General features: G+C 39.6%; 1 protein-coding gene across 9 annotated transcripts; it reads left to right on the forward strand.

Moving 5' to 3' along the window:
- Positions 1–1132: 1132 nt before the first annotated feature.
- PCGF3 (polycomb group ring finger 3) lies at positions 1133–75906 on the forward strand. 9 transcript variants are annotated; one of them, XM_053931554.1, is made up of 12 exons: positions 3007–3069; positions 3432–3553; positions 30284–30326; positions 34334–34396; positions 37110–37227; positions 40776–40872; positions 44632–44687; positions 45928–46038; positions 46540–46628; positions 48286–48423; positions 50391–50471; positions 51873–57272. In XM_053931554.1, exons 5-12 carry the CDS (start codon positions 37119–37121, stop codon positions 51918–51920), a joined length of 729 nt encoding a protein of 242 aa, XP_053787529.1. In that variant the 5' UTR covers positions 3007–3069; positions 3432–3553; positions 30284–30326; positions 34334–34396; positions 37110–37118; the 3' UTR covers positions 51921–57272. The 9 variants fall into 9 exon arrangements, with proteins under 9 accessions (XP_053787526.1, XP_053787533.1, XP_053787535.1 ...); XM_053931552.1 differs by lacking the exons at positions 3007–3069; positions 3432–3553 and adding exons at positions 6939–7070; positions 8741–8777; XM_053931551.1 differs by lacking the exons at positions 3007–3069; positions 3432–3553 and adding an exon at positions 1133–2953.
- Positions 75907–144179: the final 68273 nt, after the last annotated feature.

A 144179-nucleotide genomic window follows, 5' to 3' on the forward strand; every position in this document is an offset into this window, starting at 1 on the left:
TAACCTTTCAATGCCATCAAACAGCCAAGCCAGGCTCTCTCAGCACTCGCAAATAGTCTTATTCACAGATCTACAGAATCAATGTAGCTCTTGTGCTCCAAGAAACTACTGGAAATGTTAGTTCTCAATGTTTCTGTTTCTAAACACTTTATCATAGTAAGTCTTAAATTACAGTAATTTTGTCCTTTATTTTCCTGCTTTGTGCTTTATTAATTTTATTTGCTACTTTTCTGCTTTGTTTATGAAAATGTGTTGCTTTGTTTGGTTTCTAGTAATTTCTTTGTTTATACCATTACTATTAATGTGCTCATGCTGACCAGTTCCCTTTCACTCTAAGAAGACCTAAAGAAGATAAATCTGAGATGTTTGGGGTTTTTTTCTGTCAAGAAGTTCTCAGATTCTGTTCCATGAATTGTTTTAGCAAGGAAATGCATGTTTCTGGAAGATAGAGATTCAATTTACTCATGTTCACATCATGCTCTTATTTGGGTGAAAATTGTGAAGACTAATGCTTGTAAAGCTAACTTCAAGACTCCTTTAAATGCAGTTTCTAGTTCTCCTCAAGTCACTCTCTGAAATTCTGTAGTTTGACCACGGCTCACTGACTGCAATGAATGAAAACAAAAAGTTTCACTTCTCTTCCAATATCCAGTGTTGTAGTTCAGAAAAGGCACTCTAATGGTGATATTAGATACTGTAGTCAATGAAAAGGCTTATATTTCAGAAACATCACTTATGGCTAACACACACTTCAATAGTATTGCCGAAGGCATTAGAACTGATGTTAGGTGATGAGATTGAGAAGAGAGCAAACCACTGTGCTCTGAGGGTCTTGTCATCTTGTCATTCTGAGTATATTACAGTAGATTGTTGTAGTAGGCATGGTTGTATCATCTTGCTTAGGGTGCCATCTTCTAAAAAAATTCTATAGTAAGAGAAAGTCAACACCTATACACCATGGCCTTAATGGGTTTCCCAATTTGTAGTGTTTGGTCTGGAAACACTAGGAAAAATAAGCCAACCAAACAAAAAAAGCAGGCATGCAGTTTATAATTTCATGCACATTCTTATAGTTTGTTGCTTTTGCTTCTGGCTACCTAAACCCCAGTTCCAGGGGTTGGATAGGAAGCCCCATTACTTTCTACAACACACAACAAAGGCCCATACAAAGTAATTTGTGGTTAAACTGGAAAGAGAATTTATATTTCAGATAGACAAGATGCACTCATGTAACTACATAACCCTTGAACTGAAACAAAGGAAATCTAAAATGATGACATATTTTCCATTAACTCAGGCTTAGCATCTGGAAAACATAGCTCCCAGAACCAAGTACAACCCCTGTCTTGGCATGCAATAAAAGCTCAGTAGTTTGTAGAACATGGAGGGCTTGTGCCATATCAGATAGCCCATTTCCAATGGCATTTTTAGACAAGGTGGAAGATTGTGTCATGGCTCATTCTTTGTTGGAAAAGAAGAAAGAAAAGAGGGAAATATGCAGGTATTTTAAAGGATTACATTCAAAATATATGCATATTTGGGAAGATTGGTTTGGTGTCTTTAGTCTTTGGACAGGTGAATTTTTAAGTACTTGTCTTTGCAAGTTAAAAATTCAGCTGTTTGGTGCAAACTTGAACTTGGCATTATGGGCTTCCCAAGCTTTATGCATGCTCTTTGACCTGTGACTTCACACCTTCAGGAAGACAGGATCTTTTTTAATTTCAGCAGTCAGGAGTGTTTTGAGCCACCTACTGTTTGAAACAGTGCAACCAGCACTCTTATTAAAGTTTCTCCTTCCACCCAGCTCCTACTCAACTTTCCACTCTCATCAATTGGAAAGACACCTGTGTGCTTTTGAGGAAAACCTTTCAGGGAGAAGAGGCGGCTTGGAGCCATGCATAGGCACATCCTGCCTAAAAGCCAACCACCTCTGCTGATATGACCTTCCCACTCACAAGTTGCATGCATTTTTCAAGGTAGGGCACCCAGCCTCTGCTCCTACCTCTACTCTGTGCTGGTGTGGCCTCACTTTGAGTGTTATGTACAGTTCTAGGCACCTCAATGTAAGAAAGGTATTAAGCCATTAATGTCCAAAGGAGGGCACTGAAGACAGTGGAGAGCTTTGAGGGGAAGCCATTCAAGCAATGGCTGAGGTCAGTTGGTCTGTTCAGTCTGGAGGAGACTTGAGGGGGGATTGGGGTTTCCAACATCCTCGTCAGGGGAGATGGACTGGCAAGTGCTGATCTCTTCTCTGTGGTGACCAGTGACAGGACCTGAGGGAATGGCCTGAAGATGTGTCAGAGGTGCTTTAGGTTAGGTATTAGGAAAAGGTTCTTCACCCAGAGGGTGGATGGGCACTGGAACAGGTCCCCCAAGGAAGTCGTCACAGCACCAAGCCTAACAGAGCTCAAGAAGCGCTTGGACAATGCTCTTAGGCACACAGTATGATTCTTAAGGGTGTCCTGTGTAAGGAAGGATAAGAGTCGGACTCGATGACCCTGATGGCTCCCTTCCAACTCAGCGTACTCTGCGGCTCTGTGACCGGAACATGGCTTGGGCCCAGGCCTGTCGGGGGCTCCGGACCCCCCTTCGCCGGCCCCGCGGCCCGGGGGAGGGAAGGAGGGGGCGGCCGGCACCGTGCCCGGGTGAGCATCCCGCACGCATGCGCTACGAGCGCGGCGCCCCCGCTCGGCTCCGCTCGGGCTGCACTCGGCTATTTCCGCCTCTTTGTTTTAAACTCCGGGCCGAGCCCTTTAAATCCCCCTTTTTCTTTTTAAAATTTTCTTGGGAAAGGGAAGAGGGGCCGGTGTTTCCCTCCGCCTCGCGCTTCCGGCTCCTCTGCTCTCTGCCCTGCGGTGGCGCTCGGAGAAGGACAGGCCGGGAAGCGGAGGGCCGGCGGCGGCGGGGGCAGCTCCCGCTGTAGCCCCGAGCGGCGGCCGCGCCCCCCCGTCAGGTCAGTGCGGAGCCGGGGTGGCGTGGGGATCCTGGCCTTTCCCCGCCGAGGGGCTGGAGGGCACCCGAGGGGCTCGGGGGCGGGGCGGGCCCGCCGCCCCCCCGCCCACCTGCGGGGTATTTGCGGTGTGGGCTGCAGAGTGAGAGGAGGGGGTGCGGGCCGGGTGTCTTCTCCGCCCCGACGGCGTGGGGAGCTGCGGAGGAGCGGGCTGGGGCTGCGGGGGCCGCGCTAGAACTTTCGGGGCGGGCGTGGTGGGGGGGGGGGTCACAGGCGGGGTGGGGGTTTTGAGGGTTCCTCTCCCGAAACTGTCAGGGAGTCTTCGTGGGCCGGGGGAGCGTCTGTCCCTGTTCTGCCTTGTGTGCCCATCGTGGGGGAAGGTGGCTCTCGGCTGCTAGGGGAAAGGAAACCCTCACACCCCCCGCCCCACCCGTTCCTACCCTCGGGAGGAGTTGCCGATTGTGTGGCGGGTCCTGGGCAGGCGATAGAATCCCACGGCTTGAGGAGAAAGGGTCTCTTTGAGTGAAGGGGTGAAGATGGCGTTTCCAGTAAGGCGGAGATAGAGGGGACATGTCCCTTGGGTGTGCGACTTCAGCCTTGCAGGTATGTGGCTCCAGTGCTGTGTATCTGTGATATGAAGTTGTGAGAAATGGGAAATTAACTGATACTCTCAGGGGCTGGAACTGTTTTACAGTTTAAAGTCTGTAGTCTGTTTTATAGTCTGGAGACAAATATACATATATATGCACAAGCACACACACACACGTATATACACGTATATGTATTCAGTATTAAGAAATTTGGAAACTTTTCTAAACCATTGAGTTCTAGTAACTTGTGGTGTCACATTTGGACTTTTAAGTTGGTCACTTCTAGCCTGAAAGTGTTGGGTGTTACTTCAGTGTCCTGTGTGGAAAGTTTTGCGTGTCCCAAAGTTAATAAGGTTCAAAGAAGGTTTGATTATTGAGGGTTATCCAGCACTTGGGCGTTCTTTTGCTACTTCACATATTTGCAATTATTAATATATAAATATTAAAATATTTACCTTTTTAATTTTTTTTATTTTTATGGTTACTAAACTGTGCAGGCTTTCTGTCAGATCAGTTTAGGCTCTTCCTGCTTTCTGTATGAAATGCATGCCTCTGAGAAACGAGTTCAAGAAATTCTGGTTTATTACCCCTACATCCTCTGGAATGTTCTGAAATTTTTTTTTTTGTGTTTTTCAAAATAATACTGTGTATTTTCTTCCAGAGTATCACAGAAGATTGAAGTCTCTGGATGAAAAGCTTTCAATTAAAAAAAAAAAAGTTGAGATAAGCCTTCATGTTTAAGGAGCATCCCATGTGTGTGTCTTCCATTATAGATTGGTTTTGTTTATACAGAATGAACATATAAGCATATTGGAGCTATACTGTTAAGAGTTGTTTTAGTACTAGGTAGTTATTTTAGTACTAGTAGTAATTATTATTAGTTATTTTGGGGTAGGATACTTGTAAAGTTTTGTGTTCATTCTTTTAGTGGCGGATCAGATTAGATCAACTGTGTATCAACTGTGATACTCATCATGTGTCTCATAAAGGTGCTCTGAAATTCTTGAAAGTCTTTGGTAACAGGGGGAATAGAAACTCAAACTTTGTACCCTTTCAGAAGCATTACTATTTCTTTTGAAGCTATACTTATAGACAGTTTATAATATGTTTAAGGGAATACAGAAGCTGTGCAGAACCCAAGATACTCAGTGGAAACACATAGTATGCATTAGAAGATGGTCAGGCAACTTTCTAGAGATGCATAGGAGTACACTGACAGAAAGCTTGGAAATAAAACATTTCCTAAACCAGTTTTTGAGGAAAATCTATTGGCTTTCTTTCTGTGGCTGATCTGGCTGCTTCAGTCTTGTTACTCTGCTGTCACCGTAGAAAGTCAAGACTAAGCACTTGTAAATGTTGTAATAAAGTCAACTTAGAGTTTGTAATTATCCTAGCCTAATAGTAATGCCAAGAATGGCAGAAATTAATTGCTATGGTATGAAAGATTTCTGCTACTAAGAGAATGTAAAGTACAGCATTTAGTCGCTGCAGCTGTCCTGCTCTTACATCTCTTGTCTACTTACATGATTTAGAGGAGATAATCTCAAAGCTTTATATTTGAGTTACAGGTAAGTTTTCTCATCAAGAACCATTCTACACTTACTTTAATAGCTTTCATTTCTCTTTTCCCATATGGCCATTTAATCTAGGTAGCTTGGCCTTTTTAGCTTTTATCATGTAATGAACTCCCAGGACTGAAATAATTCTGGATTAAATTCCTGAACTCCTTGGGTAATACTGTGAGAAGAAGTTGAAGCATTTCCATTAAAATTTTTTAAGTGGAGCTTCTAAGTTCTAAGCTATGAAGTGGATGTGGACATGATGTTTTGAAAAGCATGCATGTTGATAGCCTTTCACTCTACAACTACTGTTTTAAATTACAATACTGGATTACAAGAAAGTGTAATGACATCTTGTATTTTATAAAAGAAATACTTTCTCTACTTCTTGCTTTGGAAATATTGTCATTTGATATATGTATGTAGTAAGTCAGTAGTTACTAAGTGGAAGTTTATTTTGATAGTAGCATTTGGAGATGCAGTTGATTTAAGACTGTCAGCGTTCCTGAAAGTTTATTAATCTAAACTCTGGTCTCTTTTTGTCAGTGCCACTAAAGATGTTTAGTGATGCTTAAACTTCAGTTAGGTTTGCTGTTATATTTAAGGGAAATGTGGAGGAACTCAGGGCAGTTTGACTGCAGTAGGTTAGAAGCCAGGCAGAAGGTGCTCATGTCTCCTAGCTTTCACAGAATTTACTTGGAAGCTCTGTCTTGAAGTAGTTTTGCATTACTTACACCACCCTTTTTAAAATACAAGCTTGCTGTATTAGAGTAATATTTCAAGTTTAGCTAGTATGTGAAAGTCTTACATGCAGTACAAGAGAAAAAAGAAGCAGGTTATTCTGTGTTAAAAGCAATGTTACCTATTGTGATATGTAACATATTTTCATTGCTAACTGAAGAAACACTATAAATAGTGGTTTGTTCTATACAAACGACTTTGTCTGAAGAGCCTAGACAAAACTCGCTGCTTTTATTGAAATTCATAGAATCATAGGATGTTTGGCTTCGAAAGACCTTAAACATCATTTTGTTCCAACTTCCCTACTGTGGAGAGGGACACCTCCCACTACTTCTCCCAGTTCTCAGGGCAGCATTCAAATTGGCCTTGAACACCTCTAGGGATGGAGCATCCACAGCTTCTCTGGGCAACCTGTTTCAGTGCCTCACCACCCTTACAGCAAAGAATTTCCTTGCAGTATCTAATGTAACCCTCCCGTCTTTCACTTTGAAGCCATTCCACATTGTCCTGTCCAAGAGTACGTGCTCTTGTAAAAAATCCTTCTCTTGTAGGCTCCCTTCAATTCCTGAAGGCTGCTGTTAGGTCACACTAAAGCTTTCTCTTTTCAGGTTGAACAACCTTGAAGGTTTGCTCAGCCTTTCCTTGTAGGAGCTGCTCTAGCCCTCTGATCATCTTGGCTCCTCTGGACTTGCTCCAACAGGTCCATGTCCTTCCTGTGCCAGGACCCCAGAGCTGGATGCAGGGTTAGGGTTAGACCCATGTGGGATCTCACCAGAGCAAAGCAGAGGGGCAGAATCCCCTCCCTTGCCCTGCTGGCCACCACCAGCACCCCCAAGTCCTCCTCCCCAGGGCTGCTCTCCATCTGCCAGCTTGTTTGGCTCTCCAAGGCTTCCAGGTTTGGATGCAGCTCTGAGCTCTTGCTCAGGAGTCCCTGAGCTTGGGAACCTCCCTGTACAGCCTGATCTAGTGCTCATCCCCATACTTACCTCAGTCACTGCAGGTGATGCTGCCTCATTGTCTGACTGAAAATTAGCTTTTCTCAAGTTATTTTACTGAATAAGTGTGTCTATACTTAAATCAACAGAATACGGAATTGAAATACTCAGTGTGGCGGGAACTAATTGGACTGAAATCCTTATGTGCTACTGAAAGTTTGATTGAAGTTCGTAGAGACCTGAAGTTTTGCAATCATACCGAAGAGTCAGCATTGTAGGAACAAATAAACCAGCAGTGAGTTCTTCAATGTCATTATTTTCTTTCCCCCCCCCGCCTTGCCTTTTTTCTCTTCAATCAGAAACAATACTTTAGACTTGGAATTTCAAACTATATGTAGGAACTTAAGGGTCTCTTTATTCTTTGACAAACACAACACATACTTTTCAAAAGTAGGGGGTGGTACAAATCATTAAAGGTAGGGGGAATGACGAACTCTGGTGAGCTCAAGTTACTTGTTCTTTGTGCCAGAAAATTACTGTTCTCACAGTTATGACTGCCTCTTTCAAATCACAATTATAAGTTGATGGTGCCAGTGGGGGAAATTGTTGAGGGGGTGGGTGTGAGAACTGAAGTAAATCAAGGTATATGTGTAGCATTATGATAGTGCAGGGGTTGTAAGGAAGAAATATGCAAGAGTGATAATCAGTCTTTTTTGTAGTTTTGTTGCCAGTAGAAAAACTTACTTGAACTGGCTCTGACATTATTTTTCATCTCTGCAAAGTGACATGGAGAAGACTTACTCTCCCTGCAGACATTTCTGATCTTAAGAGATAACTATTTTGTATTCTGAATTTTTAACTGACAGTAACTTAGAACTTTGTCTACATTAAAAAGATCTGTATTCTGGAAGCTGTAAGGATCTTTCTTGTTTGCTACTGAGACTGTCCTTATTGCTGGAAACTGTTGCTTTATGAATAGCATTATGTTCATTTTGACAGAAAGAAGTCTGTGTATATTTGGTGTCAATGAGAAAATGCTGTGCAGTACCTGTGTAATTAGGAGAGGAAAAGTTAATTTTTTAGGTTAATGGAATGAGTTTGATGTTACTTGCTAACTTGCAACTGGCTGCTTTGTCAAGATTTTCACTTAAGAACTTTTTTTTCCTCTGCATAACCAGACTTCATACAATACCTTCTCTTGTTGATTATTATCAACACCAAGGCTGGTGATGTTACTGGATAATAATCATAATAATAATCAATTTGCACTTGGTACAAATTATGGTATTATACCAGTACAGGTCGTCTTTGTTATTCTTTTACAATATGCATGCAAACAATACAGTTTTTGTAATCATGAATGTCATTTTTCATGCAGATATGTCAATGCAGTGTTTGATGAATTTTTGGGTAATGTGTTGTGCTGTACAGTTTTTTCTGGTTTCACCTGAAAGAAGAAGATGAAAGATACAGTACAGCTGGCTAAATTATAAATTCTTTATTTATGAATAATTGTGACACTTATTGTTGTATTTGAACTATTGAGTACACAGATTGGCATAATAAAAGCCATGGATCAGTTGATTACTTAAAGGACATTGCCAAATTTATTTTAACTTACTAGACAAAATGTTTTTACAATAAAAAATGATTTGTTGTACTAAGCACTGGCAATCAGTAAAACAGATTTGAGGAACAGGAATTTTTTTATTTTTTTTTTCCTCAAAAAAATAGTGCCGTCTTTTGTTCCTTCAGAGTGGCTTTTCCCCAGAATTGTTGGAACATGGAGACATCATGTTCTAGAAGCTTGAGCTCTGCCTTGGCACTAACATCAAGATGATCTGGGATCCTAACTCCTGCATTTCACATTATTGTATTTCATAATTTTTTGTTGTGATAATAACTGGATTTTCTTTCATTTACCTTTTTTTCCCCCTTATCTATAAATTATGTTCTGGACACAAGGACTCAGATATTGATTTCAGGATTCAAAATAGAAGAGGTAAGGGAATTTTTATGTGCTGTGTAAGTACCAAATCATGCATGCTGCTAAAAGTATATATGCCCCTGTTCCTACATCCAAGTATTTACATTTTAGAACATTACTTCTGTTAAATCTGTATCTGTTAAAGATACTTCTAATAGTATTTCATCACTTTAAGAAAGTGCTAACACTGTATTCAAACCTGTCTGCTTAATGCTTGAAATGGTTTTCTTTCCATCTTTGAGTTATTCCCTTCCTCTGAGATCTGGACCCCACACCAGTGTACAGTGTTTGCCTGATTGCTTCTCTCTGTACTTAGGAAAGGCCCCAGCTGCAGTGCTGCAGCAAATGATTAATCTTTCTTGCTTTAGCATTGTACTAGCTGCTTGTTTACTGTCTGTTTTTTAAGCTTTACTGGACCTTTTTTAGGAAAAAGCAAGCATAACTTGTTAAATGCTCACTTAAAATTTCTTGTCCACATGTGCAAGTTGTTCTTACTGTGTGCAAAAGACTACACTTGTGGAAAAGTTCTGTGGTGTGGTAAGTGTAGTAAAAAATTACACTTTTGTGTGAGATCTGTGGTCTTAGAGAAAAACATCTACCTTTTTTAGTAACATTTGCATGGATTTATTTAATTTGTTGAGTGAAATAAGTAACTAAACTATCTTTTCCTGTAGCACTTGCCTTAAACTAATTGCAAAGCAGACTTCCATCTTAAATCAATTTGTGCTTTAAGATCATATGTTTTTTATTGGGTTGCCATCAGATGATGATTACTTCACAGATACTTAGTTTGAATATTGGTAAAATAAAGTTCTCTGATTTATGCTTGTTCTCAGACAAATTGCAGATGGCCAGTATTTTTCTGTTTTCCATTGAAAAAGCCACATAGGCCTTTTCTGTGACTGAAATTACTGTAGTAATAACATATTTTACCAAAAGTTTCAATCTAACTATTGTTGAGTAGGAGGAGTTTAATTGAAATGCTTTTTAATAACATGTATTCTTGTTAATAGTACTCTTAGACTTGGTAGCACCAGAGTAATTTATTTGCATATTAGTTTATTAATTTTCTGTTTCCAGTCTTGTACTTTTCTTTCTTGATTGACTAGAATGAGGTAGAAATCCCTCCCAAGATCAGGTTATTCTGCAACAATTTCAGAAAACTTGTGTTTATATTGGGAAAATATTTCATTTGTCATTCTTTGGCCATTTTTCACAGGAAAAGCAGCCTAGACTTGTATCAGATGTATTGTAAATGGCACCACAGCAGGTAGAGAGGACTCCAGGTGAAGCAGTTTTCTTCTCTTCACTTTCTTGCTTGTGAGATTCTTTCAAGTTTTGATAAAAGTCACCAGAAGCAGTCTCTACACTAATCTACGTGGTATTACTGTCTTAGAAATACATAGGTGTAAAAAGTACTGTACTAGTTGCAGTCATTTTTAATGTAACATTTTAAGGATAATCTTAGATACTGCCACTGGAAATTCTTTATCGAAATCTGTTTAATCTGTAGCAGTTACTCAAATTATCTAAGGTTATTTTGTCCAGACAATAATAGCTCTTGGCTTGTGTGATTATGATTTTATGACTAAAAGTGGCTTGAGTTTGGACAAAGTTTTGCAGATACAGGGAGGATAATACTTTGTTTTGTTTCCCATTGGTTTTGGTGGTTTTGGTTTTTCTTCTTTTTTTGGACAAAGATATATTTTACCCTGGCCTTTTTTCTAATTTACTGAATTTATCAGTGCTATGGATTGAAAATAATTGTAGGACTAATTATTTATATAAGCTCTTCTTGATCAAATATGTAAATTGATTGTGGTCTTCTTTTGCTGCTTCCCTTAGGGAAGAGAAAGTACATCCTGTCCCCATTCTTCAGTTCCTCTCTCCATCACTCCACTAAATGGGTCAAATTACTTTCATAGTGGAACTTGATGTACAATTCCAAAGCCAGTGGTCTCTCAGAGCATTTGTTCTCCAGTCGCAAGCATTAGTTGCCAATGATTTGAATTTCTGGAAGAGTTTGGAAAGTGTCATAGATTTTTTTTTTTAATCTTTAGTATGGGAAATCTAGGGTGTAAGTACATGAGAAAAGTTTCTGGAGTCCTCTTCTGTATTTTCCATTATTACGCCTGATGTTACCATAAGATATGTTTACTGTAAGAGCGAAGACAAGGGAAAATGACCTGCTTTTGCTTCTCCCCCAGATTCCTTAGCCATTTATGGCTTCCCATAAGTAACCTTCTTTTCTATTTACTCATCCATTATCACCATCTGCAGAGTTTGACAATTTTAGCATTCAAATGGAAAAAAAATCCAAATTGAGCTCTCTTGTCCCAACTTTAATCCAAAACCAAGGGAATGAATTTTTTTCTTTTTCCTCTGAAATTTCTTCTTTCTAGTATGAAGAGACCTATACATGGTAAATCCTGAGAACAGAAAGTCTTTCAGATGGCCAGGATTTGCTTTGTGGAAATCGCTGGGAGGCATGGTCCTTTCTGACCTTGTCAGCCAAACTCTTACTGGTACATGTTTGCTGTGATGAATGTTGTGTTCTGAAGAATGAAAGGAAGCAAGTGTCAGTGTGTGTGTCATCTATTAAAAACTATTTCATTTTTAATAAAGTTGGTAACTTATTTTGGTTGTCTCTTACGGCATAGTTCAGTCACCAAAAGCAGGTCTTCATGTATTGCAGAGAAGGACTAAATTCAAGCCTACAGATACTACTAACAGACTGCAGTAGTTAATAACTTGCAGTGAAAGATTTTCATTTATTTTTACTGCAAGTCATACATCCATCCATTTGAAATTTGTTTAGGAAGCAGTAGGAGTGTATGAAAGTGATTTGGCTTTAAAAAATTCCTGAGCGTAGTTTAAAAGTGTATCTGGAATACAATTATTAAGGTAAGTAGCATAGATAGGGTTTGTTTATTTATTTACTTATTCCTTGCATGGATTATCAGGCTCTGTTTAAGCTGAGTCTTTTCAGAGAATAGTTTATTTCTACAGTTTTCGAACAGTTTGTATCAATGTGCAGCTGAACAGTTTTGGGTGGTAATGGCTATCTATTTGAATGTTAATTATCAATTCTCTAAGTTCAGTGATGTTTCTAATGATGAATACCTTTTTATACAGACTGAGCAAAAGATGATTATAAAAAGCTGTACCTCATCAATGACTTGCCAGTGCTTTCTTTGTATTTTGCCGCTTTCTTATCTTAAACTGTGGATTAGAAAAGTTCATCAGTACATCAGAAAATCATTATGTCCATCTGAAATGCTGTCATGACTCCTCACAACATAAAAGCCATTTTAGTCATATTTTAGTAATTTATCTGCTTTCATAGTAGTTCTCCACATAGGTGTTTTTACTTCATTTTACCTGTCTGTTAATGCTGTCTTTTTTTACTTGAAATTGGCAAGAGGTAGCTGGTTATTCGGTTTCTGTACCAGCTTCTTTATTTTCACTAACAATTTCCCATTACTTATAAAAGACATTGACATCAATGTCTTGTTTTAAGGGATTCTCAGGAGTTTTGTGCAAAGATGCACAACATGCAGAACATGTCTTCAACTCTTTTTTGGACTAAAACTAAAACTGTAGAGTACCATTACCAGGACTGGATAAGGAAGAGCAACTTAACTTTTGCACTGCTCAATTATGTGTTTTCTATATTTCTGACTCCAGAGAGACAGGCTTCTGTTTGGCAAAATGACTATAGGCAGGACTGGAAAGGGAAACTTCTACTAGCTGCATTATCTGAATCTTCTGTTAATGTTGCAGCAGGCGCTGAGGTGCTTGTAAGAGAAACTGGTAACCGTTTACTTTCTCTGGGATTCAGTTAAGCAGCTGGTATTTGGCAATTGAGCAAGTGTTTCCTTGGCTACTCCTTCCTGATTAAACTATGACTCGTAATTAACTAGGGGAAGGAAATACAGACTATCATTTTGGCAGATCTTAATAATATTTGCTGTTAGAACAGCACTTGAGAATTCTGTCTGTCAGGCAGGTTGGTGGAGGTACCTCTTCTTACACTTGCCTTTTTTTCCTGAAGCTTCTCCTTGCTCTTCTGCTATATGAAGCCTATATTGCCATAAAGTTGCCTTCATAATAATTTGTGGCAGTATCTGTTAAAATAAGCATCTGACCTGTAAGAAGGTTTTGCTTCCAGGTGGTCATCTCCAGCAAGGGGAGTGGACAGTTCCAATCAGTAGTTTCTAAAACTGAAGAAGTGAGTTTGTCTAGGTTCTTGCACAAGTGAAACTAGCCTCTGGTGAGATTTTATTGCCTTAGTAATTTAGACCTTTCAGCTCCTGTATACTGCCAAGCAAATTTTCTTCATTTTAAGCCAGCAAATGTCACATCATGGCAGTGATTAGATCACAGCAAAGAATTCAAATGTAAGGGCTGAAGCATCTCATGCTGTTGTTGTCCACTGTGGGCAATGTCCGTCATTGACTCTGACAGACAAAGTAGTGGTGGTGTAATGGTGTCACTCTGCTTTTTGGTCAGAGTTTAAGGAACTATCTGTTAATAATGACTTTGATGCAATGTTTGGAATGATTGATATTCTCTATTTACTATCAGGTTTTCTTGAACTGTGACGCATTATTAGATTATGCAATGAAAAAAAATCGTAACAGTAAAACTTTGGAAATCTTTTCTTTCTGCAACATTTACAATGAAATATAAAAACAAACCCAAAACCCACAAACTAGCCAACAGCCTGAAACAAAACAATCAAAAAACATCAAACCAATACCCATCAAAACAGAAAAAGTTTTGGTAACTACAGATATTTTTTCTGTGAAGTATCATTTCATTATGGAATATAATGCATGTTTTCGTATTGCTAGACATTTTATCTTCTTCCTTTCGTTCCTATGTGCATGCAAAACATCAGATCTAATGATGACAAAGAAATGAAAATAAATAGACTGTGAGTGCTTTAAAGGTATCATTCTTTCTACAAGTGTAAGTTTTCAAATGCTGTTATCCTGCTGAGAATATTTTGAACTGGGAAGTGGAGTAATGCTCATTGCTGAAATCATGCATACTTGGAAGTGTAGTAGTTGTTTTACATGAGCACACATAGCAATGTAAAGAAGTTTCAGAGATGCCAGGCTCATGTCTTCGTAATTATTTCATTAAGTCTGCCACAAGCATGAGTGGAATCTTTCCTTCACATAATGGGACCAATCCTAAATACAAACATAGTAAGAAAAATTCAGAATACATGAAGTATGGCTGATGAAATCTAGCTATGAATGTCTTCTGTGTTTTGGTAGAAGATCCTTTGAAATCTCTGTGCTGTCTGCTGGTTCTAATGGATACAGCACCTAATTGCTAAAAAAATGTGAAGGTTAAAAAAACTCTCTTAGGACAACTGGGTTTGTAGTTTAGGGCTGCTCTTTATGTTCCTATTTTGATTTAATGTGGTAAAAGTGGTATGTTCATCATGTCAAAATAAGCTCAGATCTTAAAGGTAGAGTTTTACTGTATTGGAAGGATGTGGTTTCGTGCTTTTTGGATGAGTCTAGGGTTTTTTATGCCCTGTCTTAGTCCTCCTTTGTTCAAACTACTGTTTTTCACTTTCCTTTTTATTACCTGTTAATGTGTCCATTTCTTACCTAATTCCTCTCAGCTATTCCTTCTTCTGCTACAAGCCTACATGTTTTTGTCACTCTGTTGGCAGCCTTCCTTTTAGGCTGTTTATATTGAAGGCTGTTATTTGAGTGCAGTTGGCATTGGTACAAAGGAAGAAAAGGAGAGTTCTGCCAAGTTTGATTTGTCCAGGTTGCTGTATTTTCCCTGCCTTTGTAGGGCTGACAAGTGCTTATTCGTTGCCCTTGATTCTGCATAGGACAGATGGGCCTAAGGGGTTTTTGTGCAGCTGAGGAATAGTGTCTTACATTTTTCGGACAGTTCTGCTGCTCAGTTGCAGGCTGATGAAATAGCTTTGGGATCTTCACTGCTGCCTATCTGCTGTCTTTCAAGGGAAGTTCATCACATGTCATGAGTGGTACCTGAATGAAAAAGACTTAACCATGAGAAACATATGTGCAGTACAAGGCCTGTGGGGTTGACACTGAAAAGGGGTCTGCTGGAATAGGAGTGGATGCTGCTTTCTGACACATGCACTCTCACTAATAAGTGATGATGTTTTCCTGGTATATTATTTTGCTTGCAGTGACTGACAAGTGTGGCTTTATCCCATCTGTTAATGAATTAATATATTACTGAAATTATTTGTAGGTCTCCTTGTTAAAAAAAGGGAAGCTTTTAATAGTGTATCCTGGCATATATTTAACAAGGAGAAATCTTCCAGTCTTTGTAAATAACACATAAAAGCCTCTTGTGGTTTAACTCCAGCCAGCAGCCAAGTAGATCCCTGTGTTATCAACACTGTTCAGCAGTATCCATGTATTATCAACAGTGTTCATCACACATCCAAGACGTGGCCCCATACTAGCCACTCTGAAGAGAATTAGCTGTGCCCTATTCAAAACCAGCAGATTCCACCCCTTATTCCATACCATTTACATCATGCTCAGGTCCCACACTATTCCATCCAAGCTCATTAACCACCATTCCCCTCTCTCTCTGTGATAAAATACCCAGATGTCATTCCTGTAGTGTGTGGACCACCCCTGCAAAATGTCCATAATATATCCTTTGATTTCATTGAGTCCATGACTTTGGTATCTATCTCTTATGGTAGCCACTCAGGACGGGAGAGGAGATGTGTTGCATGCAATTAATTTAGTCCAATTACTGGGCACCAAAGCCAGCTCAGATTGTGTCATTGCTGCTTGGACTTCTTGGAAGGTTTCTCCTCCTGTAGTTTGAGTAGTTCCTGTTATATTTATTCCTGCAACATACAACTCAGATAATGGATTGCAACAATTTAATGATATATCCATTATAATCTTCACACCTGATCCTTTTGGGTTTATAGGGTGTAATATTGAGTGAAATGCTCTTCTTGTCCCCAGCCTGGCTGCAAGGGGGTTCCTGGTAGAGTCTACTGTTAGTGGAGTCCACATTGTAGTCCTCCCAGGGCTGCAGGGACACAGCCTACTTCACCATGGTCTTCAGCACAGGCTGCAGGGGACTCTCCTACTCTAGAGTGGGGCCCCACTAATGGGAAACAGTTGTTCTTGAACTTGTCCAACATGGGTCCTTGCCATGGGCTGCAGTTGTTCATAAACTGATCCAATGAAAGTCCCTTGTGGAGACACAGGTCCTGCCAGCAAACCTGCTCCACCATGGGCTTCTTACAAGGTCACAGACTTGTTAAGTCATTTTAACAAGCCTGCTCTAGCAGGGGATTCTACATGGGCTGCAGGTGGATCACTCCTCCACCATGGAGGAACACATCTCAGTCTTTTCAGCTCATCTTTGGACCAAAGTTCAACCTGTAAGCACAGCAGCACTACCCTGGCCATCTGCCAGCCCAGACACATCTATGTGGTGTTAACCAAAGTGTTCTCAGGCATAATTCAGGAAGGTGAGAAGCAACACAGCAGTACAGAAAGCAGTGAAAGCAAAAATGAAGCACTAGCAAGCACTAGGTTCTTAATACATGTCAGCAAAGCAAGCCCCAATGCAAGCACAGGAGGCTGCTGTTTACCAGCTGAACAGTACTAACAGCTATATATTCAGTCTAATATGTCCCAATGGAATCTATCATTATCTTGAACCCTTTGTGCCTCATATCTGGAGCAAAAAAGGACTGTCACAGTTTAACCAAGCCCCACGCAGCTGCTCACCCACTCCCCTGGAGCAGGAGGGGGAAGAGAATCGGAAGGGTGTACTGTAAAAAAACTCATAGGTTTAGATAATGACAGTTTAAGAGGGAAAGCTGTGTGCAGAAGCAAAGGAAACAAGAAAACAAATTCAGTGCTACCCATGGGCAGTTGTTCAGCTTGTTCCTCCAGGAACAGGGCCCCATCACTTTTAACTGTCACTTGGGAAGACAAATGCCATCAAGCCAAATGTTTCTCTTGTTCCTCTTTCTTCCCCCCACTTAATATACCAAGCATGGTGTCACTTTAACGATACATTTGTTTTGACAGAGAAAAAAAGATAGAAAATGTTGTCAAAACCAAAGTTTTAAGATTTCAAGTTAAGAATTAAGGGAATTAAATGCTGAAAGAAATGGAGGACTGAACAGCTATAGGTGGAAAGAAAAATAGCTTTTGTGCTCTACTGGTTAAAGTCCCGCTATAGTATTTAATATGAAATAAATAATGTAAACTGTTTGTTTCTTATTGCCAGACATGAAGATTGTGTCTGGGGGTAGGAAAGCTGCTGCAGCAAGAGTTCAAAGGAGACTGAGTTTGTTGTATCATTGCTGCAATTTATATCTGAAAGAGCTGATTGTCAGAATAATGGGAGAATCGTATGAACATAGTGCATCTTAGAGTCCTCCCAGGCTTTCAGGAACAAAAGAATAATTTTGCAAGGCTCCTTTATAATTTGAACTATATGTAGATAGATGATTTTATGTAATTTACTGTCTGTACATTTGAATCCAGAAAGACTCCAGAATACCTGCAAACCACTTGCAGGTTATGGAGCAATTCTAGCAACATTTTTTTGTCATCTGTTGCAGCAGCACAGAGGCAATTATTGGACAGATCAGTGAAGTTGAAAGCTTTAGTCACTTATTTTTTTTTAACCAAAGGATATGTAGTTTCTCAGGCCATTTCAAATCTTTGAATTAATTAACCATCAAGTGCTGCTATCTGGGCTTAATCTACATGGGAATGTGAAAAAGTGATTGTTGGTAAAATGTGTCTTCAGCTGAATTGTAGTACTCTCCTGCTTCTTACCAGCTGGTAGCTTCTGGCCTGTCACTACAGATTTCCATTTTAACAGCTACTCTTTTACTGGTCTGCCAGTGTACCTGGACCAAAAAGTGGAGTCAAGTGACTGAAAGCTTGAATTTTTATGGGGCTTTTAATAGATAACAAGAGAAATTGTCTTATTACAAATATTTGAAGAGTCTTCCTCTCTATTTCAGAAACTAATTGATAGAGAAAATTGGTGTTTCTGATACAGATCTGTGATGAAAGATATAAAAGTCCTAGTACTCAGGTTATCATACAGTTACTTGCTAGGGATACACATTTTTCCTGCTTTTGTTAATAAGTGGTTGATTTCTGGGGTTATAGAATGGCATTTAATTTCTTACATAACTAGATATTTTTATTGTATGATTAGGATTTTTCAACAACTTAAGTTAAAACATACATGTGTAAGTGGAATGAGGAAGGCAAAGATCACCAAAGCTTAAAGATTTTGGGGAGTTGATGGCACAGATCCATAAGGCTTCTTGCTTCTTCATGGTAAACCTTTCAAGCCCTGGTTGTCTTGTCTGGATGGAGTCAGAGCAATCAGTTCAAACATACACCATTGAATTCAAATGACAACTGAAAGTCATTTGTTATTTTGAGTTGTCCATCTGTTCTGCAGAGGTCTTCATAATGAACGTTACAGTCTGTTTCAACTGTGGTTAAGACCTTACATTACTTCTCTGAAGTGCATGGATATTAACCATTCAAAAGGCGATGTGAAATCAGGTAGTAAAATCTCACTGAAGGTTTTTTTTTCTTCATGAGATTCAGGGCTAGTTTTGATCTCAGTTTTAATTACTGGAAGTTAAGGATCTCTTGGTCTGTGTGAAACAAAGTGATTTTTTAATGACTTGTAGTTTACATCTCTAAATTCTCAAAATGTAGTATGCTGGAATATATTCTTCCAGTGTATGACAAATGTCTCCACAACATCTTGTCAAGACTTGATCTGGGATCAAGAGTAGTCTTTTCTTCAAAAACCTCCTGCCTCTAGCAGTGATTTTGATTTCTGATAATGAGCCATATGTTATTTAGAGAAGGTCATAGTGGTGTTCATTACAGAAAATAAGTTCACTTCTGCAATAATGCTTTGCTTTTACAATATTTTAAGACTTTGGGAACCTTGGCACTCTTAAGACTGCTTTCCAGTTTTATCCATGCTTGTAAATGGATGTTGATTGGAAATGACCTCAGCACTAAAAAAGAAAATAGCAGAATGTAAAGAGTAATTTGAATGTAATTAAATCACTGTTTCTTTGTCAGAAGGTGGAAAATGTTTAATATGATAAAATCTTGCCAGACAGATGTTTTTATTCAAGCTATCTTGCAGAGAATTTTATCTGTTGTTGCACAAATATTTTTCTGAGTCCTTGTATTTGTTACTTTGTTCTTAGGACTGTGTCAAGACCTTGTCATGAGCGTCTCATGGTATGAACAATTAAGCATGTTTTAATTGGAAGAAGGGTCTGGACAGCACTTAAATTAAGAGTTTTGAAGGAAATGCTTTCACAGACTGAGGAGCTAAGCTAGTGGTGTTTTGCTGCCAAACAAATTTCTGTTTTCAACATGCAGTGCATCCTCTTTGCTTGAGCATTCTCAAGTTCTCCATTAACCTTCCTGTGAATAAGTGAATTTAGCAGTCCTGCAGAAGACCATCTGCAGATTTGAGTCATTCCCAAAGCATCTCTAAGCTTTGAAACAGCACTACCTGTCTGGAAGATACTGTTTTAATGTGACTCTATTAGGAGATGCTTTGAACAGTACAGTGGTGAAATTCTAAAGTTCTGCTAATCAAGACAAGCTAGATGTCAGTTAAAAAAACATGTTTTCTAATGTAAAGTGCAACAAAATATTTTTCTTGCAAAGAATTTTACTGACAGTGTAATTTATAAAAGCCTTTCTAAGTAAAGATTTCATTAATGAAATTTTATTTTAAATGTGTACCTTACTAGTCTATACAAGACTTTGTGTACTCAATTGTACAATAGAGGTATTGTGCAATAAATCACAAATATAGTGGTAAGTCCATCTGATTCTAAAAAAAATCCACCAAATAACAACAAAGAATAACTGTAATATTTTAGAACTTTGAGACCATTAAATCACCATTTCTATTTGGATTATATTACAAATGCTTGAGATTCTCTTAGGTTTTCTATTACCAAATGAAACATTTGCTTTGAGGCAGTGTTTTCTCTGTTTATGCTGCAGCTGCCAAAATCTTACCCAGAATGAAATGAAAATGGCTTACATTACCATAACATGATTTCACATAGATACATTAAATACATTACTTGCATTAGATACATTACTTGCTATTAGTGAAAGCAACTGTGTCAAAATGGTTTCTGTGGAGGGCAAGGTAGTGGCTGGGCTGAAACACAAACTGTAGGTGTTTGTGTGTGGCAGTCAAGTGAGTTTTAAAAACCATGCCCTCCCTATTAACACATGAGTGCAGAAGTTGCGAAGAATAATTCTTTGCCCTATGACTCTTTATATTTAATACCTTTTTTTCCCTGGAGATGATACTCAGTCTACTGGGGTGTGTAAAAAAAGGGCATAAAATGCTTGGTAATAAATTTCATCCTCTTTCTAAGTGGGCTTAATAGTGTAATAACTGATACTATATTTAAGTATACATCCCTAATTTCTGTGATACTGAGTACAAGCACAGCCAAAACAAGTACAAGACACCAAGTTTTAAAGGTGTTTTGTTGTTTTCAAAATGTTTTTGTCTTGCCCTTTCTTTCCCTCTGATTTTGTGCTGCTGACTCCTGCTCTGCCCACTGCATTACTTGTCTCAGAGGTTAAAAGGGGCGAATTATTTGGAAGGCTGGAGCTGAAAATGAAAAAAATCACATTTCCCTTAGCAGCTGGCTCTGCAGGTACAACAAAACTTAGAAATTTTTGTGCTGTTGCAGTAGGGCCACCTCATATGCCCTCAGTTTGAGTCTCCAGATACACTATTGCTCATTGCAGATCTTTTGCCATACACTTTTCCTCCCAAGATACAGAAATTCAGTACTAGGTCAAAAGCTTATAAATTTGATCCCAGTAATTGGGATCTCATACTAATTCAGTTCAATATCTTGCATCTGAAATTTGGCTTGATTGCCAGTTGCCTTTATCCTGCCTGATGAAGGAAATGTTGATGTGGAAAAAGCAGGTTTAAATTATAGGAATTTACAATACTAAATATCCCTATATTTTTCTGGTAGTATGCTTACTACCATTTTAAATGTCATCCAAGAAACCTTGAAGAGCATAATCACCTTTTTATCCCCTTTATTGAGGTTTACAGTGTAGCTTTATGATATTAATATGTAAGACCAGTACAATTTAGGAACAGTGACTGTAGCATGCTGCTTTTGAGATGACTACTTGGAGACAAAATAGTGAACCACTGTATAAACAATACTCCAAACCCTAGTATCCTAATACACTTCAGTAAAATAATAGGAAAAAAATATTAGCCAATCTGAAAGTACTTCGAGAATTGGATTTATCTTATGTTTTGTACATTTTTGGCTAGCTACAGGAATACATAGTCTTTATAATGAATGTTTCTTTCTCTAGGATGAATGTTTCTTTCAGTAACCAGCCCCCACTTTTTTTTTTAATCCTTCTTTTGTAACAGCAGCAGTCTTTGGATTAGTTTCAATAAATTTTGAATATAGATTTTAAGATAAGATACCATTTTACAGTGAAATTTGTATTGTAACTTTCAAGCTCAAATAAAAGCACTGCAACTGCACTTACTGTAACTTTTTAAGTTAATACACTTACTGAAAGAAAACGGAAAGTACCTATACAAATTCTCATATAATGTATTACTTTATGTTCATTATCATGTTTTATTTCTCATAAGGAATACCTGCTATCTGTTGCCACTTGAAAAGCTTCTTATTGATGAACTATGGGAATGTGATCTCTTCCATAATAACACTTCCAGTGTGTCTTGGGTGGATGCAATACATATTTATCCCTTGTCTGACTCTAAGAAATGTTGAGGCAGTGGAAAAAGTGGAGGAGGAAGGATATGGGGAATAAGGCACTGGAGCTGACAGTTGTGATGGTAGGTGGGAAGCAATCAAATAAGTAGTCCAGGATGTTGCATTTAGTGTGTATGTATGTACATGTTCCTTACTTAAAAATCTGCCATTCTTTTATTTTTCACTCTCATTGCTCTTCTTCCTAAACAGAACCTTTTAAAATGCCAATTCTGTTTTAGTATTGGTGCTTTATACATATTAATATAAGACAATTTTTAATCATCATTGCTTGACATCAGGAAAACCTTAATCTTTAATTGCTTTGCGCTGTGTTTGCTTTTGCCTTCAGAACTGAAGGTAGCTAATGGCAAAATCTGTCTCCAGCTTCCTATAGAGAGGCAGGGTGCTTATTTATCTGCTCTGTTGAATTCCCATTTGTACATTTTAAATGCAGTTTGATTTTCTTTCCTCGTGATGTAGTCCCGCAGCAAAACTCCATAGTGGGCTTCTATAATAGAGATTTGGAGAAGTTACAGGTGGTCCTTATGGGAGGGGTTAAATAATGGTTGTGCTGCAAGTCAGAGTTGAGAGTATGACATTGTTTGCATTTGGTTTTCTGCAGCTGGTATGCTGGCAAGATAAAAACACATATATTGTCATTTTCTTGTGTTTGCTGTGACCTTGCTGTATCAAAGGCACCATCATAGAGAATCTGTAAAGTCTGAAACACTGGGTCATTTAGCTAACTTCACTCTCCCCCTGTCTTTAAGTTAACAAACAAGGTGCCTTATTACATTTCTACATTATGTGAAGTATAAGAGTATTACAGATATTTGGGAACATTTTTCTAAAGCCCACCTAAATATAGCTCTTAGTTTGCGCATGTGGTTTCTTTCCAGTGTATATTTAATTTAAATAACTCTCTCTGTTTTCTCCTCATCTTGTAAGTAACAGTCATATTACTTACCTCTCAGACCAGGATGTGATAGGTGAATATAGGAAAGACAGAGGGATTTTTTTACTCACACAATGTTCTTGGTCCAGTTTCCTGTCCTTCTTAATGCGTTCATCTAGAATTGAACATTATTTCAAAAGATGTTTTACTTAGTGGTTTACAACATTTCATTTAAGGCAGACTATAACTATTTAAGTTGGCCTATGATACATTCTGGATTAGTCTCTATCTGATTATGGCTGCAGTAAATATTGCCAATGCTTGAAGCCTGTGCTTTCACATGTTTGGATGGAAGGTACTGTCCATCTGTCCATGCGGGGTTTTTATACTGTTAAGTCTTGGCATCTATGAATTAAAATCTACAATGAATCTAATGAAACTCAATATTTATTGAAAATGAAATATGAGTCTCAGTGCAAGGATTATGTCTTTCTTCTTTGAAGTTGTATGTTATTGGTAGGTGAAGATGTAGATATGTTTTTAAAGTAAACGTTGTGTATAATAATGCTCTAGTGTTGCCATTTTTCTGACAAATAGGTATTTATTGTCTTTAATTGATTTTACTGGAGGAATAATGGTTACTTGATTTTCAACATATCTTCCTTAATTTAGTGCTTTATAAGCATCTGTTGTCAGTTGAAAATTCAAAGATCTCTTACTTTGATGATTTTGGTATTTGTTTATCTCTGGCTGCAAACACATTGATAAGTTTTGTAACCATTTTTTAGCTAAATTTAACAGGTTCCTTCATGATTCAGGATTCTAATGCAGTTAATTAATTTTAATAAAGACTCCAAATCTAAGCAATGTATAAGAGAAAATACTGAAATAAAACCTTATATTAAAATGTCATTGTATTCAACCCTAGTATTAAACAAATGTCTAGTAAATTAAATTTTTAAGATATTTGGCAAACAGATTGAATGGCTCTTCTTGTTGTTTGTGGTGATCGCTTTGTGAGTGGGGAATGAAGTTGATTTTTACTATGTTTAACATTTTAATAGTATTTATGTCTTACGAATTTTCTAAGGAAGTTAATTCCTATGACAGCTGGGAGGGGGTGGTGTTTTATGTTTATCATTTCATTCTTTAGATTGAAAAGACAGAAGATGTTACCAAAATTTGTGTGAAAGGGTGTGGGACCCAGTTTTGAGTCACTCAGTCACTTAGACTTCAACTTCATTGCTATTTCTCCTGTCTTAAATGAAATCCTTCTTTTCTTTATTATGCCTTTCACTAATGACATGTAAGACAGAAATTTTTAACATCTTTGCTATTTTGACAATTTACTGCAAGGCCTGTTTCATTTTCTCTGGACACGTGTTTGATGGATCAACCATAAAAGAAAATATGTGATGTGAATAAAGAGTAGATGGGTAGATTTAATGCTTCTATGTCCTGATTGTTGCATCTGCTTTATCTCAAACATTGTGTCAGTTTTTACATGTCATTTATTATCAGTGCTGTCTTTTATTTTACATTGAAATGAATGAGCTGTGTTTAAAAGTGAGTGTGTTTTGCTTTGGGGTGAACTTTTCTTAATCCACCTTAATGAAACTATTAGTAATTTGAATATATCTTGAGTAGTTCGTCTTTAACAAGTTAGTCAGGTCTTCTCAAAAAAAGAGCCAGGCTCTCTTGAGTGTAATAGATCAAAGAAATAAATACTACATGGTCATTTTCAAGGATGTTTTCATGAAAGTGGTGTGATATCAAAGACTTCTTTGTTTTGTATTACCTGGTAGCTGACGTTACCATTAATCATGACCCAAGTTCTCTGAAATAACATAGTAAACTTAATTACAAATAAGTTGGCTAAAGATCCCATTATTTGTGCTTTAGTTGACTTGTCAGCTCTTTGTCTTTTGATCATGAATGTGAAATGGGAATTGTCTAGTGAATAGTAAGAACTTGTAGAATAAAAATCTGACTAGCATAAAGCTCATCACTGAATCAGCCTCTTGGGTAGCAATATTGAAGATCAACTTATACTTCCTATGTATAGGAAATTTTACCACAGAGGTGTTCAGCTAGAGCTTTTTTGAGTTGCCAGCTGGTTGCAGGGAGGGAGAAAAAAATATTTCACTCATTTGTGTAGTTCCAGAACCAAGACTAGAGATGAAAAACAAAAACAAATAACAAAATCTAAATAGCCTTTTCAGTTACCAACTCACACAGTCACTTTAAAACTAGGATCATAAGCTTTGGTTTTTAAAAAATTTTCTCCAGTATACTTGTGGCAGTAGTAATGCTCTTGTATAAGTTAGAAATTTTAATATGTCTGTATCAGGGATGCTTTTACTTGCTGTGTGCAAAAATAAGGTGGGGTTTTGTCCTTGGTTGGTTTTCTGGGTTTTTCCCCCTTTTTTGATTTCCTCTAAACTGGACTTGAAATAAATAAACTTAGACTTGGGGAGTATTTCAGGGAGAAAAATATGATAGTCTAGAGCTTTAAGTACTGCTCCAGTTTTTCTTCTCCTATCACCTTCCCTTTTGCTTAGTTGTGTTCTCAGGGTTTATGAATGTGTTTGGTAAGCATTGTTCTTGGAATCAGTACCTCTGAAACAAGCATGCAGTAATATGCATTACTGGGAAGAAAGCCATAATTTTTCTGCATCTTATATAGTTATCCCTGCTAAAGAAAGTTCCTTGTTTATTAAGGAACAGTGAAATGTCCCAGCATGCCCATCCACCTTGTCCTTCCAAGTATTGGGATACGTAAAAACAAAATAGATGTGGATGGTAGCTGGAGTCAGAAGGCATGGTGATTTTCTTCCTAATCACTTCATGAAATGTAAATGCATTCTGATAACTTCTATATAGGCCCTGTATTGACCTAGTTTTTAATTTTGATTGACTGACCTGATCTCCTTCAGTGACAAGGTGACCCGATTAGTCAATGAGGGAAGGGTTTATCTTGTTTATATGAACTTTAGTAGAGCCTTTGGCACCAATTCCTACAGTATTCTATAGAAACTGGCTGCTTAGGGCTTGGCAAGTGCACTCTTTGCTGGGTAAAAAGCTCTCTGGATGGCCAAGACTAGAGACTGGTGGGAAATGGAACTAAATCCAGCTGGCTGTTGGTTGCAGGTAGTGTTCCCAAGGGCTTAGTATTTGGGCCGGTTCTATTTAATGTTTTTATCAACAACCTGTATCAGGGGATCAAGTGCTGCTTCAGTCAGCCTGCAGATGACACCAAATTGGGTGGGAGTGCTGATATGGAGGGCAGGAAGGCTCTACAGGGTTGTCTGGACAGGATGGATTGGTAGGCTGAGGCCAGTGATATGAGACTGAACAAGGTGCAGTGCCATGTCCTGCCCTTGGATCAAAACAACACCATGCAGTGCTATAGGTTGGGGGCAAAGTGGTTGGAAAACTCTCCAGCAGAAAAGGACCTAGGGGTGCTGGTCGACAGCAACTGAACATAAGCCAAGGGTGTTCCCAGATGGCCAAGAAGGCCAATGGCATTCTGGCCTGTATCAGGAATAGTGTGGTCAGCAGGACCAGAGTGGTGATTGTCCCCCTATACTCGTCACTAGTGAGGCCACACCTCGAGTTCTTTGTTCAGTTCTGGGCCTCTCATGATGGGAAGGACATTGAGGTGCTGGAGCAAGTCCAGAGAAGGGAAAAGGAGCTGGTGAAAGTCTAGAGCACAAGTCCTGTGAAGAGCAGCTGAGGGAGGTGAGGTGATTTAGTCTGGAGAAAAGGAGGGTCAGGAAGACCTTCTCACTCTCCACTGAAAGGAGACTGACCCCAGTTGGGGGTCAAGTCTCTTCTCCCAGGAAGCAAGTGGTATAAGAAGAGGAAATGGCCTCAAACTATACCAGGTGAGGGTTAGACTGGATATTTGGAAATATTCCTGTACTGAAATAGTGGTCAGGCATCAAACCAGGCTGTCTAGGGCAGTGTTGGAACTCTGAAGGTGTTTAAAAGATGTGTAGATGTGGCATTAAGGGACATGATTTAGTGATGTGCTTGGCTGAATCCATAGTTTATAGTGTCAGCAATTATAGTAAAGTGAGTGAGTGCTACTGACAAACTAGCCAAGCTCACCAGCATGGACAGGCATGTGTGTCTGTTAAGGGGAAGATGGGCGGAACTGACTGTTAGGGTGACCAAGTGAGTCTGGATGGCTGCCAGGGACACAGCAGGATCTGGAAGTCTCCATCGTGAAAATGATGGTGAATGTGTTGTTTTAATTCATTTTTTTTTTCTGTTTCAGAGCAGTCCTGGTTTTTTCTGTGCTCAGTTACTAAGATAGAGCTACCTGCTTTATTGAAGGTAGAGTACTGGTGCCGTCTGGTGGTGACACATTCTCAGGAATGAGAAAAATCACTTGTGAGGAATTCCACTGAGATGTGAAAAATTGCTGGCATGATACTAAAAAAAATACGTGGATATATTTTATGCCTAGCATGTAATTCTTCTCTTGAATTAAGTCATAAAAATCTGCACGTGTACTCATAACTAAGCTTGCTACAGCAACTTTAAATCTTTAAATTTCTTTCTGCTCAACAGAAAGGTTTGTTTCTATTAGTTTCTTTTATGAAACAGTGTTTTGCAAACACAACATAAGAGTTTTATTGGAGCCTACAATATTTTAAAACTCATTTTAAAAGACAACATATTTTCTGTTACGCCATTTTGCTAAAGCCAGCACAAACTTCTCACTGCTAATGTTTGAAGTCACTGGGCTCTTTTATAAGTTGCTTATATTTTGTTTCAAAGTAAAGGTTCAACAACATACATCTAACAACAGTTGAAATAAAAAACTTTGGTATCTGAAGCAAAAGCAACCATAGTACTGTTTTCTTTGTCCATCCATCTGTTGAAATCATATCCTGCATCCTATGTTGCTTACCTGAGGTAATACCTGAGGTAATATCCTCATCCTTCTTCAAAATACCATACAGGCTGTATTGACATTTCTAGCAGTGGAAGTAGGACTATGACTGCTTCTCCACTTCTCTTGAAGTAAATGTCTGACTGGTAAATATCTTGCTCTACAATGGAAAAACTTGTACAAGAGAAAGGTACTTTATTTTAAGCTGGTGAGGCTTTTTAATTAATTTCATTTAGCTGTTACTCTTCATCTGTTGCAGGTCACCATATTATTTTAATAAGTTACTTTTAAATAAATTTCCTTATGGAATAGAGGTCTGTTTGTTCAGTAATGAATGACTTCTATCTTTCTATTGCAACTGATTAGAATAACAAACTATTTTTGTTCTAATCCAGGTAATTGAAAAAGATAAATTCTGTGCTTGTATCTCTTCATAATCTCTGACCTCATGACCATACAACACTTTACTTGCATTGTGATGGAAGTGTGAATTAGACTTAGTTCTAATAACTAATTGCATTAGTTCTCTCATTACATGGTTGTGCTCATAATATCAGGAGCCATTTTTTAATTCTGTCTTTATGGAATAAGGTGTTTCCAGGCCTGTTCAGCTAGTTTGTGAATTCAGTTTGTGAATTAGATAGAAACAGCAATTAAAATTGAACATATGTAATAGTACTTAAGAAATTAATGTTAATATATATAAATTAATAGTTAAAATGTTAATTTATCAATATTTTTGTCATCTTTGAGAATAATGAAACTGATTGCCATAGTAAGGGCTATATTCTTTTTCTGCACTTTAATTCAGCTCATTGAAAATCTAGATTTATGTACTGAGTGAGATGCATGACTTTTGTGATCTCACAAAAGTGAGATGCTTATGCCCGATGTAAGCCACACAATCATAAGCATCAAATTTGAAATTTTTCTTTTCCACACTTAGTTTTGAACCTGAACAAAATTCTATTGTTGTAATGTTTTGTTCTTAGAGCTGTGACTTTCATGTTAAATACACGTCCTTGTGAATTGAGGTACACCTGTTGCTTCCAGTACAGTTGTCATTCAGATTCCGGTGCTGTATGACTTTAGTACCTTTCAGCAAGATTATTCAGCTAAATTGTTATTATTTGCTTCATTTAGCTGGTTTTCTCAGGGTTTCCCCACTGTGAGCATTATCCTTCTGTTTTTGATGAATTAACAGTATTGTGCTATGTTTCAGCGAAAGAAAAATATGTATGCCTATTCTGTTAAAACAGAACAAAGTTGTAATGGTTTGTAAATCTGCCATTCTCTTCAGTTCTGAGTTTGTACCTGGTAAGAGTAACTTTATCTTGTTGTACCACAAAGCTAGGTGGTACAAACAACAGTTACAGTTCAAGAATCTGACAAGTTATTAATAACAATCACAGCACTTAACAAATCCTTTAAAGGAAATACTAGTACTCAGTTCTAACTTACTACAAGATGAGTACGATGATCCACTTTCCCAGTCTCCAGCAATCATCTAGATCTAAAAAGAAACTGAATTTCCCTGTTGTTAGCTTTCATACTGCGTCACTCTCACCCTGTAACTAGAACTGGAAGAACATGGTGATGATTTAGGCCGATTTGGTTGTTGACACTCAGAAATTGAGTGTCACTTCCTTTTTCCATGAACCAAAGCGTAACCTTGTCCTCTTCCAGCAGCAGTGAGGGAAGATGCATGACAAGGCCTTTTGGAAGACTTGTTACTTCAGTTCATGTTGTAATGTGCTTTTGGAGTTGTGATAAGCCTCTGAACTGGTTTCTTTAGAAGCAGAGTAACTGCTCTGTTCTCCACATTTTGCTGGAGAAATAGATCATTTAAATAAAAATGTCTTAAGGAGTTTATTCTACTCTATGAGAGGCTTCATGTCCTCAATGGGGATCTTTTTTGTGGATTCCAACAAGAGAGCATCTCCTGCAACTCTGCATTGCTTTCAGTTAATAATATTTTTTTTATTTTGAATCCAGTTAAAGAAGTTCACAGTGGAACTGCAAAGAGATTTTTATTAGCATTATTCTGAACATCAAGTGCTATCATTAACAGCTTGTTTTGACATTGTTTTCATTAATTCCCTTAGCAATATAACAGCAACATCAGTAACTACTATGCCTTTGATTTTTTTGGAGCAGGAAGACAGAACTAATGGTAGTCTTTACCTGTCACTGTAACAGCTGAATCTTCCCTGTATGAATCAATAAGAAAAATTGCTTCTGTCAAACTTACCTATTCATGTGAGATTGTATCACCTTTAGCCAAAGAATAAAGATCTTATTTTTTTATTATTTTTAAAAATATACTTTTATTCTGGCAAATACCAAGAGGTTCTGGAAATACTAGTTATTTCTTTGAAAGGATTTTGGAAGATTAGGATACAAAGAGCAGATTACTTGAAAACATAGCTTGAAAACTGAGAATGCTGCTTGTCTAAATGTGCATCTTCAATTCAAAATGTTTTCTTTTCTTAGAGACTTTCTAGTCCATAGGTTGTTGTTAAAGAAATCTGCTTATTTATTTTGTTATTTTCCCTGTCATTTTATATATATATAATGGATTTCTTTTTATTTTTCCATCACATAGTAACAGGACTTCTTAGGATTTCTTTTTTGAGCAATTTTCCTTGTCTAGTAGGGGACTGTTAAATCTTAGTTTTCTTTCTTTTTCCTGAGGATCAAAAATTTTCCCCCTTTTCTTGCTTACAAGTGCTTCTGCCCCATTGTTCTCTTAAATTAATAGAGATACCTAATTACTTAGGTGAATTTAGTGAGGTGAATATTTCTTAGTGGCAGCTGTATTTTGAGGAATTTTGGATGTTAACTTTCAGACTATTTTTCTGTCTTTTCAGGTCTCTGGATGGCAGACTCTGAAAAGAAATGCTGTTTTAAGAGGTATGCCTCATGTAGGCCAAAGTATTCTGGACTTGTTTTTGTATAAATGATAAGTTTGTACTACTGAGGAGTCCCTCAGCTGATTCTCACTGTAATCTTGCATGACTAATAGTTTCAGTGCTGACATCCCTCTGAAACATGAAAGCTTGTGCTGAGATAAGCAGGTTTATCTTACCAGTTTTAGTGTAGAGGCCTGTGATAGGTTGGTTAACTTTTTGCTTGATCATTTTAAGAGAACACTGCCTTAGTGGACAAAAAGGATGAAGCACAAACAAAACAAGTTGACTTTCTGAAATGTGCATGTCCTCTTTCAGCCTCTCATGACTTTGTGTGTATGTGTGTTTGTTTGTTTGCTTGTTTTTTAATTGTGAATATAGTCCAGATTTTGTAAATACCCTCACTCCCTTTTTGGTGTTTTGTAAGACATCCAGACAGTGAGAGGCTGACACCATGTCAGCAGTGTGGTCTAAAATAGTGTCAGTTGGAACCAAGATGAAGAAAATACTAATCTTTTTTGCAAATGATCTTCTTTTCATGTTAGCTGAATGTTAGGAACATTTTCTGTGTTTCTTTGGGGTTTCATGTTCCAGCAGTGAAAGAAAGTGTCTCTGATCTCTCCATTGTTGGTATGTTGTTTTTGAATAATTTGTGGCTTGGCATCTGTTAAGAAAACCGTCTCTTCAAAATGGAGTTCTTCTACCAGGTCTTCCATCCATTTCAAGCAGATGTGGTGGCATATGTTAGAAAAGTAGGCTTTGTCTTTGTAAGAGAAAGATTGGTGTGAATATCTTCTTTTTTTAACTTTTTTAAACAGGATCTTTCAATTATTTTTAAGCACTTCAGAGGGCTTCCTATTTCTCTAAAGCAGTGCAGTGCTGATTTGTTCTGCCTCCAAAATAATAACCAGGATGAAGTACTAACAACTGGGTTAAGAGTGGCTCTTCAGCTATTGAGTAAGATTTTGGTGTTGCTCTTTTTTATGCAGTGTTAACAAAACTCCTAAAGAAGGTGATGCTAAGAATTAGGGAAGATGTTACTGCTATTTTCTACATGACCTGTGGACAGAGATCAAGATGATGCTACTGCACTACTCTTGAAGGTGCACGCTTGTAGGAAGAGAGACATTGTACCCAAGTTGCAATGCAGAAGATTCCTATGAGACAGTAGGAGCATTTTTTGCCAGTGAGGGTGGTCAGGCACTGGAAAAGGTTGCCCAAAGAGGCTGTGGAATCTTAATTGTTGAACATTTTCTGAGTGAAGCAGGAAAAGCCCACTATAACTTTATTTAAGTGGGCCTGCTTTGAGTGCAAGGTTGGATTAGAGAAGCTTGGAGAGGTTACTTCATTATATCCATAACATTATCCTATGAATCTATATAACATGTTGAAGAGAAACTTTTAATGAATTTTACATTTCCTGTAAAAACAGTTAAGGCTCAGGTTGGTGTGTTGTATGTCTTTTTAGATGGAATTGGCTTTTTGTTTTGTGGTTTTTTTCGTTGGGTTTTTTTTTTTTTTCATTTTTTTGGGTTTTTGTTTGTTTGTTTTGTTTTTGTGTTTTTTGCTTTTTTTGTGTTTTTTTGGTTTTTTGGGGTTTTTTTTGCCTTTTTTTGTTTTTTTTTTTTTTTTTTTTTTTTTTTTTTTGGTTTTTTTTTTTTGTTTCCTTTTTGGTTAATTGGTTGGTGCTTTGAGTAGAGTTTTGTGATTATAGAGCTGTGGAATGACTTCTTACTATTCCGTCAACATGGTTTTGAGGGAGAAGAACTGTGTTTTGGCCCCAGTGTTCATTTGTTGACTAAGTACAAAACTCTAAATTTTTTTAATCAAGTGTCACAGTTCAGTCAGTGGATTGAAAGTTTCAAGATTATCTACAGTTCTTAAAGTTTGAGATTGCTTGCTGTCATAGGTTACTATTTGAGCAGGTAAATCTCAGAAGAACTAACAATTTAATTTAGAAGAACTAAAGAATTTCTGTTTTACAGAGATTTGCCTTTCTTGGCTTTGGCTTTCTAAAAACTAAATTAAGGTATGGTATTTTCTCTTGTCTGCTAACTGCTATGGGAGTTGACTGGGAGCCTGAGGTTCACAGTGTTCAAATGAACTGTTAGGTTTGGAAAATGATACTGTAAATGTTCAGAATTTGGTCTGTCCTTTGAATTTACCTGTTTTTATATAGGATGGTAGCTTTCTGTGAAACTTTTACTTCTGAACTTGACTGTAATCCTGTGAAAGATTCAGAAGCTTTTGAGCATACGTCTTCTACAATGCATGATGGTTCACATTACGAAATAAGGCAAATGTAAATGGTCTCTTTTAGAGAGAGACCATTGCTCTTGCTACTCCTACTAAATCCTGCACAGGCTAGTGAGTCTCTGAAAAAAAAAAAAATAGTAGTGTCAATTAGGAGATAGTTTTTGGTCTGATTTTTTTAGTGTATATATATATATATATATATATTTGGGTAAGAAGATATCAGCCTAGGTTATGCTTTGGAAAAGTAAACTTATCTCCTATTATTGGTTCAAGCTGGTGTGCATGACTTCAATGTCAACCTGATTCTGTGTGTTTTCTTTTTACAGCAGCCAGTTTTAGTTGTTGAGCTCATGCAGACTTCATTGAGTTGGTGTCTCTATGATTGTCTAACAGTTATCAGCAGCTTGAGATCAGTCAATATAGTAAGAAGTTCTGCTTGTTTATTACTTGGATAGGCAGAGGTAGTAAATTCATAGGATCATATGATGATTCAGATTAGAAAAAGATCATGTCCTTCATGTGAGGTGGTTACCTGATGTAGGACCTGAGGGAATGGCATGACCTGTGTCAGGGAAGATTTAGGTTAGGTATTGGGTGAAAGGTTCTTTCCTCAGAGGGTGGTTGGGCATTGGAACACGCTCCCCAGGGAAGTGGTCACAGCACCAAGCCCAAGAGAGTTCAAGAAGCATTCAGACAATACTCTCAGGCACATGAAAGACATTAGGGATGTCCTGTACAGGGCAGGATTTGGACTTGATGACTCCATGGGTCTCTTCCAATGTAGATATTCTGTATAATCCGGCTACTCAAAGCAGAGTCAACTGAGGTCATACCAAGCGGCTAGTGTGTTATCCAGATATCTGTCTGTGCTTTTAAGATGCTCGATTTCTTGGGAATATGTATTTGGACTTGTGTGGTTTTTGTTTTTAAGGTTAGATTACTTGTTTTGGAGGTATGTGATTTCATGTTTAGCTTTCTTTTCAGCATATAACTGTTTGAGAGATGGGAAGATGAGTTCCGTGAAAGAGGTCATCTTGAATTCAGATTTGAAAAAATATCCCTTTTTCAAAGGGAAGTTGTTTAAAGGAGACCTGGATTTGTTTGGAAAACAGAACAATAGCTTGTGTGATTCTTAGTCAAACTTATGTTTAATGTTGTGTAGTCTTGTTGTTTAGTTCCAGTTTGTATGAGATTACTGGCATGGATTTTGGTGGGGTGACCACAACTTGGCTGTCTTACATGATAAAAGACGTGCTTAACTTTTGTTTGTCACTAGGCTGTAGAAACATGGGCATCTTGGGATGCCTTCCCAAGAGCAGATGCGTGGTTTAAGTAGTGCTATTACCCCTTCTGAGCCGATAGTGTATTCTAGATAGGAACATGAAAGACATCCTGTATTAGCCACCTATCCACATGGAGTGTTTCTTCAGCATTGTGAGTAGTAGCTTAGCTTTCTAGTAGCTAGTATTTCCTAGTATGACTGCATATAATCTTCAAATGCAGTAAAAATAAGAGAAAAAAAATAGTTGATGGTGAAACCTGCAGTTATGTTACTTACTTCTCTCTGAAGTGATACAGAACAGGCAAGGGGATAAATGTGGAATTACTTTACATTATATGGAATTACTTTGTTTTTAATTAGTTGCTATGATTAGTGAATTTAATTTCTTATATGAGGTTGTTACAGTAGTGTCTCTATTTTTTCTTCATATGTGTCATTAGTTCTGCTAAATTTTTTTTTCTATTTCCCTCTAGGAAGCAATTCAAGTTTTCTGCAAAGTCTGAGCATTTATGTTATCTGACTGAACTGACATCTTGGTAATATGCCATTTTTTGTGAGCTTCTCTCTACCTTTCTAAATAGATATGAAGTGGTCTGCCCTTTTAAAAATTTTATTCTTATTAATTTTTAAATTCTTAGTAAGTCCTCTTGTAACATGTTAACTGTTTTGAAAAGCAAGAGAGGCATTCTGAGTTCTTTTTATTTCCCAAGACTAGAGGATGTGGGTCACAGTTGTAGAAAATACAGGCTTAAATAAAGTCTGACACTGCGAGCTTGCTTATAGACCTTAAAAGTTGCATTGTTTATTTGAGATTCAACGTGTGCTGAAGCAACCATGTTTGGATCTCTGCACAAGAGAGAAGAGATCCTTCTCATGTTTTAGTAGCTGCAAGAAAGCAGCATGGGGACAGGCCTTCTGGAGAAATCTCCTCCTGTAGGTTTTATCAGCTTTTGAGGTGTCTACTGCCCTGGAAAGACCTGTTACCTTTCTGTTGCTTCTTCCAGTAGATCTTATTTTCAATCCTTTAAACATCTAATGAGAGCAACTTTCTGTCCTCCTTCAAAGGTGTATGAAATTTTAATAAGGTTGATTTGATAGGCTTGCTCTTGATAGTCTAGAAGATACTCATTTTCCAGTGCCAAAATGTGTATGATTTTTTTTCTTCTTAAGTTGGAAAAGTGTGTATTATTCTTGATATCCTGTTTTGTTTCCCCTGGCACGATGGGCTTTATTGCTATTTTGTATTATTTTTGCCTTTGTTGTATGGTTCAGTCACTGTTCTCATAATATTATACCCCATTTGAATTTTTTTTTCTTTGTTGATGGCTCTTCTAGTGGCAGCATTTATCTCTACTGTAAGGGGGAAAAATTGTAATTTTTTTTTCCTAGAAAATAAACAAATTATTTGGTTCAGATTTCACTATTAAGTCTTTGGCTCTTCTGCCTTAAAAGTGCTTGGATTTCTGCCTGTGGTTTTCTGGAACACTTTCTTCTGAATTCCTGCCTAGACAAGCAACTAGTTGTATTGATACTGCCTTTTTCAGGACCTGTTTAGGCTAATTTCTCCTTTGTCTGTCATGAATTGTGTTTTTTAGTGTGCCCACTTTCAAATTAACTGGTGGCTTGATGCCATCCCTTGATCTCTTCTTGAAGAGTGACATTGAATAACTCTTCCTCAGCACCACAGAAACATACATACCTCATGTAGTAGCCTTTAACTGATGACCTTATGCACTAACTTGCAAGGATTTAATGTGCATCTGGTTTTCAGAGGGTTAAAAATAATTCTGCAATTAGGAAAGTAATTCAGGTTCTGAGTATATGTTTCTCACCTATTTTGTGTGCTGCAAAACCAAGCTGCTTTTTTATTCTTTAATGGGAGGTTACTAGATTTGTAACTAATTCTCAAATACTATAAAATAATACTGATTTTTTTTCTCCCATTGTTTACTTCTTAACCATGAGAACTGGAAGTCTTTCTAGTCTTTTTTGTGTAGGACAATGTAGATTTAAATGGATGGGTGTTGGATATGTTTCTCTACAGTTTACAGTGGAACATATGGTACCTCTCTGCACTGGAGTAGTTCAGATTGGTGTGGAAGTTTGCTGTTTGATAGTTCTTTTTTCTTAGTACCACTTCAATGAACATAGGGAAAAAAAAGATAACAAAATTAAAGGTCAGACAACCTTGTTGCAATATTTCAGTGTGAAACTTGCGGAACACGTGTCACCATTCAAATTCTGAAATGTTTTCCAGATGAGCTAGATGAAAACTAGTATTTGTGAGCCAGGGACAGTAAAATCACTTTAAAGGAAAACAGTGTAATTTGGTGACTTCTGCAGGGCAAGAACTAAATATAGTAGGTTGTAAGCAAGTATAGCCTGCTCTGTTAATTAACTAGAATGCTGGTCAAGTTCTTGTAACAGTACAATTTTCAAAATATTTTGAAAAAAATAATAACAGCTGTGTTTAAAACGTAGCAGTTTATTTGTTAAGGCATGGGCTTTGTGTGGTGTTTTCTCTCTAAGCAATTGGTGTTACTGCTAAAAAAAGAGCTTTTTCATTTTTGATTTCTAATTTTTTTTTTTCCTTTTAAAGATGCTTATGCCATCCCAAGCTTAAAAGAAATGAAAAATGTCTAGTTCAAGTTTTAGCACAACCAACTGCTCCTCTGCCAAAGAAATTATTTTAATCTGTAATGTAGTCTTCAATTAACGTGTGTTTAAATAGAAGCGATTTCAGAAGGTTTACTTTCCAGCCCCATTATTGAGAGACAGATTCAAAATTATGCTTTAACATAGTGCCACAAGGCAAACACTTAAAAGTGTGGTTAAACTGAACAGTTGCTTTGACTTTTCAATTGTCAAAACACTTTTGAATCTGAAATTACTTAGAAGATTTTCTTTCTCCATATTTTGTGAGTTGTCCGTCATTAGTAGACTGAATATGATGACTCATGTTACCAGGATTATAGGGTTTCAACTTAAATCTGAGTCTGTTTGTTGGTAAAGGAACTTACTAGTAGAATACCGGAAAGGCAATTTTCTATGCTCTTGCAGTACTGGCTTGCAAAATAGTGTGGGGTTTACATTGTTTAGTTTCTGTGAAGTGACATAAAAGTTAGTGCCACCACTGTGCCCTCACATCTGTGTACATTGTACAAAAGTCTGAAGCTGGGTTAGCACAAGTTAATCATTTATTCCAAAATGACTACAGCTATGTTACTTTATGATACATCTCTTCCACAGACACCAAAGATGCTAACAAGGAAGATTAAGCTTTGGGACATTAATGCCCATATAACTTGTCGTCTGTGCAATGGGTACCTGATTGATGCTACTACTGTAACAGAATGCTTGCATACTTGTAAGTAGAAATATAATTAAGTTAAAGTTGCTGACTTGGTTTCTGTTTGTTTTGTTTTTTTTTTTTAACTTGATATGCAACATGTTGTAATGGTTTTCAGTTGAAATTTAAAATAGCTATTGTGCATCAGCCAAAAAGAATGTACTTTACTAGACGGCTTTTCTTTAACAGATGATTTGCTTTTTTAACAAAGCAAATGGAGGGAACATTAAAGCTGTGCTGCATAAACTTGAAGTCAAATACAATTAGTGGTAATGTAAATATTCAAGAATGCAGTCTGTCTTCATGCTAAAGGAATGTGGAATACCTAGTTCTGTCTTCTGTGACAGTAGCATATGTTCTCCACCTGGAGCCTTTCAGATGTTTCTTTCTCTCCCATTCCTCTGCAGAAAACAGAGTAGTTTATCAATAAAGAATAAGTATGTTGTATTGTATCCTAGAAATAAACTTGTATTCCAAACCACTGTGATAAAGTAGTTGTTCGTTGATAAGTTACTCCGTGAATTTCTATTTTCATGTAAGCAAAGTATGACTTAAAACCTTGCAATCCATCCCATGTTTTAAAATTGTTCTGCCACAATATTTATGTTTATTCTGATAAAGCTAGTAGGTTGTTTAATTAGCTTAATGACTTAGTCCTAAATTTTCTTGACAGCAATAATTTGGTGACTGTGTCTTTATCATAAAACAAAAAGCGTTAGCACCTTTTATATCTGTCAAAGGGAAAGGGCAATGCTCATGATTTGTCAGTGATTATGGTTTTTATTATATTCCATTTAGAAGCTCTGTTTATCAGCCTTGATAAATTTGTTGCACTTGTCATACTTCATGTCATTCTAAATATCCTCATAGAATCTAGGATAGTAGAAGGGTTTGTTCCATGATTCCAAGAATCACAGAATGGTCCTAGAATCTATGTTCAATCCCCTGGCCATGGGCAGGGTCAGCAACTACTGGATCGTGTTGCTCTAAGTCCCATATAGCCCGGCCTTGAATGCTTCCAGTGATCACAGCTTCTTTGCCAGTTACCCTCACAGTAAATAATTTCTTTCTAATATCTAATTTGAACCTATCTTCCTTCAGTTTGAAGCCATTCCCCCTCTTTTCCTGTCAGTACATGCCCCTGTACAAAATTAATCTCCATCTGTCTTGTCGTGCCCTTCAGCTTTTGGAAGACTGCTTTAAGGTCTTTCCAGAGCCTTCTTGCTTCCTGTCTCAGTTTCTGTAGTATTGTTTTCAGAGCTAGACTTAGTTTTGCCCAAATTTCTTTACTGCTGCTAGTTAGAAGAGTGTATCCAAAATGAGTATCATAAAAAGTTAACATAGCTGACAGAGAGCTATAGAGAGGTCATTTTTAATTGTTCTTTAAAGATAAAACAAAACCTCACAAATACCCCTCAGCCGATATCATCCGCACCATCTCTTATATTTGCTTGTGGAGGGGAATACGTAGATCCACAGCTCTACAGCACTTGCTGCAAGTCAGGAAATGCACCTTACTACCTTTTCCTGCTGCTTTTTCTGGGGTTTTCTTTGGCTTTTTTCTCCCTTATTTTGACAGTTTATATTTTATGTAGTTTATATTTTATTTTGACAGTTTATATTTTTATCTGTGCCCTGTAGAATTAGTTTTGTGAGAAGAAGCACAGAGTCTTGTCTTTTTAACAAAACTTCATACATGTTGGCATTGTTTGTATTGTGTAAGATAATGCTAATAATGTACGTTCCTGGAAAAACATCGTAGCAAAATCCATCATGGAATTACTGTCTGTTGAGATAGTGAATTCTCTTCTAAATTATACCACCTTGAAATTTTCATTCTCTTCTACTCAGACTGTCTGTTCGATTTTTCTCTAATTTACTGATCTTCAGCCATTCAAAGACTCTTCAGTATTAGATGAAGTTCTTGAGTCCTTTAGTGAAAGTAATTTGGAGGACCAAGGCCCGTCCTCTGGAGGAACAGGGCAAATTTTTGTAAAACTGTGTTTAGGAGAAAACAAAGTGTTTTCGCTTTCTTTCCTACTTATTTCTCTGCTGTGGTTTTAGTTTGCTGGTAACAGGTAGGCCAGTAAGCCATTTGCTAAAAACTTCACTAGTAGTAACTAAAAAAAAAAGTCTTAAGTCTTATTTTAGTTTGTATCTGTTCCTTGATTAAACTTCCAGGCTAGATGATATATGCAGGTCTTGTTAAACTTTGTGTTTATAATGTCAGTTTCGTTAGTGTTTACATGTGAAAGCTGTCCTTCTGTGTTATGAAAGGGAAAACCTCACATGAAACATATCATCTTCTGAATACATCAGAATGATAAATGGGCGACTTGAACTAGACACAGAAATAAAAAAAGTCAAGAGAAGTGAAACTGTTAAAATAAAAAAGTGAGCATTAGCCTTGCCTCTTCCTGTTGTGATTAAACCTTTCTGATGTGTTTAAGAGATCTGAAAATGTACAGCTCAGTTCATGTCCACAATCAATGCCTGTATATCTGGGTAAACAGAGATCAAAAACCTGGAAAACCAAAGTAATGGAAAATTCTAGAAATAATATTGTTTCAGACCACAGAATGATTTCAGTGTTGCCTGTCCATTACTCAAAAGACTTCTAGTTTCAGGAGAGTTTATAATCCCAACCTGACCCCAGAAAAAAGAACCTAGATGGCTGCAGCACAATTCATAAGGCATCTAGTAGCATTTATTTGGATGCTGTGCTCAGACTGAAACCTGCCAGAACATTAGCTAACTTGTGACCAGTTCATTTTAGGAGGGCTTAGTGTTTACCTAGTCCAAGTTGGAAGATGTACTAATATGGGATGATGTTTTAGATATCACAGAATGCTTTGGGTTGGAAGGGACGTATAAAAGTTACCTAATGCATCACCACTGCAATGGGCATCAAGTTGCTCAGAGTCCTTGGTGAAGCTGTGCTGGCTGTCTGGAGTCACCTCCCTGTCCTCCACATGCCTTAGCAGAGCTTCTAGGAAGATCTACTCCATGATCTTCCCAGGCACAGAGTTAAGACAGACAGGTTGGTGATTTCCAGGTCTCTCCCTTTATACCACTTCCTAAAAGTGGAAGCAATGTTTCCCTTTTTCTAGTCACCAGGGATTTCACCTGACTGTCAGGACTATCTCTGTTATTCTTTTTGTGTGTTGCCATCACACACACTTGTTCTGTATGTGGCCGTGGTCAAAGCAAATATGTTTTGTTTAGTATCTTAATGGCAAATAGTTCCTGTAATGTCATCCATGCAAACTGAATGTTGACCCGCTAGAAATTGTTCTAGTAAATTTTGAAGTGATATTTTGTTTTGGATACTGTGTTAACGTTTTTGATAGGTGTGGATGCTTTAATTCTAGTGGATCCTTTTCCTGTATCAGGAAAATTTATGAAAGGTACTGGAAACTGTATTCTGCAAGATTAGACATCATACACATATATAGAAAAATGAACTTCATGTGAATGTCAGTAATGTGCATTCTGTGACTGTATAAAACCAGACTTCTCTTATGCTACTTTTATTTCTTTTTAATTGTGAATGTCTTTTTTACTAGTCTGTAGAAGCTGCCTAGTGAAATATTTGGAGGAAAATAACACCTGTCCAACCTGTAGGATTGTTATACATCAGAGCCACCCATTACAGTATATTGGGTAAGTATAAAAGCAGAAATGCAAGTAAAGTAGCTTCACTCTAGACTGGTTCATCCCTTTTGATACAGTACAGCTTCTCTCAAAATTTTCATTCTTGCTTCTTATTATTAACATGCTGATGCATGTTAAACATTGAAAAAGAAGTATGAAGGAGATTGAGCAGGAGATACAGGATGAAACTTCAGCTATGAGTTTGCATGGCCTTAGAATGGCAGCTTGTCCCAGACCTACAAAAAAGTGAACTGTATACTCAAATGTTTAATTTCTGTGTGATTTTTAATGGGATATAGTCATTCTTCATTTTGTATGCTTGGGTTGTAAAAATTATATATATGAAACATTTGTAGGAATTACAGTTTTACAAAATTATCAAAAATCAGTCTCAGTTGAACAGTGCTTTTCAGTGTCTGACAGTAATAAGAGAAATAATTTTCAGCTTTATTGTTCAGTTAATCTTTCAAAGGTCTACTTAGGTTGTAGGAGCAGATAAAATGTCATAGAATCATCATAAAATGGTTTGGGTTGGAAGGGACCTTTGAGATCATCTAGTTCCAAAAACACTGCTGTGGGCAGGGATACCTTTTACCTAGACCAGGTTTCTCGAAGTTCCATGAAGCCTGGACTGAACCTCATCCCCCCTCCCCTTTCTGGGTGTGGGGTATGCACAACTTCTCTGGGCAACCTCTTCCAGCCTTGCCACTCTCACTGAAGAATTTCAACCTATTATCTAACCTATATCTGTCATCTTTTAATTTAAAACCATTCCCACTTATCCTATGACTACATGGCTGTGTAAAAAGTCTATTTCCAGCCTTCTTTTGGTTTCCCTGCATCTACTGGAAGGCTGCTCTGAGGGTTCCCTGCAATCTTCCTTCTCCAAGCTCTACAGCTCCAACTCTATCAGCTTGTCTTCACAGACGAGGAGGTCCATCCCTCTCATCAATTTCATGGCTCTCCTCTGGACTCACTCCAACAGGTCCACGTCCTTCTTATTTGAGGGCCCCAGAGCTGAAAGCAGTGGTCTAGATGGGGGCTTTTGCAGGCAGAGTAGAAGGATAGAATCACCTGCTTCCATCTGCTGCTGAGTTTCTTTTGATGCAGCCCAGGTTGCAGTTGGCTTTCTGGACTACAAGTGCACATTGCCAGGTCATGTTGATTTTTCCATTTGCTAATACCCCCGAGTCCTTCCCCTCAGAGCTGCTCTCAATCACTTCTCTGCCCAGCCTATATTTGTGCTTGGGATTACCCCAATCCAGGTGCAGGACCTTGTGGAACTTTGAGCTTCACATGGACCCACCTCCTCAGCATTCCTTCCTTCCAGCATGTCCACTGCCCCACACAGCTTGGTGTCACTGGCAAATTTGCTGAGGGTGCCCTCAATCCCACTGTCGCTGACAAAGATGTTAAACAGTGTTGGTCCCAGTACTGGCCCCGAGAGACAGCACTTGTGACTAATCTCCTCTTGGACATTGAACTGTTGATCACAACTCTTTTGAGTGCAGCCATCCAGCCCATTCCTTCTCCAACAAGCACTGCATTAGTCAAATCCATGTCTCCAGTTAGGGACAAAGCTGTTGTGCAGGACAGCTTCAAATGCTTTGCACAAGTCCAGGTAGATGCCATGACTCACCCTGTCCTCATCCACGGTCTCTGTAACCTCATCATAGAAGACCACCAAATTTGTCAGACACGGTTTCCTCATAGTGAAAGCCATGCTGGCTGTTGCCAGTCACCTCCTTATTTTCCATCTGCATTTGCATAGTCAAATTGCATGTTCACTAAGTATTTTTTTGGGTTTTTTTTCCCCCTTTTCTTGTCAGAAAATACATTCTCTTTCTTTTTATTTGAATGCTTTCTTTCCATTTTACTCCTGCTGATGGAAATACATTGTAATGGTGTGCCTGCATTAGCTGTTGCCTATCAAGTAGTGTTTTGTCTTCCATTATAAAGAACTTTTGTTTGTTCATAGCATTTTTCAATGTGCCTTTCTCACTTCCATAACAATATCTGAAACAATGGTTTTATCAAATGAGTCTGATTGCTGTTCTACAGAAAACTGTCAATGTTCTATATACACTTATATTGCTCAAGCTCATCCTTATTCAGAAGCCTGAAACTAAGTATGCTGTATCCACATTTATATAATACACTCATACTCCTGTATGAGTGTATAATTAAAGGGACAGGTACATGCAAATAGGCAAGAATGAATAAATGACATGTAAGACAATATGTTTGCCCTGGTTCAAAAACCTGTTTTTTGTGCAAAAAGGGGCCAGGAAACAACATGATATTGACAACAGCTAGAAGGCAATTTGTTATTTGTTTTTTATTGTTGAATACACTTTAGCTTAAGTAAGCTGCTTAACCTAGTTGTAAAATATTGCCCCACTGAAACTGAAACAGACTTTGTCCAGCCTACTTTTGAATATATTTATTTATCTTTTTTAAAAAATAATTGACAGTCTGGAGTTTCACAAGGTGTTTGAAAATGGAGATTTAAACTCCTATTCATCTCTGTTTGAAAAATAGGTAAACCAAATGTGTCTCTTTGTTTACATTTCTAAATACTGTTAAATAGCATGATAGAATCTTAAATTCTTTGGGACCTTAAAGATCATCACCCCCAAATTGTCATGTCTCATTTAATGGTGATGTCTTACTTACATATTTTTGTTCAAATAATTTTGGCAATGTGTATGCAGTCCATATGTGACACTTCATAATCCCAGCCAGTACAAATGGGATTGCTACTGGTGAAAATGACATTAATTTAGGATACGTGATATTCTTAATCTTGTTGTAGTGCTACTTAGAATATTGTAATTACTCTTTGTAAATGTCTTGATTTGTCACCATTTCTGTACTTGGTTACTGATCTCCACTGCTGTGAAGTGCTCATGTCAGGCGATGAGAAGCCTGAGACTAGTCTTGTAAGCCTTTTCTGTTCAAGTCTGAATCAGGACTTGATACTGCAGACACTTTGGAGGTAATGACATTGCAGCAGCCAAGGCAGACCTTGAAGTGCTTTTTATACTATTTCTTAATTGTAATTTAATGTAATATTTAATTTTTTTGAGATCATAACTTATTTTAGACTAGAACAGAATTTTTCTAGGTGAGCTGGGGATTAAAGTTTAGAATCTTAACTGGCCCTACAGTTCTACTTGCAGTGGGATTATTACCTTTTTTTCATTTGAGCCACACTACCTCTACAGGCTACTTAGCTATGTTTCTCACAGTTACTTTGTCCTTTTTTTAAAAAAAAGTAAAATTTAGTTGTTGTGGTCTTCTTCTGTGAACTGGTCTCATGCATTTTAGAAGAATCCTAGTAACGATAACTAATGTAGAAATGTGAGAAATTAGTCTATAGGGGTGAGAAACAAGCTATTATTGATTCTTTTGTAATAAAAATTAGTTCATCTCTAAGTGAAAAAAGAATTTTAGATTATTGCTGACATACTTGTCTTGGTGCAGAAGGACATACTCAGTGGGGTGAATTCTTCTACAGCCTAGTCTTTCTCAAACTTCTATTTGTTTTCTGTCTTAGCTTGTACTTTTTCATAATTTCTTTGTGTTGGTGTTCTTTCTGGTTTGATAGAAATACTGATTGAGAAGTAAAATTCTTCTTAGGTGAATTTAGAGATTTTTGCATATGGTTAGTACTGGAACTTTTTGAAGAGAAATGTTTTCAATCAAGATCGTGAACTTAAGCTTTTGATTTTGTTTTTGGTTTTTTGTTGTTTTTTTCCTTGCTAGTCATGACAGAACAATGCAAGATATTGTTTACAAACTTGTGCCAGGCCTCCAAGAAGGTAAGTTGTGGTGTGACCTTTTTAAAGGTCAGTTTGCACACACTTCTTTGATACTAAAAATAAAGAAAGTTTCAAGTGATGAAAAAAGGAGTGGGGGGGCAACTGAGAAAAAATATAGTGGAAAATCAGACTCTTTCACTTGTGTAATTTTTAGCAATTAATTTAATTTCATACCTGTACTAGCAGCAACTCAGTGTGGGGGTGGTGGGAGGCAATATGGGATGTTTCTTCCAAAAGCAGAATTATGTAAAGCAGAATAGTCATTCAGCTTTTGAATGCTGCCATATCATAACTCTAATTTGTTTTTGTTAAACTGTATACCTGTTGTGCAAGCTTTCTAGAATTCTCAGAGGTAAAATGCAATTTTAAAATGCTTTTGGTTTCTGCTATTTTGAGAGTTCTTTCTTATTAGAGAACTTTCAATTACTGTTTTCATAATCCTCTTTGACACTAGATCTGTTAAACTAAAGAAATACTTCATAAATATTGCTCAGTGCTTTTTGTCTCAATGTATGTTAAAGCTTTCATTTAAATGGAGTATTTTAATCTATTGAAGCTGCTTTTTAACCAGAGCATTTTCAAATATCAGTGTGATTAAACAGGTACTTAAAAATTATTTTTGGGATATTGAAAATCAGAACCATGAATAAAAATTCAAAAGCAGTGTTTTGACTGAAATATGGTCTTATTCAAAATGGGGAATATTCAAAATTAGCTGCTAATTTAAAATTAGTATTTTAAATTCCATCTCATTCTAGCAGTAATAATATAGTAGTAACTATACAGATAACTTTATGCTTTTGTAATTCTGAAAAATAAGACCTGGATGTCTGAGAATCTGCTGTGGGAAACCTGGTGTTGAGCTGGTAAGGAATCCTAGTCTGAATGTGAGTGTGAGGGGTGTAGCTGTGAAGGGGCTTCAGTCTCAGCTTAGGTGGTATGAATGTGACTGCCAGAGTGGCTCCTGGATGGTCAGACAGGTTTTCTTAACAGCACTCTTACTACCTTATTACATATAGTAATAATAATATAGTAGTAATTATACAGATAACTTTATGCTTTTGTAATTCTGAAAAATAAGATTAGACATAACTTGATGCGATAGGAGGGATAGAAGACAGTAAATAATGACACCACCACCACTTGTTTGCAATCCTTAAGTGGGAAGGGATTTGGAATAACTTCATAAATATTGCATTAGAACTTTATTATAGGGATTAATATTTGCAATTTTAAACAGCGGAAATGAAAAAGCAAAGGGAGTTTTATCACAAACTGGGCATGGAAGTTCCAGGGGACATCAAAGGGGAGACATGTTCTACAAAACAGCATCTAGATTCTCATCGAAATGGTAAATAGTCCTTTATTTATTCTGTCTTTGGTGGGTGACATAGAGTAAACTGATAAACAGATCTGTTGTGAGTATGTGCCCAGTGGGTATATTACAGTCATAATTGTTTCCTAACAGTGAGGAATAGAGTCAGCATAGGATTGTTGCCTTGTCCGTTATTTGTGCACAGAATTTTTGGTTTTAGCTGTTAATAGCATGTTGCTTGTGGCAAAAGTTGGTCTCCATAGTAGTGCCCACATGGGAACTGTGAAATGACCCAGCCTTTGGGCTGCTAGCAGCTGAACTCCATAGGTGTTCTCTTTCATGTCATGGGCTGTTGCCTCCAAGTGTTGCTTGAGCTGATAAGCACAATTTGGGAATAGCAAAGCTTTTTCTATACTGCGGTCCTGAAATGTGCTGTTTTAATTGTATTAGCACTGTAAGCTGCTGCTGAGTATATCTGGGGTTTATATATGAAGATAATATATATGTATCCCATATATCTGGGCTTTTTTATCTAAGGTGAAACTAAAGCAGATGAAAATATAAATAAAGAAACTTCGGAGGAAAAACAGGAAGAAGATAATGACTACCATCGAAGTGATGAACAGGTGGGCTCATAGGGCATGCTCTAGTTTTATCTTGTGTTTTAGCTGTTGTGTTTTGGAAAGGTAACTTTGATAATCTAACAGAGAAGAAAATAAGCTTCTTTCAAGCTACTTTTTCTGTTCTCTGATACAAACATGTTGCAGTTCGGGCAATGCTTTTTTGTAAGCTTGAGGTTTTACCTTTGGCTTTTGGCAGGAATAGAGAATATGTTCAATTTTTTATGCAAATGTCTATAGTTCTGACTGTTTATGAGTCTTCAAAGTTTGCTGTCAAACAAATTCATGTAATCTTCCACCTTCTACAGGAGTGTACCCCAGTGTTACCATGATACGTTAATGTATTGATAATTAGGAAATACACTGAATGTGTATTGATAATTAGGAATTAAACCTCTGGCACTGTTAACACATTCAGTGCAGTTAGCTCAGGATGCAGTTGCAGTGGGAGCTGCAGACTGAGCCCTGGATGGGAGCCAGAGGCAAGAGGCCATGAACTACTGACCCTTGGCACAGGAAAGGGCACAGGGACATGTGGCACCAGCCTGGGGACTGGACACTGAGACACAGCAGGAGCTGAGACCCCCAGACTTTGGTGCTGTGAGGGTATGAAAGCCCAGGGGTTCCTTTGTTCAGGGCCCCTTCTCAGGGGCACCAGCTGGAGCTGTTGTTATTTATGTACTGCACCATGATTAGCTATTTGAAGGACCTGGATGTCTGGGAATCTGCTGTGGGAATCCTGGGGTTGAGCTGGTAAGGAATCCTAGTCTGAATGTGAGTGTGAGGGATGTAGCTGTTAAGGGGCTTCAGTCTCAGCTTAGGTGGTGTGAATGTGACTGCCAGAGTGGCTCCTGGATGGTCAGACAGGTTTCCTTAACAGCACTCTTACTAACTTACTGTATATTTTGTTTTCAGCCTTTAATACTAAGTCAGTATTAGCTCCTGTATCATAAAAATATCATAAAAGCAGGGAAGCCCACTGTTAAGTTCTAAACACAAAGCTTGTTTGAAGGTGAAAACTCCTTTGGTATAAACAAGCCATGCCTTTTATGTTTTCTGATTATGTGTGTCCAGAGTAACTTTAGCTTGGGTTAATTTTCTTCTCAGTTGTCATGTAAGAGAATTTTCAAAGGGATTGTACTTGTTAGTAGATCCTCCTAGTGCAAGACAAGCATACCATCACAAAGAGTTTAGACAGTAATGAATAGCTGGATGGGAAAAGAAGTGAGAATTGGAAATATTTGTCATATCATTTGTATTCGTTCTTTTTAAACATACTAAAATTAAACTAGATTAGCAGTTGCATTAACTGTAAGAAATTAAGTTAGAAGCAATCATTAAGAATTGACAATGGTTTTCTTACTGTTTTCTTGCTCTAGCTTTTAACATATGGTCCTCTTAAGCTATTGACAACCTATGAATTTGGACTGAAGCAGCCTTGTTCCAACATCAAAAAATACTACTTGAACATTTTTTTCTTATTACTTACCCCTCAGCTTATGAAATCTTAGAAAATGTGATTTTCTTAATAGGCGTTTCAGTTTAAAGAACACTAGTACTGTAGTTCACTATATTGGATTAATAAAAACTACATGTGGAGTATATAAGGGGGACTGCAGAAAATTGTTGCAGCCAACTCTTGATTTTTTGCCTGTTCCTGAAGGTAAGCATCTGCTTGGAGTGCAATAGCAGCAAACTGCGTGGATTGAAACGAAAATGGATTCGTTGCTCTGCACAAGCAACAGTCTTGCATCTAAAGAAGTTTATTGCCAAAAAACTCAACCTTTCTTCCTTTAATGAGGTAATATTTTAATTTTAAAAAATAAGCTTACAGATATGAGAACTTAAAAGGGGTGAGTTTGTTCCTTTGCAAAAGGATGTCTTTTATTCTGATTTTATTTTCAGAAAACAGAAGTATACACTGCTTCTTGAATCATATGTTATATACTGATTTTCTTGTCCTTTCTTGGGTCTGTACAGGACTTTCCACTTAGTTTGCAGTGCATCTTTTCATGTGCATTTATAGATAGTTGAGCAAAAAGGTTTGGTTGTGTGCTTCCACATGTGTTGAAATGGACTCTGGCAAGATGATTTGTTTGGTAGATTGTAGTTGAGTTTATCCCCAGTGTTTGCACTCTACAGGGGCCAGACAGAAACCAACACTTCAACACTGAAGCCTAGTTGAAGAGAAAGCAGCACAAATACATTGTTCTTTTCTGTGCTCTTAGTGAAACTCAATCTGAAGTTGCTGCCTACCACAACCAGTCTTTGCAGGGTATCATGGGAATAATTTAAGTTGAAAGGTACAGAAGGAAAGGCAATATTTTGAACTTCTCCTAGACCAGATTCAAAAATTAAAAGTGGCAAACTTTGAATATAGCCCCTGTTTATCACTTGGCTGGATCTTGGTAACAGTTTCTGGACATCTCAGTTGACTCTCAGTGTGACATCTCTCAATTCCATATTATGACACCCATTCACTGAATTTTATTAAGACATTTCATCCAAATCAGATCATCTGCTTTCTAGACCAGTGTGTCAACACCTTGCTGCTCGAACTTGTCAACAGCCAATTTGCATCTCTGTCACTTTTCCTTCATAGCTTCTGTACGCTTCAAACTAACACTCTCTTTATCTTATGGTTCAAGTATATCCCCAAACTCTGCCAGTCTTCTTGAAACAAAACCATGTATCCCGTCTTGTCCTCAGCTAGCTCAGAGGTGGTTGATTCCTGGCTTTAGCCCAGCAGCCACATAGCTACAAGGATTGTTCAAAAGGTTTTTTTTTAAATATATTCTTTTGGTAATATATTTTAATATATTCTTTGGTATATGTAAGCCTTCCAATGCAGTGTGCCAAGATGTGACTTAAAAATCTACTTCTTTCTACTGAACTTTCCTGGAGTACTGTTTATTTCTTTGTTACCCCTTTCTGCCTTCTTAAAAAGTACATAAATGGTTGTGTAATTGTTGTACCAGTACCAAGTAACGTAGAAGGAAAATTTGAGCTTGTAATTACTTGGTTGCTTGATACAGACTATTCTGGGTTTGAGTTACTGCCATGTAAGTAGACTGCATGCACATTCTGACCTTTCTGGGCTATGGAGTAAAGCATTGTAACATAAGCCACCTTGGTGGAACTTCCTGTTTTCATACATATTCCCTGTTTTTAGTTCAAGTTCAGATATTGTAGTTCAGCTGATTAGTAGTCATGATCCTCCTGCTTTTATGTTGAGATCTTCCCTGTTTCTAATATCAAGATTTTTAAAGCAGAGATAGAAAACAAAAAATACTTGTTGAGTATCTGTAAAACCCTGTAAATATAGCATATAAGTATATGGCAGACAGTGTTTTTTAATAAAAGTCTGTCCTTGTAACAATGCTACCTGACTGGTGTTAGCTAAAAAAAAATCATAGTATGCTAAATAACAGCTCTCTTTGATATTTTTGTCCCCTTGTTCATGTATTCAACCTTTTTAAAGGCATGTAAAGCTTTCAGGAAAGGACCTTAGTACTGCTTGGAAGATAAACATTAAATCAATATCATACTGTATTTCTTAGGCAGGCATTGACATGGTCTTTCAGTTCTTTATGTTGAGAACAAATGTTACCTTTTCTTTCCTGGTATGATTTTTGTCTGCAGGGCAACTTCAGGATTACCAGCTCCAGTATCTTAAGAGAAAAAAGTCTTGTCAAATGTGTAGTATTATGTGAAATATGTTTGGTGCACTGGGTCCCAATGAATTAACTGTCACCTTTATTTTGTCAGCTGGACATATTATGCAATGAAGAGATTCTTGGCAAGGACCATACGCTCAAGTTTGTAGTTGTTACTAGATGGAGATTTAAGGTATGACACAGTGATTCAATGTAAATCATGAGGTGGCCAAATAAAATTCTTATAAAATAGTGATAATTTGGAACTATACTGCGGTATACCTTTATAGAAGGTATTTTTATGAATATTTACTATAATATTCTTAGATACCAAGTATTTATTTATTTGTTTCCAGTAAATGAAGGAAAGGAGAATTAAGTATTCATTGCAAGAGAAAAGAGAACACTGCATTAGCTGTCAAATTGTTATCAAGTCTGTCAGAGGAAGTAGAAGCTACAAAAAGTATTATTTTTAACCCCTTCAGGCAGTAAGAATGAATAACAAAACTGAACACTTAGGAGGGAAGTCAACACCGAAGAGTCAGTATATGTATACATGGAATTACTGGAACTAGAAGTTTGTATTTGTAATGCAAAAGCAACACATTCTGAGCATACAGTGTACACTGAGGAGAAATCACTCAGTGGCTTTGGATGCATATCTAGAAGAGGAGTAAAGAAGCATTTTTCTATCTTGGAATTACAAAATAATTGACATGTGTAAGAGTCACAGGATAAAGTCAATGTGTGTTAAAAATACAGAAATGTCACATGTGGAATCTTGCTGGAATCTGTTTCATATGGTGTTTCTGAATGACCTGGAAATGGATTTGAGTAGTTCATTACCAGTGCAGTGACATCATTGTCATTAATTTGGTTAGTGACAGATTGATGATAAAGTATTGGATGAAGTCTTTACAGTTCTGAGTGACAGACACCTGAAGTTGAATGTAGGTATAGATAAAAGGATATAATGCAAACGTTAGGGTTTTGTGGTGTAGCAAAGAGAACCAGACATGAGCATCAAACTGAATGTGCATCTGTACATTTTGCTCTTCACCTGTGAGAGATCTGTGTAATTGTGAGTCATGTGGAAAGCAGAACTGTAAACTGCCTCCCCAAGTGAAAGAAGTGGTGGATGTAAGATGGAACTGAGACATGGAAGGTCCAGAACAAAGAAGCTGAAGTAGTTGTTTTTATGAGACACAAAGTCCGTGGTGCAGGATGTTGTGGTTGTTAGAAGTTTGCCTATTCGTAAAAAAATCAACAGATGTTTTCACAGAAGAGGAATCAAGTGAGAGCTGTTAAATGTGAGGTACCACATACTCTAATGCTGCTTTCTAGACATCTCTTACTTCAAGGAGTTTTCAAAGATAAACAGATCTGCTCCTGAGATAAAGGGGAAAGGGTTCTTTATCACTTGTTTGAGTCCCACAGATGAAGTTGCACCTTTTCTTTGTCTTGGTGAATTTTTGACAGATCAGATAGTGTTCTTGTCTTTAATTGAAGCTTTAGTTTATGACACAGAAGTTTCCCTACTGAACAGATTAGTTCCAGATTTGTTTCTTAACTTACTGGTATTTCTGTCTTGCAGAAAGCACCTCTACTGCTACATTATAGACCCAAAATGGACTTGCTGTAAGGGAACTTTATTGTCCTTCTGGACAGAGCTTTTTGCAGAGACTATCATCTGGCACCTTCTTAGTGCATCACTAATCACATGACACAAACCAGCTGAATAATTTTGGAAGACTGGAGGGCTTTCATAGTGGGCTGTCCTGAATATTTCTTCTAGCGATGTGTCACCTAGACTTCTGGGCAGACAATATTTATACTTTTTTTGTATGGAAGAAAGAAGTTTCAACTCAGCATGACACTACCAGCATTAAGTTTACAGATACTGAAAACACTTCACAGTTCCATGTAGCTCCGCCTGATTTGTCTCTTACAGTTACACACAGAAAAAAGTTTGAGTGTTGTGGGGTGATATAAATATGTTGCTTTTGACACCAAGTTGCATTTATTTACTTCTCGCATTCTAAATCTTTAAAAACTATATTTTTGCAAAGTGTTATTGTCTTATATAGTGTGCCTGATTGCATTGGCTTTATTCAAATTATTCTGTAGAGCATTGAACATAACCTGATAATACAGCGACTGGTGATAATTTATTATGCTGCATTGAGAACTTAAGAAAATCTGGGAAACCAGTAAATTTGTCATTTTTGCCCAGTTATTGCTCTCCTCACCTTGTGTTTTAATAAAGTTTTGATACTTCTGTATACGTGCTAATTTGGTAAGACTAATAGAAATAGTTTCAGTTGATTTTAATGTGCTGTGATATATATTTTGGTATGGTATAATTTGCACCACGTAATGACAAATACTCACAAGTGCTAGATTTGTGAATTTCTTAAAAAATAAATAATTATTTTGTATTTGTGGCTTGCAGAAATCAGTTTTTAATTTAGAGAAAATTTGCTATCACTAGCTATTGAAAAAGTGGCTCTTGGACAACTTTGGGAGTATTGCAGATTTTTCGTTTCACTGATTAAAACTTACGGGCAGCTTTAAATTTCTTTAGCTGTTTTCTTATGAAACCATAGCGCTCTTAATGCAATTCCTAACTTACATAAGGTGGGGAGGAAGGGGAGTCAAGACAAGATTATTTTAGCACCTTTTGGCCTTAACTAGTAATTTTGCTTGCATCAGCCCTAATGGATGCTAGGTAATACACATTAATACATGTTTGGGTACATACATTTATATACACATGTAACTATGTATGTTATAGAAAGCACCCTCAATGGCACTTAGCAGGGCTCACTGCACTTTTTTTGTAAGGCTTTTGGAAAGAATTGACTTTTAAAAAACTGTAGTTGAAAGTGATTTCTGCAAGCTATATCCACCATATATCATCCACAGTACAATTGTAACAACATTTGTCTGGTGCAGGTGTGAAGTCACTGAAAACACTGTATTACTGCCAGCTGGAAATAGTTAACCTAATTTTTGGGAGAGTTTTCTTGTCAGCTGAAAATGCTAGTTGCTATTCCTATTATTAAACCCTGTTATTTTTTGATAAATTTTCTTAGGACAAGAAGCCCTGCTTCCTCTTGCTGTGCTCCTTTGCTTCTTCTGCTAGAAAGTGTTACTTGGTAACCGGAAGGTGATTCTATAAGAGATTTATCTAAGCATTTAAAGTATTCTTCCTCTTGAGTTTTCAAAGCGTACCTTCCTCAGCACATTTCCCTTAATTTCCTCTCTGGAGTCTTCAGTTCTTCTTTCCCAGCTCTGCTGCTGCTTGTGCTTACCTTTGACAACAGGGCTCCTTTTTGATTACAGTCACAGATGTGAGTAGGAAGGAAATGAAAAAAAAAAAACAAAACTATGTGAGCAGAGAATGAAAGGGAGCCTCCTGAGTTGCGGAGTTGGAAAGGAGAGCCACACAAAGGCCACACATGCTGCTGTCCTTGCGGGTGAAAGTCTAAGATAACTGCATTTGAATGTTTAGGTTACACAGAACTCCACATCTGGTTCTTGTGTGGTGTTCGTGTGCATGTCTGTGATTCATGGAATCAAATTTGGCTCTGATTTTTGTCTTGCTGTTTCTGTATTTTCAGCTTTTTTTCTGTCTTTACTTGATCTGGCAGAAAAGAACAAACAAGATCATCTGTCTACCATTTCTAAAACTTTTCATGAAAGCAGTCTATGCAGGTGGTATGGATGTGTACACAAGCTGATATACTGGGCCTCTCTGGAGCTGTTTCTTACGTGATTGTTACTGTTCTAGTGTAAGTAAGAGTCTGGCTTTGCCACTGAGGTCCTGAGAATGTGGACAGGACTGTAAGGGTCCCAGCTCTCTGCACCCAGAGTATACACGCAGTGGCTGCACCTGATGTAGACATTAAACTAAAGCTGCCAGACAGCATTCTGATTAACCACCTTAATGAGAATATATATATATATATATATATACACACACACACACACAAACAAAATTATATATACATATAAATGAGATCTGTCTACCTCAAGTGTGTGTACTGCAGAAAACTTTTGTATGACTAGATATTGATGCAGTGCTGTTAAAGTACTTTGGGATTTCATTTCTTTCTTGTGTACTTGAGCAACTGAGAAATTAATTACGAACACACAAATTCAGAAGCCTTTCAAATCTATCTCTTGCTGTAACAACTTAAAATACAAAACGTATAAGTTTATAACCATATTTAGAATCACTTGAATTTGTTATGGTGCTATCAGTATATAGAAAACTCTGTTTATATGGATACATAAATTCAAGCCAGTATTAATACCTATAGCTGGGGTTTTTGCTTGTAATTGTGTGTAACTGCTTTTGCAATGTGTTTAATCTGATAAAAACACACCAGTAAAAAAAAAAAAAAAAACAGAAAAAAACCCAGAAAAACAAACAAAACAAAACAAAACAAAAAAAACCCCAAAAAAACAAAAAAAAAAAAAAAAAAAAAAAAAAAAAAACAAAAAAAAAAAGAAAACCAAACAAAAAACCCCCAAACCAACAAAAAACCCCAGAGTTACTCAGTTGTTTTTCTAAATCACATGTGATAACATCTTCACTACAAAAATTGCCCTCAGGAATGGTGTGACTGTATCTGTACCATACATTAGTCTCACTAAAAGACTACAGTGTAGAGTGAGGTCCTCTTTGGGTCAGAGCCTTGTTTAATTTCTGTGACACTTATGAGACAATTTATATCAAGATTATATTGGGTAAAGTAACCCTGATACTATTGAAAATTGAACTGAAATTTGGACTTGGCCATAGATATTTCTTAGTCCTGATGAGGTCATGGTAGTTGATTTTGGGTTTTGTGAAGATGCCATTACTGTGAAGTAGTTTTTACAATTTCTTATGCTGGTAAAGAGTTGCAGTAAGGAAGTATCTTGTTGCATTATCCTCAGCAGCAGTGAGACTGATGAATCACCTGGGCTTAGAGTCTCATTAAGTATACTTTCATTAAAAATAAAGAATTCAGATAGAATATATAATATTGAATTTAAATAAGATTTGGGGGTTTAAATTTTAACTTTATAAAATTATTTATTCTATTTTAAGCCTTCTGTCTTATTTTACCATCCCAGTATCTTTGGTTTTAGTGGTCCAGCTTTATTTACATATAAATGGAAATTGTAAGATGTTTTTACAAGCTTCTTCCTTTTACATTGAGTTTGGCTAGCTTTCATTTGTATGTTTTTGTTTTGTATGGATAAAGAGCATTACTTATGCTTTTGTGCAATAGGTTTGAAACATGCATTTATTAGGCTTATGTTTAAATTGTATGTTTAAATGTAGCATCTATTTACCATTACATTTAAAAGGAATGTAGATGGCTTTTCTCACTTGTTCAAATGGAGTTTTATTTGGGGCTGTTATTTGGGGGTGGGCGTGTGTGTTTTATGCTTTGTTCCAATTTATATTCCAAGAGTGAAATGGGGGATTTAAAATTTCTGTAAGTACAAGAACTATCTGTCAGCAATATTTTAAAATAAACGATCTTGCAAGAAACCTTAATGTGAATTGTAGAAGCAATCAACAAGACTTGCAGCCTATCTGAAAATGTTTTGTGCCATTGTTAGGTCTGGTATATTTGTGTACTGTCACACCTGGGAATATTTTTTCTACTGGTTGTGCAATAGTATACACAACACTGTCACTCAGGAGATATGGGACCGTAAAAAACATCAGACTACAGCTATGATGGTGCTATTTTTTCCAATAGGCTATGAGCCTTTGAAAGCTTATCTGGCTCTTACTGTCTTTATAACAACACAGTCCTAGGGGATTTACAGGTTTTACAGATTTTTTTTTTCTACTAGATGATAAATATAACTTGCTATTTTACAGCATTCTGCATATTACATTGAGATAAATATAATAGGAAAAAGCCAACCAGTCTGTACATCAGTGAGATGAATCTTAGATACACATTTTGTACAGAAGGCTTTACTGAACAGAAAAATCAAGTTTCTACTTTTCCTCAGGTAATCACTTCAGTTTGGATGTTTCACTGAAACCATTAATGCAATTTTAGTTAGTCTGCCTAAAGCTGGTAACAGAACTTGTTCCACACACAAGTCTCCCTACATAAGATATAATTAGTTGTTACTTGGATCTTGAGATCCGTTTTTGAACAAAAAGCTGCAGAGAACAACACTAAAGAACATGGAACAATGCTTCAATCTCTGCGCTCATCAGAAATTGCAGTCAGGACAAAAATTACTTAGGAACTTGAGTCTTGTAGCAATTCAACAGGTAATGTTTTACCTGTTTATTTGTATACAAATTAAAGGTATGATTCTACCATTTGTTCCGTATTTTATCCTACTCAGAGTGTTTTGGAAATCTTTTGAAGCCACAATGACCTGTCCATGTCCTGGAGGTAGGGTAGGAACTAAATGTCCAATTCTATGAACATTTACATTGGTAACTTTACTAATAACCTGGATGGTTCCACAGAAACCAGTGGGGTCATTCATTCAAACAGAGGTATGGCTGAAGGAAGAACTCCTGAGTTTTGAGTACTGATATTCAACTATTTTTTTATTTCTGTTTGAAACAGAAAGTATTGGTTTGATGGAATCTTTAATTCAAGTGACTTATCTGAACAAAAGGAAATTTTATTCTTTCCTTCTGCAAACAGGATCATTTTGCAGTTAAGGGACAATTAGCCAGTACAGCCACTAAGCCTTTTATCCTCATATATGGCATAATAAAGATTCTGTAACCGTCAGAGTGTAAAACCATATTTTTGGCTTAGCTTCATTTAAAAGTTTACAATTTTTTATGCTTTGTGTTGCTGTGTAATTTCTGTACTACTGGTGGCTAGTTTTGTCTGAATAAGCCTTTTGGGGATTAATGCTTAATGTTTTGATTTTATGATAGTGAAGCTTGTATCCAGTGTTTTGCCAATGAATATTATATGCTTGTTAATAAAAGCAGAGAAACTAACTGAAATGCTGTGAGGCTGAAAGTTTTTGTCCCATTCTCTCCTGGAAACATAAGGAGCTAACAGTCATTGTATCACTGAATAAATGCAGTGTGACTGAAACAGAGGTGGTGTCGCATTGCATTGTCATAAAATCTGCCTTTTACTCAAAACAGAAGGATGGCTTAAAGTATTACTCCACTGTAATGTCTGTGGCAAGTGTGTGTCAAGTAACTGCCAGATAGGAAATAAAGTGGCTTCAGTCACCAAGAGGGAAAGCAGCATTATCCTGGTGTCTTTATGTACCTGGATAAAAAGGTACTTTCCTGACTTGTATGTGTTCCTTTCAACCTTAACCTTACCCTGGTTGAGACATTAACAATGCAAAACAGATGCTACAGTAGTTGAATTTCTTGCAGCATCTGCATTACATGCAGCATCTGCATTACAGTAATGCAGATGTTTAGCTTGTGAACTGCTCTACATGCTGAGAGGACAGTATCTTTACTTATGCTCTTGGCTTCTTAGGAACTGCCAGCAACTCGGGGCTGCTTTGAAGTCAGTTTTATTCATACACACATTTCTTATTTGCACTGGTATTACCCATGCATAATTGTCCTTTTTTTGTGTGGAAATTGTGAGGAAATTAGGCATTTACCACTTACTAGCTTCATTTAAATATCAGTATGAGAGACTAACTGCAGAAAAGTCCCTTTGCTTGTGTATAGTCACTTAAAATTGAATGAAAATTAGCACTAATTCAGCAAGTGTTACATTTTGGAAGTCCTCCATGCCTTTATTATATAAGTGCATTTAATACTTACTTGAACTTTGTACTACTGGTTGCTTCCATCTATATGTGAAGTAACCAGTGCTGGGCTTGGCTCCCTCCCTTTCCTGAACATAGGGTTAGTCTAATGAATAAATAAATAAATAAAGAGTAAAAACTTCTCCTATTTGACTGAAATTCCCAAGCATCACAAAAAGAAATTGTGCTAACAGTTGTGTTTGCTAGCCCTGAAAGCATAAACCTGCCCTGCAGGCAGTGGGAGCTAACTACATTTTTTTCCCCAGAGGAAATACAATATGAAAAAGTTTTTACTGGTATTTCTTATTTTATATGTAACTGATATTTTCTTATTTTGCTGATTGACTATTCTGCCATAAAAAAATCATTACTTTGAGTGTACTACCTCTTTTTGTGCAATAGCTTCTTTGGGATTAGAGCAATCAGAGAAGAAATCCATATCAATTGAATATGTGCATTTTAAGATAGATAAATTCAGCTGTTTAAACCCAGATGTAGACATAGTCACTCAGGATTCAATTGGTCACAACTCAAGTTAGGCTTAATCCAGTGCCGCATATGAATAGAGGTATATTGCAGTGCAAATCCCTGTGTACCTCCATAACAAGTCCCTGCGCATCTTTAATTTCCAGCATCATCCTCGTTTTAGCTTTTTATATTCTCGATTTTTTAGGCTTCCTTTTGATTCATTTTCCTTTGAGAAAGTCAAGCTATGATCTGGCATTAGTGGAACAAAAGGTTTACAAGCATAGTCTGAGAGATTTGGCTGCTGAAAAGAAGATGTGGTCCATGTCTGTATAAATATGTCTGGTCTTTCACATGGCAATACGCTTGCACTTGTCACTATGTAGAGGTGTTTTACTGAAGGGCTTGAATTGGACATATCTGTCCAACTTTGTGTGTTTTGTCTAATGATTGCATGTTGTTGTGTCCATGGAAATAAGAACAACAATGAAAGCCACTGGCTTCAGTCTGAAGACTGATGGGGTGATTTCTGTGAGATGTTGCTGTTAAAGCCTTGTTGGTTGTTTCCTGCCCCTGTTTGTAATTTGCAATTGTTGACACACCTGAAGAAAGTGAAACTTCGATCTCATTAAATTCTTTAAGGCTATTTGTTTGTTTTCTTCTTTGATGCAAAGTTCACTGTCCCTTGCCTGAATCCTTCTTCCAAGAGAACACAATGGCTGTGATTCTGGGTGGTCCAAGGCTGCACCATATGACAGTTTCCATTGCTGTTGGGAACAGTACTGACTGCTGATGCAGTAAATAATGTCTCTACTTATGGTCTTTTCTACTGGTTCTCAGCGGGGTGCAGAGCAGAAGTTCTGCTTTGGTGTATTTTGTAATACAACGTATTGTCCAAATGCTTCTGTTTTCCCATTTGAGCAATGCCTTTGTAACTAGCTGCAGTGGATTGTATTAGCATTACTTGGATTATTGTTTAAATGCATTTTGCTGTTTTACAGAAGTGCCTGGAAATAGACTAGTACAAGAGTGAATATTGATACCAGGTAGAATGTATCCCTTGGACTGCTCTCACACCTGGAAAAGATTCCTTTCTCTGCTTTGTGTCAGTGTGGCAGACTGCAACTGCAACATCTGAAATTTGATGATTTCAGCTGAAATGCTCAGCTTTGAGCATCTCTCTAGATTTTATTGCAGCTATTGCAGTGGGCATTGCTTAAAAATGGTCAGTGCTGATTTGAAACGCAGACGATGAGTTGCTTCTGGATCCTCTGCCACTGGCACCTCAACAGATCCTCTGTGTTGTGACTCAAGAGAAAACAGGCTCCTCATTCTGATGACTGTCTCCTCTTTCCCTAGAAAACAAGCAGTCCCAAGTCTGTGAATTCTGATATGACAGGGACTGCTTCAACTTTTCTCTCTTCAAGAGCTTTTTGAGATTAGAATATCCTTTACAGACAAGGTTTGAAGTGATACACGGAATAAATAAATAGACTCCACAACCTGGAGTAGTTATGAAGTGATTATGTATTGTCGGTGCCCAGCACAAGTGAGATAGCTCTCCAAAAACTTGTGCACCGAGCCTCAGTCTGACCCACACCTTTATTCCCAAAGGTGTTCCATATACAATACATTACACAATTTTTCTATGCATATTCAACCCCTGGCCCTGCCTGTCCTCACCTCTCATGCTAAATAGGTCCACGCCCTTCTAGGCATGCGTGGTTTGCCATGGTGGTCTGGCAGGGGTCTCTGGTGGTCTCTTGAGGCTGAAGATTGGGGTCTTCTTCTCAGATGAACTTTTGAACTTTCCTCCTTTGTTCATGCCCTTTTGGTGCTTTGGTGCTTATCTGAGTATGTCTGTCAGTCTCGGTAGGCATGGGAACACAGGAGCCTCTTTATCTGGGTTCTTTGCATCTTCGGTCCTTTCGGTATTGTTCTTTATGCAAGAAGCTTCAGAAATTTGCATTTTCTTATGCCCTTTGTACCATGGCAGAGGTTTCTTAATTAAAAGGTTAAAATTTAGCACATAAATCTACAAGCTAGAATATAAATGCTTAATTCATTTTGTTAACTTAAGTGAACTCCAAAAATCTCTGTTTCAGGTTGTCTATTCAGGCTCACAAGGCCTCACAAGTAATTTTGCTGGTTTTAATCAGAATGGCTGGAGGCTAAGCAGGTGCCACGAGTTGCTCATAGGGCTGTGATGGGCGCCTGGGGAACCTCACATTGCCTTCAAGAAAGTTCTCAGATCTGAAATAGTAGATGGGTCCCACCTTCAGCATTTTTCATAGCTGATTGGTACTGTTTGTCTGATCTCTGAGGGTCCTTCTTAAGAAAGTATGCTTTCAACTTGCCTTGGGCCTCATCGTCTTGCTTCACTGGCCTTGGTGGGTTGACTGCCTTTGTTGCTGCAGTGTGGGAGCTGTTCCTGCTGGATATGACAAGGCCTCATTTCTCCATCTTTCCCTGTTCAGTTACTCTGATCTATACCCCACTTGATGTTGCACATCATGTTGTAAGTGATGGAGGTGACAGTTCAGCTTCCTGCTTCACACTAGGAGCAGGAGCCAGTTCTGTTGGTGCTATTACAATCCGCCCCTGTCATGGAGGAGCAAAGAAAACTCAGTGAATAAAGCAGGACAAACTCAAAGGTTCAGTTATTCCCAGAAACAAGAATAAAATGAAAATGAGGTTAGACACTGACACCAAAAAAATTTGATATATTTTATTTAACAGTAAAGAGGCGAAGAGAAAGAAGAGAAAAGTTAGAAAAAGCTAAGGTTACTTTAAAAAGCATAGTATAGCTCACCACCACACTGTTGCTACCTTTTCTTGCCACTGATACCAGATTGGGATGAAGCAGTTTGTGCCTTTTTTTTCCCTTAATTTCTGCCATTTGGAGTGTCTTATTTGCCGTCTCCAATCTCAAGAGCAGCTTAGCTGGAAAGCAGCCACCCATCCTTCAAAATGCAGGCACGGTGCCTGATCCCCATAGTCAAGCCTTGGTCCACTCACAGTGCTCTCACCACAAAAGGCAGGAGCAGGGAGATGGGGGGTTTCCACAACTCGCTTGTGACTTGGATCCAAGGAAGAAGGATCAGAGGGTTCTACTCAAGCTGGCAGCATCGGCTCCTGGAGGCCTCGAGGTGTCTTGCAACAGTCGATGGTGGGTGAGGGAAGGCAAAGGTCAGAGATTCTGCCCTTCTCTTTCTTCTCCACACTTTTGCACAGGTTTTGCCTTCCTTTTTATGGATATCAAGCTGGGCTGCTCGCAATCCATCCTGCACATAGTTTTCAGGTGTTCAGAAGAGCTTTTGATAAGCAGACTTAATGATGAAGCACTTTTTGTAGTCTTTTTCTTAATATCAGGTTCTACAGACACAGGTATTCATGATATTAAAAATTGTCTACTGTTTTCTGGATTTTGTGCTGGAATTGGAGAGGAGGCTGATTTTATTACTAATCAATCATTATCCATGGAAAGGTAAGAACTGTGTTTAGACTAACACACTAAATGCCTGCAGCATACAAAATGTAATTATTGTGGCTGTGGATCTGAAAGGACAGCCATTGTTACATAATTGAAGATAGGTTTAATTTAAAGTCAAAGAAAATAATGGAATTCTGCAGGAGATTCTGAAGGTCATCCAGAAGGGTAAGCTGACTATGAAACAGTGAAGTTTGTGCTTAGATAACAGAAAAAATATAGGCTTTGCAGGGGTTACTTGGGATGTCTGAGAAGTCTATACACTTCTGGGTGCAAAGTACTTGGAAAAAGACACAAAGGAAAAGAGAGATGATTGGGAAATGCCTGTTTCAGTACATGAGGTTGCTTTGGATTCTGTGTCGCGTACCACTTAATGTCTTGTTGCACGTTGGAGGTGCTGGGCCGGTGTCCCTGCACAATTCCTGATGACCTAGCAGCCCCAGTACAGAAGCTGTGCAAGAAGGCCCTTACTGAGTCCTGTGGCTGTGAGGGAATCAGGTCCTTGTTTAGAAAGGAGGCTCCAAGGTGGCCAGTCACAGCTAGGGGAGAAGAAATTGTGCCCTGGGGTATTCCAGGGTCGTCGGATCACTTCTGAGGTGGTCAAACAGCCAGTGGGAGGGGTAAGCCCTGGAAGTAGCAAGAGGGGCAGCCAAAGACAAGCATATAGCTTTATGGACAGCTACCAGCCAGACAGCCTCAGGCAAAAGAAGGCATATTTTTGAGCAAATGGGTATGCCCACCATCAAAGTGACAGCTAGGGTGCAGTCATTAACTGAGAAGTTAATGGTCCATCTATCATCCATCTGCCCTCTCAGATCAGTTTTATCAGAGATGCATGCAGCTATTTTAAACTTAGTTCTGATCCAGAGCCAGTGTCAGCTAGATCCCACCCATCTGCTGGTAGGTACTCACAGGAGCTTTAGGAGCACATGTCTGCAAGATTTCAACATGAAAGCAGGCACAACTTGGCATTCTAAGACCTCAAAATTTTATACTTACATGTTCAAGCTCTTTGCTCATTCCACTTCTGTTAGTCTTCTTGGTCTTGGAGTCCAGAAATGGCTCTGATTATTTTACAACTGGATTTTCCTGATTTAGCTGCAGTTTTTCTTTCTTTATCAAATCACTCCTTAGTTGGTTTTCCCTTACTTCTTTTGTTTCACTTTAGGGCATTTTGTATCACACTATGGCAGCTCCTTTCCAAGTGCTTTTTTGGTCTGGTTCATTTCAGTGATTATTAATGGTAGCAGGGCAGTGTTGGATTGCTCAGCTGACCACCCTCAAAGCAAACAATTGGGCCAAGGCAATGGTGGATCCATTCTCTGAACTGCAGCATAGAAGCAGTTAGAGATTCCCTTATAACTACAAGGTCTAGAGATCTACAGATCTCAGAGGAGTGGATGGGGTAGATGATGGCTGCAGATAATGTGATGCACTAGGGACAGCTGACTTTGTCACTGTACACTGGGCTGTATGCTAACACATCTCTTTTACCACTAGAATTATAATTCAGGAAGCCTCTTCTGAAGCCTCTCTATTCTCCACTGTTTATAGACCCAACTTCTTGACAGACATGAAAGCTGAGTTTCATGGGCTTTCCTTGACACTCATGCATGTGTTTTTTGTCTTACTGTGCAATGGGTCTATTTGAAAACTGTTCCTTGCTAGCCATTTGCAGCTTGTTTCAGAGCATAATGTGTAGCAAAAAATTATGTCATGCATAATGTGTAGCAAAAAATCAAATGCTGAACAGCACACTACTTGCAGAAGTGCATTTGTTAAGGAAGAGCAGAGTTTTGAGAAAAACAGGCACTTTTTTCTAAAAACCAAAGACAAACAAAAGCTCGGAACTGGCACCGGTAGCAGAACATGTAGCTGTGTGTGCTTGTGTGTGCTGGGGCCTCTGAGCTTCAGCTGTAGTCATTCAGGGAAAGCATTTACTCAGTACAAGGTGGACTGGACTCAGTCCCCTGCCTGTCCAATAGCTGGACACCAAATCCCAGTCTCCCCAGTTGCTGTTGCTTGGGCATACATGTCTTGGAGACCACAGCTCCATTCCAGCTCCTGGTACCGAGCAGCACGTACACATCACTCACCATCCCCCAGATACCTGCACACATAGCTGAGTGCCCCTATGCAGGAAGGGAGTGGAAAGGAGTTCACTGTGAAAGATGAGACAGATGCACACCAGGTACACGGCACAGTAAGGCATAGGTACTGACAAGCTGACTATTTACACAAACCTGGTCCTTTTAAATCCTTTTACAGCTCTGTTTTCTTATGGGTTTTTTCATGCCTCCAATCAACTAAGCCTCTCCCTTTTCCTGCCTTTGTTTCCTCCCCTAAACATCCCATAATAAGTCATGTACCATCCAGAACTGCTTTTCCCCTGCACTTCATAAAACATCTCAAAGCCCTAGACAGCAAACCCCCTCAGACACCTGATCTGGAGAGCTGCTGCTGAATGACTCATGAGGGTGGGTATGACACCTGAACATTGGGCTGATGTTTCTCCTGGGACAGCCCTCAGAGGGGTTGGACAAGGCTCCTCAATAGTCATTAATTTTCCTGCCACTGTGTCCCTGTGTCAGAATTAAATAAAGCCTAAAAATAAATCATCCTGGTGCAAAAGTGATTCAGTTTTGCTGCTGTGAATGTGCAGTGTAGAGGAGGAGTAGTAGACAAGAGCTGGTTGCAGATCTTTCTTGCTTCTCTTTTTGGAGAGACTGGATGGGATGACCACTGCTGCAAGCTATCCTTAAAGGACAATGAGGCGCATCTCAGCTCAGCTGCAGTCAGACTTTGTGCATTTATGAATTTTCCAAGGCATTTTGAATAAACTCTCTTTAAAGCCCACCACTAATTTGTAGAAGAGAAGAAGACTATTACTTTTATCACTATCAAGCATACCTATGTTAAATACTTCCCATCTCTTGCAGTGGGGTGGCAGTGCTCACCTTGGCAGGAAAATCAATTCTTCCTGGAAAGCCTTTTTAGGTGATCATCATGAGGTTTGTTAAGTGCTTTGCACAGATTCCTCTCCTCAGCTGTTCAGCTTTGCTGGGGATGGAATATATTTCTTCAGGGCAAGAATGGGCCGAGCTGCCCATAGGCTTTGAGTGCAATAACAGCAGTGTGGCATCTGTCTGATGCCTTTTCAAAGCAGGCATTCTAGAGGTTTTCTAGACAGACTGGAAGTGGGGTCACAGTCAGGGGTGGACTGTTGTGAAATGTTGCGCGAAGGAGGACTGACATTTAGAGAGCACTTAAAGTAATGGCTTTTTTTATGCTATGCCTCCTTCTGGCTTACATTTTGGGGATATGTCCATGCTTGTGCTTTCAAAAGTCAATTTTCTTGAACTAATTGCGGGTTCTGCAGAGCATATCCTAGTCCAGGGAGTGCAAAAAAAGCTGAGTTTAGTTTATGTGCTCTTTGATATCTTTTCTTCATCCTGGTCAGCCTTGCATTTCTCTTAACCATTTTGTAAAACTTCCCTCATCCAGCCATGCTTTTTATGTGCAATCTGTGGGCATGAAGGTACTTCAATAGATTTGGCTCACTGATGGAAGTATTGGATTATTGGACAAAATGAAGGGGCCTGGGGACAGGACAAGCAGAGCTCTCATGGTGAGTTTGGCAGTAAGTTCGGAAGTACTTTGGTAAAGCAGACCTTTTCCAGATTTTCAATAGAAACAGATTGTAAGTCTAAGTCAGGTTAGTCATGGAGGTCTGGATCATTTTGGAGGTCCTTCCAGGCTTTCATCAGCTTTCTGGAACATAACCTAAAGCTCTTTGCAGGACAATTCTTTCAACTGCTTTGCACTAGAGGGAACCAGCAGTGTATGCAGAATGTTATATGCTGACATAATGAAATATTTCAAGGGCACCTCAGATGGCTGGGCTGGTTATAAATAGTACTGGAGGAAAGCTGCATGAGAGTCACATCAACCATTCCTAAAAATCTCTGCAGGGAGGTATTTTTAAAACCCACCCACTGCAGTTTCATTAGCACCACCTGTCTTACATTTGGAGAAAGACAGAGATGATGTTCTCCAAATATTTGTGGTACCCTTAAAACCAATGTATGCAAGTGATTAAATATTCATAGTGTGCCTTCATATTCAAATGTTTCTTTTTTAAGCCTGCAGCTGACCATTGCCTGCCTTAGAGAGACACTTGAGGACTGCAGGATTCTGTGAGATTTTATAGCTAATATCTGAAGCAAATTAACTGTTGGCCCTCAGAAACTTTCATTTGAGATGTTTGCAATAAACTCAGCTATGAGAAACCAGCAGAAATTCTTGCATATTTTATAGTTAAAAATTTTATTTATTTTTCCAAAGGAATATTTGAAATTATGATAATATAGTAGGAATACATAAAATTCAGGGGGCTAATCGAGTAATACATTAGCTTTTTAAGAGTAGAAAATCTCCCATCTGTTCCAGGGAGTTAGCAGGGGACATTTGAAGCATACTGTAGCTTGGTGGCTGCTCTGCAGATTTAGTTAGGATGAGTAAATGGAAGATTTGAGACCAGTCTAACTGATCCCAAAACAGTTACTGAAATTTTCCTCAATATACAAACAAACTTTATCAGACTTCCTCCTGCTTCAGATGTCAGCCTCCTACAGTAATGTAAGATAATTTCTGGAGTCCATGTCTAGTCCACATTCCAGCTTTTCTTATAAGTTAAGAACTGCACTGGTTCAGTTCAACCAGGAAGTGGCAGTGTTTGAAAGGAATGAGAAGTCAAGCCTGCTCTGCAGCTCCCATAAAGGCAAATTCCAAAGGAGATGGATAATCAGATGGGACAGTGGGATGGAGTGTCTGACCCAACCACCAAGGCTGTGAGTAACCTTTTTGCATCACTACTTCAACTCTGAACCCTCTGCGGTGGTCACCTCTATTCAAGATTTAGCAAAAACATGCAATGGCAGAACTAAATCACTGGTTGCTTTGCTTCTTGCCCTTCAGACCCTCTACCAGAACACAGATAATTTGGCAGGTTCCTTCTTGCAGTGCCTATGTCTTTTAGTGTTTCAGAAGGTACAACACAGAGAAGATAAGACATTCAAGCCCAGGTTGTTCTCTTAAGGCATCACATCTCTTCTGGAAAGCCTTTTCTTCTTTGAAAAAAAAAATCAGAAATGCTACTGAGAGATTGACACCTGCAAAATTAAAGATGTTTCTCATGTTTTGCATGGTGATCTGGTGGTGCTGCTGTTCAGTACTATTACCTGTGAGACAAAAGAGAGCACTTGAAAATTTTCAAAGCATAAAACACTGATTTAACTCTTAGAAGTTGATTTAACTCTTAGAAGTGATTCCTTCAGAGAGAGAGAAAAAGAGTCTCTCTGCCCCAGGAGCATTTATTTCACAGCTTCTCCTCTTGTGGACCACTGATGTAAGCCTTAGCATTTTCCAAAATTATCAAATACCAAATAGTCATGTCCATAGTTGCCCCTGTGCACTGCCTGTTTGGTCTCTTCCTGTAGCTTGATGGCAAAGAACTGATACATGATCACTAGAAGGAAGACACCAGGCAGGTTGGCCCTTGTGCAGCATTTGAACTTTGGAGTCACCAGATGTATTTCTCTGAGACTAAATTTTCAGCAGCAATTTTTGGAACTTATTGAAGTTCACTACATTGTAGAAAAAATGTCATTTTTCCTTTCCACTCCTTAGCTTGTCTTTTGTACAAATATGCTCTATGTAATGACATGCTTTGATAAACTGACTGACTTAGGTTTTTGGAAGGAAACAGTTCCTTGATTTGAGTGTCTGTGCAGCTGCCCAGCAGCATAGTGCCATTGTATGCCAATGTCACCATGCAGAGCTCTGGGACTTGGCTGGTGGGAATGTGCTGGTGAAAAACTGAGTAAAACTCCTTCTCTGCCATTGCAGAGATTTGCATCCTCATTCCATGCAGACTGTGTTTTTCACACTGTGGCTGCAAAGATTTAGGGGTGCATCAGTCAGAGCCTCTAACAGAAGTGACCTGGGAGAGGAGTATGTGCATGGACACTGCTGATGGATTTCTCCCATGACCCTGTCCATGCTGGTTAGCATTAGGTATGTAGAAGTAGAAAGATAAAGCAGTCCTAAAGACTGAGGTATTGTCACAAACAGCTTTTTCTGGTCTTGGTGTCCAGGTAATTTCATTCATTCAAATCTGCTGTAGTATTGTTACAGGTTATTTGACCAAAAGTTTGTGTTAGATTTCTTTTAGGGAGGCAGCTGAAACAGCTAGCTCACCACCCAGATATTTTCAGTGTTAATATTTCTTCTACATTTCCCGACCTGCCAATATAAACTGCTACTGAGGATCTCCTAGCAGAGCTGTAGTAGTAAACATATAATTCTTTTGGCAGTCTGTAGCTGCTTTATAAATTTAGACAAACTAAAATATATAAGCATTTCTGAGTAATATATTGAGGTTCCAAAAAAATGATCCATCCATTTGGGATCATTTTTTTGCTAAATAAAACATATTTTGTTAAGCAAAAAGGTGGTCCAAAAGAGAAAGTTAATAATCTAGCTTTTAGTTATATCAATAATCTTCAATGTTTCTTTCTACATATCCATCTTTTACAGTTCTTATGAGAATACTCATATCTCCTCTTGGGAGAGTACTGTATTTAATTAAATACACATATAATGGTAGTGCAGTGACTCACATTTAACTTTTCACTCCCATATAACCTACTTTGTGTGATGCATTTTCAGTGCACAAGGCATTTAAGACTTCTGGTCTAGGCATATTTTTATACAGGAATTCTTGTATCTGGTCCTGGGGAAACCTGTAGTTTCAGACTTTCCCCTCAATGCTGGAACAGGACTGTTTTCTCACAAGGCTCCTCCCTCTGGAGAGAGACCAGGGCTGGTGAAGGGTCTGAAACACAAGTCTTACAAGGAGAATCTGAGGAATCTGTGTGTGTTTTGGAGAAAAAGAGGCTTAGGGCTGACCTTATCACTCTCTACAACACCCTGAAAAGAGGCTGTAGCCAGGTGGGGACCAGCCTCTTCACCCAGGCAGCAAGTGACAGAACAGGAGGACACAGTCTTAAGCTGCACCAGTGGATGTTTTGGTTGGACATTAGGAGGAGTTTCTTCTTCACCCTTCACAGAAAGGGTGATTAGACATTGGAAGGGGCTGCCCAGGAAGGTGGTGCAGTCACCATCTCTGGAAGTGTTTAAGCTAAAACTGGACATGGTACTAAGTCAAAGTAGTCTTGATTGGTCAAAAGGTTGGGCTTGATGATCTCAGAGGTCTTTTCCAACCTAATCAATTCTGTGATTCTGTGCCTGTGCTGCACCACCTGTCCCCAGCAACGATATGGGCTGCCATAAAATTTACCTTTGACAAAATCAAGGTGCTTTCTCAGTATTTTGACACCCCAGACCAGCCTCTTCACACTGTGAAGAGCGAGGCATGCACCTGCTGACAGCGAAGACCGAGCCTCTGTGAGGGCAGCTGGCTGCTCTGGCTGCCCTTGGTTAACGCTACGAGCCAGTCCACCTGGCAGGATTTCCCAAAGTACATTAGCAAAACTACTTCAGCACCGATCGATGACTTTATTCCTCACTTAAATTCCATTACTTAATTTTGGAGGCCACAGCCTGAAAGTCAAACTGCAGTAATGTAATTTGGATAATAAAAAAGGAAAAGGCAAAACCATCCTTACAAATAGTCAAGAAACATCTATTTTGCATAATGCTATGGGATATGTTCTAATACCTCTTAATTCAATGCAGAATAAAGTTTATTAATCTAGGTTTATTTTCCTGCAAAGTTGTTGTGTATTCACTTTATTTGAGGGTGCAAGCCATTGTCTTATTGCTTTATTAATGCAGAGTATGTCACTGCACATTTCCTAGCTATCTTCTTTAGTCTGACTTCTTTATACCTTCGCTTTGCTTAGTCTGCCTCCACATGTCATGTCAAAAAAAAAAAAAAGAGTTACAGTTGCCCCAGGAGAGACGGTTTCTATCTCAAAATTCATGGTAAAATGAGTTTTCTGCAAGTGGTCTGATAAGTATGTTATTTTTTAATTAAACTTTTTAGCCTATCAAGACTAAGGAAGTCAAGCTGGTGATTCAATACAGGGGAAAGCACCACTACATATTTTGATACTTGCACTTCTTATTTTTCTATGATTTATTGCTATTATATACCTTAGAAGGGCTGAGAATCAGAATAAATAATTTTTATTTTACTGCCAGGCTGTAAGAAATGGATAAAAATACATGGTTTTCTTTAAGAAAAGTTATACTGGACTTCAAAACATACTGCTCATGGATTTAAAGATAAGATCTTTCTCTCTGGTTAGGAATAGTGCTTGTCTTCTATTCAGTGTTCTTCTATGGAATTTGCAATAGAGTGGATGGGATTCTCACATTGTCTTCATTTCCACCTGGACAAGAGACAAAGAAAGAAGCTCAGAGTTGGAAAGAACAAATCATTTCAGTTTTTGATTGAATAATTTGGGACAGACACAATCACTGCTTACAAAGTTTACTGTACTCGGTAGTGTGAGTAAAGAAGAGTTTTGAGTTATTTTGTTTGGAGCCTTTTTCTCTCACAAGAGAAATTAATAAAAAAATTTGGTCACAGTAAGGATTAAATGGGGGACAAGTGTAGAGCTCCTGATAGCTCTGCTGGAGGAAGAAAGAGTATTGCTGTGACAGACTAAATATAAAAATTATGGGGAAATTATATCCCTGTAACACATCTGGAAGCAAGTTCCCTTGAATAGCACTATGATTTTACAGATGGAGTCCAATCATGTAGCATGGCTCTAAGTGAAACACTGTATTTCACACTTTTTGGTTATTGCTTGATGGATCCTTGTCTTATGTCATCCGAAATCCCAACACAGCTTTTGACCAGAACAATTCATGTCTGACTTGGCTGAGCAGTGTGGCCAAACCTGCAGCAATCTGCAGTGGAGCATGCCAGCACCCTCTCATTCTGTCTCCAGGAAGACAGGAAGGTTGTTTTCACATAATTCATCACAGTGGGGATAGAAAAAAAACTTGAGGAGAGCTGGGGAGGAACATTCTCCACAGAACCTTTGTCACGAGAAAGCAGTGTCCCTTTGGGTTGGTACAGAATGAAATCCCTCCAAGGCCTACAGGCTGGCAGACAAAGACTTGGACACTAATGCTCCACTGAGCTCTGGCTGGCTTTACATTTCACCTTCCCTTTGGCTTCCTCCTCCCCACATACTGCTGATGTTGCTGTTGTAAGACATTAATTAACATCTCCTATCGAAGCAGCCATTTCCACCTGATGGAGACATGTCTGCTGTTGTTACTCATTAGGTCTGCAGGATCAGCTGTGAGCTAGAGGCTGGGAAGAGGTTTCTGACGAACTGCCCCAAGGCCTGCCTGCCAGCTTCTCTGTCTCATTAGGTAACAGATTGAACACTCTTCAAAAGAAGAGTTAATAGCAAAGTAACCTAGAGTGACATTTGGTCAGCAGCCCAGCAGTTGGAGGCACAAACTGTATGATCCCTCTTGCAAGCATTTTGATTAGTCACCAGCAGCTCTGATCTGCATGTGTGAGGTTCCTGAGACCAAGAAGTTGGAGAGAGCTGCCTGGGATGGTTCTCCTGGAGCTGTGCAAGGGCAGGTGGAGAGAAAGCTACTTGGAAATCTTGATAGCCATGTCAACATGGAAGAATTTCATTTAGCAAAACCAAGAAACTATTCTCCCCTTCCTGACAAGGACCCTAATGCAGCAATCTCAGATTCACTGCACACTGTGTGTGCAGGGCACTTTATGGATGAGGGCAAATAGCTACGCATTTCACTGATAATTCTACAGGGTGCTTCAGAATATTGGCCATTTCAGGGTTCTGATTCTTCTTCCTGATAACTGAATTTGATTTGCCATCACACTCACAAGATTTACTTGAATGTGCTTCCTTCCCACCTTGGGAAAGTAGAAACTCGAAGAGGGAGAAAAGGCAATTTCCCCAGTTCAGCTAGAAGTCAAGATTTCAGCCTCTCTCATGCTATGATAATATATGCTGTGATTGGTCCATCACTACTAACACAAGGCAGCTTAAAGTGCACTGAAAATGGAAATAAGAGACAGAGAGACATCTTAGGACCTCATCTGCTCACAGCATCCACTTCTGCTTTAAACCTGTCTCTGGCACAAACTGAAACAATCTAAGTGTAGAACTTTGAAACTTCTAGTGAAAATGGGGTGCATAGCAAGGGGGAAGACAGTTTGGTCTGTGATCGGACAACAAAAGTTACTTGTAAGACATGGGACCTGTGCATTTTGAGGTTATATGGGAATGAGCATTTTTTTTTCTTTAGAGGAAAGTTTAGGTAAGAGGAAAATAGCATTACTTGATTGAAGCAGTAGCAAAATTTAGAAATTGGCTTAGCTTAGCTAGGATGTTGATGAACCCACTGGAACAGCTCTGTTCTGGTTTGTTTCCTACAGTGTGCCAGAGCCAGCTCTTGGCAGGATTATAATTATATTGTTTTTAATTATGTCTACCTTTTGACATTATTGATTTTGTAAGGTGCTACTATTCCAGCATGCTAGGCTTTATAATCTATAATTAGATAGGTTTGCATATGGCCTAGGAAAACATGCTGCAAAGAGTGACCACAGTGTCACCAAGAGTTGTTTAACCTGGAAATGCTTCCTTCCTTCAGGTATTAATTCTACTTCCTTCATATCCTGTACTGCCATTTCCAAGATGCTGTGCTATGCTGGTGCATAAGGAATGAATTCAGTGATGACAGTTAACAGATCAGGGAAGCAAGTTGTAGTTTATATCTGGACTAGAGTTATGTAGTTACGTATTTACCTAACTATAGGTCTATAGTACAGAACTGGTGTTTTTGGTGTATCATCAACTAAGATACGATTCCTGAAGGGTTACTATTATCTCAGATAGCATCATTTTATATATTAAATTGATGGCAGTATTTTCCCAATGCATATGCATAATTTTGTGCTTATCCACATAGAATTTAATCTGCTCTTTTATTGTCTAGTCACTTGATATTACCAGATACATATGCAAAGTCAGCTCCTGTCTGGATAACTGTGATTAGGCTAGTGAAGTTTCTGGCCTCCCTGCTTCTCTTCTGACCTTTTACAAGCTTATTTGAGACTGTGTTGAACACCAAAGGTCACTGATACGCACCTCTCTTGAGATTTTCCTCTGCTGAAATAAACCCCCACTTTCTCATGTTCTTTATCTTTTCTCTTTTAGCCACTTATATGAGGGCTTTAGCCTGCCATCCCATGGTAGAGTTGTATCCCTTGAGGGCTGGGTTGAAAGCCATCCAAACTGTTTCAAGTTGGCATGTTTACCAGGCCATCCCAAGAACACAAATAAATTAGTAAAGCACATATTTCCTTCACAAACATGACTGTGACCTGTTCTTAGTGCCTGCAGTTTATCCATGTACCTATAAGCTCTGTTGATTAGAAGATTCTCTGTGAATTTGCCAAATACAGACATAGTGTTTGCAGGCCTGTGACTCCTCAGGTCTCATGACTCTGGCTCTTGGTGACCTGATTGTCTCTAGAGAGGTTCCCAGTCAGCAGCAGAGTCTGGACATGTTAATCAGGTCAGATAAATATAGATTTGCCTGAGAACATGCTGGGAAGAAAAGCAGAGGGAGAGGTGGCCACATAGGACCTTCACTGTCCTATAAAGCTCTGGGCAAAAAGGAACAGAGGAGCTTTCAACTCTCTGCTATGAGTGGCAGAAGAGTGAAGACAAAAGTTTTGTGAAGGAAGTTAGGTGAGGAATAAAAAGCCATTCAGGGATAATGGGAGAACTGACAGAATGCTGCTTTTTGGGAAGTGCACACAGGTATCTGTATTTTCATTTTTGGCTGAACTGGAGAAATGAGAAGAATTTCCATCTCCTTGTTACTGATTTAAAAATAAAATAATAATAAATATAAATAAAAGAAGCAGCAACATAAAAACAGTCGGGTCATTTTTCTTAATTTTCAAATCAAAGTCAGGAGCTTCAGCAGAGGAGAATTGATGATAGATTCACAGTGGTATGGATATTTATCCCTGGTTGTGGTTGTGTTTCATGGGTGCCAAACTATTCTGGCAGATAGAAAAAATGATCCATGGTTGTGCAAGCTTCTGTTTGCATAGCTAATTCTCTCCCAGTATACAGGCAAACAAATGCTTGGGAGAAATACCTTGGTTACCTGATTGCAGAGCTGCCTCCAGAGTAGTTTTCTACATTCAGCTTTGGCCATCACAACTGCTTATCCTATCTGCCCTTGACTTCTTCAGTTGTTCTTGCTCTTCTGGCTGCCTCCAGCAGTTTCTGCTCAGGACACAATACACCTTGTGTGAAACCTTGTGTGAATTCTTGCCCCAGTTATTGGATGTTAAACTTTTCTCATAGTACAGAACATTGCCAAAAGCCTAGTGCAATCATCAGTAGTAATATCAGAAAGTTATCATTTTACATGTGACTAATAGAGTGAAGAATAGAGTGAAGGCTTCATTACAGTAAAGGCCTTGCAGACAGAAAAAAATATTGCCACCTTGGAAGGCTTATGGCCTAGGGATGCATTTCATATTCAACACCTTGTGATTATTTCTCTGTTGATATAATAGAAATATAGTAACTTTGTCTTCAGATCGTAAAGGCTTCTGAAGTTCTAACAAGTAAAGCTGTAAATTCCACCCTCTCCAAAGCTATTACCACTGATTTTGTAATTTTCTGTTCAGTTTTCAGCAGTGTTGGTCTCATAGTAACAAAGACATTTTCTTCTAGGTTAATGAAAAAGAGCTGTAAGAGCACCACAGATCTTTCCTGTCCTTTGTAAAAGACCAGTGTACACATACAGACATATCAAGATCTCCAACCTTCCCCTAGAACCATAGCTCAGTATGTGGGTTTCTAGGTAATTTTTTTGCGTTCTTTCACTGCAGAGCTGGCTTTCCCTAAAGATGTTGAATGGTTAGTGATGCTGATAAGATGAATTCACAGTAACACCATTTTCATGACAGCATCTCCTCTTTTGAAACTCCCAAACCTCTGAGGATTAATAAGCTGAACCACAGTTACTCCTAGGCACTTCTATGATGCCAATCAGGTTCACGGGTTTCCATTATTCTGCCTATGATATGGCCCTGTGACATCCTGGAAACAGAATTGCATTTGGCTTGGCACACCTCTGCATCTCCCTCCTGCTCTGGTGTTGGTTTGAATTATCAGTTATGTGATTCAGAATGACCTGCTTGCTCTTCTTGCTGTGCTCACATGGCAGTATAGAGCAGGCCCTGTGCATTGTTGTCACACAAAGAAAAGGGAAAATGAGGCAGAGGTGAAAAGACATTACGAAGAAAAGCTGCTGTGGTACATGCACCAGCAAATGAGATCTGTGAACTGGGAGAAGAAGATTATGAAGCTCTTTCAAAGATGCATCATCTAATAGTGAGAAAAAAAAGTAAAGGGATAGTTTCTAACCTCTTCTGTGCTTTAATCAAATGAAAACTGGGAATCATTGAAACCATAGGAGGAAAGCCAAGCAAAGTGCAAAACCTGTGCATGCACAAGAGACTCATAGAATAGGAGTTCACCAGTGGAGAAATATTCTTATATTTTTGATCATGCCATGGCTTATCTGACTTGGGAAAAATAGCAGTGGGAAAGCTGTTTTGAAACAAAATAAATCCTTTCAGCCATTATGTACATATGGTAAAAATATAGGTACTTGCCAAAGGTTTCTGGAGTTTACATAAACCATCTGAGTGAAATGTTACAGGGGTCTTTGAACTTATTTCTGTTGTAGGTAAAACCCAGACGCTGATGGATGATATGCATCAAATTTCTGCAAAGCACTGGAAAATTCTTCAGAAGCTTAACTGATGCCTGGAGCTGGAGTCTTTCTGGTATCTGAAAACTGTGAAGGAGTTATCAGGTTGTGCCATGGGAGAAACACCCCACAAGCATGGAGATTTCTAATGATCTTTTGGCTCTCTTTCAAAATCTTTTGTCTCTCTGTTGACAGAACTTTGCACAGAATCAAAACAAATGCCATCTCCTGGCCCTGGCTGTAACACTCTTGAAGTGCCTTATCCATGTGCTCAGCTTGCTTGATTATAAGTGAGGAGAAAAAAGTATTTGCTAAATTCAGATTTTATTGCCTTAAAACAGAACTTTCCCAGCTGATGGGCAGTAAGGGCTCCATACGTTTGTGCCAAGAGTTTCGGTGTGCAGACGATAGAGGAAACTGGATAAATTTAGAAGGACCAGGGAAAAAGACACAGACATTTCTGGGGACCTTGTGGGACTGTTTTATCTCAGGAAGCAACTGAAAGTAGTTGAGAACATGGCTGGAGAAAGTGTTTGCAAATGCTTTATTTCAGTCTGTTTTCTCTGGCATATTTTTTTCTCTGTTAGAGAATTACTTAGTTCATTGTTTTTCTGTTCCAGTAGCAGAACAGAGAAAGCTGCATCTAAGGATGCTCACTAGCAAGACATGGGCACTACTTCCTGTCAGGTTTTTGCACCTTCAGGAGTGCATTATGGCCTTCAATACATAATTTCCTGGGAAGAGCCCTTGAGCAGGTATCCTCCCACATGTCCATTGCCTGTGAGGACTGTGGGAGATCTTTTGAAGAGGAAGGAGACAAATGGGTCCGTGTGCTCTGCTCGGGCAGCTGTTTCCCAGCTGCTGTATTTGAGGAAGAATGTGCAGCTTAGCAACCACTGTTGGAGTCATGCCAAACCCCTGTACTTGTAAAGGCTTTATAGTCAGCAAGTGTAAAGCAGCAAGTGAGCTCATTGTGTTTGTCATCTGGACAGTGCCTTTGTGAAACAACTGAGACTGAGAGTCGCTGCTCTTGCAAGTGAAAGGACTTGAATAGTCACAATCCATGTGCAGTGAGTGCTTGTGTCCATCTCTGGCCAGAGTTGCTTCTTTCAAGCCATGCTGGGTAAGTGCTCCAGAACCAATGAAATCTCTGAACCACATGGCAATAAGTGGCTCTTGGTGCAGTTTCTGAGCCTGAGGAGAGCTTGGAAGGCCAAAGCAGATTGTGATTTAGAGTAGTTTTGTGTATTTAAATTTTGAAACAATCCATAGTCTAGCTTTCTAATGTCAGCATGTGCTGTCCTGCAAAATTTCTGTGTGTTGCATTGAAAATGAAGGAATCAATCTCTTGTGAAGAATGTTTTTTTGAATGAGAAACTAAGGAAGCAAAAATGAGAAACTTGTTGTGTCCATAATATTTTCCTGGAAACAAGCTAAACTCCACTTGCAAGTGAAAACCTGCTCTCTGTTGTTTTTTTTCCCCTTGGGTAACATAAACAGCTTAACTTGTCAGCAGTTACATCAGTTGTATACAGAAGTGCTTGTGTGGGTTTTGTGTAAAGCAGATTTCTTTATTTGGAGTTATTTCAGCGAAACATTTCCCCTTTTCCCTATGTCACCAAAGGATGTTTTGAGACTAGTGTTTTCTAAGCAATTAGATTTTCTAACCTGATGTTCTGCTCTTTACCAATCCATGCAACTAATTTTAGATGGGGAAGTTTGAGCTAGCCTGCCTGCTATGGGGCTTTTGCACATTGCAACAACCTGCAATGAACACAGCAACAGATAGAAACACTGTGTTATGTGGTCAGGAAGGAAAGCTTCTGAAGATCAGGGCTACAGCAGTCTGTGAGGAGGGAGAGTGAGCTAAAATAATGCCACAGGAAAAGTTATGGGGATGATCTCCTAGGGGCCTGAAGGAGGGTGAGGTCACTCTGTGTCTACCTCAAAAGCTGGTGTTATGTAACACCTTTTTTCTTCTTTTTTCTTTTTTTTGCCTTGTGGGAATTTTCACTGCTTTATTTTATTATTCCCTTCTGATTCAGAACAAAAGGTTAGGTCTAAAAATAAACTGTGGACTGGAAACAGGAAAAAAGAAACCACCAGCCTACAAATACACACACGTGTGCACACACACACACACACACTTTCTCACAAATTTCAAAAGAAGGGAGTTAAGTATCAAAGTTGACTTACAAATGTTTTTAAAACAAAGAAAATTATAAGCTCATCTTTTCTTGACAGTTTATGGGGACCATTGTGTTTATGGGCAGAAAAAGGAGCTTTTACAACCAGCTGCAGGCTGATGACTGTTTTGGGTTGTGTTTGTTCTTCTCTGGGATCCACTGTTCATTCCTGCACTTGTGTTTGTTTAACTGATTCCATGGGACTTGCTCTGTAGTATTTATCCTTTGGGTAGTTGATGCAATTGTCCATTCATCTGCAGTTGGTCTCCCTTGAGACTTGCACCAATTGGGAATTGAATCTGTATTTGAAGAGATTCCCCAATCTTCATCACCGGCAATGATTTGTTTTTTAGTTTTTCACTGAATTTTATGTTTTGGATGGCTCTGCCTTTTGCCATGTGTGTGTGCAGATTGGGAAGGTATTGCCTTCTTTCCCAGCCACCTCTTCCATGCTGTTTTCTTGGGAACACACAACCTGGTTTATTTTCATTCATTTGCTTTTCATATCCAGGTTTGTTTTCTTAGAGTGCTTCCAGCCTCACCAAGACTCTTCTCATTTATCATCACAAAGACACAGTGGTGATTCCCAAAGGAGAATTTCAGTAGTGTTGAGATGCCATAGTGAGCCAAGGTAAGTTGCACCGGAGAGGTGCATGCCCCTTTCTGTTGAGGTTTCCAGGCTGTCTCCTGCCAACTGGCATCAAGCCTCCTCCTCTGCGAGTGAAGCATTGTCTTCAGGAAGCTCTGTGAAAGCTTTTCACCATCAGCAGAGGACCAGGATAATAAGTTTTCTCTGGAGTGCCCCCTCAAGTGGGCAGAGGTGCTGCGCTGTGACAGAGGCATTGAACTCAGTTATGTGGTCCTTGTTTCCACATCTAGATTTTTGAGTGACCTTGCATTGGTGAAACAATTCCTGCCTTTATCAGCAAACCCTGCCCCTCCTGGCTCAACCCCTTTACAGCCAAGAACAAAGATCACTACTAGCAAGTGGTTCTTCCTGACCCCAAAATGTACATTCCTCTCTCACCATTTTTTGAAACATTTTATCTGTTAGATATAGCTGAAAGAAGACAGCACCTGTAAATACCTGCTCTTTCATCATGTATTACATACAAAAGGACATGAAGAGTTTGTACAAGGAATCTTAAGGGGTAGTCTGGAGTTTTCCACAGGGAATTAATTGTGAATTATTTTGGTAATGTTTTATTCAGAGCCTCCAGGATTTTAGGGGTTAAAGGGAAGTTAGAACATGTGTAAAGTTGTCCATTCTCATTCAGTTCAAGTTCTGGAGTTTGGTACTTGGCAGAGAATATATGAAGGAAAATTTTCATGGCACTCCAGCAAATCAAATTTTATGCAGGAGCAGTGTGAACAATATGCGATTTTCTAAATCCATTTTCTGTGTGCTTGGTAAGAAATATTACTTTTGTTTTGTGATTTCTCTGTTAAGAAGCATTTCAAAAAAAATCTGTACCACCTCAAATAGAACACTTTGATTCCTACAGAAAAGGGAATGGAAGAATGGTGTTTTGTCTGCTTGTCCACAGGTTGTTTTCTGAAACTCAGTAGTCTCAGCTGACTCCTTCCAGATGAGATTTGCTATAAACTGGAGGCTACAACATATTATGGACAGTCAGGGAAGATTTTTGGCAAATTAGAGTACCATAGTAAACATAATTTTACTGTCTATTGCTTATTATAGTATGTACCAAAGCATTTAGTGTACTTTAATGCTGATGTGTGTTTCTCAGTACTATCTGATATTTAAACTTTGATTACTTCTTATGCAATCTAATGTATATTGCAGCAAACCTTCTGTCAGTGCTTGTGCTCATAACTTGACAGTTTGAGAGATGTATCCCATTAATTTCCAAATAAAATGTAATAAATATTGTCAGAATCAACACAGTTAAAATGGTCATGAAGAGAGCATCTTCACAATGTGTACCATTTGTTCAGGTAGACAACGCTGGAACCTAAAGGAAGAAAATAATTACAAGTTACTAATGGCTCAGTGTACTCTGTTCAAAGCCCTGCCCAGGTATCTGTGTTCGTGCTCTAATATGTTGTAAAAAGGAAAGTATTTTCTTTTTGGAAAGAAAATTTTGACAGTCTGGAAGATGAGATTTCTTAGTCTTCCTCCAGTTCAGTCTCCTGTGTTTGTGTGCCAAGTATCTTAGACAGCATTTGGTAGGTGTGGATAAGAGATGGAGTTGAGCTTGAATTCATAATAAGTTTGAATTTGAAAATAGATTTTTGAGGGAATTGACTTTTTCTTCTAATCCAGAAATATGCCAAGGAAGAGTTGCTGGAAATTGCCAAGGCTTGCAGCAATAAAATGAGTGAAGATAAAAGTCTAAATCTACAATAAAAAATATTCTTTTAATCAGTCAAATCTTTGAGAAAGGATGGTTCTAGTGTGGTACACAGTATGCAACCAGTATTTGCATCTCTAGCTCTCCTGCCCGCTTGAGCAAAGTGTGTCCCAGTTCCTTACTTCTACAATTTAGTGTAGTCTTGTGAAGAACAGATTACCTTCTCAAAATCTGACACAGCAGGTCCTCTCCTGATTCCCAGGCTCAGCCTGCTGGTGAGTTTCTCCATGGCCTTGTCCTTGGAGAAACTACAGATGTGGATCCACATGTCAACGAGTGCCTTGTAGGTCTCAAGCAGCCTAAAGTCTGCTGCAAAGGTCTGGTTTCTCTGCTTTGGGACTTCAGTATGGGACAGAAACACAAATATATGTAATTCAACAAAAGGTCTGGCTTCTCCTTTGGGACTTCAGTGTGGGACAGAAATACAGATATATATAATTCAACAATTTAGAGTACCTTGGTAAACAGAAGTATATAGTCCATTGCTTGGTCTATGAATATATTAAAACATTTCTCCTAAGGAAGATAATCCCATTCTGTTGTAAGGAGGAACACCTCTATAAGCAGAAAAATGCATTTTGCAGAATAAAGAAAGCTAGGGAGGGGGATAAGGAAGCATTCTTTGAGTTTTGCTGCATAGAAAGGAAGTTAAAAAACAGGTTCTGCAACCACAGCAAAGTACAAAACTGTCCCTTGCTTTGACAAGTCATCAGTTTATCAGAGATTAAAGTCTATGTCATTGCTGAGTACTCTGTCCTTGAATTTTTTTTGCCATCAGGACAGTCTGACCTGTTCCCAGGAATGGCACAGACATCTTCAGGTGGTTGGGGAGCTGTGCTCATACATAAATACGCTGATCTTTCTGATGTGGATCTCACAGCAACTATTGATTTTCTTTTATCTGAAAGTACACTGGAGAGGAAAAATGAAAGCTTTTTCTTGTGCATTTGTTCTTCATTGGACATTTATTATCTGTGAAGACACAGTTTCTATTTCAAAGGCATTAGAAGAGAATTTTTATTTAACCCATCAGTATCTGGACTGCAAAACCTTCTCTTTATCTCCTTTCTGAAGATTTCTGAAGTCAAATTTGAGGCAGTGAATAAGAAAATTATAAATGTGTTGCTATAATCAAAATCTTTCTCATCTAATGATGCATTTCCAGATTTTTTAACTCTGGGTTTAACAAAGTAGTTCAAGGAAGTGTTCTGGATAAAAGTTCCCTAACAGGAATTTTTAAAGCCTGTCCTTCCTTAGCTGGTGAAGCTTAAGCATTCATAGCTGAGGAGCCCTAGCTCATACCCTCATATCCATGGAGTCCTAAGTCCCCAGCTTTTCCCTTGTGAGCTCTTACAAACCTTCCAGTCTATACTATGGACCACAGAATCCACAGCCAGAGCGAGATGGAGGTGAAGGAACAACTCAGACCTCAGTGTTTTCTTATTGTGGTGTCATTATTGAAGCCAGGCAGTGTATGAATAGCTGCAGCTTAGCAAACTTTCTATTCAGTCAATTGCACACTGTGAGAAGTATATTAATTATGTGAATTTCCTTTTTATAGTCCTGTTAGTGGTCTCAGATTAGTTGAAAAGGTACAGGAGAACTAAAAAGTGAGTGGTAAAGGGTTTAGCTGTTGAATTACCTGTTTGCACTTGAAACATGCTAAGAAGTGATATAGCTTGTATGGAAGCAGAATTTAGAAGCAGCTGTGAGCAGATTTCTTATCTCAGACCACCTTGGGAATTAAATGTGTCAGAAGATTTCAGCCCAAATAAATGTGAGACATTTAAAAATTCCAATGAAAACAGCATGTGGTACTAATAATTGAAATGCGACATTGCCCAATCCCAAGTCCTCTGGTTAAATGCAAAGCAACTTGAATAACTCAAATTAAACAAATAACTCAAATTGACCAGTACAGCAGGAGGGCTAGACTGTATGAACTCTTACATTCACGTGTAACCATGCTTTTAAAGACTGTGAGAGGTTTAGTAGCCTCTTGTGATATTTGAGCTGCAGAAAAATTTCCATAAATAGGACGCTTGTTAACAAGTAGGTAACTACTTGAGAGTAGAGAAGTGCCAAAGTAATATTTGGAATTGTAGTTATTTAGTCCTTTCAGGGCTTTAAATCTTCACAAGCCTAGTAAGACTAGGTTAAAAAAGTTATAATCCATACTGATGAAGGAAGGTACATAGGCATCAAGTGTGAGTACAGCTGACTTGTTTATATAGAAGATGCTGTGGGGCATTTTTTGAGCTGCCACACTCAAAAAATGTATGAAATCTTGCAGGAGAGAGATACACACTCCAATACAAATACCTCAGTAAAACTAACTAGGCAATGTAGTGGATATGAAAATTTACTCAATCTATGCAAATATAAAATAAAATCCTACAGCAATATCCATGTAATGCTTAAGTGAAAAGGAGTTCTATCTCTTATGAGGAGCCAAACTGCTATCAGGGAGAAGCTCAGGGTTTTGTCTCAGAGAATTTGCACTGACTATACAGTAAGGAAATACAGACCTGCCCAGAAGATTTACTTTTCTGACTATTTTAACACCTGTAAAGTGTTTTAAGGATAAAAGTCACAAATATTTGTTTTAGTCATCGTTTGTTGCCATGTCCAGTGCAACTATAATTTCACAGTTGTGTTTTCTGCTAGATATGTCAGACCATGAGCAGAGGGGTTTGTAGTCTCTTCTAAGTCTTTGTTTTATTTCTGATTTATTTTTATATTTTCTAGCACTTCTGAGCATTACATTTTTGCAATAACTTCCTTCCAGTGCACAGGGGAAGAGAAGAATTCAAAGTATTTATAAGACCCACTGGCACTTCAGTGTTGGTTGAGGCTGAGCTGGGTTGGCATGTGCTGTCATGGTACCTCTAACTCAGCAGATGGCAGTGCTGGGGACCATATTTGTGCCTCCTAATGTCAGACAGGACCCAATTATTTCTGTGAGAGGTTATGTGGAGGTGTTGATGGGTGAAGCTAGCTGCTACCTGATGGGGGAAGACAAGGCTGGTTCATTTCTGGTTTGGTTGAGAATGCAATGATGGCTCTGTAAAGGCAAGTTTGTCTTGAGCCACAGCAGATTAACAACTGCACCTGCAAGGCAAGGATGGAAGAACTTGGCTGTTGCTGGCTTTTGCAATTTAGGACACCAGATGCGCCTTCCTCAAAGCTGAGGCAGGGGCGTTAAAAACCACAGAGTTTAGAACAGGTTTGTGCTTTCCTTATTCACAGTTTCCTCCAGGAGAAGATGCGAGTGACACATATAGGTGACTCCCACTATTATCTTTTAGGAGACTGAATGAGTGTGTATGTGTGCATTTGGGGTTTTTTAGCCATGCTGTCACAAGTGTTTTCTATGGCCAGTCACCTCCAATCACACTGTGGGTCCAATGCTCAAATCTTGGCCAGACTCTCCCTGTGGGATCAGCACTGCTCGTGGTGGTGAGAAGCCTAAAAATGGTTACAGAACCTGTGAAAACTATGGAGAAGGTTTTCATCTCTCTATCAATCCCAGAAAGGCTGAACAGGGCACTCACATTTCTTTGCATCCATGAAAGCTAGAAAGGGAACTTTTCCCCAGCAGAAAGGATTTTGGTAGAATTTAATGATCACAGGAGGTGTAGATTAACATGTATGAATCACAGATATTTCTGGCTCTGGATGCAAGCAGAAGTACTATACTCAAGCATACGTCCATCTCTCTGTACAGTGCAGCAGCAAAATTAAGCACAGAGTTTCAAACATCTTGTCAAAATCGCTTGTATTTTCTTGATTTTACCTTAAAGACTGTCTGTAATTTAATCTAGACTGAAGCAGCAGAACTGATTTCTGGGTATGAAAAGTGACAGTTTTTCTCAGTACCACTTGCAGAATGAGGAATATGTTGAAATTATCTTAAGTTGGGATATTCTTTAAATACTTTAGGTTGGCTAATTAAAACTTTCCTATATCAGCAAGAAAGGATTCTTAATCAGTAGAACAAACAGTTAGCATTCCTTAGTCAAGGATATCTGGGAACCAAGCTATAAGAGTATAATAAATGAAGCTGTTGTATGTCTATGAATGTCACTGAATAAACTTCGCAAATGACTCAAGGACCATGTATCCCTTAGAGGAACTGTCTGTATTGTAATACCGAGTCATGCCTAAAAGTCAGAATGACACATGCCTTCCCTTCGGCTTGTGTAGAAGTTAGGATTACCTTGTTTAAATGGAAGCTACTAACCAATCATAATGAGTGGGCTGTACTTGGGAAGTTGCTAACTTTGAACTTCTGAGTATAAATAATGCTGCAGAGGATCCTACCAATGTGCTTTTTTTTTGTGGAAAACATCCGTGCACACAGCACAAATCTGAAAAAAAGTGATCAATGCCTCTGTCAATGTGTGACTAGTGGCTTGTTGCACACCAGGTAACAAATCTAATTTTGTGGACAATACCACCATGCTGCCTCTGCTCAGAAGGGCTCATGCAGCAGTGGAGAATTCTGGTGTGAAACAGGTGGCTCAAGCAAAACAGGGAAGCTCTTCAGGGACGTCTTCTGTTGCTCATCTATCTCTCACAATGCATGTTTTTGAACACTGTTGAGAAATTATACAGGACATAGAAATTATGAAACCACTTTCCTGAAATATTTTGATTCTTCCAGGAAAGCATGACATCTGCAAGTGCTTCAGGCTGTTCACTACGTAATGTTACTTAAAATGTAGGAAAACAGCTGGAAAACATTTTTATGAAATGCTGATGTGACATTTACAGATCTTTAGCAAAACTGATTTTCCTACAATTTTTAAGCTGTGAAATTGTTGGGGAATTTAATGCTTCTAAAGGCCATTTACTATTTTTAAACACCATTAGTCACACTATTTTTACCAGTAAAAGCCTTCCTTGCAGCTGATGATAATGTACTTTCTCTTCCCAACTTTAATGAGAGAAGGGTGAAGGGATCAGAGATGGGAGGCTGAACCATTATGTAATTCCTCTCTACAGCCTTGGCTATTGTAGCTTGTGTGCACAGATGGGAAGATGAACTATGCTTGTTTTGTCTGGAGTGGCATCAAGTGTACCAAAATGCTGACAAATTTCAGAGGTGAGCTGGTTAAAGCTGCAGTTTCTCTCCTATAGAGATATTGTGACATTTTCATGTATTTTTCACACCTATGAAAAGGGGAAATGACACATTTCTCCTGTAGCTTATGAATTCACTTTTGAGTCACTTTCTCCTAGATTCCAGCAGCCTGTCTGAAGAAAGCTGGGAGCCCCAGAGCCCCTACCTGTCAGGCACTTAGCTGAAAGACTGTCTGGATGACTGGCATGTTCTCCCTAGCACCTGAAGGACCATTTGTTCCTAGGAAAACCTGGGCTAAACCCTACCCTACACTCTCAGAATTGGACAGCATGGCCCAAAGGCTGTAAGGGAGTTTTGACAGTAACTGATCCCACTGTCTTGAGCAGCCACAACACTAACTGAGCTGTTGATGAGATATTTGATGAGGGTGCCAACTAGCTTTTTCCAATGATGTTAAGGACAGTTGTTCCTCAAAGAAAGCTTCAGAGAGAGATTTCTGCTTCCCTCTTCTTATGGGGCCCAGACACCTCTTACCATGATGGGAAGGAGGGCAGAGAGCTGGTATTTTTAGGTCTCCTTTAAAAACCCTTTCCTTGCACTGATTTGCTGCCCAGTAAAATGTGAAAATGCAGAGATTTTCTGACATTCCTGTTGATGTTTCAGGGATGTAGTCACAGGCTGTCACTTAAAATGTGAGGTGATGTTCCCAAGTTGCATCTTGTTTCTTTGATGCCCTTTCTGGGGCCAGGCACTAGATTTGGGCATAGTTTAACTGCTGTCCTTGGCATGGGAACCTCTGAGAGAAACAGTCCATCCTTTTTCAGCTTCACTTTCACCAATTCTGTCCCATCTGAAAAGAAACTGAATGTCTGCAGGTAGTAGCCAGAATCACTGAGCAATGTCATCCCTGCTGTTTCTTGTTGTACAGTCTTGTATTAGAGCTGTCTGTGACATTTATTTTGTTTATGAAGCAAAGACTCCTACACCCACTCCTGTTTTTGTTTGTTCAGGTAAATTACGGTACTTTGCAACTTAATTGCTATGGACTTTATGAAACTGCATTAAAGACCATGCTAATTGTGGGCTTGCTCCCTTCCTATTTCTGAATAGATTTTGAAATTCTGTAATTGGATGTATTTAATTTTTTGTAACTTTATATAATGAAATTGTGGATTAATATGAAAGAAGCAGAAAAAAATCTGTCTCTGCATCAATGCAGAGCTGTTTCTAGCAAAAGGTTTTGTGTTCTGGGAGTTTAGGCTGGTTTTCAGAGCAGTGATTCTGGAAAATACTTAAGGGATTGGGATTTGATAACTGGAGAGAAGGGTTCTACTCAAAAGAGTACCTGTTTGTACTCTTACAGGTACAAACTGTGGAACCTACCCAACCTTCCCACCTGTCAGAACAATAGGTCAGGGGAAGTGGTTTTGCTATGAGGTACATGGCATTTGTGGAGGTACCCAGAATTTGTGGAAGTACACGGAATTTGTAGGAGGTATTCAGTGACATAAGCCATTTGGAAACATGAACATTCAGATGGTGGGTCTGGCTCACTGCAGGACAACATCCTAGGTATTGCTGTAACAGGCAGCAGAGGGCTGAATCCTTGCTTAGGAAATATTCTTTCAGAAAAGTTATGCCTCTGCATTGACTTGGGATGGCAAACATCCATCAGTCACTGTTTTCTGTCTGTCTTTATGAGCCCATATACTAATACAAAAAAGATCAACAAATTTGGTGAAGACAGTCTTTCCACAGACGGCTGGCCAAAGCTCCAGGCTGTGGATTAGACATTTATATCTGAATTATCTGTCAAGTCACTTCATCTATTCTGGTCACTGCCTCTATGCAACTATGAAAATTGTATCATATTCAGCAGTTCAGTGAACCAATCCTACTTTTTGCTGATCCAGTCTTTCATGATGCAGTTAAATCCACGATCGTGAAGAGCAGCAGATGGGCCCGACAATTTGCAAAACATTATTTTTGTCTGGTAAAATGTCTCTGTTATTTTTAATCCCATTTCATATTTTATGTTCTTCTTTCTGTTTTATCTAATTCACTGTGGAAATGAAATGCTGTTATTTGGTTTTTCATTGCCAGGTTTTAGTAGAGAGGAGGGGAGGGAAGGCAGCTGTAGAGGTAGTTGCTGTAAGAAGCTGCTGGAAGCTTCTCCAGTATTTGTCAGACTCAATGCCAGATGGCTGCAAACCAGACCCACCACTGTGGGTCAAGTATGAGTCAATCAGAGATGGCAGTATATGACTCTGTGATAACATCTTTAAGAAGGGAAAAACTGGTGAAGACCGTGGTGAAGCAGCTGTCCCCACATAGAACATGGAGGTACATGGAGGGTGCAGAGATACATCCTCAGCTGTGGCCAAGCCCCATGCTGAAGCAGATGGATGCCTGAGAGGAGGCTGTGACCCCGTGGGAAGCCCAGGCTGGAGCAGGGTCCAGACAGGGGCTTGTGGATATGTGGAGAGAGGAGCCCATGCTGGAGCAGTTTTTCTGGCAGGATTTGTGACCCTCTCTGGAGCAGTTAATGAAGAACTATAGCCCATGGGAAAGGCTCAGGCTGAAGAATTTAATGGAAAACTGTTTCGTGTGGGAGGAACGCCTTGCTGGAGCAGGGGAAGGATTCCTCTCCCTGAGCAGTGGCAGGAACAGTGTGTGGTGAGCTGACCATAACCCCCATTCCCATCTCCCTGTGAAGGTAGAGATGGGAAGAAGGGAGGGTTTGGGGAAGGTATTGATACTAGATATTTGTTTTGCTCTGATTATCATTATCTTGCTCTGATTTTGATTGATAATAAATCCATTAAATTTCCTCAGCTAAGTCAAGTCTGTTTTGCTATAACAATATTTGGAGAGTGATCTCCCCATGTCCTTATCACAACTCATGAACCTTTCATTGTTCTTTCTCTCCCCTGTCCAATTGCAGAGGGAGTGATAGAGTGGCTTTAGTAGGTGTCTGGAATCCAGCCAGGGTCAAACCACCACAAACACATGATAGCATAAACAAGAAATCTAACCTATACAAGAAATCAAACTTACATCGTCCCCACTTGCCCCCCAGACAAAGACTGGATGGTTGACTTACAAAACAGGATATTTCTGTATATAAGTTAAGCTCTATAAACTGAACATCAAAATGTTAGGTAAAGGTTTGTCAGCTAGGCTTTTACCTTAAAGCAAAAAAGATTTCCACCTTCCAAATGTTTGCAGGATTATCTGCATGATTCACATTACATCAGCATTATCAGCTCACCATACTCCAGCTAATATGTGTGGAATATAAGGATCCCTGGTTTGTAGTGATATCTAGTTAAGGGCTATTCGGAAAAAGAGACAAATTTAAGAGGTAGAAAAAAAGTAATAAACAGACGTATATACAAGCTTTAATAAGTTGACCAGAGTTGTTAGGTCAGGTCTTTGCAGGAACTAAGCGTTTAACTGGAGACATTTCCAATAAATGAAAAAGGGGGGGAAAAGATTGTCTTTGGTCTCCTGGGAATAAGTAAATTTATTATGAGATATTTTAATGGGCTTGCACAAGTGCACAAACTTTCCATGGGATTTCTTCAGGGGATTATGGAAATGTATGGGAATCCTCCTCAACTTTTCCTCCATGCATGTGGTTTTGCTACTCTTTCTTGGATGCATCACTGTCAGTGAGACAAAACCTCAGCATTCTCTGGGGTTTTCTATTGGCCTGTTACACATTTGCAGATGTGTGAGGGACATATATGTGGTCATATGTCCATGTGGTGTCAGATCAGTAACAGATCATCCCTGCCCAACCAAATGGATAAACCTGTTCATGGTATTACATTAATCAGAGTGGTTTGTGGAATAAGTTTTTGTGTTCTTGTGGTTACAGATAACAACAGCTACTGCTTAAATATTATTTCTTTTGATCATTTATTTTGGTCTGGTATTGGAATTCATTCTTTTACTAGCTGAGAATGGAAATTCAGCTGGAAATAATGATTATGAGCCTTTTGTAAGATGTGCATCAGGACAAGGTGAGGTCTCTGTGTGTCCTGTCCTTCATTTTCTCCACCCAATTCTTAGGTGAAGTGACTGTAAAATAACTGGCTTTTCCTTTGTTTTTGGAGGAGCACAGGTTTACCTGCCCACTGGATTGGTCCTGTGAACATCAGTAAGAATGAGCCTAGAAGAAAATCCCTCAGAATATTTTCTCAAGGTAGAAAAACTCCAGCCTGCTTTTAACCTAAGTCCAAGTTTTCCTGTTCATAAGAAATGTATTTTAGTTTGGTTCAGTTGTGCAGGCCTTTTCTGTGAGTCTCTTTTTGAGCTCTTATCTCTGACAATGCATGTCACAAGTATATCCTTGCATCAGTGATGGCCCACCCTGTGGTGGGCTGCATCACTGAAGCATAAGCAGCTGAATTCAATTCAATGTGCAATTGCAGGCAAAAGATTCTAGCTATATCATAATTCAAAGGATTTTCTCTTTCACCCTTCAGGATATGGATTTTGGGGCCAAATTGAGAGCCCATGAAGAGATTTTGAAGCATGGCTTGGGATATTTCTGCCTGTCTGCAGTGGTCAGTACTTTCAGCTTTCTGGCTAGATTGACTCTGTGTGTTTCTCTTCTCTGCCTGCCTTTTTATGTCCCCTCAGTATTCACTGTGGAGATGTAGAGGCAGATGAGCTTGGATTTGCAACCTGCATTAGTTCTGTGAGGGTAGAACAAGAATTAGTCTGGTTGATGAAGAAGTTTGGTGGGAGAGGTTCATAGAAATGCTGTTTGTAATGAAGTTTGAATGCATGAACAAAGCAAACTCCTGTCTTCATGGCAGGAGTATGTATGCTCACTGCAGGAGTCTTTTAACAAATACAAGTTTGAATTGCTAGCTTTCCTAAATTTCATTGGAGCTGTGTCCATAAACCACTATCTATCTCCTGCTTAGCAGAACCAGATTGTATCACTGGCAGTTAAAGAAGATGAGGAAATTCCTGAGTAACAGTCAAGCAGCAATAAGGGAGTATTTTTCCAATGAGTTCGATCCACAGTGTAAGTGCTCTCTCTCTCAAGGATAACTAATGTGAAAAGCAAGCACTCTTCATTGGGAAGTCGTCTTTTGTTGGGTAAAGTCCTCTTTGGATCCTAAGACTGTATTCCAAGTGACAGGGAGTAAGTGTCGCTGTGGGACAAGGGGCTTTTGCAAAGCACATGTAAAACTCCCAGATGAACAGCAGAATAGGTTCATGAAGAGAAAACCTGCTTCACACATCAAGGGAGAAGTACTTGTCTTGGTGCATCTTGGAGAAGCTGAAGGGTCGCTAAGAGTGAAACAGAGTAAAAATTTAACAGGGTAGAAAATCCATTTGGATTTAGGTGAAATGTGCCACTTTGAGCCTGCTAACATAAGTAAAATATGCCGTTTAGTCTGGTAACTGCAGCACTAGCAAAACTGCCCCAGCTAAGGAGAAAGAATGCAAATTTCCAAGCTAAAGAGATAAGAAAGACTCCTTGGACCTTGAAACAGACAGCACAGAGTGACCCAGGAGTTCTTTCTGTACTTTCTGACAAAAACTGAGTACAAGTATAACTAGCTGTAAGTGTAACGCGAAATCAGCAGAATGAATATGCATGAACCTATTGTGAAATTCTATGAATATGTAAATTAGTAAGAGTAATAAAAAAGGATCGGGAGTTCTCAGGGGTGCACATGCCCTTTGAAGGGAAATCTCTGAGTGCATGCAGCGCTGTAAATAAAAACATACCGTTCCATACAAATCTCTATTGGAATTGTGGGGTCTTGATTTTTCACCGCAATTCAAGAGATGATGCTTGCGCTGATGCTGGAGAATAGATCTTCTTTGCCACTTTCTGAACATACTCAGACCAGCATTGTTTGGCTGGGTGCTCCTGTCTACTGAATCATTCTTATTTCCCCTTTGAGTACTTGTAATTTACATTTGCAAATGCAGCCCTGTAACTTGGGCAGATTAGGAATAATTTCAAGCCTGTCAGTATACCCAGGGCAATTTAGGTGACCTTAGTAAAATGTTTCTCCATCCAAAACAGCTATCCTTGATCAGGTACAGCAGCCTGTGGGAGAAACCTCTTCTAAAACACAGGATAACTCTTGTGCATGGTTGGAAACTCTTCTGCTTGTCTCATTTAAATGACTCTAGTGCAGACAATCAGATTATCCAAGGATGAGGCCTGATCAGAATTTTATTAGATTTACTTGCCTCTATTAATTTTGATATCTGCATCTAACCCACTTCCAGACCCCACCCTTCCAGCATTACAGATTTTACTTCTTCAGAAATAAATGAAATGGTAAAAAAGGTGAACTCAAGGAAGTTATTGGAGGGAGACATGAGATGAGAATCAGATTATGCTTCCTTTGTTTAATTCAGTGTTCTGAAAAATCTATTTATTTAAATGCAGATTCCATTGAGCAGTTCTGCTACTGCAAGTATTTAGTTATATTTCCTCTTTGCTGTCTTCAGGTTGACCATGCAGTGAAAAAAAGAGCACACATCAGACTTTAAGGAGGACACTGTAAATCAGAAATCCACTATGACAGAAAATATAACAAGACTAATAACTCTTGTTATTACTTATATTAACTCTTGTTATTAATGCTGATTGTTTCCTTTCCTGAAATAAATGGTAGATTTTTTTCAGGGAGCTGTATGTGGATTTAATAATGATGTGGATATTATGCTGAACTGGAAGTGAGACTGTGAAGTGGTCCTGACTGCAAACAAGTATGTAGAAATAAAGACTCTGGAGGAACCATGAAATAAAGAATACAGTGGAAAATGTGACTGCAGGTGAAAATCTCTCAATACTTTCAAGACACTGATGGGAAAATAAGCAAAACTTTAAAAAATGTAGAGCAACTCTGTACACTGTGAATCAAAAGGAAGATGATCTGCATTAAACTACTGAATGCATGCAGCTGGACTCTGCATCCACTTTGCACCTGCATAATGAGAACTTTGGATGCAAGGAGAGAGAGGGGCTGGGAATCAGTTCTCATATGACTTCTTCTGAATTAATGTTGACATGTGCAAGCCCATCCTCTTAATGTAACTATTCCTTATCCTACATTTGGAGAAAGTGGGGAATTTAACAGTAGACAACTTGGGATGTGTGTGGAAGGTTCAGTCTCCTCAGGAAGATGACAGGCACAAACAGCTACTGAATAAGTCATGCAATAGACTGCTAATGGCAAGTGATAATTTTATACCTAGAGCATAAGGAAGTTCAAAGCCTTGAACATGACTGGGCTCTGCTTTGGGTAGGAAAGAGAAGGCATAATATTGAACAGAGGAGATAAGCAAGAGCTGGGGAAGAGATAAATTTTGCCCTTTTATCTGAAATTAGTTTTGAGTCATAAGAAAGCTCAGGGCTGAACTGAGTTGTGTTGGACTTGCATGGCAAGATTTTGGCAGTGGACTGCCAACAGAGCCAGTGCCAGATGGCTCCAGGACAGACCAGGGCCGAGCCAATCACAGATGGTAGTAGTGACCTAGTAATATATTTTAGAAGGAAAAAAATATTGCACAGATATAATTGTGCTCAGAGAAGTGAGGAGTGCAAAGTGAAAGGAAGAGCTCTGCAGACACCAAGGTCAGTAGAGAATGAGGCAGGGGAGGATGTACTCCAAGTGCCTGAGAAGACATTCTCCTTCAGTCCATTGTGAAGGCCATGGTGAAGTAGCTCTGCCCCTGCTTCCTGTGGAGATCCCTGGGGGATGCAGAGATCCACCTGTGACCCATGGAGGAGCTCCACACTGGAGCAGTTGGATGCCTACAAGGAGGTGGTGACCCTGTGGGAAGCTCATCCTGGAGCAGGCTCCTATCAGGGACCTGCATACCCATGGAGAGAGGTGCCCATGCTAATGCATTTTTCCTGGTCAGATTTGTGACCCTGTTGGAGGATTGTCCTGGTTTCAGCCAGGACTGAGCTTGTTGTAGTGTACAGCTACACAGATGGAGCAAAAAGCTTTATGAATTTGAAATGGGAGTTTCTGTTTCCTAAACCTAAAGCTGGAGTTTCTATTCTGTATTTTTACGTGTATTTACCCTTCCCCCTGAAGCTATTCCCATTGGATTTTACCTGTAATGTAAAACCCAGACTGGTTTTACAAACCTGTAACTCAACCCCAGACTGGGGTCACTTGTACGTGCAGCGTTCGAGCAAATACAATCTACTTCGGACTGCACACAAGTGTCCAATCTCTTGAGTCTCTTTATCCCGGTCATGATCGTGCTCTCCAAATAGCTCTGTCTGTATCCAACGAACCCACAAAGGGGCTTTTCGCTTTTCTCCCAACTGCTCCCAGAAGCGCCTGGCCAGCACCCCAGGAAAAAGGAGCTGGGCGAAAACAAGGAAGTTGGAGAGAGAAAGCGGCAAGTGGCGCCGCAACGTGTGGCCCTGATACAGCAGCTGTTTTTAGGGTGCGGCAGATAGCGCTCCGGTTTGGGGCTTTTCCAGACGCTGTTTTCCACAGCCGTCACCGCGGGAGACACGGCCACTGATGCCGCCACCATTGAGCTGTTAGGGCCATGGTCCGCCCGGCGGGAAAAAGCCCTTGGACCACGGCGAGCATGAGGGGGTTTCTGCTCCTTCTGCTCAGCTCCAGCAGCACTATCACTGCTGAGAAACTGTTCCGGCTCCTGCCCGGTTCCGGGTTTCCAGTGGAGTGAAGACGCAGCTTCTGCACACCCCAGAAGATGACTTCAGACCGGGAACCACTGTTGTTTTTTTGTTTTCTAAGGGTCGACGGTTCAGTAAGATTCAAAACTAGCGCGGGAGGGCCCCGGTTAGTGGATCTGGGTGGAGGCATCCCCATTCCCGTGGAGGGAAAGGAGCATGTGAGCATGCAGCGTGCTGGGGTGTTGCCATCAGTTTTTAGACCTTTTCAGGTTTTTTTTCTTTGATTTTTTGGCAGCAGGTGGGTGAGGCTTGCTGGTGGGCAGAATGGGTGGGAAATTGTCCACACAGCAGAAAGAGATTTATAACCAAGTAAAAGTAACCCTGACAGAGTCAGGAGAAAGTTTTTCTAAAAGTTTTCTGAAAAAGTTTATTAAGTGGCTGATTTTGAAGTTTCCAAACGTTTCAGTTCAGGATGTGAGGCAGAAAGTTTCTGGAAGGGGGTTGGCACCGCTTTATCAGAAGGCACCAAGAAGGGGGATCCTTCAGTGAAGGAAGGCTTGATGAGGATCTTTTTGTTAGTGTATGACATTGTTAAAGAAGGTGCAGACAGTCGGGAAATGCGGGAAACTGAAAAGAGCTCATCTGCTTTATTCCCCCCATCTCCCCGACCTCCACCGTCTGAAAATGCTAATTGCTCTGCTGAAACCTCTGTTTCTAACCCCTTTCCTGATCCCTTTCACAGTTGTGGCTGTTCCCAAAAATGCTGTACCCCTTCTAACCCCTTCCCACACCCCCCACGGGACGAATCGCCACAGGATGGTGGCAGCCATGTGGCGGGGGGTCTTTGTCTCTCCACAAGGTAGACAAAGAAGCGTGGCGGGGACTCTTCCTTCCCAGGTACCCCCCCCCCCACGCCAGTCCCTGATCCTCCTTCCCTTTGTCCTGACCCCTCCTCCTCCTCTCTTGCAGCAGACCAAACCCCTCCCAAGTGCTATTGCAGGCCTCCGCCCACAGCACCGCCCCTCCAGGTGGTTCCTTCAGCTCCACCCCTCGAGGTTGCATCACCCGATCCCACACCGCTCCACACAGCATCACCAACCTCAGCCTCTCCCACAAAAACCTCCACCCCCGAGCCTCCGGACCCTGCCCCCCCATCCTGTTTCCCAAGCCCCAACCTCTGGTTCCCATGGCGACAGGAAAGGCGGGGAAGCCAAAGCCGGGAAACAGAAAGCAGGCAGAGATTCAAATTCTCTGTTCATAGCCCCCGTGTTATACAATGCAAGAGGGCAAAACCCCAGATGGGAACCACTTTCATACAAAAGCATAAAGGAACTCTGGAAAACAAAACATGAATTTGGACAAAAAAGCGAATTTTTTAAGAGCATGTTAAAAGCAACTTTCAATTCTAACACCTTAGTTCCTGCTGATTTGAAGTGCTTGTTTAGTTGCTTACTCCCTCCATCAGAATACAGAATGTGGGAAAGAACTTGGAAAAGGTTTGCAGGAGACCTTCTTCCAGGAATTTTGCAGAGTGCTGATTATGCAAAAGATATAGAAGATGACGAGATTACCCTCAAACATCTTGTGGGTGAGGGGGATTGGAACCAAGTCCAAAAACAAGCAGCAAGGATTCCAAAACCAGTGTTAGACCTCACAAAAGACGCAGCAGAGCGGGCATTTCTTAGTATGCCCTCAAAGGAACCTATAATACCTTATATCGCTCTCCAGCAATCTGTTTCAGAGCCATTCATGGATTTTGTTGATCAAGTGAGAGACACGGTTGAGAAAAAGGTGGAAGGGCAAGAAGCACAAGACGAAATCACGTTAGAAGTTGTCACCACAAATGCAAATGATGCCTGTCGGCGAATCATCATGGCTCTTCCAGCATCTCCTCCACCAACGCTGGATCGGCTCATCGAGGAGTACACAAGAAAAGCCACCCTGATGGCAGAAGACTTGGTGAAAAGTCCTCAGGAAAAAATGGTTGCTCCAAAATCAGCAACCCCAGAAACTCCAACATCGAGTTCTCCTCCTCCCAAATGCAGGTGTTATTACTGCAATGAGGAATTTTCATCAGCCAGTGCCCCTTTCAGGGGGCAGCGCCTCCTCAGGGGAGGAGGGAGTGGGGGGAGAGTTCTCCAACCAGCAAAAAAAACTAATTGGGAAGCGCGGCTCCACCCTGCGCAATGATATAAATGGGGTGGGTCAGGGGGTTGTTGGAGACCCCACAGATGACGCAGTTGCGTCAAACAGGAAATGCCGCAAGGGAGGAAGAGAACCCTAATTCTTGTTTTTCCTTTATACTGGTAGAATTTTTATAGTTAGTTTACCCTGTTGTATGATTTCATTTTTCTTTCAGTCTAGCAGGATGTCAATTTCTATGTTCCTGTTCCTCGTTTGGCTCCAGAAAATGACCTTCTACCTGCCCACAGAGGACGCGTGGATCGTCCCTCAGCCATGGAAAAATGTGTGGGTCACCCTTGTCCAAGCCTTGAAACAAGAACACCTGTGTTTAGCCACTGCCTCAGCAGAAAATCTGATGTCCACATTCCTGGTAGGGATTCCGAGCAAGGGGCAAGAATTTCCAAAGTCCTTGATCCATTTGCAAACTGAGTTAAATGAAAACAATCCACTGAATATTTGGGCAGAGTTCTACAAGCACAAGGGTGTTGTAGAACATGTTAAAATACCTGTTCAGAATCCCCTGCTCCTGTGGCAAAAGTTTGTTCTAGACCTGCCCACTGCTGATGGGGAGCCCCAGGAGTTAGAACTACTGGGCTCCACAAAAGCTGAATTTTACGTTCAGTTTAATTTTTCACCAGATAAAGAAATAAAACGATATGCACAGGTCAGACAATACAAGATGGAATTCAGAGCGGGCCAGTGGTGCACAGTTGTTGCTGTTTTAGAGGTCCCTAGCACCACGGATTTCTATCCCCGCAAGTTGGAAAAGGGAATGTTTTTCATCTGTGGGGATAGAGCATATCCAGGAAACCCTTCTTGTCTTATTGGAGGTCTGTGCACTCTGGGGCGTCTTTCCCTTGCTTCCCCCAACACGACTCAAATTCCAATTGGGCAAACAAAAAGAGAAACAAAAATTATTAAACGGAGTGCAAGTCAATTTGACGAACATTGTGACACCGAAATTTACCATTGGGCAAAATCAAAAAGGGTTGCTGTCTCTGTGTTTCTACCATGGGTAGCGGCAGCCAAAGCACTGAGTGAATTAGGCAATTTGGAATGCTGGGTGACGAAGCAGGCAAATTTAACATCAGCAGCCTTGAGTGATCTCCTTGCAGATGAGGAAATTACCAGGAAAGCCGCCCTGCATAAAGGGCAGCTACCGATTTCCTGGTGTTGGCACATGGGCATGGATGCAAAGAATTTGAGGGATTGTGTTGCTTTAATTTGTCATCAAAAGGCCAAAGAGTTCAATCATCCATCCAGGAAATGAGAAACCTCATTGGGAGCGTGAAGCAGGAGAATGAGGACTGGTTCGAGGGCATGTTTAAAGGCTGGGATCTTTCTGGGTGGGTGTTGTCCCTTTTAAAGGACATTTGTTATTTTGTAGTTGCAATCTTTTTAGTTTTGCTGCCATTTGGGATTCTTAAGCGAATCATTTCTAGCATTGCTTCCTCCAAGTTTGCAGCCTCCACACCTGTTGTAGCTGCTGCTGCCACCACGGGAGGAGAATGGTGGGAAGATGGAAAACAAAACAACACTGCAGTTTGACAGCTGCAGTTTCTCCTTCCCTCAAAGCTCCGTTCATTTTATTACACAAAAAAGAGGGAGATGTTGTAGTGTACAGCTACGCAGACGGAGCAAAAAGCTTTATGAATTTGAAATGGGAGTTTCTGTTTCCTAAACCTAAAGCTGGAGTTTCTATTCTGTATTTTTACGTGTATTTACCCTTCCCCCTGAAGCTATTCCCATTGGATTTTACCTGTAATGTATTCATACTGGGCATTGTTCTATTGGTTTCACCTTATCTCTTATTTTCCCCTATAAAACCTGTAACTCAACCCCAGACCGGGGTCACTTGTATGTGCGGCGTTTGAGCAAATACAACCTACTTCGGACTGCACACAAGTGTCCAATCTCTTGAGTCTCTTTATCCCGGTCATGATTGCGCTCTCTAAATAGTTCTGTCTGTATCAAACGAACCCCAAAGGTGTTTGTCGCTTCTTGCCAAGCCGTGGGGGCTTGTAGCCTCTCGGCACGAAGCTCAGATAGCTGGTACATCTGAGGGTCCACCAGAAGAACGGGAGGGACACTCGGGTTGCTGAAATCCTGCTCGTTTATTGAAGGGTCGCAGAAGGGGCAGACAGGGAAACAACGAAGCAGAAGGGAGGCAGATTCCGAGAGCCCCGAGGGGCGGGGTGAGGATTCTTTTAACTGCGTAAGGGTAGGAGGGTTTAGCATTCAAGGGTACAATCGGGAAAAGGCTAAAGGGAGGGGAAATATAACATTAACCAGTGGGGAAAAGGGAAAGGAGTGTTCTTGGTGGAGGAACCAAAGGGAAAACATGGAACAGAGAAGATTCTAGGCTAAGAGGCAGACTTGAACAATAACTGACAGGACAGGGGGAGGGTACAATTCTCTTACAAAAGGGGGTGGAGAACTCATACAACTGCTGTTTCCCATGGCAACCCTAGACTGCCTTCCCCAACCCCTCCTCCTACAGCTTCTCTCCCACTGCTCCTGGAAGCGCCTGGCCAGCACCCCGGGAAAAAGGAGCCGGGCGGAAACAAGGAAGTCGGAGAGAGAAAGCAACATGCGTTATTTTTTTTGCAGTATGTGTGGAGAGGCAAAGCCCGAAGCCATGTGGACATGTCTAGATTATTATTCTATACCACTTCAAGTCACAGCCAGAGGTGGAGGTGAGGGACTTTTGGAAAGGAGGGCGTGGCTTGCGGTCAAAAGACCAAAAAAGTGCGACAGAGTAGGGAACCTAACTGCCATTGTTTCTGATTGTCTCATGCTTGCTGAGCATTTTTTATGTGTATCACCCTCTATCTGTACAATATTAATAATTTCTGTTATTCATATTGTTGCTGTTCCTATTTTTTTTTTCTTACCTTATTGCTCCTTCTAGGGAATTTTTCTTACCTCAACCAGTGATCTTTGCCTTTTGTACCTCCAATTCTCCTCTCCAGCCACTCACAGTGGGAGCAGAAGAAAGGGGAAGGAGAGTGACCAAGCAGCTGTGTGGTTTGGAAAGTCTCAGTGGGAGAACTAAATTGGGGAGTAGCACTCCTAAATCACAACAGGGACCAACACTGGAGCAGGCTGTGCCTGAAGGACTTCACCCTGTGGAAAGCAACATAATTTGGAGTAGTTTGCGTAGAGCTTTTTCTCATGGTATGGACTCACCTTGGAGAAGTTCATGGAGAATGGTCTCCCGTGGGAGGGACCCTATTCTGGAGCAGGTGAATGGCTCCTCTCCCTGAGCAGCAAAATGTATGATAACCTGAACACAACCCCCATTCCCTGTCTTCCTGTGCCACTGGGAGAGGAAGCAGACCCCAGGAAAAAGGGAGGGGTAGGGGAGAGATGTTTTTAAAGACTTGTTTTACTCATTATCCTGCTCTGATTTCATTGGTAATAAATTCAACTATCCCCAAGTTCAGTCTGTTTTGCCCATGATAGTAATCAGTAGTGATCTCTCCCTGCCCTTATCTAAACTCATGAACCTTTCATTTCACATTCCCCAGGCCACTTAGGGAGAGGAGTGATAGAGCAGCTTTGGTGATATCTGGCACCCAACCAGGGTAAACCACCACATGAGTAATGGAAAATCTGCTTTCAAATTTAGCTCTTTTGCTCTCAGACAAAAGAGCTGTCTCACTCCTTCCAAGCAGTGAATTTAATTCTCCAGGAGGACCTCTCCAAGTGGACTGACCGAAAGAAGGAAGCAGAGAGAATCTAGCATAGGTTTTTGCAGAGAGCATTGCCTTATCTGTGAGGTACCTGCACAATCTCTTTTTGTCTCTGTCCTGGATCAACAGCATTTTTCAATCAAGCCCATTTTTCAGACTTCTACATTGGGTAGTTATAACTTTCAGAGAATTGTCTGTTTCCTGGGCTAGCTTTTGAAAATCATGTCCACCAACACCATTTGTTATTCTGCTCCTACCTTTCCAGCCTTGGTATGAGTGCCCCCCTTCTACCTTCTCAACCTTAGATTTAGAAATTTCTGCTTTGCACACCCATAGCAGATAATGCCACCACTTTTCCACCTGTTCCAAATTCTTTCTCTGAGGCAGCACACCTTTAGCCTTGTGGTCCATTTATACTCTCAAGCATGGCAGCTGTGTGGCTAGAGGGAGGTTGCCCTCTGACTGATTACACTTCATTACTCTTGAAGCAGAAGGGGAAGGAGGGAGCAAAACAACTGTAGTTGTTCCAAGTATCACCCTTGCATAAATAAGCGTCAATAGCTTTGCAGGGACTGTGATTTTTACTGCTGCTGCTGCAGATCAGTACAAATTAAAAACATGGATGTGTGGATTACCAACCTCCTTGGTGAGAGAGTCATCTTGTTTTAATTGTAAGGTATCATGCCTGTGATCATGGCTGCAGGAAATAAAATATCATTGTGTGTTCGTAAACAAAAGTACCCTGGTAAACTTAGTCTGAAAAACAGAAGACACTCATTTATAAGCAGCAGATAAAATAAATATGGAAAATCTGTCTGTAACACTTCAAAGATTTGTGAAGACAAACATTTGAGTACCAGAATTTTGATGTTTAAACTGGCTTTGGCTTTTAGAGAATCATTCTGCAAATTGCACACAACAAACTGAACACTAGAGTTCTGAGAGGCTCCACTCGGAGGTGCTGGTCACAGGTCGTTGTGGTCCAGGTCAAAGGGTCTCACCTAAGATCACTTTGTGGGGTACAAGACAGTGGGCTTTAGTCATAGTAATTTTCCTTCATGTCTGAAATTCAGATTGGTAGCTTTCTTTGAAATAAATTTTGATGATGAAATTATTATTCCACTTTGGTTGTTATTCAAGCAAGAGAAATAAGTTTCCAATGGTGTTTGTTAAAAACATGTGTTCATTAGATAGCGTCAGTTCCTGGGAGCAGACTAGGTTTCTGATAAGCTCATGAGGAGCTGAGACCAGGTGCATTCATCAAGGCTGAGGCCTAACCAGCATTTCTGAGATCATAGTGTGACTCCAGGTTTGAGATGGGGAGAGAGGATGCATCACCACAGGTATAAAAGTAAGTCCTTGAGGCTGGGTAGAGGTAGGATCTGGCTCTTCTGTTTCACTTGACCAATATATGTATCACCTTCTTACAGCCTGAGTAAAATGCAGAGAGTTACCTTCCTGCAGTGACTGCTTCTCTGTCTGCATTCGTGTGGACTGTGCTTTTGGCATTGTCTCTGCTGAGTGGGCAGGCAGAGGATCACTCCTGTTGATGATTGACAAGCTTGAATGGTCATGAACTGTGAGTGAGCTAAAATGTTTGCTTACAATAGATCTGTGAACCTATGCCCAGGATGAGAGATATAGTCTGTTTCTTGGCATAGTGAATGGGAATTTCTGTAAATGGTGTTTTAGCAGATGTCCAGTGTTGTGGCACATGCTGTTCAGTGTTATTTCAGTGCTGATTCAATACTATCAGGGTCCAAGTCTAGATGCTGAAAATTACATTAAAATGCTAAATGTATCTCTGACTACCACAAGAACCTCTCTGACCTACTGTTTTGTAACATAATTAATGTACTCTTAATGTGACAGCAACTGTTATGTACTTCCCAGGTGGAACTTTCATTATTTTGGTTATTGTTAGTAGATCATAGGCAATCCCCACAAGTTCAAGTGTCTTGCTTCATGTAGCATGCGCCTGCTGTTGAGTGCATGTCATGTTTCTGCTGTGAGTCGTGCAGCCTGAGAATGAACTTTCTGCTTAGGCAGGAGCGACATATGGGAGGTGGCACTGGGATGAGTGAAGTGCCAAGAGAAGGACTAGAAACAGACAGACTTGGAGAAGAAATAACCAGGCGGAGGAGTGCAGAGCAGCAGAGGCAGTTGGAGTAGCTGGGAGATTTGATACTAAAGAGTTCCCTATACTAGAAAAGGAGGAGGTTGATGGAGACTTCCTGAAAACTGCTTGGAGGCAAAGCCTACCTGGTGGGAATCAAACTCTGTAAGGGTACTGGAGAGCAAGCCAAGTTGTGGAGAAGCCTGATGCAGAAAATGTGTATGAATAGCTTGTGGATAGTCCTGTGGAACACAGTAAAACTGTCTTTAGGACTTGAGAACAGACTTGAATGCCAAAGGAGGAGGAGAAAAACCTTTCTTATACAGTCAGTGGAAGAAGAAATGAAGGCAGAGTGAGAGAACAGGGGTCCTACAACAAGAAAGGTCATACTGAGAGCAAAATCTGTGCAAAGCATGTGGACAGTGTTGCTTTCCATGCCCTGCTCTTGAGAAGCACTGGCTGAAGATCAAAGAGACCTGGAAAGGTTGTAGCAGGACAGAGGCTGATGAGGAATCCTTGTGTGGAATAACAGGTCTGAAGATCCTGAAGGCAAATCTCTGGTGAAAGGTACTAACATGGTTCTACCTGTCTTCTAAGAGTACTTGAAACAGTCTTGAAAAGGAAATGTTTCACCAAACATTGTGTCTTCTGCAAAAGCTTGCCGTTAGCCCTGTAAGCTGGGCTGCCTTCACGAGTTCATGAAGAACAGGAGAAGGATATTGTGTCCATAATGTCTCTGCCATGTTTTGATGAAGCATCAGATACTTGAGGGATGTCCTTTTGCATGACATGATGACAGATCTGCTCTGCAGCAATTTCCTGGATAATTCCTGGAGAGCAGGCCAGGGGCCTGTGGGACTTCAAGAAGTAACAAAGGGTCACTGTCACCTGATTCCTTTCATTTTGCTTATGCTTTGAAGAATGGCCCTGGTAACTGTTGACAACACAAGCAAAGGTTGCTTTAGCTGGTTCCTTGCCAGGCCATTCAGCTTACAGGAATGTGTGACCCACAGCAGTGCAGGACTTATGGCTCCGAGTGCCAGGGGAAAGTGTCAGGTGAGGAATCACACTAGGGCAGCATAGCTGTCCAACCAAAATGCTGAGGGTGAGTCCAGGGAAGATGGAATTTCAAGGCTGAGTGGAAGGACAAAAGCTCACCTGTTTTCAAATTCAGATTTTCTGTGAAAGACAGGCCTTATGGTACATCTGAGTTTTTGTTAATTAAGCTGCGTTTAGTAGGTCATGAAAGCTACCACAGAGATGGCAGGGAGTCCAAGTGCTTATAATAACACAAAATTGAAAATTTAAATCTGTTTGGGTTTTTTTTCCCCTATTTGTGTCTTGTGAGTTTAAAGAATAATTCACTAAGCTCTGGATTGTTCTCTCTCAAAAGAGAAACATGACCTAAATTTTGGCTGTTGCAAGAAAAGTTAGTTACAGCTTTAGAAGCAAAATAAAAAATAAAACAAAAAACTCCAACACTACATATACATAAAATCTGTCATGGTTTAACCCCAGGTGGCAACTAAGCACCACTGGCTCACTCTTGCCACAGTGGGGATGGGGAAGAGAATTGAAAGAGTGGAAGTAAGAAAACTCCTCGGTTGAGATAAAGACAGTTTATTAGGGAAAGGAAAAGCCATATACACAAGAAAAGCAAAAGAAGAAATTCATTCACCACTTCCCACTGTCAGGCAGGTGTTCAACCATCTCCAGGAAGGCAGATCTCTATTACATATAACGGTTATTTGGGAAGAAAAACATCATCACTTTGAATGTCCCCTCTTCTCCCAGCTTTATATGCTGAGTATGATGTTCCATGGTATGGAATACCACTTTGGTAAGTTCAGATCACATGTCCTGGCTGTCTTCCCTCCCAGCCTCTTCTGCACCTGCTCACTGGGAGAGCACAGGAAACTGAAATATCCTTGACTTAATGTAAGCCCTACTTACTAGTTGCTAACACATCAGTGTGTTACCAACATTATTCTCATAGAAAACCCAAGATACAGCACTGTACCAGCTACTAAGAAAACCAACTCAATCCTAGCTCAAATCATCATGTCTAAATGTTTCTCAAGGTGCAATTTAAGTATAGTAATGATGTTCAAACCACACAAAAGCTCATTTTGTAGGGAGAACTAAGCATTAATTGTTAGTTATGCACCCACAAGAAACGTTCTTTGTTCACAGAAGAACTGGATCTTTTTTCTGAGATGCAGGAATGTGGCAATTTTCAAGGGAGCCGTGCATTTCTTTTTCCTGTTTTTCATACCACTTCTGATATCCCAGAGATGGTGTTAACACTTCCCAGTTCAATGTTTCTGTGAATTTAAATAGCACACAGCTGACCCTTATCTTCTAGCTCATTAATAAAATGCTAGAAGATACCTGACTTATAATCTGGTTCTTTTGAGAAATACTACTACTTGACTTAATTCACTGCTGTTCAACACTGCCCTTTATATGCTAAATCCCTTCGTGCTGCTGAAACTTACGCAACAACATTGACAGCTAAGATGATCTGAGTTAACAATCTTGGGTAGGAATGTTACAGTTTTTGTTTTCAAAACCAGAAAGAAGCTTAATCACTGTAGTGCATCTATAGGGAGAATACATGAGAACTGATGTAGTAGCTATATAGTTATTACTGGGTTAGCTATTTGTTTTGAATTATAGAGGTCCTACACAGTAAGTTATAGCTAACTGTTAGCAAAAGAGTGATCAGTAATTATTGTTTCTTTAAAATCTCGGAGTGTTTGGAAGTCATTGGAAAAACATCTGACTTCTGTGAGCTTGGGGTTGGATTCTTTGCAGTTCAGGCCTCTCATACTGTATTTGCACTGTTAGTGGTTGTGGTGGTCTGTGATTGTTTCCCAGTGAGGCCCTAAATGCAGTGTAAGTAATCAGTACAAGCTCATAAGTGTTAATGTATCTTTTGCCAGCTTATTACAGAATCTCCTGTACCCATCTGGATGGTGGAAATAGTGTTGGATCTTTTTTACTCCCTTGCATCCCCATGGAGCTTCAGAGAAGTAGATGACACATAACTCGATCCACATTCCTTCTCTGAGTCCCCCTCAAGTATGGTTGTTGGCTAGCTTTTTCTGCCAGGGCACCAAAAGAAGCTGTTATCCAATGTTCTGGAAGGAGTTTTGTCATCCATTTGTTTACAGTTGCCAGTCTGTTTTTAACTTGGCAACCCCAAATCAGTCTGAAGCCATAGAAATACTGCTGGTGATTTTTGGCTTGAGGTAGGTGTAGATGCACTGTGCAACATGCCACCAGTCAGCAGTCACATTGGCATCTTTACCAGTGCTGAGAAGAAAAGATATCAGCCCATGAGTCTGAATTTAGATATTCAGGGGAAAGAAAGGCAGGAAATTAGGAATATTTGCTTCTAATTTGAAGACTGATTTAGAGAAGCACAGATGTAGGAAATTAATCAGAAAGCCAGGGATGAACACTGTTTAATATTCACTCTGTTGTCCTCAGGACCTAACTACATGCTCTCTGAAACTGGGGTCTGAAGAGCTTTATGGGAGCAATTTCTGGAGAAGTGTAGCATGCCAGGACAGAACAGGGCTTCAAAGTCGAATGGCACTTGATGAAAGAAGATGCCCTCTATTCTCTCAGAGCTTGTGTAGTTATGGCTTGCTAAATAAAGCCATTATATAAGAGATGTGATCTCTAGCCCCCTGGAAGGGGATGAAACTGTCCGGTGCCAAGTGACCACTAATATTTCTAGCTGAGTGACCCTGTGGTTCTGTCCTAGCCCTGAGCCATAACCTCTCAGCTGGCCTGTGCTCCAGCAGCTGTGTACAAAATGGTGGTCCCTGCTTATTTCCTTTCAGTTCTTCAGATAAGGGATTTTTGTCATCGCCTTGCCCAGGAGTCGAGTACTGAGGACATTTTCTGGCTTTGTGTTATTTTTCCTAAGGTTTCCTGGATGTGATACAAGGACTGGGAAGAGGAGCAGGAGTCGGCTTTCTCCTTCATTTGGCCAGCATGGGGTAAGGTGATGTAGAGATACCAGGGCTCTTCTTTATCTGTTTGTCTTCAGCAGATGGCTGAAGCTATGTGAAAGGACTGGATGAAAGTGTAGGGGATGATGCAATTTTCTCTGTTGAGCAGAGTAAGAGGAGAGAGACCTCTTTCATGAGTCTCTAGTGTAGCCATCTCTCACATATTGCTTCCTGGGAGTACGGGAAGAAGTGGAGATGTTGACTGGATTAGTAGGAAGCTTATTAGTTTGTGCTAGAGAATCTCTTGCTCCTACTTTTTTGCCACTTTTACTTGCGTCAGCTGAAATACACCATCCTGGTCTTGTTTATTTCAAAGTGCACAGGGACTTAGAAACTCTGCTTCCCATTTAGGCATTATAAAGCTTTCATTATCATGGATCATCAAGTGTCCCAAATGCACAGGACATTAGCCAGCATCTCCTCCATGCATAACTATTTCCCATGCCACTCTGGCTTTCTTAATTTTTTTTTTCAGTGTTGAGCCAAGAACTTTTCACCAAATGGCTTATATTTATTTCTGTTGGAGCTAGAGCTTCAAACACTCTTTTGGTTTTATTGTAATCTCAAAAAAGCAATTGTACTTGCCTGCTGGTCCACCTGCATTATTTCTATTAATAATAAATATATGGCATTTAAACAGGGGCTTTTTACATGCTAAGTGCTTCATAAACAATTTCAAAAAGCAGTGTTAAAAGTGTATAAATGTTGCATGGCTGGGCACTTGAAAGCTGGGAAATGCTAATGTGAACCTGGCTACCATGGTTATGTGCTTTATGCATAATTATTATTTATTAATTCTTGGCTTATACAAGTCCCCAAAAGTTCCTTTTGTTGGAGGAGGATTCCAATGAGCTGGAAACACACAGAGAGTGGAACCAGGGATATGTGGCCTAGGGAGAGTACAGGGAAACAGTTCTGATGTGTAGGGATGGGATCAGCAAAGCTAAGACATAAATGGAACACAACTTGGCAAGGGATGTAAACAATAACAAAAAGAAACCACATGTGTAAATGAGTCAGAAAAGAAAGGCCAAGGAGCGTGTACCCCCTGATAAATGAGAAAGGAGAACAGTTGTCAGAGGATCTGGAGAAGGCGGAGATACCCTGAGTTCTTTGCCCCAGTCTTCACTGGCAATCAGGCTTCCCACTTCTCTCAGCTCCCTGAACCTCCAGGTGGTGGTTGGGGAAATGAAGTCCCTCCCAGTGTAAGCAAAGAGCAGCTTCAAGATCACCTGATGAAACTGAGTAGGCACAAGTCTATAGGGTTTGACAACATACATCCCAGGGTCCTGAGGGAACTGGCTGATATTGCTACCAAGACATTCTACACTGTATTTGAAAAGTCACAGTGGTCAGACAAAGTCCCCGATGATTGGAAAAAGGGGAATGTCACTCTTATTTTAGAAAGGGGAGAAGGGAAGATTTGGAGAACTACAGACCAGTAAGCCTCACTTCTGTGCCTGGGAAAATGATGGAGCAGATCCTCATGGAATCAATGTATAGACTAGGGTGTGATCTGAGACACTCAGCATAGCTTTCTTTACTGAGGGCAAATCATGCCTGACCAGTCTGGAGACCTTCTGTGATGGAGTAATGGCAATGGTCAACAAGACATGACTGATGTATGCCACCTACCTAGACTTCTGTAAGGTTTTTTATATGGTCCCACATCACATCCTGATGTCCAAACTGGAGAGACATGGATTTAATAGATGGACAGCGGTTAAGGAATTGGCTGAATGGGTGCAACCCGAGAGCTGTGGCTTTATGTCCAAGTGGAAGCTGGTGAAAAATAATGTCTGTCAGGGCTCTCTCTTGGGACCTGTGCTCTTCACTATCCTCATAAGTGGCAAAGACAGTGGAATTGAGTGCATCTCCAGCAGGTTTGGAGATGACACAAAGCTGAGAAGTGCAGCTGACAAAACACAAGGATGAGATGCCATCCACAGGGACCTGGACAATCTTGAGAATTTGGCCTATGAACTTCATGAAGTTCAACAAGTCCAAGTGCCAGGTGCTGCACCTGGATCAACAATCTCAGATGAAAATACAGACTGGGAGATGGACCCACTCGCCTTCCCTGCTGAAAAGGACTTGGGGGTTCTTGTGGGTGAGAGGCTGGACACGACCCGGCCATGTGCGCTTGCAGCCCACAAGCCCAACCTTATCTGGGCTGCACCAAGCACTGTGGCCAGCAGGGTGAGAGAGGAGATTCTACCGCGTTCTACTCTGGTAACATGACACCCCACCTGGCGTACTGCATCTAGCTCTGGGGTTGTCAGTGTAGGAAAAACATGGGCCCTTGGAGCAGAGGAGGTCCCTGAAGATGATTAGAGGGATAGAGCATCTCTTCAATGAAGACAGGCTGAGAGAGTTGGTGTTGTTTCAGCCTGGAGAAGACCTGGGGAGGGTTGACTTCATTGTGGCCTTCCACTATTTAAATGGGGCTAAAAAAAGTAGATTAATTTGCTTTAACTGGAAAGAAGACAGGTTTAAATCAGATACTAGGAGGAAATTCTGTATGAGGGGGTGGTAAGATGCATCAACAGGCTGCCCAGAGAAGCTGTGGAAGCTCCATCCCTTGCAGTGCTCAAGACCAGGTTGGATGGGGCCCTGGCCAGCTTGAGCTGGTGGATATAATAAAGCTGGCCATGACAGAAAAATTATCTTTAAAGTGCCTGTCAACCCAAACCACTGTGTGATTCTATTTATTCTGTAACTCTATGATTGACAACTGGTTCTTCTTTTGAAAAGGAACAGAACAGGAGAGGGATTGCAGGATAAGAGAGAATAGACCCAGGAAGTAGAGGAGTACACTAGAAAAATAAATATAGTCTGTAGGTGACGCTGAAAGTCCTACAAGATGCATACTTTTTCTGTATCTGATCATGTCACTTGTTTCAAAAGCAAGACCAGTACCTTCTGCAACATTTGGTTTCCATGATACAGGGCAATTTAATTCTTGTGAAAATATTTTACCCAGCTGATGACACATTTTATTTGAGCAGTGTTCCCTTGACCTTAACTGGACAGTTAATGAGAGGTCTTCTCATTAGCTTGCTGAACCAGGGAAACAGCTGAATATACAAGTTAAAGAATTTGACTCTGTCTAAAAATTAAAGAATTTGTTTTTACGAGTCTGATCTTTCAGCAAAGAAAAAAAGACAACCAGGTTTTCATTTTTTTTCTCCTCTTTTTTTTTTTTTACTTGCACTAAATAATGATTTCTAACTAGAGGATGTAGTAGAGTAGGTATCCTGGATTAGTAACCTGGGAAAGGGAGGAATTATTTTGGCTGCCTGGCTTCACTACCTTTCCCTGCACCTCCATATTCCTCTCTTTATTCTCAGTAGTGCCTAAGCTGTAGTTGATGACCCTGCTGTAGATAATATTGATTTGGGCTTAGGTTTGCAGTATTTAGACACCTCTTCGAGAAAAGCTTTTGTGCATCGGCCACAGTATACAGATACGAAGGACTTGCTTCAGGTAGCAAAACACAGTTTAATATCTGTCCTGTGCTTGGCAGAGGCTGTGGGGTCAACACAGCTTGTGTCTAGCTGGGTTTGGAGTTTAGTTATTTTTAATGCTGTGTGTGAGGACAGCAATCTTATGCAAAGCCTGAGACAATCAGCACATGTGCTGGTTGTACCCTGCGTCAGCACAGGGGTTCTGCAAATCTGGCAACTTGGTGCTAGGCCACAGGAACTGTATTTTTGATTGTATTCAGGCATGTCCTTCATGTCATGTCATGTCATGTCATGTCATGTCATGTCATGTCATGTCATGTCATGTCCATCTTGTCATCAAGGAAGACAGAGTCAATATTGCAAGAAACAACACCAAAGCAGATATCCAGGCCAGCTCACCCAATCTTCTTTTCCATTGTCCTTCAGCAAAGGGAGTTCCCAAATTTAGTATCGTACAAAAAGAGGGGGTTAATACATGACAGCTCTTAACAGAATGTTGTTTTGTGGCAACCTTTCAGAGTTTTAGATGCTATTTTCAATTAACATTATATTAATATTTAATTATAATTAAATACATTGCATGCTACATTAGAAATAATTTAGTATATCATTTATATATACATGAATATTTTAAACCAGGCTTTCTTGAGGAGAAAGGTGATGAAATAATGTATGGAATTGTGCAGAATAACTATACTAATTTTTCTGTTCCCTTTGAAAATTTTGAACTTGTCAGCTGATTTCAGCAGACTTGATAAAAGGACACAGGTTTCACAGAAGAACTGCTTTAATCTTTTAATAAAAGTTTCTCTCAGTTAGATAAAAGCAAGACACTCAAATCTGAGTCAGTGTTAGTAGAAAAAAAAAATTACACTCAGGCCCTTGATTGGACACCAGATATCAAGAGTTATCATCCCCTCACCATCTTTTCCCAAATACAGAACAAACTTGTTTATACTGGAAATCTTGTGCCACACAACAGCACTGGTGTGGTGTACATAATTTCCCTGAAATTGGCTCAGGTCTTACATATTCTTTAAGTTCAATTCTCTCCTGAAAGTTCTTTGTGTAATTCTCGTTGTCTCTGTCCTAAGTGAAAGTTTCATATCTACTCAGTGCTTCATTGAAATCCAGACAAAGGAACGCATGTGCATTTTCTTTGTCTAGAAAATAAGTGATTAGAGAAAGACACCAATTCAGCCAGCCATGATGTAAAAGCACAAGCACTGTATGATAAAAGCACAAATTTATGTATGATAAAAGCACAAATTGTGCGTGGTTTCTTCTTCCCCTTTAAAAGTGCTCCTCTGTTCACTGTGCTCTCCCATTGGCTTGACTGTAGGCCAGGTGACAGCCTGTGTGTTTTCATTTCCTTCATGCAGTGTTACTATACTGGCTCTCTTGGTAGAGCTCCTGATTTGATAAGTTTATTAAAAAGTTTAGAAGTCTGGAAAGGAGGCAATAGGGTTCCCATCTATAATCAGATACAACAGCCTTAACAAATCTGGAAAAGCACTGCATCTGGAATACAAGGATTCTGATAAGGAGTCAATTCCAGGTTAGCCTGGAGTTTTTTATTTGGGTATGTCATTTCAAACTGTGGCTGCAGACACTAATAAAAAAAAATAGAAATGTATAAAGACCTTTGTCCAAGATGCCTTTCCACTTTGTGCCAAAAGTCTCTACTTTGGAGATGTTTCTTTCTCAGAGAAGTTTTTTTGTAGAAATGACAGCCAGTCAGCCTCCTCATTTACAGTGATCGATTTCTGCAGCGTAGTTTTCTGTCTGACTTCATCCCAGAGTTGTCAATATGTTTATCTGCACCTGAAGCTGTCCTCTACACTGTGACAATTTGCTTAATTTCCCTTTGTTATCATTGCCCCCTACTAATAGAGCTCCTCAGTGTTAGATATATGCATCATCCCTTTTCAGCTGTTTTCATCCACACAATTATTGAAAAATATAGACTAGTTTGAGAACAGCCCAAATCTTCTCCTCTTCCATTCTCAACCCTGAAATCAGCCATACCATTGCTCCTAAATGCAGGACTAGAAATCAGTCATTACTGCTGTATGTAGGTAGTGTCTTGTCAGATATATAGGACTTATTTCTCAGAATTCTCAGAACTGGTGTTCCCATTAAAATCAGATTTCTTCCATGTCCATTACAGTGGGTTATGCAAACTTGTTTGGCTGGATGTACATGTCTCCATCCAGACTTCTAGTGGGCACTGTAAGCAAGGAATTATTACTGTTCTTAGGTGGATATCTGAAAACTGGCCATGTGATTTGGGCTCTAAAAATAGTAAGTTCTCTCCACAAGTCGAATGATGAATGACTGTGTCTGAAGTAGAATACAGGTTAGGTCAGATGAACCCAATTACATTTAAAACTATGTGAGTTGAATTAATTTTTGATCTACTCAGTGCTTCACCTGTGTATGAAACCCTACGATGTTGGTCTATGTTTGCACCATAGTCTTTGAGCTTTGTCCTTACTAGTTTCTGATGACCTGAGCTGATATGAACCAGTGGACCCCAGGAGAGACAGAAAACACTGATCTAACTCAAAGAGCACCACAGCTGACCAAACACTGGAGTGGGGCTTCTGAGATTTTGGTTCTGCTGAAGATTTCTGTGTATCTCCAGTTTTAGATGAGCTTCTGCCACCCACTGTTTTATCCCTGGTCAGAGCTGCAACCCACCTCTATTTTGTCTTCCTACTCCAGAATGCAGGGTCTCTGGCTTGAAGACTGTGCAACACCAGCCATAGGGGGACCCTGTTTATTGTTACTTAACAAATGAACACTCTACTTTACAAAGTGGTTGATTTTAGGCAGCCAGTGTTCCTACTTTTATCTGTGTTATCTCAGTCACAGTCCTTTTTCTTCTGTGGTACGTTCACCTATCAGAAAGACTGTTCCACTCAAATTTTCCACAGAAGCTTGAATATTTGTATCTTAGTTATATGTATTGAAAATGACCACACTATAGGAAACTTGAGTGAGGATCCCATCATGCCCTTTTGAACTTTTTTGTAGGGCTGTTTTCCAGCCTAAAAAGTGATATAATTCTACATTGTCTGGTTAGGAGATAGTGTCTCAAACTCAGTTCTTCATGATAAATAAGCTCAGTGGATGCCAGCCAGTTCAGTTCCCAGACATCTATTTACAAAACCCAAGGTGTACTCAGCTATTAGAAATAAGATACGTTTGCATGTGTATTTTATATATATTTAAATAGGTGAATACTTTTTGGGTCTTCTTGAAGGAAATTCTGTTTAAATTATATTAATAAATAATTTCTCAGACATTTAAATAATATTAAGCCATATTTTAATTGGTAATATGTTAACACCTTTATAAAGCATAATAATATTTTAATTATTTATGAGTCAGTGCTTTAACACAACAACTGCCAGACAAGGCCTGAAATCACTATTTCTTGACTAGGATGTGATTGAATTGTAGAAGGAGGTGTGAAGAAGGCTTGAAATCTGAGCAAGGCTGATTTGGCATTAGAGATGAGGCAGTCCTTCCTGATAAAAATAGGTTTGCTGCAATGTTTCCAGTTTAGTCTCGTGCCTTGTAATGTTTTGCTGTGTAATGGTAGTTCAAGACAGAGACCATTCACACTCTTTTCGATCTTATCCATCTTGTCTGGGAAGCAGTATGGGATTGCTACAAGAATAAGAGAAGTGCTGTGATGTGCTGTGTTTTCTGCAGAGCTCTTCTGCTGTTTCTCCCTCTCTGTGTTACAGTTCAGGAGTACAGTAACAGCGGGGCTCTGCTCCTGCTTGGACACGGAGCCCAGTATTTTCAGGTGTGCCCTGACAATCACAGGGAAATCTTTCATTTGTTCTGCAGTGAAGGTACCAATCACTTACAGAAGCTGTTCACAGCTAAGTTTTCTTTATTGAATGCTTGATTGCAGAGTTTCGCTCTGATGCTTCTGAGGGAGTGTTGTAAAGTGTTCATAGAACTTGCCAGTATTGGCCTTTGTGAGTGAATTGAATTAAACTCTCTCCTGCATGTCTCTGAGGCACAGGCATGTCAAGACTGATCTGGGGAGAAATGGGGCTGCATTTGTTGATGGCAGCTGAGTTAATTGGTCTTGTGGTGCAGAGGAGTGCCAGGCTTCTCTCCTTGCTCTCAGAAAAGTCAAGGGAAATTAGTATCTGTCAGGAGATTTGGTTTTTCAAAGTGAATAGTTTTTAGGTAAGCTTGTACATGCCAGAGATGCAAAACACACAATCCTTGGAGGCTGTTTTTTCAGTGATCATGGAATCATAGACTCATTAAGGTTGGAAAAGGCCTCTGTGATCTTCAATGTTAGATTTAAAATTGGGATGACCTCTGGAAGGAATAAGAATGATGGGTGTAAGCAGCTCAGTTTTCAGCACATGGTCATTGCATATGCACTATTGTCCTGTAACGTGATCAGAGCCTAATTTTCATATTTTACTGTGGCATGGAGATGATATGATCCGGTGTAATACCAATATAAATAAATAGACTCAGCTAGTGTTAGGACAAACAAGACAGAGAGGAGAGAAATGACCTTGCCAAAAGTATTGCTTTGGCTGCATGGTGAGGGAGTATGTGCTGAGTTCTGCATTTCTAGTCAAAAGAAAATCTCCTTTTAGTGTGCATCCTTTTGATCAACTTTATCTCTTCTCTGCTTTGTTGCACCTCTGCCTTGACTTTCCTAGTGACTACAGTTTTGGCAATTACTGCAGGTTTTGGATTACAGCACCACTTGGAAATTGTGGAGCAAAATCATCAGGAAAGTTTGAAGAGTCTCATATTTGCACATGGGCTGTCAAGTTATCAGAGAGTGTTCTGGATTCTTGGAGAAAGCAACTTTGCACTATTTTATTCTTTATTAAAAGGCAAAGTGACATGTAATAAGTACGCATACAGGAATAGAGTTTGTACTACTGATTCTGTAACAACTCAGCTCAGGAATAAATAGGTGCCTTTTGACTGTAGGCACTTAGCTGTAGCTCTGCCACAGAAATGGAGATATAATTTCAGAGGAGATACAGAGGCTGGAGGTGGGGGGAATATCAGGCTGAATGGTAACATTGGATTAAAAAAAAAAAAAAAGGAGATCTGCTGCAATCTTTTTACTAGAGGAAAGCAAGGACAATCAATGTTAAGCAACATGGTTTGCTGCAGCAACTTGCTAATGTCAGCACGGTCCCCATCTCTTCCTGTTTGTTTCAAGAGCATAGGTCTCTGGCTGGAGTGTCAGGATCTGTCCTTTTTCCTTTCATTCCTGTGGCTTGACTGCCCTTGTGCTCTCCAAGAGACAGAAAATACTCAGTTCTTTCCTCTTATTGCCTTGTACTTGGAGGACAGTTGTTGGTTCTACATGCTGTGCGTTTCCTATTGCTACCTAAGGGCTGCTGCTTCCCTTCTCCTGTTCATAGCTGCTGCTTTTCATTAGTGTATTGGGGTATTCATTAGTGCATTAGGAAGAGTCTGGATAGAGAAACAGAAGCAACTATGAATGCTGGCGCTGCTGTTGTGACCAGGCTGCACGAGTTGGAAATGTTTCTCTATGAACAGGTAGCCAAATCACAAAGAATAAACTTTGACTTTTTGATAATCCCTCAAGTTTTCCAAACAGTTTCCAAATCAGATTGGTACCAGTGTGTGGAAGGTATTAAAAAACCCCAACAAACTCCTGGAAAAACACAATTGTGGCTGTGAGTTTTGTCTGTGGTTTTCAAAATCACTCATCTTGAAATACACAAAGGGACACCTAAGGGACAGATCATCGCCACAGTGAAAGTTTCTTCATTTTTTTCAATTCCTTTGTTCTTATTCACTCTGATTGGCAGAGCTTTTGCTCTGACACAGGCATTACCTGAGGCTCTGTTCTGGATTTGTCTGGACTAGAGTTAATTTTCTTCACATGTCTAGCATGGACTGTGTTTTGGACTTGTGCTTAAGACAGGACTGATAATATAGAGATGTTTTTGTTATTACTGAGCAGGGCTTACACAGAGCCAAGGCCTTTTCTGCTTTTTGTACTGCCAAGCTGGTGAGGAAGTTGGTAGGGAGGGTGGGGAGGAGACACAGTCAGGGCAGGTGACCCAAATTGACCAAAGAGATGTTCCAGACCATCTGACATCCTGCTCAGTGTTTCAGTCTGAGAGGAAGAAGGAGGAAAGAGGGTGGTGTTTGGAGTGATGGTGTTTGTGTTGCCAAGTCACTATGAAGGGGGATGAGGCCCTGCTGTCCTGGAGATGGCTGAACAGCCTGCCCATGGGAAGCAGTGAATGAATTTCTTGTTTTGTTTTGTGTTTGTGGCTTTTGCTTCCCCTGTTAAATTGCCTTTATTGGAAACTTTGAGTTTTCTCACTTTTATTCTCCCACAACCCTCTGTCTGAGCAAGTAGCTGTGTGGTTCTTTGGTGTCTGGGCTTAAACCACAACTGACATACAGGTATTTCTGCACTGATGCAACACAGTATTTCAGCTTGGAGTAATGAGAAATGGCAGTAATATCTTGTCCTGGTAAGCATTTTCATGGTTTTTTTTTTCAAATGCATTCTAGAAAATGGCACAATCAAGAGAAGTAAACCTCTTGTTTATGCCTAGTATAACATGAGATATATTGCTGCACATGTTTGTATTTGCCTTGCAGGGTGTCTGTTTTGTCCCTTTCACCACTCTGCATCAGCAGTGATAGAGCAAGAACAGTCCAACAAAGCCTGGAAAGTTTAAAAATTAATCTTGTCACATAATTAAACAATGGATGTGCAAGGATACATCATTGCTGTTTATTGCAGTTCTAATCAATTTTTCTTAAGTACAAATATAAATAAATGAATAAATAAATAAAAATAAATAAATAAATAAATAAATAAATAAATACACACACACACACATACACACACTCCACACATATTTATATGGATTTAACGTATTTTGTTTGAAGCAGCTCTGCTGATCAAACTTGCTGCCACACTGGTAATACTCTTCAGCACTGGGTGAAGAGAGTAAGATGAGTAAATAATAAACTGAGTACCTCACTGCCATTTCAGAGCCTGCTTTTTGCATGTGGCACTGTACTTGGAGAGCTGGACCCTACCATTACTTTCACAGCTGTAAGTTGCCCTGTGCTTCTCTGCAGGTTGGAGTAAAGAAGCCTATTCATGGTTCCAAAAAACTGACATTGCCCTGTGCTGGGCAACCAACCTGACACTGTTCTCACTCATCCCACAGCCTCAGGGGCACATGGGCATAGCTCACCACATTGGTAGTGCTGTCTGTAAGAATGTGGACAGTCACCTCAGAATGGCTTTTTACTTCTATTTGTAAACAACAGGTTTTGGAGTGGGATGACACGGAAGAGTTTGTGCATGGTTACTTCAAGCAAACAAATCTCATGAGTGATGTGAGTTTTATGGTCAGGTAAGGAATGCTGTCTGCTGCAGGCAGTTCTTAGGCTTCTATTGCTTCTCCAGTGCCTTGCTATGTATCACTTCCATAATGTCCACCTTACTGTGCTGCAGCAACACCTTCAAAGAACCTTGATCGAGTTTCTGCACAACAAAACTAAAATCAGAAAAAGTTTCAACTTAAGCATGTCTACGTTTAAATGCAAAGTAAACAACAAACTAGAGATGGGATAGCTGACCCTTCATACACACACACACATATATAGAGAGAGAGGGAGAAAAAACTTCCTGAATATTGCAGAAATTATTGATATAACAGCATTTATGGAACTTGTGTGGTGATTAAGGTACCTAGAGACAGCCAAATACATATCCCTGGGAATATTTACTTTCAAACATGAACCATCACATTTGCTTGTTTGTACAACTGCTGATTGTACAACTGCTAGGATGCTGTCAATTCTGATAAAAGGTGGCACTGCCTAGACATTTGATGTGGAGACCAGGATGGGCTGCTGGAATGTCTGTTTCCTTTTTTTTTAAATTCTCATGACCCAAAATGCCCTTTGTTTTGCCTAGATTTTAGCTGTGATAAATCATCCTTTAGGCCCTGGTGAATGTCACAGAGCTGTGTGGGATTTTCTTACAGAATTTATACCATGATCTACTAGAGTGGCAACCTGTCTATAGAAAGAGCACATAGATAGATAGATAGATAGATAGATAGATATAGATATAGATATGTATAATATATGTGTGTACACACACACACACACACACACACACACACACACACACATATATTGGCAGAAGGAAGGTAGCATCAGACAGATGTGGAAACAAGGACTGAGGGGCAGAGTAAATTATGTCCATGACAATCTCTTCCATAGGTCATTTGTGCTACATGGGAAGTCTGAGTCATTATCCCGACAAAATGACATGTCTGTCAGATTTGTCTGCAGTAGTGGACTGCCTGCTATCATTGCTTCCCAGATAGCAGCTTGATTTATTATCAACAACATCACCACTGCCATAATACTGCTTCATGCTGTACCATGAGTGGCTGTGATGCTATAAGATGTGACACCAAAGTTATGTAACAACAGTCACACCACAAATGGCCTAGAGGGACTTGATATAAGTGTAATCCATGGAGATTTACTGAGGGATTCATGAACAAAGGCATGTCAGCATTTTCCTGTATTTTCTTGAAGTAAGAGCTAAATGGAAAAATTGGTGCCAAAGTATGCCTTTATCGCATGATATTGAAAACCCCAGGGGGAAATTTTGTTTATATCCTAAAAATTGTCAGTACCACTTTGAAAAGAATTTCTGTTGCCTCCTTTTGTTCACTTTTGTTGTACTTTAACTGTGCTGTCTCAGCATTGCTTTGTTGTGTGACTGTGTAGCAAAAGGGAAGGGTAATTCCATCAGCCAATAAACAGTGTGCTTCTTATCTAAATTTATTCTTATTTATTCTTATTTATTCTTATTTATACTTTCGACCAAGCTCAAAAACCTCTTATAACCTCTGCTGACAGTCAGAAGGCTAGCAGTGCAGAGCAAAGAGCCAGGCAAAACAAAAGTGTCTAATCTGTGGGTTTAAGGTTAGATTTTCCTTTTTTTTCTATTATTTTTAAAAAAATTTTGGCAGTTGTGTTATTACCAGCTTTGTGTGTGCTATCCCTTATGGAGATCCTGATATTTGGTGTCCTTTGGGAGAAGGTAGAATTTCTGCAATTAATAACCGTGTAGTAAGTTCTCACTCTTCTCCTTTTCCTTTCATCACTTCTGCACCCTTGGCTGATGACCTACCACTGAGGATGTGAGCAGCACAACCTTTCTTGAGTTATTATCTTACTTTCCCAGAGACAATTCATTTTCTTATGGGGAAGATCTATCAGAGTTAGATCTCGGAAAAGACAAACTCTTCCTTCTTCTGCCTGAGGGACTATTAAGCTTACTTCAATCTTATTCTTTGCTTGGAAGTTTTCTGGACGCGTGGTGCAAATCTTCTAAACCCTGATGGATAGTGAGGAAAGGCAGGGGATATGTAAATATCTGCACTAGGTTGAGGGAGGCTCACACAGTTGGTAGGAAGTCCTTAGGCATTCTGGTTCCACTGTTTTTGGCTTCCTCCTGGCAGAAACACAAATGGCAAGTCGAAGAACATTTCACAGTGTGCTTTGGATTCATGTAGGTAGTACTCTTCTGAACTAAACATGGGAGGGAGGGAAGGAAGATGGAAAACTCAGCCATCTGTCAACATTTTTAAAGTCATATTGAGAAGGGACATTTTTATTCTCAGGGCTTTTGGAAAACTTTCCCTGACAGCACATTTCACAGAGGACACTTTCTGACAGGGAAACTGCTATCTATTTAGTGACACATCTGGGGAAGCAGATTGCACTGTGCAGAGCTGAAATTCACTGCAGGGCTATGAGCAGTTCAGGGAAGTGGAAGATTGAAGGGAAAAGAAGCTTGAAGTCATTCTTGTGGCTTGACTCTCACACTAAAGTGCATTTTTAGCTGGTGTTTACTCTCTGGGAATATCCACTGTCACTCAACAAGGTTCTGAAAACCTACAGACAGATTTTCTATTGCATACACTGATAATAATTAACAAACTGAAAAAAAAAACAACTGTCATGAAGACAGCTAAGCACTTACTTCCCTGGTATTACAACCAACCCTCCCAACCTGCTCTGTCTCCCAGCTTTTTGTGTTTTACAAAAAGCATGCAGAAGAAAAAACTTAAAATAGTTAACAGAATCATCTGGATGTATTTTGCTCTTCAGGGGCAAAGAATGCATTAATAGCAGTGATAGTAGTAGGACACAAAAAATAGACCTTCTGTATTTCTTCCTGTATTTGCTGTGATGGAACACAGTCTCTTGTAATGTGTTGTGTATGGATGTGAAAAAAACCTTCTGAATTTCCTGTTGTCCATTGTTACACTAAAAATATTGTTTATGGTCAAGAAGGAAGCATATCAAGGAAGAAGTAAAGCAATAATTTTATTGTTAGTATCATTAAAATATTGAGAGACTATTCTGTTTTATTTCATCTCTAATTGTTGTGAAAATGAAGGAATAGCAATGTAGCTGGAGTACTGCTCTGAAATTGTCACAGACACACGGAGACACACACACAGAGTTTCTGCTTCATTTAACTCCTTTCCTTGATTCTTTGCTCACTCTTCTACTAGTCCATTTTATTCTAGAAATTCCATACTGTTGGAGGTCACAGGGGGATGTTATTGGGAGCTTTCAGCACACAGAGTCCTTTGCCAGGAAGAACATTCATGTTATGAATTCTTCTTTGTCTGTCTAGGATCACTTGGGATAATTTGTATATGTTGATGAGACACTGCTCTCTTCCTACACTGGTCTGCAGCTCCAAGTTGAATCCAAATTAAATACACCCTGGGCCATCTCAGTATGTTCTCTCTCTGTTCTGTTCATGACCCCTGAACTCAGCTTGTCCAGCTCCAGGTTCACACTTCAGCTGTCTGCAGCTGTGCTCCTCCATGCCACATCCTCTGTCCTCCTCAAGGCCTCTGCTGTCCTACCAGGCCTGGGTTTGTCAGCACTTTGTCATCAAGTTGCTGTTGTATAAATCTCATTGCACATGGAGTAGCAGCTTGTCATTGCTGTCTATGCAAAACCACGGTCACACCACACCAGGAGAAGCAAAAGTAAAACAGAACAGGCACAGGTACCTGATCAGCCAGAGATGCAACATAAAGCTACAGGCAGGCCAAGAAAAGTTCAGAGAGGGCAAACCTGAGAGATCTCAGTTCACAGGTCTTGCACATTGCTTGCAAAGCTTACAGTCTAATTTACTAGCAATAGCAATGTTCTGAAAGAGGGTCACACATACAGGAGAGAGAAGGAGCAGCAATACTTGGTCAGCTTTGTGCTGGAAACACCTTGGCTTTGACAGCACTGGGTGTGAAATTCTAGAGAGCCTGGAGGCAGGTTCAACTCTCAATTCCATGTTAACCAGCATGCCTGCTTTCCAAGCTGAAAGTGCAAGTAAAGAGCCAGAAGAGGAAGTTAATTTTCTTAAACTCTTCTTAGAAATATCTGGGTGCTCCTGAAGGCAGGTTGAGAATGTGGGGTGTTCTGTATGGAGACAGGGGAACTTGTGCTCAGGCCTTTGCATCACCAGAGGCTCCCCATGCACCCTTAGCTCAGTCATCTGGTCTGTGTTACAGACCCTGTGTTACACTGTGTTACAGACATCTGTGTTACACTGCCCTCACTGTTAGCATCTTGCAGCAGGCATTGGAAAGGTGGAAATGGCTGGGTCTCCAGGGGCTCACTGCAGCTGCTGGAATCAGGTAAGTGTAAAGGAGGATGGACAGGCACACTGGAAAAGTAGCATACATACCCACACACACAAGCACAGAAGCCTTGTTTACACAGAAATGCATCCATCTTTCCCTAAGTACATGGACCTTCAGATGGCATTTCCAGATTTTGGAAACTCTTAATATTTTAATTTTACCTCTGTTCTTTACGACAAAAGCATTTCTGGTTGACTGTTCTTGAAATGTTTCTGCATTTCTTCTTAGGTGGGATTTCCACTTAACTACTACAACCTAGGCACTACAGAATTTTGTCTCTTTGAACTCCTCTTTCTCCTTCCTTCCCTCATTCCTTCCTCAGTGAATAGGCTGTTTAAAGCCCTGCAGAAGAAAAAGTCACATCCACAGAACTCTACAAAGAATGGCTCAGCTGTGCTGCATTATCCTGCTGAAGATCATGGACCAGGGAGAAGAATACAAGATGCTGTAAGTGCTATATATGTGACATACCAATGTATCTGTGCATGCTGATAGTCAGCTGTGACCTGCCAGGAAGACAGAGACATGAAAAATGGCAGAAATAAGAAACAGCAAAAAGGAGAGCACTTGTTTAAAGAAGCTGTTAATAAATGATGGGTGTTGGGAAGAAAACGACACCATATAGATCAAGTAAAGGTAAAGAAAACCTGCAGACTCCCAAGAGAGTACTTCTGCTCCCAGCAGCCCTGCTGGATACAGCAGAATTGAGCTCCCCATCATAACAGCTGCTGTCCTTAGCATGGGTCCTGACAGCCTACTCTCCCTACCCAATCCCCTCTGCAGGCAAGAAGAGCCACAAGAGGACCAAGAAGATACTATGCCATGGCCCTCCATTCTCAACCAGATCTGGGGAGACTCATTTGTCCTAAAAACCAGCTACTGGGAGAGCACTGTAACTGAAGAGCTGAGTACCAGTGACTGGAATGGGACCACAGGTCACAGCACGTGTACCGACTGCCAGCTGCTGGCAATGAGTGTTTGTACCTTCCCCAGGAGTGTGAATGAGTGTGTGTGTGTTGAGGGGGTGTCTGTGTGGTGTCATTAATTGACAATCTTTAATCTCAACCAGCTGGAAAGTAGAGGGGCCTCAGGTCCGGGTTTCTGTGTGGAGAGTCCTATGATTTTGGGGAGCCTGGGGGAGAAGCCCACGAGGAGGAGGGGACTTGTCTGCCTGTGCCTCTGCCTGTGCGAGTCTGGTGTGCAGGTGCTGTGAGGGCAGCTTGTCAGTATCAGTGTGTGTGACTGCTCGTCCTCTGTGTGTCTGTGTGTGTGACTCTGGGGTACATGTTCCAATTTGATACTAGCTGAACCTGAAAATGAGAAAGAAACAACCACATTCCTCAGCCTAGGCATGGGCCCAGGGCACTGGGCTGGGCTCCAGTAGTTGCTCCTGATGGAGTCTATTTTCTTTTGGCTGCATGCTGTCTCCAAATAAAGCAGTATTTCTGTAGTTGCCTGTGAACTACTCAAAAGGTAACTCCATGCTTCTGCCTGAGAAATAGCAGCCTGTCAATTGCTGTACCTGCACTCCTGCTCCCTTGGGAAATTGGCTCTCCATCAGATGGGCCCTGAGACATTCAGAAGATCCTATACTGTAAAGAGAGAGGCTCAGAGAAGGTTGTATCTGACAATGAAACATTTTAAAATGAAATTGCTCTGTTAGTCAAAGCGGGTGGTTTCAGGACCTCTTCCTGATATGCATAAATTTTAGTGAAGTTAGCCAATGTGTTTATCATCAGAACCTCGTCTCTGTTCATGGATGGTATTAGCTGCAGTCAGTCTAGAGCTCGATGGACTGAAAACAGAGCACCTGGGAGATGGAGAGGGCTTAAATTTACCAGTTTTACTGGTCCTTCAGAGTAAGAAGATAACTGCCTGCTTCCCGCTGGCTGATGTGAGAGAATGAGCATGGCCACTTGAGGGGTAGAAGATGCACTGCCACTCCTGCCTGTTGCTGTCTCTTCCCTTTTTCTGTATAGCAAAGTGATGCCATGTGGCTACTCTAATGAAATTAGTCTTTTTATGTGTCCGTTCATGTTCATCCAGACATTGCACAAACATCAGAAATCTCGAAAGCAGTTTTCAGGCCATGGAGGGCCAGGAAGAGATCAACAGAGTCTGACAACATGCAGAAATTTTCTGGTGGTGTCATTTTCCTGAAACATCTGCTGTGAAGTGCTTCTCCTCCAGTTTAATTCTTGATTAGCTCTTTCTCTGTGTCAGCTTTATTCTATTTTTATTGGTTAGAGTACAACTCAGAGCTTAAATAATTTCTCAGATTAATAGAAGAAGAGTATTTCTATCCTTCAAAACAGGAATGAAAGTAAGGAAATGTCAGCACTTTTAATACAAGGTTGTGGATTTCATGGGGGCTTCTGCTTAATTAAAGAACTTTTAAAGTTGTGACATCCTTCTAGTACTCTCTTTGGTCCCTATGAGGTAGAAGAAAAAATAAAAACATAATAGTTTTTCATGCCTTCCTGTGCTAAATGTGAATAGGCTTAAATGTGCTCTCATTTTTTGGTGGGCATTTTATTTCCAGACCATTTGAGAAAGTAGTACTTAGATTTGTCTGTTATCACACAGAGTGGAGTGTTACTTCTGCAGTATCATAAAGAAGTGGAACACTAACTTATATTCATAATTAACAGCACAAACAGCTGCACATGTTCTGTCTGGCTCCTCTCAATTCCTGTTAGCTTCCTTGTTTACAGTAATCCAGTGATCACTTAACTACTGTTAAGCAACAGGAAATGTTTCAAGGTGATGCTGTGGAGATTCCCATGCATGCTCCCTGCCCGATATAGCACTCCTTTCCGACACAAGCACTTCTTTCTTTGCAACAAACCACCACTGAGACCAAGCACATCCAGAAACTATGCTCTGAAGTTTTTAATGTTCAAGTCTGAACATGACTTATTAAACAATAAATCATGAAGAAATGAAGATAGAAATTCAAAAGCTGTGTTTTCCTAGTACATCTTAAAAACAAGCCAAATTCTTCCCAGATTCTCATCACTAGGTCAGAAATGTCCCTCTTATGCTTTGCCACTGTGCAGGAGGGAAGTGCAGAGCTGTCTGCTTCCATGGCAAAGAGGATTCTGGGCATGACACTGGACCCAGGGCATCTCTGGTAGCTGCAAACTGGCATTCCTGCCTATGAAAGGGGCTGCCAGCTCTATACTCATATTTCAAGCCTATTTTCTCAGGTCCTTCTGCCAGTAGTGACTGTTTGTGGCTGTTTTCCTGTTTTCTTCTGAACTGCTCATCCTTATCCCCTCATCTACCAACGTGCTGCCATTCAGCACTTCCCTGTTCATTTCTAACATATATGTGGTACCTGCAAGAAAATGGGAGAATCCCTATGTCAGTAATTCTTTAGCAAAAAGAGTGTCAAAGCACTGCTCTTTCTGGTGCTACAGTTCAGAGACAGAGTGAGAGAGCTGTGGACTGGCTCCTACAACCCCAGCTGCTAGTATCTGTAACACTTGAATCTGTCTTTGAAGTCCTTTGCCTGGGAGAGCACTCCTGACATCTATCTGAGATGGGTCTGGCGAAAAAATAGGGCAGAAAAGAACTGTGAAAATTACATTGCTCATTTCCCACCTTAGGCAATATGGATCTTCATTCTTCTTCATCTGCTTCTGGGGTTAAGTTTGAAAAGTATGGTCTAAATGGTCCCTATCTGGCAGCGAGACAAACAGTATATATTTGTGTTGTTCCTGCAGCTTTACTCTTGAGTTAGCTTTTGTTTTACCTTTCACATCTCTTTTGGTTGAATTTCTTTAATATCTATGAAAAATTGCACTGCCTTCTCACAACTTCCTTCTGCAAAGCTCTCAGCAATATTTTGTAGTTTTCCATATTTCAGTCTCAGATCTCAAGGTTATGCTATTTTACTCTTTGAAGGGTTGCATGCCTCATATTTACTGGCTGAACAGCTATGGATTTCAATTTTTTGTCAATTCATGCAGAAGCATTCCTTTTGCTTTCCATGGCACTGAAATTGTGGAAATTTTAAAGTGTCTTCCATGTCTTTGATCACATGATTAAATCAAGTAGATAGAATGCAATCTTTTGTTGGGATGTCCACACTATCCACCCAATCATGGAAAATGGTTCTCTAAAATGAATTCTGAACACTTTAAACCTGATTAAATCTGTAAAATCTTTTTTCTTCTCCACCTTTCCCTTGTAAATTGTTTCCTAGTACTAAGTAAACAGTTCACGCTAGATTACTACAGTTCTAAGTTCTTGCCTAGCAAGGAAGAACAGTAATCTCTACTAAAAAACTTCATGAGAAATCTGAAAGATACAAGAGTGCATTCTTCCATGTGCCATCTGTCCTTTTCTTTGTTTGCTTCTCAGCAAACAGATGACTAAAAGTGCCTTCTTTTTTTTTTTTTAATTTTAGTGTCTTATTTGCTTTTTAAATATCTTGAGAAAAGGGTTTTTTTTTTTTCTTTCCACTGTTCCATTGTTTACATCTGGACTCTCAGGTCTTTGGATACACTGACATGAGTTACATCAGTGTGACTATACAGTATGACCACATTCTTCTAGATAGTCCATGCATGGAGAGTGTAATGTTTAACACAATTTTTTTTTTTATTTGAACATTCCTGATGTTACCCTGGAGTTTTCATTTACCCCAAAATGTAGGTTACAATTAGCAATAATACACTTCTTCAATACACAGTTCTATGAAAAATACCAATGTGGTTCAGTTACTGTTCTCTGTAATATGCTCTCCACCCTGCTGCTGCCTCTTCCCAGTCTCACCAAGATGAGACACATGGGTGGAAGCCAGCTCTAGACCATTGCTGTCTATGTTTTGTGCCTTAACTAACTTGACCAGGACAAATTGTTCAGTGTTGCATTGTCATAATATTTTAAAGGTTTTCAAGTGGAGTCAAAATCATGTTGTCATGTTGGCAGTTTTCTATAATGTATCTAAATTGTCTTGCTGGCAGGCCATACTTTTATCAGCAAATTGCAAAAAGAGTGGTATTTTCAGCTGTATTTAATTTCTTCCCCTTATTAGAGAAACTACTCTTTAAAGAACCCAAACAAATTTTCAGCCATTTTTGATAATTTTGAACAAATGACCAAAGACAGTACAGTGAATTTCATTATTAAATTTGAGTTGTCTTGTCTGAAAAGGCTTAAGATATACACCTAAATAAATCCAGGCTGAAAACAGCTGAAGGAATTAAATTAGTTGCTTTCCTTGGCTATTCAGTCTCCTGTTCAACTATAAAATTGTTGAAACTAATTAATATGGCACAACCATTGATTATAAAAATACCATATTTCTGAAATATGAGCTATAAATATAAGTGTATTTTAATGAAAATTGACATCCCTGTTCCTAGGTCTTAAATGAAATATGATTCCTTATTGTGCAAATAGCCTGTAGTGAGGGAATGTTGTGAATTACAGAAAGCTCTGTGGTAATCTATGGCAACAGGGAATAAATCATACTTAAGGATCTCTACATTCCATAGAGCTTTTTTTTTTCAAAGTGTCATTAGAAAAAGAAACAAGATGGGAGACTCAAAAGAAAACCCAGAGGACCTGTAAGAGGAAAAGAAAGTGAATTGAAAATGAATATTTTAAATTAAAGAAAAAAAAAAGTAGGATAGATAATTATTAGCAGGCATCCACCACTGAAGGAAAAGTCTAATCTCTAAGACTGACAATTTAAAAGGTCACAAGAGATCTGTAGTCCTACAGTTATGTTATTATTTTCTCTTAAATTCAAAAGAGCTATGACATTTGCTAAGGAATACATGTAGTACCCAGTTCAGTTTGTTGAAATAGAATAAGATCTGCTGGGTAGCAACACACATGATATTGGAGAACAAATTTTTTTCTCTTTTGAGGAAGGCATGGTAAAGATTTTCTGTTCTAAACAGGAAGATATTGCACTCTACTGCCTGGCAGAAACAAGCTCTAACTTCCATTGTAAGCTTTTGGATAGTCTGCAATCATGAATTAAGAGGACGACTTAATCAGCTTATGGTTGACACTTGTAATACCCTGGAAATTTATGAGTGACTTACCTCAAAGTCTATGGAAAAACATGCATTTTCAGTGACTTTAGTGAGGTGTGAGTGTTTCAGAGGTGAACCATGGTCTGTAACACATGATATTTTGTGGTTTTGTTAGCCTTTCTAACACACTTCTATTTAGAAACAAGAAAGAAAAGAGGGGACAACTTTGCTATGACAGGTGTACGTGCACCAGGTTTGACTAATACAAATAGCTTAAGGGTCCTCAAGGGCCTTAAAAGCACTGCCAGATTCACCTACAGATCTTTTCAATTGCATATCACACTGTGACTTGACCATAATGCCATTAGCTATACAATTTCAATCCAATTTGCTGTCACTGAAGACTTCATGCATTGTCCTTCAGGTCTACTTTCTGAAAGCTCTGACAGCCCAGGTGAAGCCAGCACTCCCAACCTATTTTTAACACAGTTGCTTCTCTTGCTGAGCTTATAAATTTATTAATAGAGTTCAATTCTTTCAGGCTTTACATGTTAATGCAAAATGAGACTTATGCAATCAAAAATCTTAGTTGTCAAGTAGCTAAACTTCAGGTAGTGACAAGTGGTGACCTGGTTAGTGTGTGATAGCTGTTATAGCTACATTAAACTAGTAGTACCTGCAATTAAGTTGTGAAATCCATCTCCCTGTTTCAGCAATTTAACAGGCAAATTCTGTCAGTATTGGATGTAGCAGGAGAAAATGAAAGGCAGATAATGGTCTGTGTATTATAGAAGTATTCTGGAGACTTTCTGAGGACATATTGTGGATGCTTCATTCTGCTGTTAATCCCATGCTTTGGTTATGTCATATCTCTAGGCATCATAGAAGAACGTGTCCAGCTTGCCTGTAGCCCATATATTGAGTATTTGCACACTGTTCAGTGCCTATCAAAGCATATTCCTATTTATTAAATGTCCAAAGGTTAACGTTAGCCTCCATTTCATCAACAGCACCAGCCTCCATAAATAGGTTTTCAGTCTAGCCACCAGCTTTATCCTGGCTGCTTTAGTACTGAGCTGGAGAAGAGATACCTTGATAGTGTCTACAAATCTTTCTCAATTTTCCTATAAACAATTCTACTTCAACATTCACCTTTGTTATGTTGCACCCAAATCTTGATATCTGGAATAAGCTGCAGCTGTTTTCTAAGGTATTTGTCATGGAAATTTGTCATCTTTTCTCTGCAGTATTTGACTGCTGCTGTCCTATCTGGTTTGAATCAACTTATTAAAGGGTTTGGGCAATAGGAGCCATTTCTTTCATTTTGTGGGATCATAGTTCATAAATTAAATTCTGTGCAAGCAAAAGCAGTAGGAATTTTATCATCAATGACTGAGAAAATGAAAAGAGATAGTAATTTGGTTTCACCTTTAAAATTGCAACCAATTTAATTCTGATGTGGAAAATACATCTCTTTTTCTAGTTTTGTTTTGGTTTTCAGTATACTATTTGTAGTGGCTAAGCATTCTCAGCAGTGATGGGGCCTCAGAGTATAAGAGAGATGCCCTGTCTGTTAGAGTAAAAGATAGACACAGCCAAACAAGTACCATTGCTTAGGGAGAGTGGTGCTCTTGAGTCTGACACAAATGGTTTAAGGTCTCTTCTAGCTTGTTGCAGCTGGTGTAGTATACTATGGACTTTATTTAAGTAACTGTCATTTATAAAAAACCACTCATAGCCACCAAATTATGTGTTCAGAAGGTTTTGAGCTTTTGTCTTGTCAAGGACAATTCCTGTTGGTTTCCAGTTTTCATTTTTTTTTTTTTTTTACTGAGAAGGAATATAGATCAATTATGATTTAGGCTTTTCAGAAATTGTTATTTTATTCTTGGCTCTCTCTGAACTTCTGTCACTGGTAGCACTTAGGCTGGAGTTTGTGTGCAAGCACTCCTAGTGTTTTGATCTCTAATCCCTGCTCTCTTTCCCTTGAAGCAGAAAAAAATAGTGCTTTAAATTCATATATGAGTTATGTTCTGTTCCACCGCCATGAGTAAAACAGAAAAATGACCCTAAAAACATTGCTTAATCTGTTGGGAAGATAAACTTGCATAATGGCAGGAAGCTGTTCAGCAAAGAGATTAAATTGGAGATACATTTTTTAAATTTGGTTTTCCCATCATCTTAATATAATAAGCAAAACAATTTTGTACAGCAGGTCAAACAGTCTGCAAATGCAATTTATCAGTACCAGAGGGATATGACAAGAAATTGTAGCACAGGGGCTCTTTTGCATTTAAGGAAAATGAATGCTGCAAAGCCCTTCTTCCTTTGCTCTTTGGTCTTGCCTGAGCACTCAATTTAGGATTGAAGGTGGAACTAAATTCCCATTTTGTGTGCTTGTTAGGGAAATCATGTTATTCTCATTATTCTTTAATCTGTGTCTCTTTAAAAAGGATGGATGAACTCTTTATGTCAATCTAACATGTTTAGCTACTCAGTATTGCTAGCAGCATTATTTGAGGAATCCTCCATGCTAAGAAACTGTTAAAGTCCTAGGACTTAAGTACTGGATCAAAAAGGCATTAAGAAAGTCACTTTTAATATCCTAATTCATGTAAGCTCATTCCAGAATTATCTGGCTGCCTCTGATTATAGTTTCTGCACAATATGAGATAATTAACCACAGCAACAACAAAATCATGTTCAATGCCATCCAGTAGTCTATAACCATGTTACTTGTGGAATTACAACCCCCAAAACATTTCTTTCTAAGCTTTTTGTGCCCCAATGCTCTGCTGCTAACAATAATGCTAAACTTCACTTGGCATGATTCACTTCAGTGGTCTGTGTCAGCAACCAGTCAAATCTGCGTGTTTGGTGAAACATGCCATTCAGACCTGCTCTGAGGTAAAGAACATGGATATCACAGGCAGATGTTCTCCAAATAACCTCTCTTTAGCCTCTGAAAACTTTCTCAGCAAATTTATTACTGTGGCACACAAAAAGGATTTAGAGCTGAACAGAGTCAAGTGCTGAAGGAGATGAAGATCTAAGAAGATGAAGATCTAAGGAGATGAAGAGTCTGGGTTTTTTCCACAGAGGTGTAAATGTGTGGGCAGGTCTTTGCTAACTCTTAGCTGCTGGAGAGGAGCAGCAGCTGAAGGAAGTGATGCGTACTGACAACTTTATGCTTTCTTCCCTCAGACCATGCCTGTCAGGAGGACATGTGGCCAGGTCCATGCCACCCCTCATCCCAGTGCTGCTATGAAGGCATTAACACCCCACCTGTCCTCATGCATGGTCCCAGCTCTGCAATCAGCAAGGACCAACTTAGTATCCTTGCCTTGGGACTGACTTCTAGGTATGTTTTTTGTTCCCCTTCAAGTTACGTCCAAACTGTTTATGCTACATATGCAGCAATGTGGTATGGAAAGCAAGCAGTGAAGTTGATAATTTCAGTCTTGAAGGCAAGATTTAAAAGTCACCAGTGGAACACCTTCCAATTTAACACTTCTTTTTTTATGGGATTATCTATGTACCAAATTGACCAGAAAGATACACTGTGGGGAAGGAATTACCTTCACACTGTTTTTCAGCTAGATCAAGTGAAAAGTAGGCTGTTTCAAGAACTTCAATTTTGCCAACAATAATTTTGCTGTCTTCAAAGAGCTCCACACAAGTGTCTTCCAAACATTTTTATCTGTCACAGGAAACTATTTGTTCAAGTGTTTTTATGTGGAACTTGTAACACATAGAAGAGTGCAATGGCATGCTTGCTGCAAAGTGAAAACCACTGGTTCAGCAGATGCAAGCACTCTTTCCCAAGCATTGTGAGCATGCAGAATTTCAAGCTGCATGGGAAATGGCTAGAGTCCCAAAACCTTGGCAGTGCTAATCTGGTCGTGATGAGTCATTGCTTGTTGATAATGGAATTCTTTAAAGAAAAGAGTGAGTCATCTTGTGCAGGTCCAAGCATGAATTAAATTGCCTCTGGGCATAGAATTACAGAAAAGTAAAGACCGGTAAATCCTTTTAGTGCTGCAGTAAAAGCACACAGATTACAGGTGCTGATGCTAAATTGGTAGTCAAAGAGAACAGGACAGACATGTGACTCTTAGTGCAAGCCAGCAAAAAAATTTTAGCTAGAATGTCCTAGATGACCTCTCAGTAGAAAATTATGTATGGTTTGTTGATATCCTGGTTTCTGGCATGGGAATCTTGTCCAAGTCTGTCAGAATGATCTGAAAGCAGTCTTTATGATAGCACAAAATCTTATCTCAAAGCATTTTTAAACTGGCCCTAAATTCAGTATTTAATGAAAGTGCACAGAGTGGAAAATTTTGTGGCAGGGAATCATCACCCAGGGTCTGGAGCACAGGGAAGAACATCTGAGCAGCTTAAAAGCTACCTTTCTGCCTTCTTGATCTGGAGTTGCTATGAGAACTGCACCATCTCCTTGGGTAAATTAACACCTGTGTAGTGCCTTAATGATTTCAGGGCTACCTGAAATTTGTATAATGCTGCAGATTGAAAGTTGTGTCTTGTATCCTCAATGCCATATCTTGTTGAATTGCGGTGACAAATCAAAACATTACAATTCCAATAGATTTGTAAGATTTGGTATGTATTTAGTACAGCGCTGGGCACACGCCAGGGTTTCCCTTCAATGGGCATGCACGTGCCTTGAGGATTCCCGATCCTTTTTATTACACCTTACAATTTACATATACATAGGATCTCACAATAGGTTCATGCATATTCATTCTGCTGATTTTGCGTTACAATTTGCAGTTGGCCCTTTGTACAGAGAACTCTCTAATCCCTTTGTTCATTTCTCGCAGACTTAGTTTTGGTTTCTTTTCTTCTTAGTTTTCAGAGTTCAAGGAGCCCCTCTTACCTCTTTACCTTGGAGACTACATTCTTTCTTCTTGGCTGGGATGATTTTATAACCACAGTATAGTTAACAGACTAAACAGCATATTGTACCTATGTTAGCAAGTTACTATGCAGCACATTTCACCTAAATCCAAATGGATTTCTACCTTGTTAAATTTTTACTCTGTCTCATTGTGACAGTAAAATGTGCTTATTTCATAGAATCACAGAAGGGTTGAGGTTAGAAAACCATCTAGACATTCTGAATCCAGGCTTACTACTAAAATAAGGATCAGCTAGAGCAGGTTGCTCAGAGACATGTCCAGCTCAGTCATGAACATCTTCAAGATGAAGATTTCATAACTTCTCAGGCCAGCCTTTTCCAGTATTTGATCACATTCCAAGTAACTAAGTTTTCCTTTAGGTTTTTTAGTAACCATTTTTTCTCAGACTTGCTCTATATAATTAATCTATAGCTAGACTGGAGTCTCAAAACTGTTGCAGATGCATTACTTATCAGCAATAAAGGTTTTTCTGTGCCTTGCTCAACTATTCTACCTGTACAGGGTGTATACCTGCTTAGGGTATAATTCATCAGAGGGGCTTTGCAGGTTGCTGCTGTGAGAGTTGTAGACACTGTGCCACTATCAGGCAGCCTGACCTACGCCACGATGCATTTCTGTAACTGCAGCAGTGACATCGCTGCTGCTAAAAGTAACCACCTGGTAATATGGAATGAGCTGATTTGCTTGTAGGAGTGTTCATGTAACTTCTTGCAGTCTGCTCAGTGCAGTGTCTCAAGCGTACCTGGTTTCTCAGTTCATCTCTGACTCCTGCAGTATGGGAGTGCCCACGAAATAAAACTCTTGCTGCTTTTCCCAGGCCTGGCCTTTCTCTAGAGTAAATTAAGGGCTAAGGGCAGGTGTGTCTTTTTTTTCAATCTCTGTCACAAAGTGTGAATATACTTTCATTTTTAGGCCACTTTTTGAGACCTGTACTGCATTCCAACCAATAATGTCCCCATCTGTTCTCAAATTCTGGCTTTGGCAGCCTGTTGGTTCTGATTGGTAACACATCCCAGGTCTGGCCAGGAGGACTCCAAATCTTCCTAAGAGCAGAGAACCCTTACTTACCCCTGACATCAAATGCTGGAAAGACAGATGCCCAAACAAGGGTCATACCAGCACTGTCTTTAATTGTGTTATTATTTCTTTTGGTAACAGTGGCAAATCATCAAAAATTTATAAGGATACACAGTACAAGGCAATTTGGAAAAAACAAGTTTCTGTTTTGGTTTTGGTTTTTTCCCCCCAAAGTTTTGGTAGGTGTACTAACCAGCACATTCGATGCCCAGTTTATGCCAGCAAACTGAAATGGCAAATGTTGCCTGCCATTGTGCTCACAGCAGTTTTCATTCTTTCTTCCAGGTTTTTATTTTCTGTGATGTCCTCAGGAGAAGTTAGTGGTGCTTAGACGTACAAACAAACTGAACTTTCCCTTGTCTTCTCCAGGTCTGAGATAAGGAAAATAGATGTCAAGTGTGTAATAAACTTGGGGCTCATTAGGCAATCCTTGACCAACTGGCCTGGCTGCTTTCTGAACTGAGAGAAACGCAGGTTTCAAAGTAGGACATGATGACATCTAATCCACGTATGTGAAGTTGTGTGGAATATTTCCCTAGTGGGTAAATTTGTAGGTGTGGGTAAATTTGTAGCTTAGACATTTTGAAATACATTTACACTGACTTCTGTATTTTATATAATCTGTCTAATATCATATCTTAGTCCCTTTGGATTGTGAGGACTCTTTTTTTGGTCTGTAGGAGAATACCAGTACAATAGACTTATGAAACTACTTGTTTGACTGAGGTTTTCTGATTATATTCACCATCTGAGTACTCCACCCAAAATCTGAATTTCTGGTTTCCATATGTGTACATGCATATGTGTATGATCTGTTTTCATCCAATATCAAGTTTTTCAGATCCCTGTGGAGAATTACCTGCAACATAAGAATGTAGAATATGAAAACTGTTTATAAAAAGTGCTAATACTAAGTTTGAGAATATTTGTTCCATTGTCTGAACACAGTAAAGAGTATTGGAGTGGCTTCTGCATTTGCTGAAGCAGAAGGAAAAAACACCTGGACAACATCAGTGCTTGATGGTACTTTAGGTATCAGATTAGAAGAAACCACACTGATGGTGCTAGACATTTGCTGCCTATGTTGTTGCACAGCAGGTGTGTGAGCATAAAAATATTAGTGAGTTGCATGCAAAGATGGTTCTTATTTCCAGCATTAGAAACAGATAAGACTCACAATACTTCTCATTTCCTGTCAGCTTCTTGAAAACACTGGTGAGAAGTATTGATGCAGAATGTACAGGCTGTGGGGTTCAGAACATGGGACTTCAGGGCCAGCTTTTTGAGTTCTAATTGGGACCAGTGACTTTTCTTTTCTTCTACAATATTTGACAGTTTATGTTGAAAGACAAAATATGTTTTATATTACATATATCATGTGCAAGCTGGCACAAAGATGCTACTCCTGAAATTATTCTTTAGTAGTTTGTGCATTGGCTATCTTTTGCCGTTATTTGGAAAAGGGCAGGAGGACAGAGGGAAGAGGAGCACAGGCAATCTCTCTCTGTACCATTTCATCATTCACAACATGATGATCAATGTGAACAATTGGGAACATGGTTTCCACTGTCAAATACTGAGTATGTGGCATTTTGTTTTCCTTTGCTATGCCTACTGGATGGTTTTGTTGCTACATGCATGCTATCTTCTTTTGATTCACTTTCCAAGTAGGAATTGGGGTTGAATGTTTGTCATCTGCTTCTGAAAGTTTACAAAGCATTAGCCTTTTAAATTTTTTTCATTGTAACTGCTGTTTGCCTCGTTTTCTTCTTGTCTTTCAGTGTCCCTATGCTTGCCTTCATTCCTACTGGGATTTCAGAGGCGTGAAGCAGCAGCAGTGCTGATCTGCTGACTAACAGGGTCATGAGAACTCTATAAATTCTTGTTGGTCTAGTTTGGCTTTGCTTTGTAAGTAGAGGAGTATATGCTGGTGTCATAAGTACATCTGAAGTTTCTGTCTTCTGCTATGATCCTTCAAAGAGTTGTGTGTCAGATGGAGTAAGATAAACAGCAAATTCACAGCCATTAATATGTGCTGGTTTCCATCACAATCTGAATGTAAACTGGATGTCACTTATATACATACATATATATATATATATATATATATATATATATATATACACTGGATGTCAGCAGTATATATACTAACAGTATCTATATAGGCTGTAGTCAACTGATTGGAAGGGCCAGATACTTGACCCTGTTTTGTAGTTCTATGAATTAGTGTTAACTGGGATAGCAGATGCCTCAAAAGTAAATTACCAGTAACGGTCAACTGGAAATCATATACTTCCCCAAGCATCCTATTTTCTACAAAGAGAGATAAATCAGGGAAGGATGTCAATAGTTCTTAGGCAATTAGTTATTCGGTCTTTTTTTAAAGAAAAAAAAATTTATTTTTTTCCCCATAATTCAACATCTTTTCATATAAAACAAAAAAAAATCACAAGGAGAAACCCTGTATTTTTCAAAAGCCCATAATTCTGCAGAGCATTTTGCAAACATAAACATCAAACTTTGGGTGGCCTACACAATCAAAAATACATGTCTTTGCAGTTGCCAGCAGCAGGAGTACGCCAAGAACTGAGTCAGAAATCACCCCCAGGAAGTTTGTTTTTGAAAATAGGCAGGTTGTATTAGGATGCATGGTGAGCCAGTGGGACTAAGAGGCTATCCATGTACCATGAGTTTGAATGTCATTGTTGCACTTGCTTAGGTTTGTAGATTGTGATAGGGCCCTTGAAAATGCCAGCGAAATAATAATAAAAAAAGACAGCTAGGGATCTAATCCATGTTTATTTTCTTTCAGTTTTCTTTCTTTTTTTTTTCCCTTTTTAAATACAGTTATTAAGTACAGCTTCTAGGAGTAAACAAGGAAAACTAGTAGCTTTCCTGCTTGAAAACTCCCATATCCTCTGCTATATTGATATTTGTGTTCCTGGTGCTGTATTTTGTTACCTCTGCAGAAGATTATGCTGTTTTCTTTCCCTTGATAAACTACTGCTTTTTTTTCCCCTGTCTTTTTTTACTACAGTTTGGGCTTTATTCAGGAACTGAGATCATAAATGTATGTGCTTGTATTTTAACTGTTAGCAGCCATCTTGCAAGTATCATGAGTTAAAAATATGTTCAGGTGTTTTTTAGGACTTCTGATATGAAGCAGTAATACAATGCTGTTGAATAAACTGCCCATGCAGAATGCTAGAAGGTGAGACTTGTACTGGAGCTATGATATTGTATGTCAGCTTCTGATAAAACTGCATAAAAATTATAATTTTCAAGGTACATTTATCCTACAGAGTCATTCACAATCCTATCCCTGAAGAACAAACAATAAAAAAAATCCCTCTCAAAAAACCCTCTCATATTAAAAGATGTATATTACTTAATCTGTATACATATATATGTGTGTGTGTGTATATGTATGTATGTATGGTAAGATTATGTAACTACTGTTTCTTTCCCTTTCTATTTTAGTTTCTGAGCATGACTGCAGTTGTCTACAGAGATAATTGGAATATTTTTGCTCCTGTTGCCCTAAAGAAGGGGGGCAGGAGTGTTGTTGCTGCTTCACAGACAAAGAGAAAAGAGGACAAGTGGATTTTCTCAAGGTCACACAATGACATCTGCAGCAGAGCTGTGATTTGAAGCCAAATCTCCTGAACCACAGAATTTAGACTATTAAAAGATCAGAATATATTGGATGTAACAACCATGAAGACACCCAAATCAAATGCATGGTTTTCATGCCCTTCACCCTCCTCCCCCTGCCCCCCACCCCCCCAACACAACAGAAAATTGTGCGCTTTGTTTAAACATTGCTCCAGCAATATAATAGCTCTTTATCATTATACTTTGCAAAGCTTGATTGGACTGTTCACCTAGTACCAAATTTGTCGGCATGGGAATACTGCATGGGAACAGCAATTTTCAAAAGAATATTTATTTTGAAGTAGATATGTGCCTCATAGTTTCTTTCTTTAAATCAACTGGGTAAGAAAAGCTAAGACATTCAGCTCCTGCTCCTGAAAGGAAGGATTCCAGCCCTTTCTCAATTTCTATCTTTAAAATGTACCTTTGGTGAGCTATTTTCGGAAAAAGTTTCATTTATCATGTCCACAAACTGCCATTATGTGCAGTAGTGATCTATTTTTCCTATGTCTTCCTGCTCCCGTTTGGCTTTTTTCCTTCAATCAGTCAGCATATTTGGACAGAACTTTTCCTGCTATCCTATGCAGCCTTTTGGCTTTGGAGGCCTATTGAAATACAAACTAGAAATAGGCAGTTGCATCCTAAATGCCCCTTGCCTTTCCCCCAGTAAGTGGAGTTGTCTCTGCTGGCTCAAATCAGCACATAAGCCTGAGAGGATGCCAGTGTTCTGCAGAGTGGTTCTGCTTACCATATTTAGGGGTAGTTCTCTTCTGATACCTTAAATAACCTGATTTTCTGACAGCTTGGTCTATCTACTTTAGCACTCAGCTCTTGCATTTTAACCTTGTCAGGGTTATCCCCTATTCTTGTGCATTGATTAGTTGAGAAAATGGAGCTAGGTTAGTTCTGGTGTGCAGAACTGTAACAGCTTTCCCCCGCACCTGGCAGTTTTTGTTCTCATTGATAAATCTCAGCTCCAGAAACACTGCATTTTTTTCTTTTTTTTTATTGCTTTTCTTTTTATCCTTTTCATTTTTGGTGGCTTGGTTTGCTTCTGAGCAGTTTTCATTTAGGGCCATATATCTGCTGACTGCAAAGATTCTGCTGATTTCTGTTGCTTCCCTGACTAATTTTGTCCCTTGCAAACAGCTGGTGCTAGGCTCTCTTAGGAAACTTTACCACAGTCGGTGACTTGGGCAAAAGATATAAGTATTTTTAACTTTGAACTCTGGAGGTCATAGTACTCTGAAGCTTTCTGGACACAGTACCTTCCTGTCTTCACTCACAGAAGGAAAATCAGAGGGAAATGTTATGTATAGTGGATTAATAGTTCCCTTGGTCCCTAAGCATTCATTTCTGTAGAGAAGAAAATTGTTCTGAGATGGGAGGATTTGCAGTCCTGAGTTTATGTGAAATACGGAGCCTACCAGTACAGTGCCAGGACCTTAGTGATTTTTTTCACCTGAACTGGCCTCATTGGTCTGTTTTGAGAAAGTCACTGTGTTGCACTATTATACTTTAATTGATACGTCATTGAAATGCACTACAAGGTGTATCTCCAACCACACTTTACTCATATCCTCCACTGGTTTTGAAGAATGCTTTGAAGTTACTAGAGACATGGATGCTCAGTGTGCTTCTATAGGCAGTAAGGTATGTTGCCGGTTTTCAAGAAAAGAGGGATATTGTCAGATTTTGCTATTTAGTGAGAAAAGATGAAACTGAATAATACTCAGACCCAAAAGTTTAGGTGATCCCATTCATCACCAGACTTTTCTGGTCTAGGAGAAGGATGTCATTTAAAAGTCTCTTGGTGGCAGGTCAGACAGGGGAGTCCGGGACTGGCAAATTCCTCTCAATACAATGTTTCTTAGCCCTACTACATAAGTGTTCAAAGTAGAGTTTAAAAAAGGTATCTGTAAATAAGCAGTTTGGCACAGCCATGGCAGGATTTACTGTTTTCTGCAAAAGCACATGCTAAGTCAAGTCCCTTAACCATCATTTTTTTGCTGAGTTGTCTTGATTTCGTCTGCTATTTAGAATATTTCTGTAAGAGCACCTGATTGTTAGCCTTATCTTCTCTGCTCAGGACTTGGCTTGGATAATTGTGAGTGACTTTAATACCTTTCCTCCACCCAACCTTTGGACAGAACAGTACACGAGATTAGTTCAGCCTTTCCACTAAGCAGGTACATAAGAGACCTCCCTACTCAGAAAATGCTGCTGAGATTTCAGTCATGTGGTTTGTGGGAGCAGTAGAGGAGGCAACGTGTTCTTTAAATGTACTTCTGACAGGAGAGCAAATGGCCTCAAGTGGCAGCAAAGGAGGTTTAGGTTAGATACTAGAAAAAATTTCCTCTATGAAGAGTGATCAGGCATTGGAACATGCTCCTCAGGGAAGTGGTGGAATCACCATCCCTGGAGCTATGTAAAGAACATGCAAATGTGGTGCCTAGGGACATGGTTTAGTGGTGGACATGGCAATGCTAGGTTAATTGTTGGACTTAGTGGTATTTTCCAGCCTTAATGATACTATGATTCTATGGTGCTATGATTCTAAATATCTGCAAACTCCGTCTGTATGCAGATGAAGTTTGTGACTCTGGCCTTGTTGACAAATAAACACTATTTCTGAGGCAGAAAAAAACCCCACAAGAACAAAACATGGTGGCTTTGAGTGGATGCCTGGAAAATGTGAGAACATGCCGAGTTATATATTTTTCTGAAGAACATACTTGCTTGCATCTGCTCAGGGGATTTTCTGAATAAATTGTTTCTTTCTGTTTAAGAGAATCTGTTCTTAATGTTTATGTGGTATTCTTCAGGTTCTAGCAAACTTCAAGAATTTAAATCTTTCGACAAGAACTACCAACATAATGATGATGCTTTAAGTTTTAGCTTTCATACTTTCCAGATTCTGTACTGCATTAATATATAACTCTGAACCTCATATAAAGTGTTAGCAAGTTCTCTTCACAGTTTAGTTAGACAAAACAATCCTTTTCCAGCCCAAGAACCAAGGACACCATTGCAGCTTCAGGCCCAAAAAGTATAAACAACAGCAAATTGAGGAGAGCAATCTGGGAGGATGGGACTTCATAATCTAAAGCTGTAATTGAACAATTAACCCAAATATGTAAATGGACCAAAACTTATAAAGTGTGAACACATGTGACCTATCATCCATCTTGGGTGTAGCCTCAGCCAGGCTCTTGTACTACCCAAGGTGTATCCTTTCAGGCCTTTTTAATAAATACCTACTTTATTCCTTTTACACTGTCTAGCCTCTGTTCTAGGTAGCCTCTCAAGGTATCAATGAAACATTGTATGAGGAGCTACCTGTTCATAATTATTTTGATCTTGGTCTCTCATTTTTTGTGTAATACTTCTTAGAAGTCATGGTGACCTTGTGATCACTCCAGAAGAGCTCACTTTCTTCTTCGGTTTCCGTGTGACCTCATGTCAATTCTAACATTCCCAGTCTGTTCTAGACACTCTATCTAGATATTTGATATTTAGATATTTAAGAGATTTTGAACAGCTCAGCAGAACAGAGACATTTTTCCTACTTCTGTCTTAGGTCCTGTTTTTGTGCTATGGTCTCTGGCCAAAAGAAGGCATCTTCTAAAGAAGATAACAGAAACTTACTGTTTTGCAAAGGTGTTTTTCTGTTAAACACTAAAACACTAAAACACTGGATGAGTGTTTTAGGTTGCTCACAGAATCACCAGCAAAGGTACCTAGCAAAACCAGGTTTAATGTAAAAGTGAAACCATAATGAAGTTCATTACTTAGTTCACTCTATTACTTGCTATATGGTTAAAAAAAAGCACACAGATGAAAAATTGGACTGAAACATAAAATCAATTAATCTGAAATTAAAAGCAATCAAAAATTATCTCTGTGGAGCCTGGGGATGGAAAAGTAAAGATGGGAAAGGGTAAGGATGAAAACAAAAAGGGAGGCCTTCACACTGAATCATAAGTTTCAACATGGACTCCTGCGCAAAACTTAGCACTGGACTTGAACAGTAGTTTGTGCCTAAAGAGTTTAGCAGCATTAAAACAATCACCTAATTTAAACAGTTTACAAAAGATTGTATAGGATTTACTTCAAGCTCTATTTATAGGCCTGACTAAACAATCTAAAGTACTTAAGAGATTCCAGGTACATTTTCTGTAGCATATTCACACAGACCTAGAGTACATAGAAGGTACATGTGAAAACTCTCCCTTTAGCTCAGTGAAGTGCTCATGTCAGATGTCTGCATCTTCTCAGCAGGCAAAGGGCTGAGCCTCGAGGAGTGGGGGTATTGGCCCAGGCTTTGTCATCATTGTTTGCCGGTGCTCCAAGTACAGCAAATCTGAGTGTTCTCTGGCTCTGAGAGGACCCACTCAGAGGGAGAGGCTGGAAGTCAAAGGGTCTCACTTAGGACCACTGTTTATAGGTTCACAAAAGCATTGGCTTTTAACACATCGACGTCCTGGCCACAATTCAAGTCTGTAACTTTCTTTTAAAGTTCAACAACAAAAATGTTGTTCCTCTTGTCTTGTTTTTCAGATGAAAATCTAAGTTTCCAATGGTGTTTGTTAAAACCAGAAAGTTTTTAGATGGCACCAGTTCCTGGGAGCAAACATAAACTCAAGAGCAGCTGAGATAATGTGCTGTTCATCAAGATTAAGGACTAATGAGCATTTCTGAGATGGTAGTGTAGCCCAGGGTTCAGGACAGGAAGAAATGCACTACCAGACTTTCTAATGTTTCCCTTTTTTTTTTTTTTCAGTGCATTTGGAGCATTTTTTGATTTGAATGGGTTTTAAGTGGCTGTTGCTTTTACTCTAATGGGCCAAAACTAACTTCTGACTTCTAATGGAAGGAAATTTGTGTAAAGAGAAACTTTTTTCAGTTCTCAGTTTCCTTAATTTGATAGAAAAAAAAGATGCTATAGGCTGAAATATTGTATTTTCACTTACAGCGAAAGAACTATTTTAAATGCTTTTTTCAACTTCAGAAGAAATTTTGAAAATGCTAGTTGAGGAACCTCCAATATACAGATTGAACTTGCTGCCATGTAACCATCTGTTTTCTGTCAAATATTCCTTGACACAGCTTCTGTCCATAATTAATCTCATGAATGGAGCAAACACTAAAAAAGTGTTCTGCCTACAAGAAACGAGTCAGAAGTCCTGCACTGTATAAATAGTCTTCAAATGCAATTCAAACAACCATTATCATTAATAATAATAATTTTAATTCATAATTCAATAATAGAATAAAATGCAAAATATTAAATATTATTATTCTATTCACTTAATTTAAATGTAAAGTTACAAGGGGAAATGAAATATAATTATTAACTTTTTAATGCGGTCACATCTAAAATATTTTGTCCCTAATCACAGTAGGAAATATATTTGGAGAATACTCTTCTGATGTCCTAAGCGTTGTCACCTGTGTATAAGGTTGATTCCTTTGCCAGACTTTTAGTCAGTTTTACTTCCCCACTCTAAAGTCCTCCTTTGTGGAAGTCCTCATTTTCCCAGCCTGTCTGTAATGTCCTTATGACTGCCCTATGGGTTTTCACCAAAAGTGCTCAACACATTTCAGAAGGACTGTGCTCCAAACAAATGCAGTTTTCCTAGTATTTCTGCTAAGGCTTGATGAAACAGAAGATTACTCTTTTCTCTCAGCAAGTCTATCCCTGTACAGCATTGGTTTTTCCCCAGCAGTCCAATGAAGCGTCATCGCTCCCGGGCTGTACTAGACTTTGCAGAGTCTGGAGTGGCACTCTGGTATTGTCCACGCTGTTATTTCCACCAGATTATTCTTTTGGGCCCTAGTCCATGTTCAGAGTCTTCCTTTGTTCATTCTCATCTGATATAATAAGTAGCATGCTACTTATATAGCTATCCTGAAGACCAATAAACTTTGGTACTTAGTGGCAGCTGTTAGTATGGGCCCTAATACTAATTTCTGTGCCCCTGAAGACCCTTCCTACTCCCAGTCTAGCCAGCTGGAAGCTTTGGGGGTGCTCAGAGTGCCATCGTCTAATGCAGTGAAAATGCCGTTTCTGATCCCTGACTTCTGTTCTTTGTGTTTACTGCAGCTGAGCCCATAGCAACTGCAGTGGTGAATGTGAATAGCTTAACAGATCATCCTGAAGATGTGTGTGACTATTGGAAAGTAGACAGTTGTCTGGACATGCTTGGCATTGCTAATTGCTGTTTTATGTGCCTAGAATGGATGTTCTGCCTCAGAGCAGCAGCCTGTATAAATAGAAATAATTAATCCACCTCCAGTATCCCAAAAATTGCCTGCAGGATGTCCACAGAGCCCCAGGGCTCCATGCTGCTCCCATCAATATCTGGCTGTGAGGATAACATGCTTATGAATTGCAACCAATTTGAGGCATCCACGCTGAAATGCAGTGCTGAAGTGAAGAGAGAAGAGGGCATAGAGGGCAGCGAGGAAAGGCAATTTAAAAGGATGAAGTTGCTCTTGAACTACTTGATTCTTTAGGGGTGAATTAGATTGAAAGACAGGCCTAGACACCTACTGCAAGAGTACATCAGCAGAAACTCTGACCCTGAACCTCTACAGTTCAACAGCTTTCAAGCTGTCTAATTCCTCTGCCCTTCCTTTGGTGTGGTGTAGCTATGTCAGGTGTGCACAGGACCAGCTGTCTGCTCAGGATTGCTCATCTTGTGGGGTGTATGTATCCTGTGGCACAGACAGGTCTCCTCATGGATTTGCATTTTCAGCATGTTATCTGGCACTGCTCTGTTGGCCTCCACCAGGTCCTGCCACTGTAGTACAGCATCAAAGCCTTTTCTCCTGCAAGGCCATTTTTTTGTTTACCCTTAACCAAAAGAGGGTTCTTTCCCTAGTCATGGTCCTGAGGGAGTAGTACCAGGTTCTTCATCATTTGCAGGATCAGCCCTACATTTATTTCACCTGCTCTGTGGAGTCATATCTATTCTTGTCTCATCTGTATAGGTTTAGTTATAATCTTCATACATGGACCATAAAAGATAGATTGCACCAACTATGGAGGACAAATTATGAGATGGTTAACTAATGTATATGTTAAGATTGAAGCTTGTGCCTTACCAATA

Source organism: Vidua chalybeata, chromosome Z (assembly GCF_026979565.1).
Source record: "Vidua chalybeata isolate OUT-0048 chromosome Z, bVidCha1 merged haplotype, whole genome shotgun sequence".
Lineage (NCBI taxonomy): Eukaryota > Metazoa > Chordata > Aves > Passeriformes > Viduidae > Vidua > Vidua chalybeata.

What these genes read in the sequence shown, in the direction of transcription:
- PCGF3 (XM_053931551.1), top strand. Translation starts at nt 37,119, where the DNA reads ATGCTAACAAGGAAGATTAAGCTTTGGGACATTAATGCCCATATAACT. An exon ending in CACCCATTACAGTATATTGG is followed by an intron (nt 40,873 to 44,631) that starts GTAAGTATAAAA and finishes TTTCCTTGCTAG; the next exon opens with TCATGACAGAACAATGCAAG. An exon ending in ACCTTTCTTCCTTTAATGAG is followed by an intron (nt 48,424 to 50,390) that starts GTAATATTTTAA and finishes TTATTTTGTCAG; the next exon opens with CTGGACATATTATGCAATGA.